This window comes from Melitaea cinxia, chromosome 1 (assembly GCF_905220565.1).
Source record: "Melitaea cinxia chromosome 1, ilMelCinx1.1, whole genome shotgun sequence".
Classification (NCBI taxonomy): domain Eukaryota; kingdom Metazoa; phylum Arthropoda; class Insecta; order Lepidoptera; family Nymphalidae; genus Melitaea; species Melitaea cinxia.
In genome coordinates, this window is record NC_059394.1 from 9,664,444 (window position 1) to 9,808,622 (window position 144,179).

The following is a 144,179-nucleotide window of genomic DNA, read 5'->3' on the forward strand; positions in this document are numbered from 1 at the left end:
TTTGGCAACATGTTAACTTTATCATTTACATATTATATATACGTATCTTATAAAAATGTTAATTGACAGAAGAAACCTGGGTTTGGGTTATAGATAGATAAATCAAATAAAATCGAACATAAGGTCTTGGGTCATTATTTAGAAAAGAAAAATTTTAATTTTTACTCAGTCACATATTGTAATTTTGTTAGCAAAAGACTATTTTCCATATTCGCTTCTATTGAGTCGACAACTTTGGTTAGGATGAAGTTTTTATAGTGTGTTATAAGTGTGATATTCATAATTATTTTTATTAATACCACATCTTGAATATTATAACGCATTGTCTTTTTAATTGAATTGTACTTAAGACATACATTTTTTAGTATAGTATAGCATTTGACGTCAAATAAATAATAATATAGGAATGTTTAATCAATTTTATAATACAAAGGTAAACTTATATTTACTATTTATTACAGGTTTTTATTTATTTATTAAAATAACTTTTTATTTCTCGTGTTAACCAATACAAAAAACAAAAGTACAAAGTTTACCAAATAATTACTAGCTTTTTGTATAAAATAATAATAAGGATTACCACAAGTTTTAGACTATTTTAAATTAAAATAACAGGATATTTTACATAGTGTTTTAATCTCTTTTTATATAGTTCTAATGAGCAGCTGGAATCAGTGTAATAACTGAATTGATTTATCACAGCAAACGTGACAAGCATTACAGTATTCATGCTAGTTAAAATTATTAAATATTTTTTTAGTCTAAACCTATTAATAAAAATAATAGTTATAACAACGGTGCACTTTATTTTTATTGTTAACTGCGTGACTATTAGGTATTATGTATGTTCACGTTTTAGCAGATACAAATTAATTGAAAAAAAAAAAATACAATAAATAAAAGAAAATATATCCAATTCCTTTTTGCTTTTCAGTTAAAATAAAACAAAGTTATTCATTATCTAAAAAAATAAGTTTTTAAACATGTTTTTAAAATCTTTTCTAAATCTGCTTAACCGTGAGTTCTCGATTAAGGAACTGTTACATTTAATATAATAATTAATATAGACAGTATATAATTAACAACAACGTTTATACATAATATATATAAATATCGTTTGTTCCATGTCAAGTCTCATCTGAGAGATATTAACCATGCTCCTAATTTATTAAAACTACGTTACCTGTTTTCGAGAATAATTATGAAATTATATAAATAATATTTTTCTCCAACCACTAGCTCAGAGTGACTGTCAGATCAATTTATTAAGTCTTCTCATTTAAACTCTGTATAGAGTATTAAATTGTAATAAGATTCTAAGCTATCATTATAATATACCTAAAATATAAGTACTCCTTGTTACAGGGTAGTAGCTAAGCAGATATGAGATAGTGTGCAAAATTATAGTGCTCTAAATAAAAAATCTACCTTCCTAACATTTTCCACAAGTGCATATAAATGTACAATTGTAAAAGTTAAGTTGCTCTCAAAAATCATCGTTATTATTACAGCGCGAAATATACGATTTCATATATTTATTACGGACAGAATACTTTTTTAATGGGTGCCTTTAAAATAATTTTATAAAAATTTGAGATGCATACACTACAACTAAAATAAATGGATGGCTTCTTCTCCAATCTGCATCATCTGTAATATAGATTAATTTGATGAGAGCACGATCTAACCAAAATTGTAATGAAAATAAACTAAAATCATCAAAACAAGTAATTCCTCAATATTTCGAGTATATTAATTACTAATTAAATCTAGTATGAAATGATGATACAGATTATAGTAGTTTATATATAAAACTAAAAATATTTTCTGACTTAATTAATTAAAGTAATATTTTTAAGATAATTTATTTACATTACCATATTCTCTGAACATGGTAAACTTAATGAAAGTATTTACCTGTGACCTGTGATGCACCACCCACCCAGTTAAGATGCGTCTTCCCGCCACCCTCGTCAGACTTTTGCTTCCCCTTATCGATCTCGTTCAAGTTCGATTGATACTTCGTTCCTGGGGAGACATGTGATTGAACATGACTTTATTCTATTTGTTATAGCTTGAAATGTTCTTTTTTATTTTTTATTTTAAAATTATTTTTTTATAGATATTACTTTGAATTATAATGATTGTTACCATTTGTAAGGTTTTTAGATAATGATTTATATCATAGTAATAAATATAATGATATTAGGACCGGAAATTAAAACAGAAACAAAAACTGGATAATAAGCAAAAGAAACCATATTCGTTTGAATCTACCATGACTAGATATAAGATTCATTAGGCTAAGGAAAGATTCAATATAGCAAGGGACAGAACGCTCGGCCGGACGATATTGAAAAGTTGCGCAATATTGTCGAGTGGCTGGCCTAGCCGTAAATTCGTAATGGAAGCAAAAAATAAAACAGAACAGCGGTCGATGTCCTATCCGCGCCGCGTCGCAGCCCGTGCAAAAACAACCCGCCACAAAACTTACAATCGTTGTCGTCTAAATGGATTTTTCAAGTTCATGTGCATATAGAGCTATTGTAGATCTTTGAAATCTCTTAAAATGGCTTATATTGTAGGATAAATGCATATGTTAAATATAACAAAGCATTGTTAGTACGTTTTATGAAATAATGTTTGTACTTTTAATGAAATAATGTTGCATATTGTTAGTTGCAATTAAATAACAATAGAATTTTTGCGAAAACAAAATAGTGCAATATTATTACTTACAAATGTACTAAGCAGCTTATTTTTCCTCCGTATTCATTAATAAAAGTTGGATGCTCAAGCTTATTCGATTGAAAATTTCTAACAAAGGACCTTATCCTTATGATGATGAAAAGAAGGATGTTTTAGGTTCATAAAAGTGAAGGTACAAGTTGACACTTGGGCGTAATAGGTTGTCGCGCAAGATGTTGTCGTTGTCCGGCGACTGGCAACATGTCCGGGAAAATGCCCAACTTTCCAATAACGGTGGAGTAATGGCGCGCACCACACAACTTATGAGTGTCTGGTATTACAAGACCATAATATGATTATAGCTACGTAATATTTCCTTTCAATCAGAGGATATTAAGACATGTTATTATAAGTAATTAAAACGTATGTTTATACTTTCATATAAATTATTAACGGTCTTTAAAAGTGTTTGTTTTATTAAATACCACTGACTCGAAGCTTAAGTATAAAAGTGCACTAATATATGTATGTATGAATAGTAAATAAGCTTGTGTATACTTTCTGAAAGTATTTTGTTTATAAAACGATTTGTTTGTATTTTACGAGACCATAACATTCGAAGCCAGTTAACAGCTTCACAACAAGCAAAACGTCGTAATAGTTTATCGTCTGTAAACATATATAACGACCACTAATAATAACTGAAACAGCAGCAAACAATGAAAATAAACTAAACGATCTCGAGGGATACAACTCGTAAAGGTATTTTATCTCTTAATAAACGAAATCACTGGCATAAAAATCTTGTTTGAATGCATTTTATCGGAAATGATACCAGATAAAAATAAAACCATTTTACTCGTACCAGGGAATTTATTGATGTTCTCATTTACATTCTGCAAATATACGATTTTTATTACGGACCCAATATTCTCGCTCTTAATAAATTTGAGAATTATTTTTAGAACACTCGATACTGGTGAGTATCGATTTAATTACTTTACCTTTATCGGCGAACGGTGTATCACGACGCGGTGGTTTTGATGGAGGTGGAATCGTTATAGCTCTGGGATCTGGAGTTGTTGTTGGTGGCGAAGACGCTTTAAATAAAACATTATCTATTACAAAAGATTAAGTTGTTTAAAAAGTCCAAAGAAATGAAAGTACACTTACTATATAATCTTATAGTTCCATCTGATTCACCCCGTGGGTTTTTAGCTACGCATTTGTATGTTCCATAGTCTTCGGTCACAATATGTCTGATTAATAACTTCATATGAGTCTTGTAAGCAGGAACTCCAACCATGTTGTCCATGTGGTACTTAGCACTTTCATGAATCATATGGCCGTCGTCTCGTGTCCAATAATTTAAAGAAGTTGGGTGAGCTTCAGTGAAACACTCTAATGTAACGTTGTAGTACAGTGGGGCGCCGACGAGTTGATGCGGTATCCACAGCATAGGAGGAACTTAACAAAAACATTTTTTTTTTATAAGCTACCAAAACCGATTACTCAAATATTGTAGAATTCTACGAGTGCTATACTTACAGTCTACACTAACTTTGACTCTCTTTGACACAGTAGGTGGCACACCATTGCTAGCGATGCATAAATAAGCTCCCATATCCAATCTCGAAATTCTTTCCATTTCTAATACTTCGCCTTCCCATTCAGATACTAAAAACACATATTAAAGATTTTCTTTTATTTATATATGTGCGTTGTAAAAACAATTATATCGAATCACTAAGTCTGACCTGAGTGTCCTTTACTGATGGAGATTTTTGAATTGTCATCTCGTTTCCATTTGATGGTAGGCTTAGGAGAGCCATTAGCACGGCACGTTAGAGTGACGTTGGCGCCCTCTCGGACTATAACGTCGCTTGAACTCAACGAGTCGTCAATTGACGGAGGCACTGTAAACAACAATAATTTTCGTTTTGATTTCTTACGGCTAACTATACATATAATATTAATAAGTATTTAAGATAAACGAATATTGTATGTTTTCTTACCAACAACATGCAAGTAACCGAATTGTGTTTTAGCAGTAACGGTATTTATCTGGCACATGTAACGTCCCCGGTCTTCTTCGCGTACGTCTGATATATGCAGGAACCAAGTGCGGTGTTTGTCGTGCGTTACACTTACGCGCGGATTGCGTGTAATCACGTGGTTATGCACTGTCAAGATGGCCGATTGCTCGAAATGCATCCACGCCACCTAAATAAAAACATTTTTTCACTTACAATTTGTTGAATATAAATTTATACTTACTAAATAAAGCTTAAATAAATAAAATTTTCTATATCGTAAACATTTCAGATACTTAGAATTCATTTATTACAGCTTAATGTTTTTTAAATATTGGAAAATAGTTTGGTTAGAAGTGTTTACGTTAATTTGAAAGCTTGAAGCCTTAAAAGATAAGATTGTTTACTTGTTTCAAACGAAATCCTTAAAAATTGTAGATATTAATTTGAATATTTCAGTAGAAATACATTAAAATTCACAAGCTTGTTTTGTGTGATTATAAACGTCGTGGTAAGTTAAAACAATTAGGAATGAGTATAGTTGCTTTAGCACATGAAATAATCGATCGATACTTAAATTCTTAAAATAAATTTAAGTCAAAGAAAATAAGCTTCGTGTCATTTGTGGGGTGCGAAGACACTGAACATTGCTCATTCGATATCCAATCGAGTCTAAATTTGACGAGTGACGTAACGGAAATTAAAGAATCATTTCTTTTTAAGCGAATGTTTTCCAATACAAATGGAACTTGATGATAGGTAATAACGATGATTTTTCACATTCAAGTCATATTAGTTTGCTTGTGTAAACACTATTTCTAAGCAAAAGTAGCGCTTTAGAATTTTTGTGATATTAAAGTCTTCATATTATCATTAATGAATATTTCTTTATTGTCAGTCCAATTTAACAAATAATATGTTATAATTAAAAATGGAATGTAATTAGTAATTAATAGTCGCGGCGAATAAAGGAAACAATTCGAGTAATATTATGTTTTTTACATGAAAAAAATATTTGTTAATATTGTTTACATAAACTTACTCGTAGCTTACTTAAATTTATTAACCACCGAAAAGTAAAGGGTCTTCGTAGGTTTGTTGAACAAATGAAACAACATTAATAGCTGGCAAAATTGAACGTTTACGGGTCGCCATTACACGCGCTGCGGGCGCCTCTCGCGACATCTGTGTAATTGCACGAAGCTGCCATCGTGTCCCCGCTTCACACCAATTTCCACGGCATTAAGCGCTTAAAATGCATTTCACTGAGATTGTTATACTAGAAACAATCCAGCTACTTTTAATTTTGAGCCGTAATCAAATACGACTAATGAACAATAAGGAGGTTTGCAAAAATTCTACCTTAATGTTTTTAGTTTACATAAAAACTAGACGACTCGTATGGTTTATCCGTATTTATTTTTACCATTACGTTAATATATGACTATGAAATTAACAAAGGTTTTAGAGTCGTTGCTCAGAAACAACAATTGAGTTACTAAAACAAAAACATTTGGTTTGGAATAATATTTTAAATTAAAATTATTTAAAAATTTATTATTTTAAATTTAATTTATTAATAATATTTTATTCTTTGTGTAAATTTGATCCCACCAAAAACATTTTCATGTAAAATGTTGCCAAGACGAGATCATATGGCTCGCACTGTCAAAAAGTGATCAGATCTCATGTAGAGCCAAGCTTATAGCTCTACACGCCCTAACTCTACAAGCCCTAACTTCACAAACTCTACACCTTAGTCAAAATATGTGGCTTGGCCGTTTCGCTACCGTCACGTGGGCGTAAGGTGAAAAATTTATTCACTGTTTATTATTCTTCTTTTTATTTTTTCTTTAATAGAACTATAACAGAAAAGTAATAAATAGTGAATAAATTTTTCACCTTAAGCCCACGTGACGGTAGCGAAACGGCCAAGCCATATATTTTGACTAAGGTGTAGAGTTTGTGAAGTTAGGGCTTGTAGAGTTAGGGCGTGTAGAGCTATAAGCTTGGCTCTACATGAGATCTGATCACTTTTTGACAGTGCGAGCCATATGATCTCGTCTTGGCAACATTTTACATGAAAATGTTTTTGGTGGGATTTCACTTCTTTTTGTAAGTTGCTTATGACAATATTATAGTTGCATTTTACCTCCGACACATTTTATACCATAAATATCATCCAATCTTCACCATATTTGGTTTAAGCACGCTGTTTTTGATTTTATGTTGAACTGATATGCAAACGGTGACCTCCGCCAAAACTTAAATACCAAAATTACAAAATGTAAATTTTCGACATAAACTAATAACCGATTTTTTTAATGTATTTTTTTTATTATTATTTATAACAAGCAGTAACAAGGAGTTTCTATATCAATTTTCAGACCTCTAGCATCAAAATTTGCGGAAGTCTCATACAAACTTCCACCTCCTAGTTTAAGGGGTTGGGGGGTAAAAGTTCCAAGTTTTATAATTTTTTTGTTGTTTGTGTACTAAAACTAGCTTACATACCAAATTTCAGCTTTCTGGGACTTCAGGAAGTACTCTAAGAATTTTGATGATCATCAGTGAGTGACGAAATCGGGGTTTTTTAGACATCAATAAAATCTAAAGTATAAGAGCTATGCAATTGAAACTTTATATGTTTAATAAGTCTACTATTGACATCATATCCTGAGAATTTTGTTTATCTGGTGTTATCCAAACCCAAGTTATGATGGTTCAAAAAAACGACGAAGCACTTCGAGAAAAGATAGGTAGTGCTTTTCGTTTTTTTTTTTTTTTTTTTTGGCTCGTCTTGGCGGGGGCACTACCGTGCCCCCAGATGCCTAATTTTATGATGACATTTTAAACTTTAGCTGACACTGAAAGAGAATTCTACATTATATTATTACAATTTTCATTTTAATACATGTATTATAATTGCTAACTACTTACATACATATATAAAGTTAGTTAATGGAGGAATCGAAATACTTAACTTGATACATATGTATTTATCAAATTAACTTTCTAAGTCTGTTTTAAGTATTTTTTTTATATATACACTTTGCTAGTGTTAACTAAAAAATACTGACAGATATAACTTTTCGTTTTGTCAAAGCTGAGAGAAAACAATTACATAATCTCCTGTAATAAATACATAACAGATAAGAAAGTGAGTTGTTTGAAATGTACTTTACCGGATTGTTGACACGAAGTTAAAATTTAATCAATCGAATTATCGAATTTAGCATAAACGACACATGATAAATCTTTTCGTTTTATGATATCAGACGACTGCATTTTACTAACAAATAAAAGTATTTAATGTCCTCATAAATTTTTAATTCCTTAATGAGGGTCCAATTCTTAGCTTTGAATCATGGTTAGTTCTTTTTATCAAGATTCCTAAGGTAATATAGGGAGAAGTTTGTTAGCTGAAACTCGTGCCGGGTCACATCTTACCTATCTTAAGTGATACGGCTCTCAGCCGCTGTCTAATTTATAATGGACTTCAGGAAACTTCGCCCATTTTATTATGCAATGAGACGGTAACCCCTCTAATGACGAAGGCCCCACTCGACGCTATAACCCAAAGCTTGGAAATATGGAAAATTAATTATGAGTAAAGCGTTAGTGTTTATTAAGGTCGATTGGAGTTACGGGAAGGAGCGGTGGTGGAAACGGCGTCGACGGCGGCGGTTGTAAATCTGATCTGCGTAATTGTGGCCGGCGTCTAATCTAATCGCTCCGGTGTGTCCGTCTGCACGGCACTGATTGAATTAGGAGACGCAGCTTACCAACGCCGCGCTGCTAACCCTAACTGCACGCGGCCTTATCGGCACATCAATATTTTGAATACATAAATTAAGTACTTCAGTTACAACCGTGGACGCACGAATATGTACGTAACTAGTTAGATATGTTATTATTAATTATTCATGAATGTCAACTCAGTTAATTAAAATAATTTAATTCACAAAATATTATAAAGGAAAAAACATTTAAAACACTTTTCAAATTTTCTTTGAAATGTAATTATAACAAACGACTACATCGACTGGTAATAACTGCGTAATTTGGAACATCTATAGAGAACTCGTAAAGTTTCGTTTCATTATTTAAGCAATTAAGATAAAATTAAAGACAAACCAAAATTTTAAAAGCAGTTGTGAGATAGGCTTTGAGTTTTGAACTTGAGACTTTAGAATCTTGTATAAGATCGGGTTGGCCTGTACGATTTTGTTACGAGTTAATGCCATAACCGAATGATGTCTTATAATGAGTTTTTTTGGAGACAGCGTCTCGCTTAAATACTTCTTAATTTATTCAACATTATACGGTACCTACGGTGGTAGCTATTTAATCTTTTTCATTTTTTATACATTTGTTTTTGAATAAAAAAATAATGAAGTTTAATAAACACTGTAAAGGTAATTAATTATTAATACCATGCAATGAATACTAAGTATTGCTTGTTAATTTAATATTTATGCTTCTGTAGCTTAACTTAAAAAGTAAATTAACCTTTAAAATTAATTTAGTAATAAAAAAAGCTTATCTATATTTATTGTGTGTTATAGTAGCATGTTATAATATATAGTAAACTTGTACGAAATATATGACTGTAACAGATGTCAAGTTTAGAAATTTAGTTATGTAAATAACGTAAAATAGTTGAATTTATTATAATGTATCAGAGTCCATTGTGTGATATATTATGTGACACATACTTATACACTGCCGGAAGTAACATCATGAGTTAATAACTTGAAGTAGTTATTCATTATATGTCACTTTGGTAATAACATAATTATGTAGTGCCATATAAAACTCGTTATTTATACAATATTGTTCATTTCTCAAACGAATAATATTACTTATTATATAGAGAAACTTGAAAGTTTTCATTTGCATTTAATGGGCGGAATATTTGATAAAGATGAAAACCATAAATATCATATTAGAAATGGCCGCTGCAGCTAACTAATTTCATTTGCCAGCAGATCCTAAACGAGTTAGAGACAAGCTCGGAGACACTTTACGAGGATGCTTGTCAGTTGTACAAAACGCAATTTGTTATGCGCAAATTAAAATTCCTGTTTGGTATTCAAAATAATTATTTTTTGTAAGATATCACTGAAATCAATTTCGATTTCGTTTTTATAGTGTTATTATAATTTAAAATATGTGCAAGTTAGTTATTCATTAAAAAGTCTATCGAAATTATTAAGTTCTACGAACGGCGTAGACAATTATAACTTCTGTCTAAAGTTACTTGGAACGAACATGTCAGCGTTTAATACTCATTTTCTCAAGGAGAATATTAAGCAAAGTATTCTCATTCACCGAGGATCACCTGTCTCAAACTTTTAGTGTAAAACTTATGGAGGCCTATTATTTCGTTATCTTTTAACCACCTTGAATTTAGACCCTTCTTTCTTTTTATCTTAATTGTAGAAGCATTAAATAGGTAAAGTTGAAGTTGTGAGGTTTGGTGGAAGACTCTTGTCCCTCAAGACATGCCTTGAAGGCGTCGTTTGATTTATAATGGACTCGTTGCAAACTTTAGCCATTCTGCCGCGCCGCACCGAACCTCCTTAACGATGGACCCCATCGCCGGAGGAGATGATTCGTAGACGTGTTTAATAATATTACGACAGATTTAATTATAAAACGTTTAAGGAGTTTAGTCTTACGCTGTTATCTTTACTTCATGCGTTTCAAGGTGTTTTCAAAATGGTTAATAGAGTTTACTAATCTGCCTATTATACGGTAGGTATAGCTCCTTTAAGGTTATAACTTAAGAGTAACATAAATGTTATTAAAATCGTAGTATTTACAGACTATGAATATATTTCACGTTAATTAAATTTATGTTAGTATTTATAAATATAATACCTTAAATATATTACCTATTGTCATATAAAAATATGAAGAGATAAATAAGCAATTGAAATTATTAATTGAATTCATTTTTAATACTTAAGCATTATAACAATTTTACCATTGGAATCAAATTTATGAACAAGCCATAAAATATAATTACACAACATAAGTCATAATACCGTTTTTAAACGGTTTTATTTAGCTCACCCCGTTTGTTTTTTTATTTTTTCTTTATTTATTCTTGGGTCAAATTTAGTAATTCAAATTTCACCCTCTTCATGTCAACCGATTAATCTGAAATTTTGTATACACTTTGGATTTTGGTGACAATACAATTATGTTTATTCATTATCATTATAAATTAAAGATGGCCGCCGCTACAAAATGGCGGATAATTTATGTTTTATTAATCCCATCAATATGGGTATCAAATGAAAGGGCTCAACAAGCAGAATACAATATACTGTAAAAAACTGAAATCCAAGATGGCGGCCGCTACAAAATGGCGGATAACGTAGGTTTTATCGATTCCATCAATATGGGTATCAAATGAAAGGGCTCAACAAGCAGAATACAATATACTATAAAAAATTGAAATACAAGATGGCGGCCACTACAAAATGGCGGATAAGGTAGGTTTTATCGATCCCATCAATATGGGTATCAAATGAAAGTGCTCAACCAGTATAATCAATGTACTATATAAAATTAAAATCCAAGATGGCGGCCTCTACAAAATGGCGGATAACTTAGGTTTTATCAATCCCATCAACATTTGTATCAAATGAAAGGTCTCAACAAGTAGAATACAATTTACTATGCAAAATTGAAATCTAAGCTGGCCGCCGCTACCAAATGTCTGATAACAATTTTTTATCAATCCCACCAATATGGGTATCAAATAAAAGGGCTTGACAAGAAGAATACAGTGCACTATACAACCTCAATATTTAAGATGGGCCTTGCAATAATGAAGCACTAAATGAATTAAACAGAATGCGAAATAAAAACTAAAAACTAGAAAATAAAAATAGGTAAAAAAACTTTTTAAGTTAAACGGTTTTATGTTAAACATACATTGCAATGTTTAAGATAAATGTACTAAAAACCAAAAAATAATAAAATAGATACAGTCGTGGGAATTATAAACATATGCATAGACTAGACTAAAATAAAACCGTGGGGCACGTCAATTGTCTACAAATTATCGACTTAATGTGCGATAGAAGGATCGTTTAATTCGTCGTTAAAATAGGCAGTTGGCCCGCAGACGGTGAGGAAATTACTTACTATTTTCTTGCTCATGGAAATTCCAATAGTTATACACTCCATGTAAATAAAAGAGATGTTTCAACTAGTTTATCGTTGGACATTCACACTGCTGGCTGGCGAGGAATCGTTTCACTGCTCGTAGTTTGTCTTTAATCGACAAAACATATGATAAAAGTACTACTCGCTCACCACTATGAAACCCTAAAACTCGCTTATAATCGAGCTTGCTAGCTTGTTTCCACATTCTAGCCCTACTTATCACACGTCCATCGTTGTCGGTTGAACAACTGCCTAATTATAGTGTAACATTACAAAACAAACATTTTAATCAACGATTGTAGACAATTGACGTGCCCCACGGTTTTATTTTAGTCTAGTCTATGCATATGTTTATAATTCCCACGACTGTATCTATTTTATTATTTTTTGGTTTTTAGTACATTTATCTTAAACATTGCAATGTATGTTTAACATAAAACCGTTTAACTTAAAAAGTTTTTTTACCTATTTTTTTTAATTCATTTAATGGAATAACACTCGTACCCGAGGAAAAGTAAGTATGGCAAAACGATGGACCACTAAGTAATGCAATCGCGCACAGAGAAATAAGTGAACATCTTGCGCGAGACAGCTTAGCTTACTTCTACTAAAAGCCCACTTAGAGATCTCTTCGACTACGGATTTGTGTCGAGGGTCCTCTAACTTTGCACCGATCTTCAGCCAATAAGCTATTTTTGGAATCGATGTACCTAAGTAGCAACGTTAGTTTCTGATAAAATCTTCCAACCTCTAATGCCCGGTGGTCGATAAAATATTTAATGTCAATGTAAAGTAAGTAAAAAACCAACTTTACTTGAAAAAGTACATAAGATGATTTTATTGATTTCTAAAAAGAAATATCTATATCCTTAACAAAAATAATGTTCTTTGTAACTTCAATTGTTATTTTATATTTGTCATGTGTACACATATTATTGAAATATTTGAAATTAACTAAAACATTAACAATTAACAACAAACATTTTACAATTACCCACAATGTGATTATTATAACAACACCTTTATTACCCCCTCCTACATTAGTGACAAGTGGAAATGTTTTAGACACCTCCCTCGAACCCAAGGCACGTGTTTTTTTAGTACAATAAATAGTTACATTTTCATCAGAGTATCTTAAAATACATGTATAATCTGATTAAATTGAAGAAAATGAAGTATAGTGATAAAAATTTCCGGACAGACGATTTACCGTTGCCGGGTCTTTATTTGGTTTAGAAATCGCGCGTTCAACGAAAAATAAATACACGTCCTTGTGATTCTTCGTTTTTTTTTTCTCCGAAAATTTCCCCTGTTTGAACATTAAGTGATAATTGAACGACTCCTAAGACCCTAACTAATAAGCTAACTCTTAGGATGCCTGTCGACAGCGCTTTGATGCGCCAACTCGTCTTACTCGTCTGTCGGTGTTCTACAAAATATATTTCGGGGAGTGTGCGAAGAAATTGCACGATCTAATTCCCCTAACAACCTTCCGCCATCGGGACACTAGGCGCGGTCGATCGTTCCATCCTTATGTCATCGATATGCCACCTACGCGCACAAAACGCTTTGGCACTACTTTCCTGATGCGCATAGCTAAGGAATGGAACTCGTTGCCCGCGTCTGTATTTCCCGAACGATACAATCTGGGTGCATTCAAGGCCAGAGTGAATAGGCTGTTATTAGGCAGGCATGCTCCACCTTCGACCGCATCGTCACTTAACATCAGGTGAGATTGTGGTCAAAAGCCTGCCTATTTGACATAAAAAAAACTTGATGCTGACACTACATTGTATAAATGCTTCAAACTGCAAACGATTGCAAAATTTAATTGTCATAAATCACAAAATATAATTTGGTTATAAAAATATACTTATTAATACCGTAATTCGCAATAACTATTGAAATTAAAATGTACATAACAAATAACTACTATATCGTTGTATCCTTTCCATTTGTAACTATATCGTAAAGCTTTTTTCATCAATAATGGTACACTATATATTTAAGTACGATTTTATTTTTGTGTTACCCACACATTAGGAATTCTAAACATTTTTGAATATCATATCAAAAATTGACCGTTTCAGCGGGGATCGAACCTGCGTCTCCGACTGACGTCCACTATATATTTTCTTAGCACGTCTTTTATTATTTTTATAACTTAAAATTTTTAGGACTAAGTAATTTTCTTACTGCATTATAACAAAGTGTTTATTGTCCGTAAACGTAAAAACTGTGCTTTTTGTCGTGTATAAACTGCACACGGTGTTGGCACTCGTATTTTTTTTTTTGCTTCCGTACTCAATCGATTCGGCAAATTCACAGTTGCGTCGACGTCGCAGCCTTAGTTTAAGAATGTCGCGATTTTCGATGAGACAAAGATGTTTATAGTTTCTACTTTTTAATTATCAACACCATAATAAAATTTAATTTATATGCAGAAAATATTTTTAATTTAATCGTAAATGCATGTTACAAAGCGTCGTTAAGGTACTGACAATTATAACCCGTATGCACACACAATAAAAAACTAAAACTGTCAATTATAATCACTGCTCGGTGACTAGATTTTAACAACTGTAGCAAACAGCTGTGAGGTAGAACCTAAATGAGAGCACGAGAAATATGTCAGAATTTGAACAGCCGGTGCTCGTATGTGGTACGAGTGTAACATAGCTGCGACTCGCTGCGGCATGTTATTGCAAACCCACATACGTGCTAGTGCCGACTATCTGACATTTCATGCCGATGAACAGGCTACGTGCGCATACTTCGTAGCATTCTCTTAAAATGGGAAACGCCGCTTGTTATTTTCGTATGAATATGTTATCTAATATTAAACACTATTGCAACGGCGATATGTATTTATTTAGAATATTGGTTGTCATTTTAATAAGATCACAGTTCTATTTACAATTTTTAAATTGCCTTATCTCGTATATAGTTCTAATTGTGTATGTCTAAACTTATGAAATAACATAAGTCCTGACTTGCGGACTGAGTAACTTACTACCTATTTTATTTATATCTAGGAATTTTAGTCAGTAGTACTAGTAATTGAGGCAAAAAATAAAAAAATATTTCATTATTTATATCTTGCAGTATATTTTTAGTTGTAACTTTCAGTGCACTAAAATAATTATCTAAATAAACATATTTATTTTCTGATGCAGGAGTTGTCGGTTAGATTGGCGCCTCGAATGTAGCTGAAATATATATTTATTTATATATTTATTATTTACAGATAAATTTAATACGGAAAAAATGCATGTGAAAGTTGTTACCTAAAATACAGGCATTAATCTTTCCCTTGGAGCAGGCCGTGTGTATGTTACCGTATATCGTTTATCATGTCATAAATATATCTAATAATGTCTTGGTTTAAAATATTGTTTTAATATTAATTCGAACTGCTTGAACTTTATAACTTAAAGGCAAAAGTATAAAAAACGAAAGGTAGAAAGGAATACGAGCATTTTGTCGTTTCATCGTAATATTTCGCGTGACTCAATAATTCTAAAAGACGGACGAAGAAGCAAATCTTTTTAACCGATGCGGAAAACTAATGGCACAGGCGAGGCTTTCGGGGAAAATCCGCTTCTTGTTGTCAATACAAGGCAACTGTGATGGCTCCCTCCGTTAAGCCTTTATTTCAAAAGTAAGAGTACACTATCTTGGCTTTTATTGCGCGTCGTAGATAGCTCTAGACACCTCGTAAGTAAATATAGCGAAATAAAAGTAATTGTGAAAGATACAGTGGGAAAGTGAATTTATAACAGATTTCATTATATTGAAATACAGGAATTATGTACATGAAACCGATTGCTTGTACATTGTGTTGGTTAATGTTGCATTTGACGATAATTTAAATATATTTGACTGTTTTTACTCTTTTATGTTAAGTACATAGTAAAAACCACAATATATTTTTGTAAGAAATAGTGGGGCAGAGAGATAAAATATCATATATACTCATTCGTACGAAACATACACTGACGATCACAGGAATCTAGCACTATTGTGTAGATACTCATAGTCTGAAGTACACTGTAACATATGTAGATAACATAAAGCAAGTTACGGAAGCATGAGCAAGAGGTCCAAGAGGATTTTCCCCACGTGAAAAAAAAGGTACATAAAGCAAATCTTTCTCTCTGTATGGTCATTTTATAGTTCTTCTTAAATTCCTTTGAATTTATCAATAGTTAGTACCTTTGAGTTTATCCATTTAAAAATCGATATTTTCAATTAATTTCCTTGTTTGTTTATTTTATTATAGAGCTATCATCAATTTTAACCTAAACACTAATTGTATAAACCTTAAATATTGTTTGAAAAGTATAAGGGAATCATATAAGGAAAATTTAAAACCATCTCCAAAATAATTGACTAAACTTATAAAGCCTTTTTAACAAATCAAGAAATTTTATAGAGTATAAATTGTTAGCGATGACCCGTAGCATCTAAATGGACCGACGACGTCTCTGAGGAAGCGACCCGGTAGTTAATTCACCTTGCTTATCGGTCACCGGGTTCACTTCGCATCGACTGATATAATCATCGCCTAAACTCCTAACTTCACTTAACTTTGGTTTTTTATTATTTTTGTCTTAATTTTTATTAAAAAAGTTTATTAAATAAATACTAGAATTTAATTTAATTTTAAGTTCATATAATTATGAGAAATAGTTTTGATTGGTTCATTATATTGCACTGAAAAGATAACCTCCAATATTCTTCCTAGGTATATATTTACACTAATTAGACGTAAAGAAAAATGTCAGTAGTACAGTTGTCAACGTATTCACGTTGTAAAACGTATTTAAAAAGGAAACTTTACACAATCTGAATTATTAAGGAAATTAGATATAAGATCTTTCTGACGACAGGTGACAGACGCATAACAGTACCTTTTTCGTATATTCGGGTCTAAGTTCTCAAAACATTTATAAGATGCAATAAATAACGTCATTAATCAAGGAAATCAACAACATAATGAAATTATAGCATGAGTCTGATGTTATAAGAAGAGAGGCCAAAAATCACATATTACTAGAATAGAATCATGCGATGGTAGATCAGAACAAGTTCATAGAGTAAAAAGGATTCAGTTACCAAAAATAATTTACGATTAAAATTTCATTGATAAAACGTAAAAAAAATAATTTAAATAATTAATTAATTTAATATAATAATTTAAGCAGCTTGGATCGATAAGCTATTACATATAGGAGTTAACCACAAGGTTTTTAACTTTTCACCTATTTCGTCTCTTGTCAATAATTATTTACCAATGCCACTAAAAATTAACTTGTACATATTCTTAGGTATACTAATCATACTAAAACTTGTTATAATATAACATTACTGTTTATGCTGAGAAATTACACAAACCCGTCGGCATTCAGACCTACTGTATACGTCTTCAATTTGCTTTAAACAAATATGATCATATCTCAAAATGTCCTCTTCGTTTACGATACTTTATTACTAAGACTTGACTTGTTTAATTTTTTTTTTACAATCATAATTTACTTTATTATATAGTGGTAAAATCTTCTTGTCACATAAAAGTTATTATTAAAAAATTTAGCGATTCTCATGAGCGTTATCTTCGTTATTTAGGAAATCTCTTTCATTAAATACCTACCCTTAAAAATTCTTCTTTCTTCATCCGTAAATACTTCATAGTCAAGCTATTCGTCTTTAAATTCGTGGTTAAATTAAATCTTTTTAGTGTAGGTACATATAATTATCAAAGTATTTATACATAATAACGGTTATTACATATTAGCTTCACCCATGACTTCGTTCGCTTTTGCTATCTCTTTCAGGCTGTGAGACGTAAATAGCAACGTAATGATCTTTAAGATTTCTGCGCATTCTAAATTTTGAATTCGGACAAGGCATAAATGAACTGTGGTTAGATGTAAACCTTTGACCATTTTATCCTGACCTGTTGCATTTCGGCTGTTAACAAATTGCTCTTGTATAGTATTGCGTATGCCGTGTAGGCGCCTAAACACCAGTGGTTTGTGGGTTCTATTCTTGCTCGGAATAAATATTTGTATTTGTACAAATATTTGTTTCTGGTTTGAATGTCTGTCCTTGTGGGTTTCCCAATTGTATCTTGGAGAGCACCTTAAGCTGTCGGTTCCGTTTGTTATCACATGCAACTGATAGCGATTGTTACTTATAGTAAGGAATATATCCGCCAACCCGCAACAGTTTTATTTTACATATAAACAAATAATTTGATAATAATTAGGGTCTAATAATATAAAAAAAAACTTAATGATGATATTTTTAATTATGTAAACTCATATGTCCATATTTAATAATATTATTATTAAGTTTTTTTATGAATGAATAATAATAGAAAAAAATTATTCTTCTATATGGAGAAAAAGGCCTATGACTACAGGGGTATGTTACAGAATGAATCATAATCGTGAACCTTAAATCCAAAAATAACACGTACAAAATTTATTTTTAAATCATTGGTTTCCATAAAAGTTTTTTAGGTCGATTTAAAAAAATATGTACACTTTCAAATATTGAACTCTTATCGTAATTGTGTTTGTCTATCTAGAACTTAGTCAATTCTTTTTCACAAGTATACTTCGATAATTTATTCTCTACTAAAATCTCTTTTTCGTGTCTCTCTTCTACCCTTATATATTAGGCAAGAATAATATATTTATAAGCTTATAATGTTACTTTTTTCCCCAATTACATTGAATATAAGAGATCAGATTGCAAAGGTTATGTTATCTAAAAGGAAAAGCCTTAAGGTTACTTACCTTAAGGTTTTTTTTCTAGATAATAAGCAGCTATATTTTGAAATGCTTATAATTTAATGTTGTCATATTTACATTGCTATTAATGAATGTTTGTTTAAAAACGTATAAGTTTTTAAGAGTTCGTTCGAGGTGCAAAATCAGCTTACGTCTTGTAAATCATATTTCCCTTCCTTTATATAGACACTTTATTACGACGGTACGTTCTAAATCAAATGATAAAATGCGCCATATTTTATGTTTCCTTTTGCAGCTCTGCGCGTATTGTCGCCTTTGTGGCTGCTGTGGTGTTTACCTTCTACCTCAATAGTTTGTTCGCTTGTTACTATCTTTTATACAATTGTTGTAGATCAAATACTATGCTACTGTTGTATGAATAGTACGACGAATGTTTATAATATATGTATTAATATCTACGATTTTATTTTTGTGTTACCCACACATTAGGAATTCTAAACATGGAGCGGTCAATTTTTGATATGATATTCAAAAATGTTTAGAATTCCTAATGTGTGGGTAACACAAAAATAAAATCGTAGATATTAAAAATAGCATGGTATCGTCTCGTGTCAAAGATTTTCATTGTAATATGAAACTTTGAATAGTTACGGGTTTCTGTAAAGAGCTCACTATAGACGGCGCCACGGTTCGCTTAAACCGAAAATAAAAATCATCATATCAAAGATTTCGCTCTAGCGGGTACATCGTTCCATAGCTTAATTGGCTAGAGCGCCGACACGGTCAGTCGGAGACGCGGGTTCGAACCCCGCTGGAGCGGTCAATTTTTGATATGATATTCAAAAATGTTTAATATATGTATTTTTAAAACTTGTTATACGTGTGTGACAGAACTGTGTTAGATACATATTTGATAAGAACATTAGGATATTATTTTCTCTAAACTCTTGTCTGTAACGAAATAGGTATCTAGTCATTTTATGTTAAAGATATTAACAATATTTTATGGAAATGATATGATTTCATGAGTTATTACCTTGTAAGATCCGAGGTTCTTCACGGAACACGCAAGGCGGACGCTGCGCCCTGCAGGCACTGTCACGTTTTGGATAACATCAGTAAATTCCGGCTCCTCCACAACTGTAATAAATATAATTCGAATAAAAATGCATGGCAATTTAATAACTTATTATATGAATGAAAACCACAAAAAACATTATATAATGATTAATGGATTCCATCTGTTCTCCTCCAAGCCTTATCGAACTGGTGAGACGTCGCAGTTATAAGGACATTTTTGTGTCAGAAGATACGATTTGTAATTTTCAAATTATCAAAGCAGAACGCTTTTAAACAAATTGAGTGGGCGATAAGGAATAATGTCGTCGTTTATCAAGCTGTGAGATAGATGGCTACTGTTCTACTCTACCCATTTTAAACGCGTTTGTCTTCGACTTGCCAAATTGGCTCTCTTTGTTATTTTTGCAAATTCGCACGTAAACTTCTGCAATAATGAGTTAACGGTTGGTCGATATTAATGATAATATAAAATATGTGCAAACGAATTGACTGGCTGAGCTGTCCGATGGTTTACTGGATAAACATTTGTCATTCTTAGAGCGGATAGGTTGAAAGGGAGTCGCGTCGAGTTGTCGTAGACTTGGCCCGGCACGAATTCCGCACACAAGCTCACCGCACTGTTTGAAGAATAAACTTGCTCAGTTGCGATAGTTCCCGCTTGTTTACGTATCACAGTCTCGTTCAAACTAACATCGCCACCTTCATTTTACAATAGGTACTGTCGCGTCATACAAACAAATAGGAATATTATTACTTTTTCATTTCAATTATACCATTTATGTTATAAGAACGATAATTGCATTTGAGTGAGTGCTAATCTAAATATCAACCGGATTCTTTTGCTATAGAAAGCCTATTTACTCGAAATAATTGTCAGTATAAACATTATAAACGTATTATTATGTTTATGTGGGTGGATAATTGGATATCAGATCCTTTTTTCTAAAACTATTTAATATTTTACAATAATGATCAGTGTGTTCATAATAATCAAAGGCCTAGATAATAGTAAAGCCTTATACGTATCATTTTGAAATCCGCACGTTATCGAGAAAGAAAACCATAGAACATGTTAGAATTAGAGAATTGAGCTACGACTCACAAGAGACCTGTAGTCATAAACATTAAAATGAGTAAGACTGCGCAGTTCATTCATTATACAAAAATATATCACATAAAACGTAAACGAGGACTATTAAACAAAAAAAAATCATAACTAAATAAGTATGAATACATGATACACATATTTCCTCAAAGAGGAGATGCTATCAGAAATCAGTATCATGACGTCAAAGTGTTATTGAACACGAACGAGAGTACTCGTCAAGATCGGTTCGGCGTCATTTTTACTTATCGTCAAGCGCCGTGAGGTTGAGAAAACTTATATTTTATTTATTACATTGCTCTACCTACTCGTACGTAGGTGGTATATAAAACTAAAGGTAAATAAAAATATCATTTTTTAAAATCTTCATTTAAAAATTATATCGACTCAAACCGAGGACGAACTTGTAAATTCCAATTTTAATGATATATTTTATTTAAATACTTTTATATGATAAATATTAATCTATTAAGAAAATTATCTCTGTATTTATGTTTCTAAAGTATTCAGTGAAAACACAATAGATAGAATTTAACCCCTTTATATGATAAAATGTTAAGATTTATAATTAATCAGTGGTTTTCAGTAGTCTTTTTTGCCATAATTTATTACAAGATAAAACATCATAAAGCAAGTTACCTAATAGTAAAATTCACTAATCTCAAGGTAGGTGTACATATTTATCGTCATTTATATTTCAAATTTAAATTTAGAAAATGATTTAGTGGTCCAGAAGTGACAAATTATAAGAAAATTCCTAAATGATAAGGGTTCATCAGAGTGCAAGCGTGGCACAAAGATACGTGACTGAAGATGAAAGCTGTTTAGCGTGTTTGCTTACCTGATCGTATTAGCTAAGCACGATGCTCCATTTTCCACCCGGTTGCCCTGACTCAACTGATGTAAATCGCGCATTCCCAACCATAACGCACCCTATTAAGCATACACGCTTCCGTCGTAGATTATATTGATTTCATATTAACGTTAATACGTAGATGGGTTTTAAACAATTTCGTTATATCTTTATGGCATAAAAGTTAGTTGAACAATTTTATTTATTTTTTACATAAAAGTAGCTTAAACTAGCTAGTCAACCTGTTTGTATAAAATTGTGTCTCTTTTTATTTTGACAATGATTCACGTCAAGAGATAAGAAATACTTTTATTTAAGATTTTGTGTATGATTTTATTAAAAAAAAAAAACGCTAGTACTTAATTATAAAATTTACTAAATTTCACAATCTTGAAATGTTAACCTACCTTTTATCTTTAATTAATGGAACACGTGAAGTCATTAAGTACGTATAAACAGACAATATTAACTATATTTCATCATGATTTCATCAGACTCTTCTTGCAATTACGTTGAAAAATCTTATAATTAATATATAGTTACATGATTTAGTACACGAAACAATCTTGCCTCTACCTAATATCTGAATTGATATAAAATAATAAAAATATAAATAAAACTATTAAAAACTATAATTAATGAATTATTTTGCAAAAATAGACCCTATTTATCATCTAAAACCCTCATATATATTCGCATTGTAGCCCCCAAAAACAATTATACTTTTTCTTAAAACAACAAATGAAGTATGGAACGTAGTTGTATTATCTTAATAACCTAAAGGAGGGACTCGTACGAACGTACATTTTAATGTAATGAGCGCGGCGAGACAAGAACTTGTGTTTGTTTCAATAATAGCGTACATTAAAATTAACCAGGGTAACGTTGGCAATAATCTTACACACCGCACGTCGATGCGGCGTGCAAAGGTATTTAGGGGTTAATTAAGAAACCGCAGACAGCGGAGCGAGGGAGGTAATCCCTTTGTCACGGAGGCCAAGACGATGCCGGCAGCCGCTGCTCGCTTAAAGCACGTATCTGTCATTAATGTAATTCCAATATTACAATATAAACTCTACCGATTTAAGTTAATAAGACGACGTCATTAATTTTTGTTAAAACATATGTGTATCAATTACAACAATTTCAAGTATGTACAACAAAAAATTGCTTTAGTTACTATAGAAATTGGTTCTACAATAAAATACGTACAAAAGAAACATAAACCGATAGAAAATATTTAATGAATTAATACTTGATAAAACAGGTAGCAATTCAAATAACAGCTAGAACTACAAATTCCTAAGCTAATAATAATGAATGGGTTTGGACCGTCAGGCTCTCGAAGCGCGTATAATCCCGTATTAAAGCTGGGCCCTTATGCAAATCAAAGGCGGTCACTCGGAAGTCATCAAGAGACTGCGGAACAAACCAGCCGCAAATTGACAGCCTTCCAGCCGCCAAATTGATTGTGGATACGCCGGCTCGTTATAATTTCTGTGACGCGCCGATGACAAATAACGTATCTTTTTACATACGATGAGGGTTCCGAAGCGTACGTTATGGTGGGGACCGATGATTTTGTTTGCACAATTAAGTCAATTACTGCATAAGTGATTATATAAAAATACTGGTATTCATTTCGAAAGCGACGCGACTCTCTAGGTTTATGTAATTAATAATCACTTAAATGTGTCAATAGTACCGCGACTTCATTTTTAAATAATTGTTTTATAAATTATCAAAACAAATTAAAATCGTTTTTTTCAAAGAATATTTTATATTTCATTTCTATACATATATATACATAAAAATGAAAAATATAATCGTATAAAGATATAAATATTTATTTGTTTCAATATGTATGTATTAGAAAGTCCAATTACTTGATGTGCTGCAGGTACTGTTATTAACTTAATCACTTAAATCTTTGATTTTTTTCTGTTTGTATACTTCTGAAAATCTACATACACAATCTACGTAGCTAATCAATTAGGATTACGGATTTTATTACTCAACGTACTTCACTCCGGTCCTCGTTGAATAAAACGACCATTGGAAAAATTCCAAATGCAACGTACATAAGTAATGTTCGCTACGTCATATTCTATCTGTACCAGTCGTTTATTTTTAAGACTTTTGGACTGAAAATTCATAAATACAAATTTTAAGTTTTACGAGTAAAACACTGATTATCGAAGCATCGTTCGCTAATGCTGCTCTATACATATTTTACACAATTTTCCAAGTTTTCGTAAATCACTTCCTCGAAAATAAACTAAATGGCTAACTTTATTCGTCCCTTGTCACAGATGTTGCTTGTAATATTCTCATATGCGATCAAATTCTTTTAAGAGATCCGCAGATAAAGTACATGGCGCGCCCTGTTTGGTCGGTTTCGGACTTTCGCTTATTTGTATGCCTTACCCTTCGCGAGGACGAGACGTGACTATTCGAGATACATAAACCCTGAGTGAATACAGAAAATAGAAATAAAGTAACATATTATTATCCTTTACTGGATGGATTCAGGAGGAATAATTATTTGTTTTCGTTCTGAGTCGCGGTGTGCTTCACCATTAATAAAGAAAGCCGATAAATGTTAATTAAAATACTACGACAAACGAATAACTTTCTTTAAAACTTCTTTATTGTTTCCAGTATTTCTATTAACATCCTTTTTTGACAAACTTTATTTGTTATCTGTCTAATTCAACCGTTTGAATCGTATAAAGTAATAGTAAAACGTCATTTTAAAATCTAATAACAAAAACGTGATACAATTCAAACGCCACAATATGTTACAATAACTTTTATCTTTCATCGCATGTTTCTCTCTCGAGCACACGCTATAAACGCGAAGAACTTGTAAAGAAATATCGTATTTTTGTAGATGCAGGGTAATGTCATGGTCAGTTAGACGGAAGTACGGAAGCAGATGTTGACAGCCATAGACGCCCCTATCGCCCTTCTGTCCGACTCTTTTAAGAAACGCCCATTCGATCTCCGCTACATTCTAATGTAACTAAAAATGCTTGAGATTATTTTTATAATAAATAATGACCAATAAAATATTTATTTTGTTTTTCATTAAATTTGTTCTAGGTTTTAGTTTTCACAAATAATGTCATCACTGCATTAATATATTATTATCTATATATTAATACGCGAAGCAAAAACTGTGTACCCGATTTTACGAAAATTACGCGGACGGAGGAGTATGAAATTACGTACACTCATAGTTTATATAGACAAGGAGTGCAGAAAGCTAATATTTTTTTTTCATCATGCATAAAAATATATTAAATCAATAAAAAAAATATTAAAACACATTCTACCACGTATTTGACACACACACGCATATATAATAATACTATTTTGTTAATTGTCAAAGTCTGTAGTCAAAATGAAATTTTTTCAAAAGGTTCTTTATTTTCATTATTTTTGGTCTTCTTTAATCAAAATTTTCGATAATGGTCGAATTTCGACCTCTGGACGACTAGTAGTAAAACTAATGAGTTCAATTTTGTTATAGGTTTTTTTGTGTTATTACAGTGATCTCTTTATGTAATACTAGTCAGAAATGATTTTTTTCTGGTTTATATAGTTATATCATAAATAATTACGCGCCTCATACTCGGCCCTAATTCAGATGTATCTGTGAACAAAAGATCAGACCACGACAAACGTCTGTCATATACAAGAAATTTTGTCATCTCCCCGCACATGACCAATATTTGTAGGTATCGATTTATCGAACACAATCGCCATCGCATTAGCCAGTTGCTAACGATTATTAACTGCGTTCCGTGTTGTTGTGTATAAAATTGATTAGATTATCAAGAAAAAAAAAATCGAAGATACATAGCAATGGAATTTCAGTTCTCGAATCTACGTACATAAAAGTATTTTTTAAATCTTTTTATGTAAAAATAAATAGCTTTAAGCGAAAATATATTTTTGTAGAATGCTTTACTTTTGTGTCATAAAAATTATATTGAGTAGGTTATAAGTTACATACAAGTTATTGTAAGTAAAATATGTTTAATAGATAAATATCATTAAATCGGAAAAAATTCGTATTTTGCCCTGTTGCCGCTATCCAAATAATGTTTCCAGTGCGTGAAATTACCGTGTCGAGTCGGCGTCATAAATTTTAACCAAATTGTTCAGTTTTTTACAAACAGGCCTCTTAAATTTTCTTTTATATAAATGTCTACATCCAACCTTAATTATTTACCGTATAAAAATGTCATACTTCATTTCGTACAGTTAGTTAAATCTAAGTATTTGTATTTACAATAACTTAGTACATAAATATTTTTATTTGAAATCACTTCTTTGTGATTGCTTGACAAATTCACGGCGTGATGCAAATAATTAATACAATTTTAATTTAATATCTTCGATAAATTAAAAATGTATAATGTTGTTTTATTGGTACAATATGAGATGCGCGATGTATTTTTAGACATAAAGGCAATAGTTAACTTAATAATTACGTAAAATTTCATTGACAACAAAACTATTAAATGGTTCACAAATATCATCCTTGTTTTTTTTAAGCATACCGTTCTGTCTCTTTAATAGTCAATGTACGTATTATGAAATTGTATAATCACATAAAACAAACGTTCAGTAAATTGTTTCATTGAATAAAAATACTCGCGTATTGCTGAATGGTAAGGAAAAAATATTTCCAATAAAATTTATACTATATTTCAGTATTAAATTTGTTTCGGAATTCAAAATTAAGCTATCATTTAAATTGCAACAACACAAATATTTGAACGAGTCGCTATTTAACATAATACAGTTTCTTAAGCCTGATCACTAATTGAACAAGTGTTTTGAGGCTCACGGGCGTAAGGCGTAAGTCGAGAGATCTAATTAAAGCACCTACCGCGGTGTGCCACAGAACCCCAGTCAGAGCCTATTATCACGCCTCCACCTCCTATTAGCATTGTCTCCTCGAGGGCGATACTTATCTTTATTTAAATTCACTTCTTGGTAATTGGGTTGACGAGTCGACAACGTGATTTGCATTGATGCGAATTGGCCAGTATATCCGGATCCCCTAACTTTCAAGACCCTCATAATTTGTTTTATTGCTTTTATAAAACCGGTTTCACGACTGATACTGCCTTAAATAAACGCTAATAAATAATAGGACAATAATACACAGAGAGAGACTTTGTCGGATCACAACACTACATTCGAACACGCTCACGGCCATAAAAAAACCAGCTCGCTACAATTATTTACGTTGTACGTTGCACACAGTGTTTTGTGTCGTTTTATTCAGTACCATATAGAAATGTGAAATTTATGATTCGTAAAAATATAAGAGGATAATAATGTACCTACGTGCCCTGATATTATGGGTGTAGTTCGCACGGTCGGAGTGCTCAAACCGGAGATGTTGTACCACTTTTGATAGCGACTGCGTATGAGTGCAGTCAAAGAGGATGCGCTTGGTTATTTCTCATTAAGGCACACGCGATAAAATCACACAGAGTCGTTGCCTCATTAAAATCTTCTGGTGCGCGCATCTGTAAGCCTTTTGTGAAGGCAGTAACGCGGCGCTCTCGACGCCTTTCACGTGTCATTTCGGGCACAATGCCGCATGGCAAGGGACGCCCGCCCCGCCTTACAATTTTTGCTGTGACATGCCGGGGTGCTTTTCATTAGTTTATCGAAGAATATTCAATTTGTTTCAATTTCGAATTATGTCAAAGTTCTGAGCTTTATGCTTACCTGTTTAGTAGTTTGTTCTTTGCTTTGAAAAAGCAATTATGCTTTCTCTCAGCTTAGGTAAGGATATATTTTATAATTGTGTTTACATATTATATAATAATAGTATAAATTGAACTTAATTTATTGTAATTATGTTGTAAATATTTTTTTTATGTATATAAATATGTCTCAGCTATTATAACCTAACGTAACTTTTGGTTTTAACAAATCTATAGATTATTTTCTTATTATTTATGGTTTAAATACATATTCCTTACTAGGGATACTTTTAGTAATGTTGCAATAAGATAATATTTAACCTATTGGGTGAAATATAAAAATGAGCAAACTTTAAGCTAAAATTTTGGTACTACGTGGCAGTTCAATATTTAACGTAGCCCACTTTGCATATTCACAAGGCGGGTTACCACTAACCTACCGACTTGGAATGGTAATGTCGCCCATTAAACGTACATCGTGCTAAGCGTTCAACAAAAGTTAGAGCTATTATTACTAACTTCTTTACGCTTAAATATCAATCAGTAAATTTGATATATTTGTTATTGTTCATATTTACTTTCAATTTAAAATTCTTAATATAATTTTTTAACATTAGACAAGTCTACTTGACTTTTTTTTTTTAATATTACGCTTCAGCCTATAATATCACACTACTAGACATAGGCCTCTTTCCCCATGTAGGAGAAGGATCAGAGCTTAATCCATCACGCTGCTCCAATGCGGGTTGGCAGATATATTCCCTACTATGAGTAACGATCGCTATCAGGTGTACATGACAACAACCGGGACCGACAGCTTAATGTGCTCTCCGAGGCACGGCGGCAAGACCTACAAGGACTGCACAAACACCCAGACCACGGCAAACACCTGTATGGCCAATACAAATGTTTGTCATGCGCGGGGATCGAACCCGCAATCGCCAGCGCAACAGGTACAATCCATGGCTGTGACCGTTGCGCCAACGCAGCGTTTTAAATATTAACAATAGTTTATTAAACATTATACATATTTACATTTCACAACTTAAGAACTAAATATTTACAGATAGTTTTGGATAAATCATCTCCGCGTGGACTTGTGCCAAGAATGCTTGCAGCATTTCCCCTTTGAATCGCTATGCCGATTCTCTGGGCAAAAAATGCACCAGCCCTCTTGTCACCAGTGGAGGCAATAAAGCGAGGAGTTATCTCATTTAAAAAAATGTTTTCACACATTTATTAATTCATTTCGGTTGATTAAGCCGGAAAGTCTCGATTAAACTCTATGCCTTTTACTGAGGCGTAGGATATTTACAAATTGTTTTAGTACAGTACAAGAAATTCTATAATTAATGCAAAATAAGTGCTACTGTTTTAAAATACCCACTGAATTACTTGTTCTTCGTTTCATTTTAGCAATTATTGAATTTATGACTTTTACTTAGTATAATGACTTTTGACATTTTTTAACCGACTTCAAAAAAGGAGGTTGCTCAATTCGACTGTGTATATATATTTTTTTTTATGTATGTTCGGGGATAACTTCGTCGTTCTTTTTATGAAACGATTTTGATTATTCTTTTTTGTTGGAAAGGAGATATTCCAGGGGTGGTACCATGATAAGGCAGCTAAGATCTGGTGATGGAATCCTAGAGAAATCGAAAATCGTAGTGACGACTAGTGCGTTTGTTGATTTTTTTCGTCAATTTACGTTGTATTACTTGTCTATGTAATTGAAGTCGGTTTTTTTCGTTCGCAAACAAACATAATTATTATACAAAGACTTTTTTTTTAATATATATAATTAATATACATCCACGGGCTTTTGAATATATACAAAGACTTTAATACTGTACCACTAAACCGTGACTTAGTATGTGATACGTAATAACTAATTACTTCTTATATTTGCTAATAAAAACACTAGAAATTACTGGTAAATTGAAAATGAATGTACCGAAAAATGGATAGCCCTAATTAAAAATTAAAAAAAAAAAACTATATTTTATCTAATTACAAAGACTTTTGATTCACGTGTTAATTGTGTCATTGTTGTGCTTTTAAACCATAATTTTGATTAAAGTGCTATAAACTTATTAGTTTAGAGAATTTTCGCCTCAAAATTAATCTATTTTTATCTTCCACTAAAGCATCTCACCTAGCAAATATAAATTTTAATTTTCTAAAACATAAGCGGAAGATTTATCTCCTTATTTAGTCCTCTTCCAAAGGTTGCCTGGAAGAGATCGCTGTATTAACGATAAGGCCGCCTGTTGCAACTGATGCAAATTCTATTTTTATATATCATTTGTAATACTGTTAAAACCTTGTGTTGGTATGCGAAAGTATAAATAAGGTTTTCTAAATAAAATATATTTTTATTTTAATAATGGGTTTCTTGTCTAATACTGTAAAGTTTAGCATTTTTCATTTCATTTTATTTACTAATATTGCGTATTTCGGTTAAAATTTAATTGTGTTCGTAGTGATTATATGTAGTAGTATGTATTTTATGTAGTTTTCACTACAGTACGTTACGCACCCTCGACCCGTCTACCGATACCTGGGCGCCGCCCTACGTGCACAATCATTACGACTCAGATACAAATATTGACTGCGGCGTTGCTGCCGCTGCCACATAATTACTAGGAGGGAAAGTTTGTTGACAGAGAGCCACTTAATTTGACGCTGTAACGAATAGGTAGTTACTTTGTTAGTTTTTTAAGCTAATTATTTTTATTGCATCACTGCTGCTTTACAAGGCAAAAAATTGATTTTAACGACTCTGTTTTTTATGAAAACGAAAACAAAAGACATGCTTGAAAACTGGAAATGGTTTAACATCGTACACGTTATTTACACTGTAAGCTTGAATTCAGCCTATAACATGCCACTGCTTGGCATGTGCCTCTTTCTCCATGTAGGAGAAGTATCGGAGCTTAATCCACCACACTGTTCCTCTTCGGGTTGGCGGATGTGTACCCTATTATGAGTAATGATTGCTACAAGGTATTTATCATGAAAGCTGAGACCGACGGCATAACGTGATCATGTGTAAACTTGTATGTAGTCGATCTTTAGTAAATATAGTTACGTATTACGCATACGTCTGTCGTCGAGAACGGATCGTTATCTGTTTCAAGTAAAGGAAACTGGCTTTTCTACGAAAGAACCACCCAACGGTATGTTCACCTCCCCTCCTGTGTCCCCCGTCGCGACTTCTCCTTTTTGCGTTATTTCATTTTTCTTTGCCAACGTGCACCTGCTAGTTAGCTGCCGCGGGCTCTCATTGCTCGTACAATGTTAACTGGACGCTCTTTCATAAAGAAGGTATAAAATGCTATCTCACATTTCACTTTTATTTCAATAAAAAATATGCCAATTGCATTACGTATGAAACTACTGATCTTGAAACGCTACGAAATATAAATTGGTTCTTACACTATAACTAGACTAGCGTCAAGAGATAGAGAGAGATATTTCGTTTCAAATACAAGCCCTTGTGTTGTGTGGATGAAGTTTAAATACAGATGTCAATGGAAAAGAAGAGAATGGGGCTGAAGAACTTCTTGAAAATGCCTGCTGATTTATTTGTATTACTTAAAAACAGGCAATCAGTATACTTTGGAACGCTTAAACTTTAAAACATACGTATATATTACATCTATACATCTATACACTGTACATATACCAAAATAACATTTTTAAAATTTTTTTGTCTGTTTGTCGGTCTGTCTGTATGTTTGTCCGTTTTTCCGGCTAATCTCTCAAACGGCTGGACTGATTTTAAATGGACTTTCACTGACAGATAGCTGATATAGCAAGGAGTAACATAGCCTACTTTTATTGTAGAAATTTGTTTATTTTATAACTGCGAACTGAACAATATTTTTTTTTGTTAAATTTCACGCGGACGAAGTCGCGTGCTCAGCTAGTATATTTAATAATTCGTACGTCAGCGCATTTTGTTTTACTAAGTTGTGTAAGAAAGGGAGTAATTTAAAATAAAAAATGAGTAAAACTTTTACGTTATTACAGTATAGTATTAAATAATTCTTGCTATTTGAGCATTTTTATGGAGCTGCTAGAATTTATTGTTAACGATACAGTAGACGCTGTATCACAAAAAAATAAAGTTGGTGTAGCGTCACGCGTACGAAATAAAATAACAACGGCAACATGGTGCGGATGGGCATGATACATATTTGAATACATTACCGAACACGCAGATAATACTAGGGACATGCCATAGGTATTCATAACGCCTACTCGCACTGCGCTCGAATACAGATACAGGCATCTATCGACCGACAACTTTTTATCTTATCGATAACCATAAAGTATAAGCCTTCTCTATTAGATTCCATTAAATACCTATATGAAAGAAGTACATAAAACGTGGAAAAAATAATAAAATTTAACTGAAATCGAGACATATATGTATGTACCCGTACTTCGATATTCGTGATAATTCTTAAGGTGTTGCTCTCGTAATTGCTTTTGCTCGTGTAATTGCTCTCGTTCCAAGTGTGTATCTCGTTATTAATAATTGTGTTTGCTGGCAAAGGAAAAAACCGACTTCAATTACATCGACAAGTAGATAATACAACGTAGGTAGACCAAAAGATAGTCAAGTAAATACTCATTATCAAAGATTACTCCAAAAGCTGTAATCAGATGTTGATGAAATTTAAATGTGACCACATTACAAACATCAGCTTTCGATTCAAAATCGATACATCCAGTAAAAAGTTAGGCGGATTTTCGAGGGTTTCCCTCGATTTCTCTGGGATCCCATCATCAGATCCTGGTTTACTCATCGAAGTTTCGAAGTGAGTAACCTCCTTCTTTTTTGAAGTTGGTTAAAAAGAGGAATATGCTGTAGTATGAATGTAAAAACAACAAGAAATCTTGATAAAACATAAACTATAAAGACCAACATTATGAAATGGAAAGAAGACAAAAAATTATGAAAAGGATTCTCTTTATGTTCTGACTCAAACTTGTTTAATTTTGCCTTTCGTTACCTTTGTTAGAATTATCATCGATCAGTTTAGTAGAGCGCTAGTGAAGTATTCCAAACTGTGCACTTATTTTTCGCATACATAATTTTTTTCGACCTATTCAGTTATCACATTAAAAAGAAACACATCTATCTCATAAGTACCCGTCATGTTAGTTGAGTTAGCTAAGAGTTGTTATATCGACAATGGATCTATGGTTGATAAAAACCTTCCTCAAGTCTTTACAATATTTAGGATTTTTACACTCTGAGACTACCAAATTCGTAGACTAGAGTTCAGTCTGGCCTTTTGCGGACCATTATTTATATTAAGAAGACTTAAAAAATTAAAAATTCATACACAAGAGACTGAAAAAATCCCTTCTTCGAGTTAACAAAGCAAAGTAAAAAAAAAAAAAAAAAAACAAATAGCTTAAACTTTAATTAAAGCTATTTTATATTCGATTATTATGATTATTGGACATATCGTATCTTAAAAAAAGTAAACTACATATCAGGTTGTTAACTTGGGCAATAATACAAAATAAAGCACTTTCGTGGAAAATAAGGGCAATAACTTGAACATTGAACTCTATTTAGAGTGTGTTCAAAAACCATTTATCCAAAGTTTAATAAGACTATATTATTTTTGGAAATTGAAAATAATTCTATGGAACGTTCATATATAAATTTAATAACAAAATAATGTAAATTTCCAATGTAGTATGTTAAATTCCAATTACATATGATCTTTTGTAAGATGATGTTTCATCCGTACCTTATTACAGATTCTGTGGAGAAATCAGCGGTAAAAATGAATTTATCATGTAAAATAATATATGTATGGCAAGCTCGTTCTCGGATCCTTCTCTTTGATTCCTTGTAAACACGTACATTGTGTCTCAGACGTGTTGGCAGCGCTTATTCCTTTAATATAAGAAAATGTTACGCATAAAATGTTTGTTACATTTCCAAATGAACGAACACCGACACATTTCTATTTTTACCTCATGAACGGCAAATGTAACGAGTTATTTCTTTGAATTCGAACATAAAGACAATTGAAGTTATTCGAGATTACTGATTAATTGTTTCTTTAAACAAATAAGTAAGCAACTTTTGTCTTAAGCAACTTATTTCGAATAATTTTATTTATTATAATAACAAAGTACAGTCCTATTAATTTAATAAACTATATTGATTAATTTTGTTTCTAACTTTAGACAATTAAAAAATCGTACTTAAAGTAATCGTACTACTACTACACTTCAAATACATTGATGGGAGTCTTAAGCTACGGAGATTAGACGGGGCTTGTCACCTTACGAAGGGCCCCTCATAAAGCCGAGTACCTCTTCAGACAAGCCCCTTCTCTCCGGAACAACATTTGTGAGCAAATATAATTCTAACAAAATATGCAGAACTCCTTCAAATTGACTTTAATAGACGAACACATGAAGCTTTTTGTTACGAAACTCTACCGGTTGTGTATCATACTCAAAGACCTGTAAAAAGCGATTATATTACCGCACAACCTGTCATGTAATGAACTCAGTCGTCGACAGTACAGGCATACGTATTTTAATATTACATTCCTCGTGAACATCTTATACGTATGCAAATTAAGCGGCGTGTTCAAGGCGGGCCCAGAAAAGGAATTCGTAAAATCCTGTGGACAAATCCATGCTACGGTTCAAACATAGCGATACATGAACGCATTTTATTACAATTGTGTTTTATATAGAAAGACATAAGATTTTTATATTAAAAAGAACTTATTTTGCATTCTTTAAAGCGATATTTCATACAACGATCATAGAAACTGTCCTCGCACTGTCGCATAAAAAGGACAACTGTATTAAAAGAATTTAAAGATTTTAGACCAAATTCTCAAGATAAAAAGTAAACAATAATATAAATATCTACTACTAGCAGATGCATACGTTTATCACCAGATAAATAGGCTTATCTTCAGTTCGCTCATGGAACAAGTACTGGTTCAAAATATGAACATCTACAAAAAATATACCGACACATAAACATACTAGTAGTTCATATTATACAGAGTTTCGTAAGTATCATTTTGTACAGAGTTTGGTGGAGTAAAAACATCACACAAAGTTGGCTAGACTCATAGATAACAATAGCTCAAACACGCAAGAATTTCAACACTGCATCAGGAAGAACAGCGTGGGAGTCTCTACCAGGTAGATAGGCGACATAAAAAAAATTCACATGAAGGTTAGAAATGCATGGGGAAGTTCTTTGCCGGTAAAGCAACAAGCCTTAAAAATTGCCAATTTCGTAGTGGACAAATTGAAAGACTGTTTTAAAATTGGTAATAATTTACAAATGAAGTACCTGTACTCCATAAAAATGCAAATATGTATCGATGGAAAGGTTGAGAGCAAGCGAATAATTAGAAATGTTCAGGCGCAGCATCCGCGAGTGATTGATGTAGTGGAAGTCGGTTACCGCTTCCCGCTTCACGGCCCGCTATCGCTGTAGCGACAACTTGGAGACATTAAGAATATTTAAATTGTTAATACCAGCCTTGTACTGAATACTTATTTACTGAAACTTTGACCCTTTTGTAATTACCACGTTTCCCGAATAATATACAAATGAAAAAAAAATTTGCGCTTAAATTTTAACTTGTTAGGTTTTTATGGATGATAAAAAATAATCTTAACGTTTTTTTGTTTGTTTATTCATTATACAGTACTAACAAGTAGTACATACAATAACAAATCATTATAAATCATCATTACAGCCTATACAGTCCACTGCTGGACATAGGCCTCCACAAGTTTACGCCAAAAATAGCGTGAACTTATGTGTTGCCTACTGTGTGTGTGGCCTAGGTCTAGGAGTGAGATATTACAGGCAGAGTGTGATATGTTAATATTTACTAATAGTAAATAAATCATATTATACTCATAGAGAAATAATTATTTGAAGTATTTTATAAGGGTAATGTAATTGTAGTAATTTGCATAAGCAGTAAGTACTTAGTAATTGCTGTATTGTGACTTAGCAAAGTACAATCTGTTATTTGAATAAGACTTAAAATAGAATAAATGTCATAAAAACATAGTCGTTCAATGTTCAAACATTAAAATCATGAAGAAGCTATCAAGTTGATAGAATCTAAACGAAAATCGTTGGTAAGGTGTTAAGTAGTAGAAGGGGCTATGGGCAAAACACATGAAATCATGTGACTGTACTGTGTGGCTACGGTACTAAAGAATATAGCCACCCTCTCTCTTCCCGTGGGTGTCGTAATGATAAATAAAATATTAATTATAATTAAAAATATAAATAAACATTGTTTTACAAAAATTTCGCTGTTCACGTATTAACATTTATATTGTGATATGAAGGCAAATTTAAAACGTCAACTTTGAAAACAAACTGTACTCATAATAGGACAAATCTTGAAATTTTTACGACCTAAAAATACAAACGAAACAATATAAAATCTTCCACAAAATAAATTTGTGTTTTGGGTATTTGGGTATCCCCAAGATTTAAAATATTTATATAGTGAAATGTACAGTAAGATGGTAACTATATTCTTTCTTTAGTGTAAATTGTAATTTGCGCTTGATAAGCTTTAACTGTTTAATATAATATTATAAGATAGAAAAAATGAAAATTTTAATTCAATAAATTGAAAGTGTAAAATATATGAACGTAAAACTAACAGAAAAACTCATTTCAACACATTTCTTTTTTTTAAACTGACCCCACCACTTCGCTGGGCGTCTCCTCGTGACTTTGTGACTTTTTATACTTTTGACTAAATTGTCTTGTGTATTCTTAGTAATGACTATTTAGGATTTATTTTATGTTTACTTTATTGCTCGTTGGCTGCTAGTGTGTACTGGGTGAGCAGGATAATATCGATTACTATAGTTTGCGAACAGCGGCAGCGTAACCTCTTAAACTATGTTTTCAAACTACCCACTTTTTAAGTCAAAGTTAAGTTAAGTTTAAGTTTACTTCATATTATCTTTGTCTTATCATCTTCATTATAATGTTAAACTTTAACTGATAAGGATTAATGATATACCGCAATAATAGTGCTTATAAATTACTTTAAAATTTTAGTGAATTTTTGTCCTTATATTTTACTTTACTTTCTATTGACAATTTTCTGACTGAAAACCTTATATTACCGAAATTAAATAGCATCCACAACATCTAATCATATAATATTATTTCTACTGTTGAAAGTTATTCGACAAACCTATAAATAGACTCAAAAAGTTTACCTCATTATATATAAAGGTCACATACAAGTCACCGAACAAATCAAAGTTGGATAGTATTTATATTGAAAATATTAATTTAAATCTGAAATTAGAGCAATCTTTTAAGCGCTAAAAATATCCACGATAGTATAAAAAAGAATGAATAAAAAAACTAAGTTTAAAAAAACCAACTTCAAAGACTAAAAAGCATAAAATCTTTATTAATATTATAAAGCTGAAGAGTATGTTTGTTTGTTTGTTTGAACGCGCTAATTTTAGGAACTTCTAGTCCGATTTTAAAAATTATTCAGTGTTAAATAGCCCATTTATCGAGGAAGGCTATAGGCTATCATCACGCTAAGACCAATAGGAGTGGAGCACCAATGGAGAATGTTTCAAAATTGGGATTTTTTTTCCTTTTCAGAGCTTCCGCTGCGTGCACTGCGTAAACAGTTAAAGTTTCACAAATGATTAAAGTTAGCGTTAGTCCAAAGTTACTATTCCACGCGGACGAAGTCGCAGGCAGAAGCTAGTAACTTAATAAATATTTATAATTTGAAACACGTTTTCTTAACAAAACCTACTTACTACCTTTTATAAAATACTATTATTTATATGTGCTACCTACTGATGGTTGTCAAGTCGGTGCCAGGCCTTAAGCAAAATAAAATTTGATGTTATCAACAGCTTAAATTGATAGTGATCGTAGTTCTAGACAATGTCACGGTGAGTATATAAGCTTGCTCATAAAATAAAAATTACTGCGCCAAACTGAATAAAATTTGTATGAAACCAAATGACAACTATTCCGCTTAAAAAAAAGAATTACGTAAATCGGATTAGAAATCTCGGCATAATCGGTGGAAATACATTTAAAAAATACCAACCGAATTGATAACCTCCTCTTTTTGAAGTCTGTTAATAATAGTCACTAATAGATGCGTACGATTGAAATAAGTTCAATACCAATCGATTAATTTTATTTTCCGAACTACTAATGACTAGCCATGAAATATTTTTTTACATTTCAGCTATCTCGTCAACCTAAATTTCTCTTATAGAGATCCTATAAAATGAATAAATGACACACAAAAGACAACAAGTTCGTAACAATAAGACTTATAGATACGGGCTGTAACATGAATATAACAAACTAAAGAACTAGCCTGATTGAATCATCCGGCTGTTCTTTGTCATAAATCCGACAACGGCCTGCCATCCAACAATGCGTCCTGAAATCGTTCCATTTCTCATTTTGTTACTCTCCCCTTTAATCTCGCATCCGTAGAAAAGTGGATCAGCGTTGCAAAAGGGCATTGCAGTGTAGACTCGTTCTGATTAATGTATTGTGTAAGTAGGTAGCCACGGTATTGACTGCATCTATCCTACTTAATAACCTACTTGAAGATAACATCGTATTTATTTGAAATGAAAGCTCTATAGGAATAAGTTTCTAATGATCACTTTAAATCGTTGACTTCGTATAAAACGATATTTGAATATAATTGATGAAATATAATATTTAAAATATTCTTGTATTTTCTTTTTCTTTTAGTTTCATAATTTTTAAACATATTTTATATACAGTATTCGAAAACGTTTGCAAATCACAATTTGTATTATTAGAGGAAATTTCGGATTAATTACTGTACTACTAGTAAAAACGAGTGGCGAGGTTCAAGTACGTTCGTAAGAGTTAATATACTAAAACAGAAGATCTCTAGAGTACACACAATACTCTCCTGTCAACTCGGCCGACGAACGCTATTTTGTAAGATCACAAAGGAATTTTATGTTTTCGTAAAAATGATTACACTTTTTTCCTTTATGTTTATAACAAATGAAATGTATAAAATAGTATAAAATTTATTCGTAAAACTGGAAAGAAATTTGTACGGAATATAAGCCTTATTTTAATTAAAGCTATGTTTATAACTACTTTGTGAAAATTAAAACCTGATACTGCTTTTATATATTTTTGCGTGTCGAGAATTTAACACTCATAGTTATATGATTATCACGTTTTGTAGCTTTGTAAAGTTTATATATTATTTTCAAAAGAGTAACTGCGCAGTTTTTTGACGATTCTTCTCTGCAGAATCTATATTCCGAGTCGGTGGTAGTTTTACTTTTACAAAAATAATAAACACCTTAAAATTTTAATTTGTAAAATGATGATTCGAAAGTGCACTTGGGACTATTTGAATAAAGTTATATTTGATTTTGATTTTTTAAACTTTGCTATCGAATATTACATTACGTATAGAAATTAGCACAATAGGCAATTATTACCACAAATGTAAACATTTACGCTTCAGCCTGTAATATCCTACTGCTGGGCATAGGTCTCTTTCCCCATTTAGGAGAAGGATCAGAGCTTAGTCCACCACACTGCTCCAATGCGGGTTGGCGGATAAATTCCCTACAATGAGTAAAGATCGGTTGTATATGATCGGGTTGTACATGATAACAACTGGGACCGACGGCTTAACTAAAGTAACGTAACGTAAACAATCATTTATACGTATATTTATATTTATAAAATAAATAATATATATTTGTATAAAACACGTATAGATCAGGCTTAAATTATTCTGACTTTGGTATAAACAACGCAAAGTGTATACACAACCAACAAAATTAAAAATATTTTCAATACTGTCATCGAAATATTGTCACTGGAATGAAAAAATTCCCGTACACGACGCAATACGAATTGCAAAACCAAAACAAAGAGGCCGGGTCAATCGAGATTACAACTGCTAACTAACTGATCTCAGAACGGAAGAAAACAGAATATCTCGTGAATAGGATAATGTTAAATTTATTGCAGCGCTAAAATGTTTACGAATACGCACGGCAACGCAACGCCCCGAGGACGCGCGGATGGCGAGCTCTACTCACCCTTGTAAACACGTTTTATTGGCTTTATAATATGTTTTACGCGTGACGTTTAACAAACGATCCCAGAAGAGCGTCGAATTATTTTTACGGCACGTACTCGCGCGCTACGCGAAAACATTGGGAAATTTGGTACACGAGGGACTTTGTAATTACACCTCTTATACAAACACTTTTCATTCTTTGATGTTGAACGGTAGCAGAATATATTATTTACATGATTTAATATTAAGTACACTTTAAATATGTTTATATTGTAAATTTTTGAAATAAACATTGACTTTATTTAATCTACAAACTTTATTTGTTACTTACTTTTTGTTTATAGATAATTTAATATGCCTAAACATTGATTTTAGGCTAATTCGGCGTGAAATCAGTGAGTGAAATATGTGTTGTGTTAGTCGTGGAATGTAGCGCAGCGGAACAATTGCACGCTCTAATACCAGTCAACCACTTGATGTAGGTCCAGTCCGCACCCTCCCTCCCTGCTCGCGTTTCATGTCAGCATCGCCACATTACAAGTTAGTAAATACTGACTTATATCTTTCCGTTAACGACAAATAAAATTTATCATGTGCCCATTATTTGTGTATTGTTTTAAGATATACTAGTAAACGATTTATTATTTCAAAGTAAAATAAAGACGGAACCCCTCGGCGAGAAAGCGACAGTCACCTGTGATACTTATATTAAAGGTAGAAGCTGTTTATATAAATGCAAAGCAGATCAGCAGCTTGTCAGTTTGGCTCAGTGCAGATTCTGTCGATCGAATATGGATTTAGAATCTTCTCCATTCCGCACGCCCCAAAACTCACCCTCGTACTCTATAGACGCGGTCGGACAGCCGGAAAATAATCTTTACGAAGGGCAATTTTGGAATAAGAATTTTTATTAGAAAATTTAATATTAATTTTACCTTGGAACAAATTTTTAATTTATTAATTCAACTTAGACTTAAACATACCATGACATATAAGCCATTTGCGCCTGTCTGTAGATATGAACTAAGTTATTATTAAGATGTGTGATCATTTTAGACTTACTTTCTATCCTGAAATACAAATGATCAATAGAATTGATACACTTTTAGAAAATATCTTAAGGTCATCAATAGGCACGCGTTGAGAAAGCTAATTATTTAATAATTTTTTTTTAAACTTCTTGGAGTATTTTTTGAGTTATTTTCCTGTCTAGATATCGCTATGATCGAAGAATTGCGGTTCTACTTGAAAAAAAAAAATAGTAAAAGTAATTACACTTCATGATTCCTAATTTGAAGTAATAAGGTGTTCGAAGTAAATATAATTTAAAATAATTAAAAACTTTATTTAAACAAGCTTAAAAGCTAAATTATCAATAAGTACTATATAGCATAGATATCAAATATCAAATAATCAAATATCGCATAATAATTTGTCAAAATATTTGTGTATATGTATATATTTAAACTTGTAAAACGTTCATAGTCTGTACAACAACCAACGCTAATAAGCTCGCGTATTTTTTAAACCAAATAACCATTTTAAACTAATAAAACTATTGATTACAAATTTTCAAATTTATAATTAAGTAAACCAATCTGTAAAATTTTAATGTATAAACAAACTTAAAACGATACTATACTTGATTGATGATTTTTGAAATCGGACACTTATAGTTATAAGTTCACGCTTTCATGTATTGTGAATATCATACCTGTTAATTACACTATTAAAATAAAATGTTGGTATAATGTATTCTGCTTTTTGCACAACCTTTTATAAATCCTTTGATCTTTACCAATTGATTTACAAATTGAACTCATATTTTTTATATTTGTATTTACTATTACTGGGGTGACAAGTAAGTGTACGAACTACCTTATGGTAAGCTGGTACCGCATCCTATGGACGCTTACAAAGCCAGAAATATTGCAAAAGCGTTACCGACCATACCCCTGACACTCCCTTTATATATTACTTGTATGTTGTTGGTATATTACTTGACTGTAAGCTTCTGTAAGATTATGGTACTACCAGTTAGCCTGCTCCAGATTTAACAGAAGCTTACGGTACTGAATACAATCTTTAACTTTGATTGCATTTGTGATCTATAAAAAAAGGTTTCAATTCAATGTAAACAACTTTATAGATGCTTTTTTTTTCATATAAAATTATGAAATCATTTTATGTTACTTAAATTTATGAAATCATTTTATGTTACTTAAATTTATTTGCCAAAGGCAATGAAGAATCTACAAAAAAAGAAATATTGGTCAGTATCTAAGAAACTTGTGAAAACTATCTATTTTCTTAGAAAATAAGATTAAAGTGCCATAAATTCGCAAGTAGCAGAAGTAAATCTGCGGTAGTTTCTTAGGATTTAGTAAAACTCGTCGACCCGACGCGGAGCGGCGTAAAACGTAAACGTAGCACTCGGTAATCCAGTGCGTCTTAGCCTTATCTTCGGATATTCGAATTCGTGTTCAATGTTAAAATATTTTCCTTCAATCCCTCGTTTCTACCTTCGTCCCTAGTTGTGGCTGAATCTAATCGGAGGGATATTAAAACTTTCCGCCCGCACTGGTCTGGCCCTTTGTGCTAACTGAAGAAAGCGACCCGCGCCAAGTCTCTCGTTTAATATCTCTTTACATATTTTTAAATTAAAACGAATTAGGTACGTAGAGAACAGTAATAATTAATTATTAATGCTTAAATTTGCTAAAATGGTAAGATTAATGATCTTTATAATTTGATTATATAAATAGGAGTTCATTACTTTTAAGACAAATAGTAAAATAATACTCTACGTTTATTTAACATTCAACTTGCGAAGTTAAAAATAAATAGTAGTTCGCAGCAGATACTTCTAATTAGATATCCAATGCCGTCGTATGTTTAGCAAATGTTCAATCAGTTTAGATCTGCATCACAACTTCAAATTGCTCAATTAGTTATTCAAATACTTAACAATTCGATTATTATTAAAATTATATAAGAAATTGCTCTTTATATTTCAAGCGTTTGACTTTTACTTAATTTGTATTCAGAGGTTTACGAAAACTAAAACTAGAAACAGCTGGGCATAGTTACAACAAGTTGAAAAAATATGTTAAGAAAGTATTAATATTGTATTATTTAAGTTAATGTTATTTTTATACTAAGCAGCTGTCGGTAGCAGCTGCATAAGTTTAGGTTTCGTATATATTTAAAAAAAAAAAACGGTTCATACAAACTAATTATTAATTTATTGTAAGTTTTAGAGATTCGTAGTTATCAGTCACAGAATGTTATTTTTTACATAATTTGCTTGTGTATACATATCTTTTACGCAATAAAAATGTAAGACATTTTAGTGTTAAAAACTGTAGTGTAATGGAATTTCTAAATTAGATTAAAAGTAACATTAAGTCAGATGTTAAAAGCTGTAACAATAATTAAGAGGCGGTCGTTTTGAAACCGCATTGTCCCGGCGAGATTTAATTAGTGAGAGGACAATCCCGCGGCGAGGCGGAGCTCTCGACGCCTTTCCTCTTAAGGTGACCGCGTTCATTGCGATTGTAAAAATTACCGTAAAAAAGTACGTTTGAGTAAACTTCCTATAAAATAAATGACTACACTTAACTCATTTTTATATTCCAAATATTCTAAGTAATTTATTACATTTCTTATAATCACAAAAGTTACATTTATTTTAAAATGGTCTGATAATTAAGCACAATGACTTGATTATTCATACAGATTAAAAAGTTTATTTATATTTGAATTTTGAACACTTTAATCTTAAGATTTTTAAAGTTCATATCAATGCTACCGTGTATCATTTCGTTATCATTGCCTATTAATTTAAGAAGCACCGTACCGCAAATAGAAGTGGAGAAATACAGTATGAGGCAATGTAACGAAACTTTAAGAGGGTGAAACTGCAAGGGACACCCAGTGTAGCAAATGTACAAGAACGGCTTAAACTGGAAATAATTTCCAATATGTTAACAAAGCCACTTAAGTTACATCTTATACGTGAGAGAGATTTATTTTACGGACAGACAAACGAACTATTTTTAAGATATAGATAAGTATCAAAAAATTCAAATGCATTTGGTAAAAGTTATTTTTTACCTTACATAAAGACGGTCGAATATGAAGTAAATTAAAATATATATATTTACATTTATTATAAAAAACTTCTACAAGTTTTATTTAAAAGGCTAAAGACTGTCTTCATTATTATTATTTTTTTGTTTTATACAAAAGTATAAAAGATGTATATATGCACTTCAAAAAGTGTATTTATACCGTTTTTTTAGGAATACAATTCCTATTTGCAAATGAACGCAACTTTATATAATACTAGTATCTCGCCCCAGCTTCAGGTATTTAACAAAAATTTCAAAATAATTTTTATTCCACAAATTTTTTTGAAAATATAATTTAGCCTGTGTCACCCACGAATAGTTTAGCTTCCTAACAGTGAAAGAATTTTTCAAATTGGTTCAGTAGTTTCGGAGCCTATTAAATGCAAACAAACAAACAATCAAATATTTCCTCTCATATATAATTATCTTTAACCTGTAACAGGACCAATTGTGTGCATAGATTACATTAATTTTTTTTTTTAGAAAGGATCTCTATAATCAATAGTGAACCAAAACTGTTTATTTCGTTTTTATTTACATTACTTTTTAAGATTACACTACATACATTATTACTACTACATACATACATATTGTATTTATATAAGAAAATATTTTACGCATAATCCCATAATTTTTTATTACTATTACAGTGTATAAAAATATGAAAGATCGCAGATATCTTATTAAAATGTGATATGTTTTCAAAAAAAGTCCGATAATACGACACGTCGGAGACTACTGGTAAATCGGATTTCCCTATCTTCCCATATTTGTATTCGAAGCCCGATCCATCTAATATTTCCTTCCAACTCCGCCGACGCTATCTTCGTTCCTTCCTGACACTGAATCTAATCGGAATAGATATTAAAACTTGCTACGATCTTTTACCGGAAGCTTTTTTATAAACAAACAATATAAAATACACGTTCGTTGAAATCGATTTAAATCTATTATCATCTATAGCTTTATACAGATGAGTATAATGAAACAATTTGTAATCGACCTGCTCGTCATTAATCTAGAATAAAATGGAACATAAAATATTATTTATTATTATTTTTTTACAAATTATTTGTTTCTGAAAAGGTAATAACAAATGTTATTTTATATATCGTAACTGGATTCTACTCAGACTATGGAGAGAATACGTAAATAAAATGACATAAAAAAAATATTTATTTGGCTCATGATATCATTTAGATAGTTAGGACCCGTTTTACATTGTTTTAGTGATAACCTGAGGTGATAACCATGTTCTTTTAGGTCGTCAGTGTTCATAAGTAATCAATAAGTTAATAAATTTGTTTGTATTTATTAGAAATGTTTATAATAATAGTAAGTTGATGTAAGTAATTATAAAGTCCCGATCGCATTTCTATTAACAACTTTCCCATAAATAAGAAAATAAGTAATCATTTACTAAATGATAATTTAATTGTAGTTTAAAAAAAACTAAAAAAACCACGCTTTTATAGCTAATAAACTAAAAAGTAAAAAATAATTTTTAATTACACAAAGTTTATATTACAGTAGTAGAAGATCGAACAATCAATTATAATTAATTACTTCAAAATAAAATTATAATGAAATTTAAGTTGTCAAGAGAATAATTCAATTCAGAGTAAATAACGTAGGGTGCATTTTACTAATTTTCATAACTTTTTACTATTTTTTATAACTCTCCGCACATAGATAGTTGCAAGTAGAATAATTGTAACATTTAATATATCAAGCACCCCACGCTTTTTACTCTGAATTGAATTAATGGACCATCCAGTGGTTTTTGAGTTCTCGTGATGAGTGAGTTAGTGACCTTTCTCTTTTATATATACATAAATTACAATGCATTATTTGGACACCTCCTCACCACCTATAGAACATACATTTAAAATTTCAAGTGTCTTACTTCAAAAACATAGCACTTTTATACAAACTTCCAACCCCCGTTTTATCTCCTTAGGTGTCGAGTTTCATAAAATCCGTTCTTAGTGGATGTCTATGCCCTATATAGAGCCTATCTGCCAAATTTCAAGTTTGTAGCTGTTATAGTTTCGGAGATTTCGTGATAAGCGAGTAAACCTACCATCCCCCGTTTTAACCCCAAAAGGGAGTTGATTTCTAAAGATACATTATTTAGACACCTTCTCACCATTTATAGAGCATACATTTTAAATTTCAAGTCTCTTACTTCAAAAACATAGGACTTTCATACAAACTTCCAACACCCGTTTTATCCCCTTAGGGGTCGAGTTTCATAAAATCAGTTCTTAACGGATGTCTACGCCCTATAAGGAACCTACTTGCCAATTTTCAAATTTGTAGCTGTTATAGTTTCGGAGATTTCGTGATGAGTGAGTCAACCTACCATCCCCGGTTTTAACCCCATAAGGGAGTTGAATTCTAAAGAGACATTATTTGGACACCATTTCACCATCTATAGAGCATACATTTTAGTCCCTTACTTCTAAAACATAGGACTTTCATACAAACTTCCAACCCCCGTTTTACCCCCTTAGGGGTCGAATTTCGTAAAATCCATTCTTAGCGGATGTCTACGTCCTATAAAGAGCCTACCTGCCAAATTTCAAGTTCGTAGGTGTTATAGTTTCGGAGATTTCGTGATGAGTGACCTTTCGCTTTTATATATGTACTAGCTGTGCCCGCGGCTTTGCCCCCGTTGAAATCAGTGTGTCACAAAGTTTTCCCGGCAAACTTCCAGTGAAACTCTCATCAAAATCGGCTTAGCCGTTCCGTAAACCTTCCTCTTGAAGCCCTCTTGAAGAGCTCTCTCCATTGGTTAAACCGCATGGAAATCCGTTCAGTAGGTTTTGAGAGAATCGATCACATACACTTTTGGGGACTTTTGTTTTATAATACACTAACAGTTACGTCTGCGTGAAGCGCGCGTCGCGTCCAACAAAATGGTTAGTTGAGCTCGTCAAAATTGTGGTATAAAATAATGTGGTAATAATGTGTATGCATTTTAATTTCTTCGTACTACTTATAAGTGATTAATATAAGTGTTTCTTGAACACATAGGGTTCCAAACGCGGTTATTTTCCTTTAAATCGACCGAATCCGTTCTTAGCGGACGTATACTAACTATAATCTACGTCCCTGCCCAATTTCGTCTTTGTCCATCCTGGATGGATGGACCATCCAGCGGTTTTTGAGTTCTCGTGATGAGTGATTACGATGCATTATTTGGACAACTCCTCACCTTCTATAGAGCAAACATTTTAAATTTCAAGTCCCTTACTTCAAAAACATATTACTTTCATAGAAATTTCCAACCCCCGTTTTACCTCCTTAGGGGTTGAATTTCGTAACCACCACGTGACACCATTTCACTATCTATAGAGCATACATTTTAGTCCCTTACTTCAAAAACATAGGACTTTCATACAAACTTCCAACCCCCGGTTTATCCCCTTAAGGGTCGAGTTTCATAAAATCAATTCTTAGCGGATGTTTACGTCCTATAAGGAGCCTACTTGCCAAATTTCAAGTTCGTAGGTGTTATAGTTTCGGAGATTTCGTGATGAGTGACCTTTCGCTTTTATATATGTATAGATATCGAGATTAATAACGCTATGCAATATTCTAAGTGTAATCAACGAAGACATTCTAGACATCGTAACGTCAATTAGAAATAGTGCAGCAGTACCACATGGCGCATACACTATTCTAGGCTAGACAGAGTGAGGGACAGTGTTCCAACGAAAGCTATATCACAGTACGAGGGCTACCCTACGTATCACGATTTACATCGCAACGCAGAGCACACAGTCACTTTTGTGTCACCTATACGAACTCAAGACGATATCGACACAGTACAATTATCTGCGGCGACTAGATCCAGCTACAGGATCTTGTCTCAATATCGAATCATCAAGAATCCGCTACTCAGCGAATGTACTTGTTCTCATATTCAGCGTGGTGTTCTCACTATTCAGTGAAAACTCACTAAATAACATTATAAGCACTCGTTCAAAAATAATAAATCAGATTCAAGAATCTTTACTGTGCAAAGAATATAACGTTTCAGCCTGTAATATCCCACTATTGGGCATAGGCCTCTTTCCCCATGTAAGAGAAGGATCAGAGCTTAATCCACCACGCTGCTCCGATGCGGGTTGGCGGATATATTCCCGACTATGAGTAACGATCGCTATCAGGTTTACATGATAACAACCGGGACCGACGGCATAACGTGCTCTCCGAGGCACGGTGGGGAGACCCACAAGGACTGCACAAACACTCAGCCCACGGCAAACACCTGTATGGCCAATACAAATGTTTGTCATGTGCGGGATCGAACCCGCAACCGCCAGCGCAACAGGTACAATCCATGGCTGTGACCGTTGCGCCAACGCGGCGTTTGCAAAGCATATACTTACAAATTAATCGTTTTCATATTAATCGTCACTCGGAGGCAGTGTGATCGTACCAGATCATGCAAAAACACGTACAGTTATGTAAAAACATTTGTAAGCGTGGGGAAACGTTCACGGAGTATAAGTTTTAAGAATGACCGATGAGTCGCAAAAAAGGAACATAAACGGATTCACAGAATCACAGTACGTTAAGTTGAAGCGAGGTCCTCCTGTATCACACGAGTCGGTCGCAGCTGAGGATGTCATACATGCTCTGAATAAAACACCCTAACGAACGTACACGAAAGACAAATCACACTTCGGAAACCCGGTGGTTTCGAATCACCCCGTCAACCTGCACCACTGTATCATATCCACACTTGGTAGAACAGATGTCAGAAGACATCATCGACATCAAATCCAGCACACACGCGCGAGTGTACCTATATATATCTGACAACTATATAAATAAATTATTACATTTATTAATATTTAATTAAAAAGTACTTAAACGTCCAAATACTTTGATCAAACGAGCACACAAAGTATTAAAATAATTAGATGAAGCATACAAATACAAGGTTTATATACTATTATGTATTTCTCCTTCACCTCATTCTTCCACATTGACTTGCTCGTAGCGGAATTATTCTAAATCTTATGAAAGAAAAATGTTCTTTGATTTCAATTTCAGCAAAAAAGCAAATACCTCTTCGTTGATGTACTTCAGACTATTTGTCTGAACATTCTTCAAAAGAATAATTGAAATCTCACCTGAATTTTTTTAAACTGAAAAAATACGATTTAGTTTTTAACGCTTTTCTTGCAATAATAAACGATGCAACTCACACACACACACACACACAAACACACCCATATATATATATATATATATATATTTTTTTTTTTAATTTCTACTTTGACGTATGTAAAAAAAAATCAGCAGACAGACTTGCCACCGGTTATTTTAAAATTTTACATAATTATATAATTTTCTAAGTTAATGATAATCACTAAAAAAGTCACAAAAAATCTACGATATAATATATTGTTAATGATATAAATATGATATGAAAAAGGCAATGCGAAGCATGTTCTATGTACTTTTTATAGGATTCAAATTTATCACATATATACACCAACATCAACAACATCAACGCAAACAAACAGTGTCATATCGTGATATTTCTACGTTACCTTGTTGGATAAAATAGGTAATGAAGAAAAGGTCCTTTTTAAAGGTACATTTATTTCCAGTAAAGTTAATTTTTATTCCAGTTGCAAATATTACCTCTCCCCACGTTCGAACTTGAGCTGGTCTTTCTATAACCGACTTGCTTTCAATCTGACCCTCTCTTTTTTGTAATCCCCTTTCCTTACTAAAGATGTTTACAAAAATTAAAGGACTTCGTAAGCCCGGATTAGCTGATGTTACAAAATCGAAGTAAATGTATATTATAATTACATTTACACAATTTTCTTTTTTTAATTTATATCAAATTAATGAAGCGATAATGGGTAAACCATTTACTGTACTGTTTATTTTATTAGACGACAAATCAAATTAGATGATGGAAATAATTTATGATGATTGTATATTAAAAAATCTAGTACCTGGGTGACCGAGCTTAGCTCGGTATTTTTAGTAAATCGTGTTTTTTAACCGACTTCCAAAAAAGGAGGAGTACCGATTTTGATAATTCTTTATTTGTTAGAAAGGACATATCTGTAGTTTGGTACCATGATAAGGAAACCAGGATCTGATGATGGGATTCTTTTATTTGTCAGAAAGGACATATCTGTAGTTTGGTACCATGATAAGGAAACCAGGATCTGATGATGGGATCCTAGAGAAATCGAGAGAAACTCTCGAGATTCCGCAATAACTTTTTACTGGTTGTACCGATTTTGATAATTTTTAATTTAATCGAAAGCTGATGTTTATCATGTAGTCACATATAAATTTTATCGAGATCTGATAATTACTTTTTGAGTAATCTTTGATAACGCGTTGTTACTTGACTATTTTTTCGTCGATCTACGTTGTATTACTCGTCGATGTAATTGAAGTCGGTTTTTTTCGTTTGCGAGCAAACACAATTATGTATGTTCCTTAAGGCCACGGAAGGTTTTGATACTAAAAATGGATTTTTTTGTAATTTTTTATTTTTATTTTTCATTTTTATTTTTTACTATTTTGACAGAACAAAAAGTCCGTTATCCGGGCAGCTAGTATTAAATCAAAATATAATTTCAGACATGGTGTATGTTACACGTATAGCAGTAACGAACCATTACATGTAACAGTATTCCAAAGCTCATAAAATATTTAACAAAAGATTCCCGACTGCGCTCGTCTCTCGCGGGACACACGACGGCTTTCAACTTCTACTACTTAACACCTTACCAACGATTTTCGTTTAGATTCTATCAACTTGATAGCTTCTTCATGCATTTTAATGTTTGAACATTGAACGACTATGTTTATATGACATTTATTCTATTTTAAGTCTTATTCCAATAACAAATTGTACTTTGCTAAGTCACAATACAGCAATTACTAAGTACTTACTGCTTATGCAAATTATTACAATTACATAACCCTTATAAAATACTTCAAATATTTTTTTCTCTATGAGTATAATATGATTTATTTACTATTAGTAAATATTAACATATCACACTCCGCCTATAATATCTCACTGCTAGACCTAGGCCACACATACAGTAAACACATGAGTTCACGCTATTTTTGGCGTGAACTTTTGGAGGCCTATGTCCAGCAATGAACTGTGATAGGCTGAAATGATGATGATGATAATGATGAGACCTAGACCTCATTCTCTATGTAGGAGAAGGATTGGACCCACCACGCTGCTCCACTGCGGTTTGGCGGATATGTTCCATACTATTAGTAACGATCGATATCACGAATTTATGATAACAACCGAGATCGTCGGCTTAACATGCTCTCCAAAGCACAGTGGGGTAACCTACAGAAACAGACATCCAAACCGGAAAGAAATATTTGTCCAAATACAATTATTCAAACCGTCGCGTCGGTGTTTCAGACGACTACTCGCACCCATTACACCAGAGCGGTTGTTATTAAGCTTTAATTGGCTTTATTTCTTGAATGACTTAGTATTTCATATCTTCCTGTAAACATATAATACTAAGTCGCACTTAAATATAGAAGTATGTTTAGCTTAGGTAGCAAGAATAAATAATATACTAAGACAAAAAGAGATGCTCGGCTAATTTTGCCATTTTATTAATATTTTTTTTGCTGATATTAGTATTTACTATCTGTACATGTGATTTTATGTGTGATTGCCATCCCATTGATTAGTCTATAAATGAAGTACGTAAGTCAGCTTAAGACGTGCTTATACGAGTATGTTTAAAGATTTTTGCACACTTTGAGTTCAAAATTATTTGGACGTAATGACTTGAGTAGATAATTATCTGATATTTTTTTATTGGTCTAATTTCAAAAATCGTAACCTAGAAATTATAGTTTTTAAAAGAAAGTTGTCTAAATACCTTGGTTTAATTTTTTGAGGTGAAACTTTTATGAAAAACGAGATAAGTTTATGTAATGACAGAGCACATAGTCATTAGCAAAGAACTTTTCGTACACGATTATTAATAAAAAAGTAAGGTAAAATTTTATTAGAGTCGAATTTCATAATTACATTTTTTTTAATTGCACGTGAGAGCTGTCCAATTTCAGCTTCTACAATTTTGTTTCACTTTAAAGGTTCAGTGAAACACGATGCAGCCGAGCGACTCAATGGCCATAGCTGTTGCTTTGTGCGCTGCCACTGTTTGGTTGAGTGAATCGCTCCTGTCCACCCCTCATTTCAGTAAAAACACTTGTATATGTTTCTGATATCATTTATGAAATTTCAAGCCTTCTAAAATAAACTGAAACCAAATGTTATCAATTTTAATAGTTGAAAATTCGTATTTGCTAGCACTATGTATAGTTGAACAGTATAAAGTTCCATCAAGAAATGTAAAATTATCAGGAATAAACTGCAAACGGAAGTTATAGCGATGTTTCAACGATCAAGTTTGTTGCAGAGTACTTGCTACATTCATCTGTCCTCTTCGATTGCTGCGCTAAGAATAAATTGCTATCTTTGGATATCGCTTTGGTTGTTAAAGTTTTATCTTACCAGATGATAACGATATATTTAGCAACAGAGGAATTACTGCTGATGATAAATATAAGATAATTAAAATAAATTAATAATTAATGTGGAGTTTGTAAATTAGGTCAAGATTAAAAAATATAAGATTTACATGTAGGTTATATTAACAAAGATCTTTTTTGTTATAAAAAATATGTCCTCCACTAAGAAAATATTCATTCTTTTTACCTCATTAAATCTTGTATACTAATTTGATTAGAATTTTTATTTTTATTACAGTTGAATAAATAATGAAGTCGTAAAGTTAGCTTCGTTGCTTCATGTATTGAATGTCGCTGAGTGCTCGTCTATTCAGCGATCGGCCCTGAACTTTTTAATTAGTTTAACAACAATAATAGACGACCATCTTGTTACTGCGAATTATCGCTCCTAGTCGAGATTTTATGAACTTTAAAACCTTTTAAAACTTATTTTTAACTTACAATAACAAATCAGACACTTATATGCAGTTTTGTTAAATATTCGTACTAATAAATATTAATAACAGTTAGTACCGCATTTAAGGTCAACGGGCAGTGGTACCTAGTATTTAATATGTATTGCTATCGAAAAGTCATCAGCTATGTAGGACGTATCGTCATGCGCCATGTGGCGGTCCTCCTCTGCGTAATTTTTCCGCGGGCTATTTTCCACAGTTTTCCAAACAATAGTCTCCACTTCCCACACTCGTTCTAACTTTATTCGAATATCAGTTGTTTACATACTCTTGACACTCATCATCTCCAAGCGACAAGTGTTAAAACTTTCAAATATTTATTGTAATTTTGCGATATTAACCTGACTATTTTTATTAATTATAATACTAGAAATATCTTTTGGCAATCATACATTATTATATTTAAAAGCTTAATTGAGTATATAATAAGCAAGAAAACTGAAATATTCTTTAACAACATACATTCATATTTATAAAAAAAAACTTGAAGCAAGTGCCATAGCACTATAAAACACATACATTTAAGTAAATTTGAAGAAACGTCCATACTGCATTTTTAATTAGTTTAGTTGTTTTACGTAACTTTTTTATTGTTTAATTAATGCGTTATTTCAAATTAATACAAATATATATTTTTTATAAGTGATAGTTTCGTCTTAAACTTTTTACTTGTCTAAATCGCTCTATTACCTATTTTGTTTATGTAAACTCTATATTAGAAGTAAAAGTAGTTGAAGGAAAAACCTCCATAAAAAGTTATGTATCTTTTTGTTACAGCCAAGGCACGTATAATTTAGGAAACCGGTGCATCATATTGCTTATAAAATTAATAAAAAAGAAATGAAAACACCTACATATCATGCAATAGATAGCATTCGCTTCGTATGTCGTATGTATCAAAGATTACAATATAAAATACTGTGCATTATTACGCCAACGATGTCAACGTAGAGTAATATAATGGTGATATAAAAAAGGAGTACTTGCATTACGTCACAAACATGCATAAGTAATTTATAATATTGTCATGTAATTAATGTTAATAAATTAATCTCGCGTTCAGGAGACAAATTAGACACAGGCTGCCCGACTAACGACGGACTATTTGGATTAAATGGAGGGTTGATGTTTATGATTTACGGAGGCTTGTATAATTGTGGCGCCTGGCGGCCGCTGCGCTCGCTACACACGAAGCGCGACCCAATACACCTTCGCTTTTTATACTTGCATCGTCTCTTGCTGAGTTGTTAAGACACACACAGCTGTATTTATACTAATATAAATATTATAAAGAGAAAAGATTTGTATTTTTGATTGTTTGTAATGAATATAGTCAAAAATTACTGGATCGATTTTAAAATTTCTTTTACTAGAAGAATTCTGCGTTATAACTACATAACTCTGGTTATATTTGAACGCCAATAAATGGAATAGCCGAAATCGTGTAATCCGCGCGGGCGAAGCCTCAAGCACAAAGGTAGTTTGGCTATAATTATTTATCGTACCGAACTTATACAACAATTTTAAACTAAATTGATATTATTGGCTTTGTCTTCATCGTTTTAATGCGATTTTTTTTATATAAAAAACGATACTTTGATAAAAATATTTGTAGCTGTGAGTGAAGAGAACACAAAAGCGCTCCCTCTAATGAACCATTAAATATCGTTCAGCAATTCATTATAGAAAAAACGAATCTAATTGTTATTCTTCGTCGTATTGTGTGCCTCGAATGTAGTGAAAATAGACGACGATAGCGGTAATAAAACATGATAATCAAGTTCAGAACGTGGAAACAACGGGACGTAGCCGGCATGTTGACTATTCATTATAACATCTCGCCATAAGACAAACAATTCTCTGTTATGTTATTACATTCCCTCCATAGTGGGAACTATTCTGTGTTCTTCACCTACATAAGTACTCCTATCATTGAACTGTACATCAAGCACAATATATAAAACTACTTCAATTGAATAAAACACAACAATAAAAACTAAAGCTTTTACATAGAAACATTACCTAATATAGTTATAGTAAAAATGTCAATAATAAAAACATACTCTGTGACTGAGGGTACGACTTGTTTGTTCTCACAGACTAATTAAAAAGTTTGTTTCGAAACTTCTGTGGCGCCAGATTAAAATTGTCATTACTTTGTTGAAACAATAAGTGGATTGGAGACATCTTATATCTAAGCATATCCTAGCATATTACAACTAAAAAATGTTAATAAGCTCATTAATATAACTGTGTTGTAGACGTATGAGTAGCTGAACCTCATATGAATATTTATGGGCGGGTTGGCACGATCCTACAGATAATGAAATGAGCAGACGGCAGTAGATCCGATTAGTTCACTGGAACAATCAGCGATTGTTATAAAACCAAAATATTTAATAATTTTTCGTGTCTTAATGAATAAAGTATTAAATATTTAGAATACATTACGTAATAAAAACAATGTTCAACACATGGATGGTAAATGTTTTGGCTGTGCTAGTTAAACGTTATTTTAAAGCCCCGTTGAAATTATAATATATGCTCCTTCCTGAATATTTTGTCCTTTAATTGTCTCTTCGACGCCGTGTCTATCGCAGCTACACAATTTGTTTATTATTAAAATTATTTATGATTTAAATTATTACGTTTCATTTGAAAATACAAGACAATTATTATATAAGTTAAATTATTTGATACTAAAAATTTTTAAACATTTTTAACTATTTTACTTATATTATATCCATTCGAAAACAAAAATGGATGCGAACCACGTTTTTGCTATGTATTAAAGTCCATAATAATTATACTTAGAAAAGTTAAGAATACCAAGAAACAATGTAAATATTATTTAAAGATATTTACTTCTTGATACCGCTATAAAATATATACGTCAAAAATAAGATACACAACTCTTTATCGACTATCATATCGATAGCACATTAAAAATTCGGCATATTAAAAATTTCAAACTATTTAAAAGACTTGAAATCAGAATTAAGTAAATATAAATTATTCGAAATTAGTTTATAAACTTATTTTAAAAATCATTTATTATTTTATTATTAATTATTTAACTACAAAAATATTCTGCTAATTCTTATAAAATGCAATACTTTTAATTTTAAAAGGCAACTAAAGGCCAACGAAAAAAAACGACTTCAATTATATCGACAAGTAATACAACGCAAGTAATACAAATGATTATCCCTTTTTGGAAGTCGGTTAAAAATGTATTTGTAAAGCTAAAATATTCAATATACCTTATAGTGAAGTTAGAATGTGAATATTGTAATTTACTTTTTATTTTTCATTTTTCAAACAAAAAAAAATACACGTTATCGGAATTCAAAGTAATAATGAGACAGGCAGCAGAACATAAAATAATTGTATTTGCAGGCAAACGAAAAAAAAGCGACTTCAATTATATCGACAAGTAATACAACGCAGGTAGACGAAAAAATAGTCAAGTTAATACGCATTATCAAAGATTACTCCAAAAGTTGTAATCAGATCTCGATGAAATTTAAATGTGACCACATGATAAACATCGGCTTTCGATTAAATTTCAAAATTATCAAAATCGGTACACCCAGTAAAAATTTATGCGGTTAGTTTTCGAGGGTTTCCCTCGATTTCTTTGGGATCCTATCATCAGCTGGTTTCCTTATCATGATAGTTCACCAGGGATATCTACTTTCCAACAAAAATTGTTTTATCAAAATCGGTTCATAAACGACGAAGTTATCCCCGGACATACATAATATATATATACGGTCGAATTGAGTAACCTCCTCCTTTTTTGAAGTTGGTTAAAAATACCATCTACGACTTTCTATCACAAAATACAACAACACGCAAGTAAACATAGCCCTATATTAGAATAAAGATTTATGAATACAAAGGCTTGTGGCTGAAAATGTGCGATAGTAGAACCCTCTCATGAGCACGTACTTTAATCACGTTTAAAGTTGCAAGTGCAAGTTCCTTTACCTTTTACAAATTTTGAAATTCATTAATATACTTTACATTATCAAGGTGTAGTGTCAAACTTGCTTTAACATAAAGGACTTTATAATATTACTTACAATTACTTGGCAATGTTCTTAGTAGTCAATTTCTTAATTAAACGATATATCGTGAAGTAATTAGATAAATTATTAAAGTTGTTTGCACAGTTAGCAGGGTGGGGCGCTACAACAAAGCGTGCGTCGTGTGGTCGCCGGCGGCTGTCAACATGATGAAAATGCTACTTCATTCTTAGACAAAACTTGGAAAATTTGCTGAACTTTCTGTTTTAATATTAAAAATATAATTTGTGTTAACTTCTAGACTTTCGTAATTCAATACACAATTTTAGTATGTTATTGTGATTATTATTTTTGTATTATTGTTTTTATAATGTACATTTTTCTACTCTTAAAGATATTCAGACGACCGATCTCATGTCGGGCCAGGATGTACAGCGCGCGGCGCGGTCACTCCTGTTTCAACGTTGAATATCCCGCTTCTATGCTAAGCCCGCTCGTACGGTACGCCCTAATAAATTGCGATTTAACTTGTCTCTCGGATAACGCCAACTTTTCCGCGTTTGCTTCGCGCCCGACACTTTTTCCGTCTCTTCATTTCCTATCTCTTACTTTTGTATTTTTCGTTCTTTCCTCGCCGAGATAAACAGGCGAGAAACGTTGAAAGGGGCTTTACAAATTCAAATTGAACTTATCACACAACTTTTTACATTTGTTTCTGGTCTTAAGTTCGAGGAAAAAAGCGAGGAGGCATTTAATAGTACAATCTCGGGTAAGATTGATGATTTTGTATCACACCTCGCTTCGGGCGGCTCGTAACGAGTTGGATGGCTCTCGACGTGGGTTACACTGCGTCTTATCTGGAATAGGATGTCGTTTTATCTCAAATTACATACATTACCTCAATCGTTCTCGAATCGCTTGCTTTTTACATATACATCACCGATTTTAGATGGGAATTTTCATTTCAATTTCATCCTTCCTTAAAATCGAATCGTATATCGTAAATGCCACTACTGAAATAGTATAAGGGTAAGCCTTTGATATTGTCTAGATATCTACGTTGATGATATTGTGCGCCAATGTTAGTTCGCGTAATGTATTTATTAATCAAGACATGAGTAAGAAAGTTTCACCGCCTGTACTAGATGACATTCACTTAATTTAAGGGCCATGTGTGGGCATAACCGTAGCATATTTATCCCATTATGCATGGCACGACATTCGCTGCGGTGATGCGAGTCACGTCGTCTGAAACGAATCGCATGTGACATTATTTGTGAAGATCGTGCTCTATCTTCGTCGGCGACATGCTCGGGACGTGGAGGGATTACTCACAAAGAAGTACGATTTCAACGGTACGATAAAGAAGCGAGAAGTAACGCTGGGTATTCTCTTAGGGATTGACGCACGGTTTAACTTTTTCGCTTTATTCGTACAGGTCGTATTGAGTCCGGGTTTTGGTTGATTTAGTGGTCATTTGCATATAGAAGACCTACGTGTAATTATATGAATATGGAATGTAATGTATATGCAGCGTATCTATGATAACATAATTTGAATATCAAAACAAATTATTCAATCACAAATCACATCTTACTCGAATGCAATTCAAATTGATATAACAAACATTAAACCTATAACGTTATTGAACAGAATTATCGCAGCCTGTAATTATCCCACTTCTGGACAAATTTGCTATTCAGGACAAGGCTTAAACCCTAAATCAGTCACACAGCTCCTTTGCAGATTTGTGGATAATTTCCGTATTAAGAGTAACGATCGTTTTTAAATGCTTATGGTGGTAAAACGCGGTACCAATGACTTTAGCTGGTCTCCGTAGCACCATGGTAAGACTCATAAGAACAATAATTGTGTTTGCTCGCAAACGAAAAAAAAACCGACTTCAATTACATCGACCAGTAATACAACGTAGATCGACGAAAAAATAGTCAAGCAATTACGCGTTATTAAAGATTACTCAAAAAGTAGTTATCAGATCTCAATAAAATTTATATGTGACCACATGATAAACATCAGCTTTCGATTAAATTAAAAATTATCAAAATCGGTACACCCAGTAAAAAGTTATTACGGATTTTCGAGAGTTTCCCTCGATTCCTCTGGGATCCCATCATCAGATCCTAGTTTCCTTATCACGGTACTAAACTAGCGATATCCCCTTTCCAACAAAAAAAGAATTATCAAAATCGGTACATCCAGTAGAAAGTTATGCGGTATAATACAACGTAGGTCGACGAAAAAAGCGTCAAGTAAAAACACATTATTAGATATAACTCGAAAAGTAGTTGTTAGATCTCAAATAAATTTAAATGGGACCAATTGGCACACACCACCTTTCGATTAAAACAAAATTTGTCGAAATCGGTCCACACGGGCAAAAGTTCTGATGTAACATACATAAAAAAAAAAATACAGTCGAATTGAGAACCTCCTCCTTTTTTGGAAGTCGGTTAAAAAACCACATCAGAAACAAATGTACTAACAAACTTCCGAATAGAAATCGAACCAGCAGTTGTTGGTTTTAATATAACTTTTAACCACTACTACAGTACGATCGTCGTAACGTTGTTAATATCATGTCAATTGAAAATTACCTTAATCCAATATGTACACATATAAAATATTAAAATTATTAATAAGACGCTACTTTTAAACTTCTTTTGTCCATTAGGTGTCTATTTTAAAGTGAATGTTATACGATATGACAGTACCATTGTATTACGATATCGATAATAGCTATTGGCAAGAAACATGGTGTAATAACACAGTTAATTAAAAAGTTTCGGTAGGTAGACGAAAGGAAGTAAAACGATAAAGGGGCACATTAACCGAGGAATGTGACTCAGCAAAATATTGGCCGAGCCTGAGCTTTTCCTGCTTGGTATTCGCCACGCAGCTCCGCTGTCCGGTCAGCGATACCCTCGCGGCTCACCCCTACCATAACTACACACTTTACACCGATATATTATACCTATAATAATGAACATTTTATTTAAAAGCTTAAACATTTTTCTCGTTTCTTGATGAATTCCTATTACCTCGCTAAATTGTCAAACCGACCACAATCCGAAATATTTATAAACGTATACCTATGCAATATCTGGCCGGGGTTCGCAATTATTGCAAAATACCCATTTATTTTTCCGGCGGTTCGCGGCGCGCTCAACCATGCGTGATTTTGTTTTTGTGCGTTTGTTCAGTGTCTGGACGCTTTACTGTGGTTATTTTGTTATTTCGAAAACCATTTGTCGTGAAATAAAACAGTTTTCTGATATCTGATCAAAAATTTGTAGTGCAGAAACATTACCGCACATATTTTATGTAATTGTTTGTAGCGTTGCATTCAACTATGTGGCTATGTAGTCAACATGTTTGATGAATCGATACAAGAATATTAATGATATTTTGTATGAATGCTTTCGTCAAAGCGAATATTGTGATATGAGCGAGGTGAAAAGATTCAATAGATTCGATAGAGCAATCCCTAAGTCCCAAATTAAATCACGAAACATTTCTGCACCTGTCGGAGGCCTCAGAAGGTGAATCTGATTTTTTGTCGTTTATTTTTTTATCTTTTGATTCTATTGCACGATAATATACTGTTATATTTGCAAAATTAGATTAATTTTTCATTCGTAATTAAAGGAAAAAGAAAATTTTTCTATAGTTTTATTATAGGCACCTTTATTGAACATGATATGTAAATAGCGTTGACTTTAACAACGAATAAATTTACTAACTAGTTTTTTTTTAAACCAATAAAAAACCTAGTTTTTAATCTGCAAAGTTTAAAATACTTCTGAATTGTACTATTATTGATTCTTTGTATTTTGTTTTTTCAATTTCAACGAAAACAAAATATAAGGAAGGTTCGTTGAGTGTTAAGGATTTACTTGGCTATTCGTCTGAAAAGTCTACTATCTTTATCTGGTCCATCGAACGCTGAGAATAGCCGCGGTTTTAGTGGGACAAATTCTATCCGATTTAGTCACGTAGTAGTACGATGGGCTTCTTAACAGATTTGGTGAGCGTATGTTTAGGATTGGCTTAGCGTTTTACTGAAAGGGATTGAATAGGGTGATATAGAATATACCAAGCACGTTTATAGGACCAATCTGTATTAATCACAGTAAAAAAACTGTTAAACAAAGTTGGGCAACTATAACAAGTGTTGTATAACAAAATGTGTAGCCAAACTAAATTACCAGTTGTACGTCATTTGGCATGTAATTACAATGCGCAGCTGACGCGTCGGCAGCTCGGCACGTGCTACGCCGCTACGGCTACGATACCATCGATACTGTCGCATAGCGCACCCGTAGAGTCGTGGCACATAGGACAATATTGCGTCAATATTCCAAACAAAATGGCTCGCACGACATATTGAATGTTTCCTATAACAAACTTTATTAAGTCATATTTTCAACTAGCCTTCATACGTAGGTGTTTACACTTTCATAGGCATTTCATATAACATATATTATTGAAGTCGAAACTTACTCATACACAATAGCTATTTCAATGTTTTATTAGATATTAAACACAATTTATTTTATTTTTGTGTAAAACTTACATTTCCTGTAAGGTTTCTCAGTTAATGTTCAATCTGACTTAAGTTGGCGAACGTTCGTAGCTTTCTTTTTGCGGAAAATCTAACCATGTTAAGAAACTTAACAAAAACTGGGTTGTGGCTTGTTTTAACAGTCATTTACTCGCACGTCTTAAGGCTGGCAACTCCGAATCTTTTAGACTCCTTAAGAATTGTTCTGAAAACACTGGCAGTGTTTATACTGTTGCGAAAACTAATTCTCTTTGTAGGTTTATTTAGTAAACTCTTTAGAATGCAAGCAACGCTGATCCAAAAACAAATTTCTAACAACATATGAAACTTTTAGACGTCGTACAAACACGGATAATTAGGAAGCGTGAAACAGTTTTGAATATTTCATATGTATGAGAACATGGCCACTAGATGAATATTATGCAAATTCAGATACCTAATGAATGTCTTTGTGCTAATTTAACTTCCACTTTTATTACAATTTTAATTGACAATTTTTGTCTGTTTATCCAACTCGAACTTAAAAGAATAATTATGTTTTTACCTATACATATATAACATTTACAGGTGTGTAGTACATACTTACCTATTTCCGGATTCCTATTAATGGCTACGCAAAAAAAAATTATAGTCTGTTGAGTAAGGTAACTGTAAACAGGAAATAGCTGATCAAAGCAATAAACAAAATATATTTGATCAAAAAGCGAATTAATTCTAAGCACACATGATGGTTTTACAAAGTGTCTTTATCAATAAAGTGAGTATGGTAACCTATTTGCAAATAGGTACCACGTAAAAACTTAAGAAATTTATTGTCTTTCAACTTCAGTCAGATAGAAAACTATTCATATAAAAATTCTTACTTAAGTTACTTTGTTTTGAATTTTTTTTAAACTTTGTTTATTCAATTTTTATTATTTATAGTCGTAATATTATGAATGTCACTTTCATAATTTTCGTATAATTACAAAACGCTGCTACGACTATTTAGTATTCCAATAATTGAATCAACGTCCATCATACAACAAACCGAGTACGCTCAAGTTCCCGCGAGTCATTCGCTATACATAGGTTCGGAGAGTGAACGCAACAAAATCATGATGCCGCCACATTGCGCGTGTAATTGCTAGCGACGAACCCCCATTAATCTCACTAACACTCGATAAAATGCAAGTCACCATGTAATGTAATAATCATACTTGACTTTACAACGCAAGTTTGTTAAATCATCGCACATTATTAAACAAATTTTGAAATACGCTGATTAAATTGAGGTAGCTGCGCTTAGTGCATGTTCGGCGCCGTGCCAAGTTACCGCTAAGCCAGATCCGCATATCGATTAGGTGGCCTTCTTATTAAGCTTGTTGACATAACTACATTTATTTGTTTTCATAATAATCTCTTGTTAAATTTCTCTTGTTAACTGCCAGATAATTGTATAAAATGTTAAACACAAAAGTTTTTTTTATTTAATTTAAAAATATTTTTTCTTTACCTGTTGTTACTAGATTAAGGTTTTATAAACGTAATTTTTTATTTTCTATATGCCTCGCCGTTAGCAATAATACTCGGATCAGTGATATAATAAAGAACTTAATGTCAGCTTTATATTTTTATATTTAAAACATTTTATATAAAATTGTATTAGTGAAAAATTTATTTAAGAAATGTCGGCTTTTTTGAAGACGTAGATCGAAAACTAAAAGTTCAATAGCTGTCAATATTTGCTAACGTTGTTCGAGTTACTCGATTGTATATTATCTATCTATAAACGTAACAATAATGGTTCGGAATGTTGTCTTCTATTTTTACAATTCCTTACTCACATTCTCCCTGTTTAGGTATATGTATTGATATACCTTGTTGGAATTTTCGACCGTTAATAAAATATTCTTGATTCATCCACTAAAGATCAAATACATTTTTACTTGCAGTAAATGGCGCTCGATGTTAATACATTTTTTTTTCCATATATAAATTTAATTTAATTTGTTTATTGCCGTTTGAGGATCTATTCAGAAATAGACTATGTATTTATATTGACTGTGCAGAATTTTTTCACATATACGTAAATGCATGTTTAACATTTGACTTATAATATAGATCATGCGGTGACATTCTGGTTCATGTTTATGGTAGTACTAACTCTTCCAAGAGACGTAGCGTGATGTGTTTACACTCTCCTGGCTTTCAGCGCGATTTTTTGTTAATATAATATCGATAGATCTTTTGATTGGCAATTACATCATCAGTACATATAATAAAAATATAACTGGTCTGCACATTTAAGATATATGAAAAAAAATGTTATTGGGACATTTATAAACGCAAATACCATCCAAATATTGTCAAAATTTTTGTGTGCGTTTGTGCACACTAATCTCAGAAACAGCCTATCCGATTTAGATGTGGTATTTATTAATATATTCCGGCAAGCTTATCATGACAATCGGTTCATAAATAAAAAAAGTTATGCAAATTTACAGAATTACGTTGAAAATCTAAAGTCACTATTCCGCGGAGACGAAGTCGCAAGCACAGCTTGTTCAAAAATAAATTTGAATGTAATTGACTAATATAATTCTTTTAACAGAATGTGTAATTGATATTACCTATTATTATACATCCACTAACTAATAACATACATTAGATAAGGGATAAAACACTAATTTATTTTGAACATTTATGAGAAATATTGCAACGAGCGAAGCCAAGGGTCGCCACTCACTCGCCAGTCAGCGCGCATCTCTCTCGCAAGCAAGGAATTCGAGGCAAATTGAATTTGTGCGAACGCCGGCGACGAGCCAGTTTGCGCTACTAACTAGCTGCGACGTGAATGCCACTACTTGTCTTTTATTACATACGTCTATAAAAAAGATTGGTACCACACACGTAATCAAAACATTCGGCACTTTAATCAGTAAAAAAGAATAACGTTCATTTCAAAATTTAATTTATTTAAAAAAAATCACGAAAATTTAAACAATTATCTAAAACAACAATTATTCATAGATTTTAAAATTGTTAATTTATGCTTAACACAATACTTTTTGTAAGTTCACTCGAATAAGTTCAATATTCGTCGTGTAGAATCGTTGTTTACACAATCACGTATCAGATTAAAGTAAAATTACATTTTAATATTCTTCTTTGTGAACAGGCTAAAAAAATTGAATTTGACTAGACACTTATAAAATTAAAAGGCGATGATAAGCTATTGATTTTAATCGTGATTCAAGGGTGGGAAAATGAGGCTTGCATCTACAGCGGCGGAGAGAAAACACATTTGTCTTGTCCCGGCCCGTTAGCGTATATTACGCCTCGCTGAGACATCGCCCGCTGTGCTTCTTAACTTCGTTCCTCCTACATTAAGGTATTGTACGTTTTTCATCATTATGCGAAACAGCTTTCAATAGTCTTCCTATAAAACTATTTTAAGAAACAACATTATTTTGGTTAGGTTAAGAGGATTATGTATGCATGATTATGGAAGATTTCTACTTTTTTAATGTAACAAAGTAAAGTGTTAACTGTTATTAATATATTTACAAAGCTAAGTAAACTTTTATTGTATGTCAGGTTTACGTAGGTACGCATAATAAAATTATTAGTGTCTTATGTTATATAATATACAGTTTAACATTTAAATTATGTTATAATTATACAGTAGCTCCTCTTCTAATATAAATATAAAGCAGACTTCAGTTACTATCAGTATAAAAAAATAACAAAAATAAGTAATTTACTACATCGTACAATTTACTACAAGAAAAGAACGAATATTTAAAATAATAACATTCCACATGTTGTTCTTTATGTCACATTTTATACCTTACTATCACAGTAGTCGTTGCCAAAACTACGAATACATGCGTCGCGAACGTAGATTTTATTGTACTAACTTTTCTGAGATGACGTCGAACTTTGCCTTTTACTTATCTCTAACATATTGGTCACTTTTTTTAATTCAAAACTAATTTACAATATGTAGTACATATTAAAATATGTACGGCGATATGTATGACTTTTCACTAATATTTACATGTAATTTGTATTAATGTTCTTCTTTTTCTGAAGTTTTTTTTTTTTTTTTAATATTCTTAATTAATTAATAAATTGTTAACATACACAATGTTTTTATTGAGATAGGACACAACGGGAAATATCCTGCTCAAAATATGGCGCCGTCCGAGATGGAAAAGTATCTAAAGCTTACTGATCAATGCTAAAGAATATTGCTGTCAAGTAATGTTATTTTGTGCTAAGTAAGATGGCCAGAGCTCTTGGAGAGGGTCAGGGGTAGGGGCAGCAACACGCTTGTAATGCTTCTAGTGTTGCAGGTAATAGATTAAGGTAATCGCTTACTATCAGGCATTATGTTTTCTTGCCATCTTCGTCAAAAAACACTATTCGTTTTAATAATTTTAATTAGCTACATTTTACTTGTAAACATTAATGTGTAAACACAAACAAATAATGTAATAACGTGCCCCTTTTATTTCTTAAAGCACGTTTATACTATGACAGTGTGCAGTTCTCATAAATGTAATCACCGTAGAGTGTTTTGCTACCCGTTATCTCACACGCTCGTGTGATAGTTACGACAAAGAAAGTAGCAAAGCCGGCGCCAAAAAGTCTCCTCACTTTTGTCCCCTCTAAATCTTATAGCAACACGGTGTCATAATGCACGCACGGCACAAACATGTCTCCGTGCGCCAAGCTTGTTAAGTGGTTTGGAAGAAAAACATCAGAAAAAGTTTTCTTATTGTCGTGAGGCATATGTATCTTGAAAAGTAGACATAGATAATAGAGCAAATTCGAGGCAGCCGAGCGTCAAAGTAAGCTGTTTGCATAGAATAGTTACACATATAAAAAAATATGTATTTATAGATATAGATAGATTAGCTGACCCGGCAAACGTTGTTTTGCCGCTAAAAGCTATTAAAAACAGGGTTGATCGTAGAAGGGTGAAAATTTTGAAGTTGTATGTATTGTTTAATGACAAGTAATAATAAAATAAAAATAAAAAGTTTTGACAAATATATATATATTTACGGGTACCCTTATCATTTTGGGGTATGAAAATCAATTTTGGCCGATTCTCAAACCCTTTCTGATATGCACACAAAATTTCATAAAAAGCGGTCCAGACGTTTCGGAAGAGTTTAGTAACAAACACCGCGACACGAGAATTTTATATATTAGAAGTAAGGAAGACTGGCCCGACAACGCCTCCCTAAGAAGTTAGTAAGCATCCCTCGTTCACAGTTTTTGTGGTACAGACTCCGTAATAATAATCTTTGTAATTTCTTCAAGTAACTTTACAAGTTTTTAAGTGTACTTCAAAGCGAGTTTACCGTCATTCTTCATATATTATGAACGAATGGTTTTTCTCATTGCTTATAAACACAGTTTATTAAGTTTCTTTACGACTATTTATTAAAACTTTGTGAGTTGTTGTGGTAAAAACAGTTCCCTGCTTGATTATTGTTACTTTTATTTGACTGAAAAACTTATTAGTATCCGATATATTAGTAACAAAAAATATATGATTTTACAATTACATTCCCTTACTTTATATTTTATGCTAAAACATAAAAGGTTGTAAAGCGACTGAAGCTGTTCTACGGTTGTAGGTGGCTGCGAGGCTGACATGAACTCTGCCGGTGACGTCTGTCCCTCGTGAACTTCGCTGCCCGACTATATTTGCGAGACCGGCGCCCCCCGTGCCCGACCCTAACCTCGCTACGACGAATATTTTTTGTGGGGACATCATAATAATAGCTCTGTATTACTTCAGGAGAAATTCCAAGAAGTTTATAACTCGAGATGAGTTTCGTGTTCCTTGTCATAAATAATAAAGCGGTCGTCGACTACAACGTTGTGCAGATTTTAAGTGAACTAAAAATTCAAGAAATAATTTTTCATTTTTTGATCCCGAGTCAAAGGGAAATTGTTAGAAGTTTCTTAACTTAATGAAGATTTTAGCCAGATAAATTTAAAATTTTTGTAGACTTCGACGAATAAACGAAAAGATTGCATATTTGTAAGTAATTTTCACTTGCTAATATTATAATTTTAAAATTTTACACAAAAAAGCAACCACCAATTTTTTATTGAAATGCTACGATAATTGATGCAATAAAGCTATTTGTTATTATGATTATTATAGAGCTCATAATCATAAATGTTAACATGTTATTTAAAAAAAGGACCAATTATTTTTCCATCCAAATCCAAAGAATCCAAAAGAATTAAAAATAAATTAATCGCTCTTATGGAAGATTAATAGTAATATTAATTCAATTTGTTAAATTAATTATACAGAACGAGTGAGTGTGTAGTAAGTGAACACATATCATTTTATTAAAAAGCTTAGTATTTCTAACGTGATGGTGCAGTAAGGAAGTACTTTTATACCGCGCTGTCTACAGATTCTACTTAAGTTAATGGATAAGTTACGAAGGCACGGAGTTTACTTTGTGTTTTCAGGTAGACGGACTTGATCGTGAAGTTTTCTTCGTTAATTTGAACAAGTTGGAAGATTCTCAAAACCGTCAGTAGAATTTGAAGAAAGATGTTCCACAGTGTCGATTTGTATTACCACGTTAAATTGAAATCCTAATAAATTTACAAAATCATCAGTCTTTCGTTCTATTTCGTTCTTACAGATATGTCTGGAGTAGTGGATTGCAAAGCCATATTTTATTGTCAAGATTCCGCCATAAAACGACAGTTTAATTGACCTATATCCATTATACACGTGTCGTCGTAATTGTAGGAAATAATTTCTTTAAATGGACACTCAAAGTTTTAACTCCACCACTTTTAACTCAGTTTTACAAATCTGGAGTCATCAATCTAAAAGAAGATAATCAGAGTTAGCTTTTTATAAGCTATGAACATAGACTCTATTATTATTAATTTATTATTTTATTCTCTGACAATACTTATTCAATTTATACTTCTATAACGACCTGCCAAATTAAAAAAAAATATTGGAAAAAAATCCATGCAATATGTTCACACAAAAATTGTACAGTATCCTCATTAAAGCCAGCATTCATGGCACGCAGCGACAAATTACAATAAAGTTAAAAGTTATTTCCAAAAAAGCAACTTGTCCAAAACTTCCCTCGCCTAAAGAATTATGAAGATTAGCATAACAAAGTAAGCTGGAACTGTGTTCAGGGAATGCGTCGTCTTTTACAACTTACCGATGTTTTGCCCAATTTATGTAAACTCTAGAAGCAGTAGGAAACATTTAAATTTACATCTTTCCGTTTTTTAATTGTTTTAGTGAGGGTCATCACAAACGTACAGTGAACAATCACCAAGCCACCAAAACAAGGTGATATAAACACGTTTGCGTACCAGTGTAACTTCCACGTGTAATTACACTAGTGGAACTTATTCTATTTTTAGCCGACTTCAAAAAAGGAAGAGGTTACTCAATTCGACCGTATATCTATATATATATATATATATATATATATATATATATATCTCTATATATATAAAAGCGAAAGGTCACTCACTTATCACGAAATCTCCGAAACTATAACACCTACAAACTTGAAATTTGGCAGGTAGGTTCCTTATAAGACATAGGCATCCGCTAAGAATGGATTTTACGAAACTCGACCCCTGTTTGATGCATTATGGTTCAATTTTGTACGATGAAGCGGGTGAATATTGATAACACGTGCTGTCTTCACAATAGTTTATTCGAGACTAAATACAAGTTTTTATACACCTTAATCTATGCATTATAAAAGTATCGAACATTCCGCCCACCAAAGCGTATACAACGGTTTACATTAAGAATCAACATTTTAACTAGTGGACTGTATATAGAATTATAGATGTTCCTAATGAATAACATTACAAATACAAAACTTACATAAATTACATTATTAAATTGTAGTAGCGAAAATACATTAAAAGAATATGTTTTATTGTAATGACATTTGCATGAACTTAAACTCCAAGAATTATAGATGTTTCTAATGAATAACTTTACAAATACAAAACTTACATAAATTACATTATTAAATTGTAGTAGCGAAAATACATTAAAAGAATATGTTTTATTGTAATGACATTTGCATGAACTTAAACTCCAAGAATTATAGATGTTTCTAATGAATAACTTTACAAATACAAAACTTACATAAATTACATTATTAAATTGTAGTAGCGAAAAAACATTAATAGAATATAAGTTTTATTGTAGTGACATTTGCATGAACTTAAACTCTAAGATAAATGCTTTTAGATATTTTAAATTTCAAATGATTAAATTAAGTTAGAATTTACCTTTAGCTAAGTTTAGTCTTTAATTTCTTTAGGAAGAATAATAAGTTTGGATAGAGGTCTCTTTAAAATATGATTGCCTTTACACTGGACGGATACAACGCGAACTAAATTGTCTGATCCTGGATGCACATCTTTGACACGTCCTAATAACCATTTGGTTGGTGGCAAATCATCTTCCTTGATAATAACAATGTCTCCGATATTTGGTGATTGTATGTCAGTTTGCCATTTATAGCGTTGTTGCATAGTGTTCAAATATTCTAACCTCCATCGTCGCCAAAAATCTTGGGTCATCTTTTGTATCATCTGCCATCTGCCAAGTAGGTTAATATTTCTTAGTTCATAATTTACATCAGGCACAGCGATTAAGGGTTCTCCAATGAGAAAGTGTCCTGGTGTAAGTGGGTTTAGCGTTTCAACGGTTTCATCAAGTTGACATAATGGACGCGAATTTAAGCACGCTTCTATCTGCGCCAATAGTGTAGCCATCTCTTCATAGGTTAATTTTGTAGATTTGTTTACTCGTACTAAGTGTCTCTTAACTGATTGTATACCCGCTTCCCATAAACCGCCGTAATTTGGCATTCTCGGAGGAATAAAGTGCCACGTCGTCCCATCATTAGCCAACAATTCTGCAATTTCCTCCGTGATGTTGTCTTTGCCCTTTTTGAAAAGTGTTTTAAGCTCCTTGGCGGCACCGATAAAATTAGTACCATTGTCACTCCATAAATGTAGACAAGGTCCTCTCCTAGCAACAAATCTCCGAAATGATGCAATAAAAGCTTGTGCTGTGAGATCAGTTACAGCTTCTAAATGAATAGCACGAGTCGCCATGCAAACAAACAAACAGATATATGCCTTTGTTGCATGGTGACCACGCCCCTTGGATGTTCTTATATATATAGGGCCAGCATAGTCAACGCCCGTATTTAGAAAGGCTCGATGCTCATTAACTCTCACGTAAGGAAGTTGGCCCATTTTCTGTGTTGAGATTTTTGCTTTGTCGACTATACAAACTTTACACGTCCTTATACATTTTTTAACTTCATTTTTTAAATTAATAATCCAATATTTACTTCGAATATATGCCATCATTAATTGAATACCACCGTGGAGAGTCTTAATGTGTGCCTCCTTGACTAATAATTTAGCAACATGAACCTTTGGCGGTATTATAATTGGATGTCTTGAAGACTCAGCAATGTTTGCATTTTGCAAACGTCCCCCAACTCTTATCATCTCGTTCTTATCCAAGAAAGGAGAAAGTGTTGCAAGGGAACTTCTTTTCTTTACTTTTCCATCTTTATTAATGTCTTCTATCTCTTTTTTGTATGCTTTCTTTTGATAATATTTAATACAACTCTCTAAAATCATTTCCATTTCATCTATCGTTAAGTGTTTCTCTATGTTTCTTTTATTCTTTACCTTTAAAAATCTTCTGCAATATGACAATACTCTCTTCATTTTAGATATACTAGAAAATCTCTCCCATATCGGTGTTTCTTCTTCAAGTAAATGTATATTAAAATTTTTCTTTTCTAGATCAGTTCCAGGAATTTTAACCTTTGACCGTTCGATATATCTGTGATTTAGCCACTCCGGCCCATTCCACCACAGCTTGGTATCTTTTAGTTCACTAGCCTTAACACCTCTTGTAGCAATGTCTGCAGGATTTTCCTCTGACTTAATGTGGTTCCATCTACTATTATCTAAAACTCTTAATATATCAGCCACTCTATTCCCAACAAATGTGCGCCAACGATGTGGTTGCGACTGAAGCCATGACAAAACCACCATCGAATCTGTGTAAGCATAAATTTGTTCAATGGGAATCTTAAGCAAACCAGATATTTCCTCTACAAGCTCAGATAACAATGCCGCTGCACACAGCTCAAGTTTTGGTATAGTGAGTTGTTTTAAAGGAGCTACTCTTGTACGAGATGCAATCAATGTGATTTGGACATTATCTTCTTCGTCAACGACTCTCAGGTAAGTGACTGCAGCGTAAGACGTCACTGAAGCATCTGCAAAGCCATGGATTTGAATTTCCTTAGTGCCAGCGCTTGTGTGGAACCATCGTGGTATTTCTATAGTCTTCAATTCAGGTAAGTCATCTCTGTAATTCTTCCATTCTTCCACTAATTCAACAGGTAGTTCATCATCCCACCCAAGGTTGCTAAGCCAGAGTTTTTGAATTAGAATTTTTGCTACGATTACTAAAGGAGATAGCCAACCAAATGGGTCGAAGAGACGAGCAACGTCAGAAAGAATGGATCTTTTTGTTATAGGATACGTTAAATCAGGTAAGTTTACTGTTACTTTAAATTTATCATCCTTTCTATCCCATGTTAGACCTAGAATCTTAATAATTTTATCTAGTTTAATTTCAAATGTATCTTTTATATTTTTATCCTCTTGTATAAACTGTAACAGCTCTTCAGAATTACTAGACCATTTTTGCATTTTAAAACCTCCCTTTTTTAGTACTATTTTAATATCCTTACATAGCTTCTTAGCCTTTTCTATATTATCACTTCCTGACATGTAATCATCAACATAAAATGACCCTTTTATTTCAGGTACAGTATCTGGATATTCTTCTGCTTCGTCATCAGCTACTTGGTTTAAGGTTCTCACTGCGAGGTAAGGAGCTGCTGCCGTGCCGAAGGTAACAGTTGTTAAATCATAACTTTCCAGACTTTCATCAGGATTATCCCGCCATAGTATTCGTTGTAATTTAGTGTGTTTATCCGTCAGTTTAATCATTCGATACATTTTCTCGATATCACTTATCACACAAACTCTGTGTGTTCGCCACTTTGTAATTAAACTTCTCAGGTCCGGTTGCAGTACAGGTCCCACCATCATGTTATCATTCAAAGAAAAACCTCCAGCCCCTTTCGCCGAAGCATCAAATACCACCCGAACCTTTGTTGTGTCTTTCTCTTCCCGTATTACAGCATGATGAGCGAGATAAATGGTGTTTATATCATCTATTGTTTCAGATTTTTTCATGTGTCCTAATTCCTTGTACTCGTGTATTACTTTCTTATATTCTTCTTTCAACTTAGGGTGTCTCTGAAACTTCCTTTCTAATTGTTTAAATCTATGTACCGCTTGATCTTTAGTGTTACCACACAGCTTTACCGTGTCCTCGATGCTTTGCTTCAGAGGTAAGTATACAATGTAATTTCCAGCATCATCTCTCTTTGTCGTATTCTTGTAATTCTCTTCACATTGTTCCTCTTCCTTTGTTAAAATCTTTCTTTTTTTATATAAATCTGTTTCTACTTCCCAAAATCTCTTTAAAAGATTATTATCTTCCTCAACTTGTCTTAATATATGCAAACTCTTTACATGTTGTGTATTTGAATCACCCAATCGGCCTGATAAAATCCAACCCAACCGTGTACATTGTGCAACTACTTCACCTGGTCCCTTTATCAAACCTACGTCTATTATTTTACCAAATACATCAGCACCCAGTAAAATGTCTATCCTACCAGATGAGGCAAAAGTTGGATCGGCTAGTTTAATATTACTAAGTTGAGACCAATTATGATAACTAAGATTTACATTTTTAGGAGGAAGCATACTAGTTAATGATTTTAAAATAAAAGCATTTACCTTTAATGAAAATTGTTCACATCTAGAAATTATTTGTAACTGTGTTGTATGATTAATACTTATTGAGTTGTCACCTACTCCAGAAACAACGCCGCTGATTCTGAATTTTTTCAAACCCAGTAACTCCACCACTCTCGCAGTGACGAACGATGCCTCTGAGCCCTGATCAATGAGCGCCCGGAAGACGTGTGTTTGACCTTCACTTGTGCTGACATCTACCAGTGCCGTTGCCAATAATACCATTTGATCAGGTTGTTTCTCTCCTAAAATATGTGTCACAGTTACCCTCGTATCTTTAGGTTGTACTTGATCCTTTTGTTTTGTTCTCTCTGAGTCTCGACCTTCTTCAGATGTTTGTTTTTTGTCTCTGTGCAATAAGGAGTGATGCTTTTTCCCACATACTCTGCATGAAGTCTTGCGTCTACAGTTGAACACAAGATGATTAGGAGCTAAGCAATTGAAGCATAAATTTTTATTTTGAATAAAATTATATCTTTCTTCTACTGATTGACTTGTAAAATCCTTACAGTTAAAAATATAATGTTCTCCTTTACAATAACTACAGGAAGGCTGTTCATTTATTTTACTATGCGAAACTTGTAATGTGTTATGATTATTTTGATTTGATATTGAGTTAATATGAAAATTTTTGGGCTCCTGAGGCTTTTCTCGAGTATTATAAATTATTGTTGGATTAAGTAATTCTAATGTTCGAAATTTTGATTCAAGAAAGCGCTTCAAATCATTCCAAGTAGGTAGGTCATCCTTATTCTCCTTATAAACACTCTCCTCCCAATCTTTAAGTGACTCGGCATCTAATTTTTGTCCAATGAGATATATTAGTATAGGATCCCAGTTATCAGTGCAAACTTTCATATTATTAAGGCTATTTATACACTCTGTTGTAGTGTCGAGCAATGATTTTATTTGCTGAGCCGATTGATTAGTTAACTTCTTTTGACTGAATAATCTTTTCATTATTGAATTTAAAATAGCTCTTGCATTACCAAAACGCTTTGATAATAATTCCCAGGCTGGTATATAATTGTCATCCGTAATAGATATATGCCTTAATAATCTCTCTGCTTCTCCCGATACACTCGTTTTTAAATAATGTAGCTTTTGGACATTGCTTATGTTAGTATTGTGAACAAGTGCCATGAATAAATCTTGAAACGTAGGCCAATCTTCATATCTTCCGGAAAATGTAGGTAATTGTATTCTCGGTAGCTTAGCGAACGACGCTTGGCCGTTTAGTAACGACGTTGACATATTATTTACTTCGGTCGTTCTTTTCGATTCTAAACATAAAAGCTGATCCGTCAAATCTCCTTGTAAACAGAGAAACATTTCCTCACATGTATAATATTGTTCATTAAGAAAATATGGCAAAACTCCGCGATGCTCTTGTGGTGTACACTTCAAAAGTTCATTGTGTGTTTGTCTAAACATACTCCAATAATCCTCAATTGTTTTCAATCTTCCTTTAATATAACCTTCTGTTAACCGTTGTTTAGGGCATTTTTTAATATTAATTTGCGCCTTTTGTATCATGTTGGCTATGTCTTCTAATGTAGCCAAATATTGAGATTGTTGTGGAGTAGGTGGAGCCATTTTGAAATTTATTAACTTTAAAGTTATTTACAAACCGCAAACGTAACAAAGATTCACTATTAATTACGTATAATATAATAAAAAGTTAATTGTTTAGTTTTCTTGCAACAACGTATGAGATGTATATTTTTAAAACAAAAATAATGTTCAACTGTTCTTTTAAATCACACACTTACAACTTCCATTTTAAGTTTTAAGCACTAAACACTAATTATAGTTCAATCATAATAATTAAATCGTCTATAATCAACTTAAAAGGTTGTATTTTATCCGTAAATTGAACTAATAATCTTGATTATCGTCCACCACAATGTTTTTAGCACTTATTCACCAATATAATGTTATTGAGTTAAACGTATGCAATATAACTTCACTGATTTACCGGAAACAAGTTTTTATACATAGCCTATTGCATAGATTATACACTTATATACTGGTAGCCTATTGTATTCAACGCTCGAGTCACTTCACCGCTTCACCGGTCCATCCGGCTCGAAGGACCATATGTTTGATGCATTATGGTTCAATTTTGTACGATGAAGCGGGTGAATATTGATAACACGTGCTGTCTTCACAATAGTTTATTCGAGACTAAATACAAGTTTTTATACACCTTAATCTATGCATTATAAAAGTATCGAACAACCCCTAAGGGGGTAAAACGGGGGTTGGAAGTTTGTATGAAAGTCCTATGTTTTTGAAGTAAGAGACTTGAAATTTAAAATGTAAGCTCTATAGATACTGAAAAGGTGTCCAAACAATGTATCTTTAGAAATCAACTCCTTTTTGGGGTTAAAACGGGGGATCGTAGGTTGACTCACTGATCACGAAATCTCCGAAACTATAACAGCTACAAACTTGAAATTTGGCAAGAAGGCTCCTTATAGGGCGTAAACATCCGTTGAGAACGGATTTTACGAAATTCGACCCCTAAGGGGGTAACACGGGGGTTGAAAGTTTGTGTGAAAGTCCTATATTTTTGAAGTAAGAGACTTGAAATTTAAAATGTATACTCTATAGATGGTAGAAAGCTGATCGAATAATGTATCTTTAGAAACCAGCTCTTTTTTGGAGTTAAAACGGGGGATTGTAGGTTGACTCACTCATCACGAAATCTCCGAAACTATAACAGCTACAAACTTGAAATTTGGTAGGCAGGTTCCTTCTAGGGCGTAGACATCTGCTAATAACCGATTTTACGAAAATCGACCCTTAAGGGAATAAAACGGGGGTCGGAAGTTTTTATGAAAGTCTTATGTTTTTGAAGTAAGAGACTTGAAATTTAAAATGTATGCTCTATAGATGGTGAGGAGCTGTCCAAATAATGTATCATAATCTATATATATAAAAGAGAAAGGTCACTAACTCACTCATCACGAGAACTCTAAAACCGCTGGATGGTCTATCCATCCAGGTTGGACAAAGATAAAATATGGCAGGGAGGTAGATTATAGTTAGCAGACGTCCGCTAAGAACGGATTTTACGATATTCCACCGCTAAGGGGGTTTAATTGGGGTTGATAGTTTGTATAAAACATATACAGCCTGAAAATAAAACTAAAAATGTGGTGTATAGAGAGGTTTTATAAAAATAACTATTAAATTATAATATATTGTGACATGTTATGTATGTATGTATGTGTGTATGTGTGTATGTATGTATGTATGTATGTATGTATGTGTGTATGTATGTATGTATATATGTATATGTGTATGCATGTAAGTACGTATGCTTTGTATGTATGTAGATATTTTATGTATATATGTGTATGTATAAAGAAATAATTATAATGCACAATGCGGCGGCTTATACATTCTTGACTAAATAAAATATAAACTATTTTATATAAAAATATAGTAACTTAATTATGCAATCACGTTCAACACGTATCTTCATCTTCACTTTATTTAAAACAAACACAAACATGATAAAATAAGTTCAAGTCTTATATTCTATTTGAACAGGTGTAATATTAATTTAAACATGAATATTTTTAAAATGTAACTGTAAACCCCGTCGATAAATTTCCAATGTGATTATTTACTTCAAATATGAAATTTTCATTTCAATTTTTTTTAATGTATTAAATTTTTTGATTACAAAGACAATTTAAAAGATAATCGAAAACTTTTTACAGTAATAAAATTTTGCTAAATTTGAACTAATATAACGGCTTTATTTTTTTAGTTGTATATTTTAAAAGTTCAATGAATATATAGATTTAATAGTCAAACAATATATTAGCTTATACGAGAAAAAAATTCAACGATTGGTAACCCTGAAAACAAAAGTCAAGGTAAGTATTACAATAAATATGATATACCTCAGACACTATTAACTACTGTATTCGCCTGAATTTTAAAACTCACGCATTCACGTTAAGCAATGAGGGTTTAATACAAAATGCCATCGTTTACCCTACCTGTTATTCTGTCTATCTCAGTATTTTTCAAACTGTTAAAAGTAGAACTTGCAATTTTTACATAATATGGTGGATATATATATTTTTTTTTAATTAGAATTAAAATATTGCCGCAAACAAAATGTGCTATATTGCAACAATTTTATCTCTATTAAAAAAAGTAGTGTAAAATATACAGTGGCAGTGAAGCTCTCCGCAAGTTTCTCATTTAGCCTTATTACTCGTAGACTACAACTACTACTACGACTACAATCCTCCTAACGATAAGTATAGAAAGCAGTTTCAAAGTGTATGATGGTATATCTATACTAATATTATAAAGCTGAAAAACTTGTTTGATTGTTTAAACGCGCTAATCTCAGAAAATTTTGGTTTGAAAATTTTTTTTGTGTTGGATAGTCCATTTACCTAAAGGCAGGCTATAGACTATATAACATCAGGCTTCGACCAATAGGAGCTAAGCATTAATAAGAAATGTTACGAAAATGGGAAAAATATGCTTTTTAACCCACAAAAAAAATTATGATAGAATTGATCGGCATTAAAACTTATCGACATCTCTTTCTCGACATTTATTGACATCATCTTTTAAGCTTAACTCATTATAGGTAAACATTTTTTATCACTACACCAGAGTAGTTGTTGTTGCACAGTTAGGGTTTAAAAATACTTTAGTACGTTTTTCCTCAAATCAACGCGTTCAAAACCACGGAGCATGGCTACTACATTACTAGCAATACCCTTGCGAATAATTCGAACTAAATAAGTAAAAAATTTACCGACCATCAATCATGTTGACGTTGTTTCAAAATTAAATATATTTATATATATATATATATATATATATATATATATATATACGAAAAGAGATTTGATGACTATTTTTTGAGTAATCTTTGATAACAAATATTATATTTAATTCACTATTTTTTCGTGCACGTTGTATCTACGTTGTTTTTTTGTTGTTGTTGTTTGTACGTTGTACTGTATATATATAATTTATTATTATAATTAATTAATTTACAAAAACAAAAGCAATAATGTATTTTTTAGTTGTAGATGCATTTTTGCCAACGTAGTGGTAACTTATTGATGCCTTTCTTGAAAAACTCTGCTGGACGGGAGGCAACAAACTGTTCAAAGGCATTTTGTTCTGCCTCTCGGGTAACGAATTTTTTTCCCGCCAAAAAATTATCTAAATTCTGGAAAAAGTGGATGTCTGTAGGGGCGAGATCTGGTGAATACGGTGGATGATGGAGAACTTCCAACGCCAGCTCTTGTAACTTGGAGAGCGTCTACTCTGCAGTATGAGATCGCGCGTTGTCGTGCAGGAGCAGCGGAGCCGAGCGATTGACCAAGGCTGGTTGGAGACGTGCGAGCTTCTCCATTATTGTGTTTAGTTCTTCACAGTACACATCTACAGTAATGCTCATGCCGTTTGGTAAGATGCTGTGATGAATTACACCGGCGCTAGACCACCAAACAGTTACCATCACTTCCAGGATCCAGCCAACTAGCTGAGCGCTTGCGATTGTCGAATAGAATCCATTTTTCGTCATAAGTAACAATGCGATTCAATATGCCTTCGTTTGTGTGTCTGTTGAGCAGTGCAAGGCACATCTCAGTTTATAAGGCACCCATTTGTCGAGCTTCTTTATCTTGCCAATTTGACGCAAATGGACCAATATTGTTTTAGTGCTAACTTCGAAAGCTGCTAATTCAACTGTAGTTTGAGAATCATCAGCCTCCACAATCGCCTTTAATTCGTCACTATCGACCAACATTTTCGGCCGACCACGTGGTTCATTTCTTAGGTCAAAATTTCCGGAACGAAAGCGAGCAAACCAATAACGGGTGGTACGATCGTTAGTAGTATTCGCACCGTAAACGTCGTTGATGTCGCGTGCCACTTCTGCCGCTTTGCTACCACGACGAATCTCATACTCCATAATCACTAGAATTTTTAACATATCCATGATGACGAAAAACGTACAAATGCGATGTAAACAGAACGCTAACCATTAAACAAATGACTAATTATAAAAAAAGAATACTATATTTTTAAAATAAAAATATTTTGAAATTCGAGGTATTAGCGATTTTTTTTTTTTTTATTATTGAAATAGCCAGTACGACGAAACGGCAATTTCGTAGGTAAAGACCTAATATAAGTATAATATGCAAGACCTCATGGATAACTTCAAAAAGTAGAAATCGTTTTAAAAAAGCTGAAAACGGTAAATGTGGTTCAAATCGTCTAAGTTTCTGTATTAAAACTTAAAAAGGTGCCTTTGCAGCTTGTACGTGTTCTTTGTCTCAAGTTCTGTGCTCACCTCTAAGGGAGTTACCCCTCGCCAACTAATATTAGTCAATTAGGTATTCAGGACGCGCGTCGCACACCCTGCTCTACGTCTGGCGGCTGCGGCCTACACACGCTTCCGCCTCCACTCTGTCCCGTAATGCCACGAGCTCGGCGATATTGAGCTACGATTAATTTAATCCTCCAAATATATCGAGTAATTATACTTTATTGTTCATTAATTATAAAAAAAACGGATTATTCATTGATAAATAATTTCAATGTCTATAACTTTTCAAGAATAATTTAAGCAAAGTTTTTACATTCAAATCCAAAGCGAAAAGGTTAAGCATGTGAGAGTGATATATAGCGGTGGGCCATTAACACTGACAGCGATTTGATTCCGAGCAACGATAACAGCGTTTTAGGGTTTGTATATTTTATTAACGGAACCTCTGTAGCTGTAGTTTATATTTATATGCGGTCGTATACACATGTTAAATGTTTACAGTAAATGTTATTTTACTAGGTAATAGGTAAGTCAACTACATAAATTTATAAAACTATCAAGTACTATTTCTTGTAATTTATACAAAATTTACACATTTATACGCAAAATATTGTGAGTTTGTTATATTCATTAAGTTTTGCTCACGTATCATCTTACGGTCGGTCGCAAAGTTTCGATCAATTAATGCTTCATAACTATAAACACAGCAAATTTACAGAAAGTAAGGCTTGTGATTGTGAAAGGTTAATTCATTAATTTAAATAAGCATTTTTCAAAAATTAAATTGCTATGTGCAACAATAACAGTATTGAAGAAAATACCTATCTGGACGTTGTCCTGACCTCATAAAGCTTAGTTAGTACCTGGGTGACCGAGCTTACCTCGGTATTTTAGTAAATCGTGTTTTTTGGAAATCATATTTAAATACGAATAACATATTCATAAAATATGAATAATATTTTTTTTACCGACAATGTTAAAAATTATAAATAAATATAAAAAATCAAAAATAAAAAAAATAATTAATAAATAATAATGATAAAATATAAATAATATTTTTCGATTTTACATACATTAATTAATAAATAAAAAATAACGATTGCAATTAGGAAAAAAAAGAAAAAATAATAATCGATCGAGGATTTGATCCATTGTCTTTTCGGTTGATCGCGACCGGCCGATTTCCCACCTGAGCTATTACAACTTTACTGACGTTTGCGAAATTTACCTTTGTATTCTAATGACATTTTTTCATTATCGAAAAATTGGGATAAAATGACATTTTCTAAAAATGAATCCTAGCTAGATTTATTTATCTCCCCCGAAATTCCCTGCATACTAAATTTCATAAAAATTGTTGGAACCGTTTCCTAGATTCAGATTCTATATATATACAAAAATTGCTCGTTTAATAGTATAAGATAAACATTTTTCAGAAAAAATAGTGTTAAAAATAGAAATCAGTCATTTGAAATACGAATATATGAAGTTTTTTTTTTTTTTTTTTGATGTGCAAAGGCATAAGTTTCATGATGTTTCAACATGTTTTAAATTGTGTTCCCATTTGATGCTATTATATAGGTACTTAAGATACGCAAAGGTTTGTAGCGTCGTCTGCACACTATGTAATGACACCACAGCACTCGTACATGTCTCTCAACTTTTCCAAAGAAACTCTGGTTTCTTCGTGCATCGTTATTTTATCATAGTCGAGCGCTATATTACTTTCTAATAATTATGTTTGCTCGCAAACGAAAAAAAACTGATTATAATAACATCGACAAGTAATACAACGTATACGAAAAAATAGTAAAGTAAATACTTGTTATTAAAGATTACTTAAAAATTAATCACCAAATCTCGATCGAAAGAGAATTTAAACGGAACCACACGACAAGCATCAGCTTTCAATGAAAAAAAACAATGGAATCGGTCCACCTAGTCAAAAGTTCTGACGTAATATACAAAAGAAATACAATCGAACTTCCAAAAAGGAGGAGGTTCCTCCTTTTTGGAAGTCGGTTAAAAACAGCACTCTAAGTATCGAATCTGGATGACTATCTTAATCTCTTGTTCATATTAAATCAATCATTTTTATTACAAGTTCATGTAAATTTAAACATTGTTGAAAATTAAAATACCTAGGACAATTTTACTTCTTGTACAAAAATGTGGAAACCAAGACTGCTTAAATTATTGCATAGTAAGCTAATATGCGATAAGATTCAGGCAAGTGACTAAAGGTTCAGATTCCTGTACTAAACTTTTAACAGCAATATAGTACATGACTTTATATTTACATATTAAACAAGCTATGTTTCTTACCATGATAGGATAGTAAAAGCTCTTTTAGAGTACTCTTGGGTGTTACGACTTTTATCGCAGGAAATCCTGCTTCTTTCCGCATAATTCATCGTTCTGAAGTTGAAACCGAACCGAAGTCGTAAAAGAAATCGCTCTACGATTTCATATCTTCGAAAAACTTTATACTCGTTTGTCTTTTGGTTCAATAACCATTTTGAAACACTCTGTTAAGAAATAACAATGATTCTTTAGATTTACATGGTACGATTCCCAAAGCTTCACTGCTTGTTAAACATAACTTCCATGTTAACTTAGATTAGGTTTACGATATACGAATATTCTGAACTATTTACTTTCTATATTTTCAGTTAAAAGCGCTCTTCCTATGCTGTAATCGTTTACTTTTTATTTTGTACTAGCACATGTGTATTGTACAGTTTGATTTTCACCCTAGGTATTACTGAATTTCAGAACAATAAATTAAAGTATGCTAGTCTATACTATATAGTATATACTCCATAGAATGGACTCATGCCATGCTTGGACTGAACTAAATGAGACTGCTATATCCCACAGCTGGGGGAAAATCTCTTTCTCCACATAGGAGAGTGAAAATGAACCTACTATGCAACTCCACTGAGGCTTAGTGGATAATTTCCCGACAACAACGTCTACGATAATAAACACTGACAGGCTGACAGCTTGTCAAGCAATCTGAGGCACAATAGGAAGACCAAGTACGATTATACATCCAAACTAGAAACAAATATCCCACCAAAAACATTTTCATGTAAAATGTTGCCAAGACGAGATCATATGGCTCGCACTGTCAAAAAGTTATCAGATCTCATGTAGAACCAAGCTTCTAACTCTACACGCCCTAACTCTACTAGCCCTAACTTCACAAACTCTACACCTTAATCAAAATATGTGGCTTCGCCGTTTCGTTACTACCGGCCGATGTTGTAGATGACAACTGCTGGTGAGGTGGACTACTGCTGCTGGCGATGCTGCCCCCTGCCTCTTCATTTTGGCCCCGTCGCGGGACAGATGGTAAGTTAGTATGAATTTTTAGGTAGGTACATACGTGTACAGAATTAGACCTGCTATAATTTTATTATAAGTAACTATAGATTAACAATTACGTGATGACAATGTAGTCACGTCACTGTTATTACTTCTTTTTACAATAAGGTTATTTGAGAACATTGAGCTGAAAAATGTTTTCAAAAGTATTCGAAAAAAGCACATTCAAAAAGAAGATATAAAAATATTATCAAAGTAAACAAGAAATGAAGAATTCTAAGATTGAATTAAAAGTAAACCGCAACCGGACGGGAAGAATAGCGAGTGGATTCTTGTGAACTTATTTTTTGCTTTACATTTCCGAAGCAACGTCGGTCGCTCTTTGCTGAAAGTGAATTCCAAAGATTCAAACCTGATAATTAAAAAAAACTTGCTTTAACTAATTCTGAGTATAACGTCCGTAACTGTAACATTTAAAAGTATCACTTTTTTGCGCAAGTATAGAAATGATCTTCTCGCTTATATTAAAATATGTTTTAAAGCTTCATCGATACAAATATTATAAATGGGAAAATAACTATATGAATAAAAGATAAATGAGTACCGGACTACATACAAAATAACTAGTTACATATAAATAATATAATAAGAGAACATTCATTAATCGATAAATTGTTCCTAAGATACAAATAAACAATAAATTGTTGGACCTGCAAATGTATGAGTTTATCGGTGGTTTCTTTTTTCACTACCCAACATAGTATATTGGGGGTAAAAAATTATTAACCACATGTCGGTACCTCGTCACCTCATCTAATAAAATTGTACAATAAAATTAAGGGGTACTCGTTGATCATGAATAATCATGACGACTGGCCAAATATCTTACCCAATTTAACTTGTTTTACCTTAATTTGGTATCGTGTCATTTTCTTAAGCAATAAAAATAACTTTTATTCTACGCAAGATTTTGATTATTATTATTTTTTTTTTTTTTGTTACATACGCTATCTATGTATATAAAAAGTGAATTATCTATTTCATTTCATATTAAAGGATTATAAATATTACAAATAAATAAACTTGGAGTGTCTGTTTGTAATATACACGGTACATATACAAAAATGACATTTTTTACCATTTTGTCTGTTTGTTTGTCTGTCTGTTTGTTCCGGTTAATCTCTGAAAGGGCTGGACAGATTTTGACGGGACTGGCAGACTTTTCTGGCAGATAGCTGATGTATTAAGGAATAACATAGACTTTTATTTTAGAAATGTATTTATTTTGTAACTCTGCGACTTGAACAATAATTATTTTTAAATACCACGTGGACGAAGTCGCGAACACAGCTGCTAGTATAAATATAAGACTGTTCATGTTTATCTTAAAATCGACTTGACAGCTGTAGTTTGCTCATCTTCCAAATCAGTACCGTGCTAATTTAATGGAAAGCACAGTAATGATAATATTGTCGTTCCAGTTCATCAGACACAAAACAATATCGTGATTATCAATAAATGAAAATAGCACGTTTACATGTTTTAATCTGTCTAATAAACAAAAACCTTAAAATTTAATCACTTCAATTTTAAGATAGACAACGTGTAACTAATACGAAATCAATACTATTACGCTATTATTATCAATTCGACTGTATTTATATAGTAAGTATCAATTCTGTATTTTTTTATGTGTGCTGTTATCTCATAACTTCTTACTGGTTGAACCGATTTCGATGATTTTTTTTATCGAAAGAAAATGTTAGTTATTTGGTCTAATTTAAATATAATCGAGATCTCACAAGTTCTTTTTGAGTTATCTCTGATAATAAGTATTAATTTGAATATTTTTTTACCGGAATACGTTGTATTATATATTTTTACTGGATGTACCGATTTTGATGATTCTTTTTTTAATAGAAAGCTGGTGGTTGTCATGTGGTAAATTTGAGCTCAGATCTTATGAGTAATTTTTGATTTATCTCTTAATATGCATATTTATTTGACTATTTTATCGTCTACCTACGTTGCATTACTGGCGGATGTAATTGGAGTCAACTTTTTTTTTCGTTTACAAGCAATTATACGTACTGCGGTATAACGTAGTAGCCTACACTCGAAAACTCGTAACCAAATCGTAGAGAGAACAGATAACGGGCAAAAGAAAACTTTTACTTTATCTTTATTTTATATTTGGAATTTATCTTAAGTAATTACAATTAGATATATAAAAAAGGGGATTCTCAGTCTGAAATTATATGAACAATTAGATAATATATATTTTTTAATAAATTATAAAAAAAAAAAATGTTAAACTAATTGATGTATGTTAAATTTCGTCGAAAATTGCATACCTATATATGGTATATTTATATATATTTGTGTATCCATATATTTTATGGTTATGGTTTAAAAAAATAAAATAAAATATTGCATTACCGAAAATGCATTTGATGTCTATATCTAAACATTATAAGCAGAACTGATTTCTCCTGATATCTTATTATTATAATAAATAAACCCAATCTCCCTTATAGAATGGACCATGTGGCCGCCTAATCCTGTGATAAATCATCGTTTGGAAAGAATAATCATCATAAACCAACCGCACGCCAGCCGCGAGTACGGGACGCCGAATGACGGCCGATTGTTCCCATACATCATGTTGCGATTACATGACGTATTAAATAAGTATTACGCTGGCTTGTTGATTTTTATCACTCTGCGATTTAGCTTGTGTGTATTCAACAATTTTATATTAAAAAAAACTACAAAATACGGAAGAGTAAACTTACGTAGAAATAAAAATTATATACGAATATTTAATTACAATGTACGAACAACGCACTACTTAAGTTCCGATAGGTTACTTTTTTTTATATTTACTTAGTTTAATTCATTTAAATATATACAAATTGAAGCAATAATCTTGTTAAATAGTGACTTTATCCTAAGCGGTTTCCAATTTAAGATTATTCAATTTCTATACCATTTACAATACAACAACAACCAAATAATCCATTACGTTAAAAAATATCATTTCACTTATTGATTTGTTTAAGTAGCAATTATATATGCGAGGTCCGATTGTGTTACATTGATTCCAATGCTAGCGCTACGATCATTAGGTATGTTTGGTAAGTCACCCTGCACATAAGAAGAGTTTTTAAATTGGGGTAAAATTTTCGAGATGCACTCGAGTCGTATGTGCACTGCAGGGGTTGCCCGCGGCTCCTTTATTACATCGACATCACAACTCATACTATCAATAACAATTAGGTCCAAAGCGTGATACCTACAGAGTTTTACGCTCTGTTGGATTTTCATACATTTATTTAATTTTTTTTTTTTAATACATATATGTTCCAGATTGGGGGTTGTTCCAGATTTCGAGTAAGATATTTCCTGCTGAGCCTACCAGTTTATTTATAAACTTTAATATTTATATAACAGTACAGTTAATTAATAAACTTTTCAAGGTTTTCTACACTTAAACCTTCCACAACAGTTTCTATGTATCATGCACAGTATTAAGCCCATTACTCCTATATGTAGTGTTAATTATACCCATAACAAACTGAAATGAAAAACTACCAACATAAGTACACAAAATAATCATACTTATTAAAAAAGCTAACTTTAAAATTAAATTTTTAAAGATATGGCAACGCATATTACCCACCCTTAATACTTGCAAATTAAAAGGCGCGATTGTCCCCAGGGAGTTCTATTTTGCGTCGGTAAAGATTTCGGAGGGTTCCGTGAGCTATATTAGGGGTCCACTAGACAAGCTACAATCGATCATTAATTATATTTAGCGTCTAATATTTACGCCACATGTTGCCTTAGCTGTCCATTACAATGTCAGAGCTTTGTTCACATTTCAAATTATATTACTTAGTTACGACCCGTTGAGTAAGGTTACGTACACAGAAATTATTAATAATTTTTCAATATTTTAAGTTATTATAATTAATATGGTATATTATATATTTATATATAAAAAACAAATAATTAATTTTAGTTTAGCTCCCTAAGAAGAAGACATTTTTTACGAACTAATTACTCTGAGTAAAAGAATACAAACACACGAATTAATAATGATTTATAGCAACCAAGAAACTGATTTAGGGTTAAACGTGAATCAAAATGTATTCCCCATATTATGATAGTTAGTACTCATATAACACCACATACCTACCTAAAATTTAACGTAACTTTATACTTAGAATTGCTATTTTCTACAATAAGTACTTAGCTAGAAAAAACTACTATGCCTATATTTTCTGTTTTCATAGACTTGATTAATATAAACCACAAACTAACTATAAATACATATACCGACTATCATAAAAATCTTTGTATCCATTACCTTTGTATAATTCACATACCTATAGTACAATTTGTATTGAAGTCTTGCGGTTAAAGTACTCGTAAGCACCGTAGTTGTGTTTGCGAACAGTTTCCAGTAATATGATAAGGACTCGCCCGCTTTACCCATCTGCGCGGTAATCCGTCAAGGATAAACTGCAAGCCGACAATAATTTCCTGCAATCACACACTCGCAGCGGAGAGGCAGAATGGATAGTGAGCGAGTGTAGATAAGCATCTGCTGAGTGGTCCCCTTGTGTTTTCCGATCGACGCTCGCTGTGTTACTATTAATTTCTGAGCCCTGTCACAATGCTAATATAGGAGTTTGGACATAATGTGATTATATTTGCAAGTAAAATTGATCTAACGTATATCTGCGTCGAATTTCATGCATTTCTATTGAGCGAATTATGAAGTGTTGCGAATTATGGCATTCATTATTTACAGTTCGAATATCGTAAAGTATTGTCATGATATAAAATAAAGAATACATTCATTTGGTACTTGTTTTTTGTGTATATAAATATTACTTATATATTTTACAAAACATCTAATAATAATATTTATTTCAAATACGTTGATAACATTTTATATGTATGCTACAATTAAACGAATATATCGTTTACATGTTATGTGCACTAACATTCCGGTTCGATTCACATGCATGTCTATTGTCTACCGCAGAATTCAAATCATAATACCATTAATGACATAACTTGCGTCATATATGTATTTTGCTAAAATGAAAAATCAAGAATTATATGTAGACACGACAATTATATAAACAAAACATGAAGATGCCATAAAATCTTTGAATCATAATGACAGTTGATTCAAAAAATTTAAAGTGAGGGGAAACGTTAATAAAAATTCCAGGCTGGAACAACAAATTAAACGAAGCCGAGCCACTTGAAAAACCATAAGTACCTACTCGTCTCAATTGCCATCGATAAGAAATCCAAGCCGTGCCAATGTATTCCGGGCACGTTTCGGCTTACGGTTTTTTTTCGTTATGCTGCCATGGCCTTTAAAACGAATTGACTTTAAAATTCTTCAGAATGAAATGTTGTCAGAGTTTTATTAAATCGAGTGTAACCATTCCTGACATTACGTAAATGGCGGGTCCTCCCCTACATCTGTCGCAGGGATGCACCCCCTTAATAAGTGTTAACGCTCGCCGGCTGCGATCAACACTCCGTCCCAGCTCAAGCTAAATCTCTACAAATTCTTGATACAAATTAATGCCGCGGGAGGACTCCGCGAACGTCTCTAAATTCAGTAATTTCATTTCGTAATACCACTTGCTTTACTCTCGCGATATATTTATCAGGGTGCGGGTTGTGGACTGGAAATAGAAGACCGAGTCATTTCTAACCAACAGCGTGTTACTCGCTTTTACAAATGCCATACATATTATATTTTTCAATTTATCATAGCTCGCTCGTTGAAAGACATCCTATATGCATATGTGTATTAATAAAATGAATCGCTCGAATGTGTGTACGCACATAACTTCTTAACGGATTACAGATAGCAAATCGGATTTTTTTGTGTTCGTTTTCCTCGGGACAAAAATTTGTGTAAAATTTAAAATCAATATATTTACGCTAATAAACAATGGCGGTACGAAGTTCGTCCGGTCAGTTAGTTTATAATAAAAATAAAATATATCGACTTTTTGCAGGAGTTTCTGTGATCGATACTGAAGTCAAAATTTGCTATTTTTTAACCTTTGTATATCTGTATCTTGGCGATATTAAGATTACTGATGTTAAATAATTGTGTTTGCAGGCAAACGAAAAAAAACCGACTTCAATTACACCGACTAGTAATACAACGTAGATCGACGAAAAAATAGTCAATTAACTACGCGTTATCAAAGATTACTCAAAAAGTAGTTATTAGATCTCGATAAAATTTAAATGTGACCACATGATAAACATCAGCTTTTGATTAAATTAAAAATTTTCAAAATCGGTACACCCAGTAAAAAGTTATGCGGATTTTCGAGAGTTTTCCTCGATTTCTCTGGGATCTTATAATCAAATTCTGGTTATCCTTATCATAGTACAAAACTAGGGATATCTCCTTTTCAACAAAAAAAGAATTATCAAAATCGGTACATCCAGTAGAAAGTTATCTATAATATATATAAACGCGAAAGGTCACTCATCACGAAATCTCCGAAACTATAACACCTACAAACTTGAAATTTGGCAGGAAGGCTCCTTATAAGACGTAGGCATCCGCTAAGAACGGATTTTACGAAACTCGACCCCTAAGGGGGTAAAACAGGGGTTGCAAGTTTATATGAAAGTCCTGTTTTTGAAGAACGAGACTTGAAATTTAAAATGTATGCTCAATAGATAGTGGGAAGGTGTACAAATAATCTATCTTTAGAAATCAACTCCCTTTTGGGGTTAAAACGGGGGATCGTAGGTTGACTCACTCATTACGAAATCTCCGAAACTATAACACCTACAAACTTGAAATTTGACAAGTAGGTTTCTTATAGGGCTTAGACATTCGCTAAGAACGGATTTTACGAAACTCGACCCCTAAGGGGGTAAAACGGGGGTTGGAAGTTTGTATGAAAGTCCTATCATTTTGAGGTAAGAGACTTGAAATTTAAAATGTTTGCTCTATAGATGGTGAGGAGGTGTCCAAATAATGTATCTTTAGAAATCAACTCCCTTTTGGGGTTAAATCGGGGGATGGTAGGTTGACCCACTCATCACGAAATCTCAGAAACGATAACAGCTACAAACTTGAAATTTGAAAGGTAGGCTTCTTATAGAACGTATACATCCGTTAAGAACGAATTTTACGAAACTCGACCCCTAAGGAGATAAAACGGGGGTTGGAAGTTTGTATGAAAGTCCTATGTTTTTGAAGTAAGGGAGTTGAAATTTAAAATTTATGATCTATAGATGGTGAGAAGGTGTCCAAATAATGTATCTTTAGAAATCAACTCCCTTTTGGGGTTAAAACGGGGGATGGTAGGTTGACTCACTCATCACGAAATCTCCGAAACTATAACACATAAAAACTTGAAATTTGGTAGGTAAACTCTTTATAGGGCGTAGACATTTGCTAAGAACGGATTTTACGAAACTCGACCTCGAAGGGGACAAAACGGGGGTTGGAAGTTTGTATGAAAGTCCTATGTTTTTGAAGTAAGGGAGTTGAAATTTAAAATGTATGCTCTATAGATGGTGAGAAGGTGTCCAAATAATGTATCTTTAGAAATCAACTCCCTTTTGGGATTAAAACGGGGGATGGTAGGTTGACTCACTCATCACGAAATCTCCGAAACTATAACACCTACAAACTTGAAATTTGGCAGGTAGGCTCCTTATAGGGCCTAACATTCGCTAAGAATGGATTTTACAAAACTCGACCCCTAAGGGGGTAAGACGGGGGTTGGTAGTTCGTATGAAAGTACTATGTTTTTGAAGTAAGAGACTTGAAATTTGAAATGTATGCTTTATAGATGATGATGATGATGATGATGAAATAACCTATCAGGCGAACTTATAGCTGCTGTATATGTTTCATACAAACTTCCAACCCCCATTTTATCCCCTTACGGGTCGAATTTCGTAAAATCCGTTCTTAACGTATGTTTAGGCCCTATAAGGAGCCTATCTGCGTATATTTATATTGCAGCCTGAAAATAAAACTAAGAATATGGTGTATAGAGAGGTTTTATAAATACAACTATTAAATTATACTAAATTGTGCCTGTTAAAAAGTTACTCAGTGTGATAAGCATTTCAAGTGACTTAAATAAAAAAATAATTTGCGTTAAACATCTTAATAGTATAAATCTAAAAAAGATAGCATTTCTTCAAACCACGCGGACGTAGTCGCGGGCAACAGTTAGTGTATTATAAAACAAAGTCTCACAAAGTGTATGTGATCAATTCCCTCAAAATCTACTGAACGGATTTTCATGCGGTTCAAGAGGATGGTTTACGGAACGGCTAAGCCGATTTTGATGAGAGTTTCACTGGAAGTTTGAAAACCGGGGAGTTGACACACTGATTTTAACGCGGGCGAAGCCGCGGGCACAGCTAGTGTGGTATAATACAACGTAGGTCGACAAAAAAAAGCGTCAAGTAAAAACGCATTATTAGATATAACTCGAAAAGTAGTTGTTAGATCTCAAATAATTGTGTTTGCTCGCAAACGAAAAAAAACCGACTTCAATTACATCGACGAGTAATACAACGTAGATCGATGAAAAAATAGCCAAGTAACTGCGCGTTATCAAAGATTACTCAAAAAGTAGTTATCAGATCTCAATAAAATTTATATGTGACCACATGACAAACATCAGCTTACGATTAAATTAAAAATTATTAAAATCGGTACACCCAATAAAAAGTTATTGCGGATTTTCAAGAAGTTCCCTCGATTTCTCTGGGACCCCATTAATCAGATCCTGGTTTCCTTATCATGGTACTAAACTAAGGATATCTTCTTTCCAACAAAAAAAGAATTATCAAAATCGGTACACCCAGTAAAAAGTTATTGCGGATTTTCAAGAATTTCCATCAATTTCTCTGGGATCCCATCATTAGATCCTGGTTTCCTTATCATGGTACTAAACTTGGGATATCTCCTTTCCAACAAAAAAAGAATTATCAAAATCGGTACTTCCAGTAGAAAGTTATGCGGTATAATACAAAAAAAGTCGACGAAAAAAGCGTCAAGTAAAAACGCATTATTAGATATAGCTCGAAAAGCAGTTGTTAGATCTCAAAAAAATTTAAATGGGACCAATTGGCACACACCACCTTTCGATTAAAAGAAAATTTGTCGAAATCGCTCCACCCAGTCAAAAGTTCTGATGTAACATACATAAAAAAAAATACAGTCGAATTGAGAACCTCCTCCTTTTTTGGAAGTCGGTTAATAAATTTAAATGGGACCAATTGACACACACCACCTTTCGATTAAAAAAAAACTGTCGAAATCGGTCCACGCGGTCAAAAATTCTGATGTAACATACATAAAAAAAAACAGCCTAATTGAGAACCTCCTCCGTTTTAGGAAATCGGTTAACAAAATATTACACGTTATGAGAACAAACTAAATTTGAGACTCCGACTACTTTTTATCCAGAAATGCGCCATAGTTCCGTGGGGGAAAAGAATGAAAAGTATACTTAGGTTATGAAGTCATTAAATCGTAGTGTGATTCTGTTTATACTTACATTAATTTAGAAGAGATATTTTAAAGATTGTGCCGTTATATTTCAAAATCTGCGGTTTAAGAATTGAGAAAATAAAGACATCATAGCTCTCAGTAAATGTCCAAATAGTTTGTAATATACAGAAATCTTTCAACGTACGGCTCTCTCCCAAGTGGCGTACATACTTTAGCCTTTAAGCATAACAAAAGACCAAACGAAACGGCGAAAATAATATAAAATAAATAAATAAATAAATGCTTCATACTCAGCGGCCCCCACCCAGTAGGATTATCTCCTGTGTTGGGGGTCCGGAAACACACAATACGCGAACACAAACGCCCAGACCACGACAAACATCTATATGGTCATAACAAATGTCTGTCGAGAGCGGGGATCGAACCCGAGACCGCCAGGGCAACAGCCAGTGCTGTGACCGCTGCGCTAACGCGTCGTCACACGAAAACAACTACTTATATAGTAAACGTACTAATTTTAATAGTGTTTTTAGTATTAATCATATAACAGTTAAATACAGATGAAACCTTACTCTATATGAAACGTTGGTGCATCTTGTAAAATACTCGTTGTTGCTCGTGTTTCTTTTTTAGATTTTTTGCCTTTCACTATTTATTTAATAATTGATAAACTGCTTTGAAATATTTTCTAGTAAGTAAAAAAAGTTAATAAAATTTGTGAGTATATTTCATATTAGCTGTGCCCGCGACTTCGTTCGCGTGGAAGTTAAAAAAAAAAGTTATTTTTTAGTTCGCAGAGTTATAAAATAAATAAATTTCTAAAATAAAAGTAGCCTAAGTAACTCCTTATTACATCAGCTATCTTCCAGCGAAAGTTTCGTCAAAATCCGTCCAGCCGTTTAAGATATTAGCCAGGACAAACAAAACAGACAGACAGACAAAAATTGTAAAAAATGTTATTTTGATATATGTACCATGTATACATCCATATGCATTTAGTAAAAAGCGGTTATTTTATTATTACAAAGACACACCAATTTTATTTATTTGTATAGATTTAAATATGACAAGGATGACGTAATTTCATTTCACACCAAAATCGTATTTAAATACATTTCTTTGGAACTCTGAAAGTTGGTAATAATCAACTGTAATTCATGTAAAGTGTTATTTTCGATGAAATTTAACATTTCGAAATCAAAATCAGTGTAGCATCTAATCTTATACAATATTATATATATATATCGATTATTAGCATCGATTATTATTTAGATTTTACAATCAAATCTTCCGTAATTGAAATAAAATGTTTGTATTTGTAGAAGTGTGATTACTTCGCAGTAATACTACGTCACAGACATGCAACATTGACATTGTGGATGTGGCAATTCATTTCCATTTTTCAGACCATTAAACGTCGGCTATAACACAGCTACAAGGCGGGCGATGTAAAATGAATGCCAGACGAAATAGTTTGAAACTGGTATCATCGTTGCAAATGTAAATGAACAATTAAAGCGTTCGCAGTGGCCAGGGACAATGATGATAATTATTTTAGTTTGCTGTCGACGCGGTTGTCAGTCGACACCCGCCCGTTCGCTGGAATTCTCCTCGAACCCCATTTTCGCCATTAAACAGCGACACTTCTGCTATTCGTAAATTATTATCAGCTAGCGCTTTCATTACTTGGCTCCGTAACAAAGGAACTCTACAAATGTAGGCACGTCGTGATTTAACTTCTACAACTTTGATTCCACTACGCCTTCGCCCCTATTGTTCAGGGACTGAAATCATAGTTCATATTAGGTTCGAGGTGAAACCTTGATTAATTCATTACGTTGTTATCGGTTCTGCTCGAAGAACTTCTATGAAAAGCTCCTATTACCTATGGAATAATTGCATCACAAAGTTTCTTAGAAGATGTCAACTTCAAGTTTCTGAATAGTTCAGTTTTCTAACAAGGTACAGTTGTTACATGAATAGCATATTTCATTACAATAAAATTGCAACTTATTTAATTTGCAATTTCATATACTTTTCCTTGATTTTGGGTTTTTCCCTGTAGCTCCTGTTTGATTTTTTTTTTATATTCCAAAAGAAGATTTTAAAACAAAACTATTGGAATTTAATGTTGGTGTTAAATGTCTAGTTTTACAATAGGATCTAGCTACTTCTTTTTGCGGCATTATTAGCTAAAAATGTCACCTCATGATAGTCCAAGTGAAAATTACAACATCAAAGTTATAAAATTGTAAATTTTATGATTATCACTTGGTGATTATATATGATTTCATTATTTCTTTATGTGAAAGTAGATTAAAAATAGTCAATACATATGTACCAATATGACATTTAATATACTCTTCGTGTTTCAATTAACTTCGTAAATATAAAGATAGTTTGTATGACTTGATTACATTGAAACCACTTATTGATTTAAAATAAAATATATGTTAAAGGAAAAAGGTTACTAGGTTGTTTTAATGAAATAACGTCACACGAACAAAAAAAAAAAGTTTTATGCAATAAGAAATAAACGAGTTACGAAAATAGTACTCTCTAATTTTTCTTCGTTTCTATTGTATGGATCACGTTATTTCAGTCGTCACTCGTAACTTAATTTTGTTCTTATGTATAGAAAAGATCTTTGCTCCTCTTACGTCTTAAATTGAGGTATATCAAAGCAGGATATATCCTGCTTAAAATCTAGAGCACTGCGTCTGGGGAAGTTCCTCAAGTTCCTAGTGTTGTCTTAATGTGATGAGTAAGGTGGCCAAAACTCCCGAGCTTGGCAACGCTCTTGCGATATTGATGTTGCAGACGTCTAGAAGCTACGGTGGCCGCTTTTCAGCTGGTGGGCCGCATGCTTATTTGCTAGTCTTATAAAAATATACATCTATATCATATAAACTGCTAATCTCAATGAAGGAAAAGCGAAAAAATCGACATGTATCATTAATTGTAATTAACAGCCAATATAAATATGTTTTGCAAAGTGAATAGAAGTTGTATGTACGTTTTCTACTTGTTTCGGTAGAATATTTCAAAATACACAAATGTACAAAGTAATATTCTATTTTATATTTAATGTCTGCGATTTATTTGACTTAGTGAAATATACAAAATCAATAACAAAATGTAGATATTATAAATTAAAGTTTTACTAAGGGAGAAAAGAAAACACCTTGAGGCAATTTACATGTAAATATCCTCAGCCACAATGAAATATCTTAATAGTTTATAATCTGACTCTTCTTCATTAATTAATTTTATTGACAAAAGTATTACTAGGCTCTAAATTTCCTATTGCTAAATAGACATTCTTTATAAAACGAAATCTTATGGGAAAGAGAGTTTTGAGGTCACAAAGCCATTTCACTATTAGTACTTATTTTTATTTCCAACATCTATCAAATAACATTTTCAGACTACAAATATAAAATTATTCTTCTTAGTTAGAATTAATGAATCCTAAAGAAGAAGAAGTAGAAGTTTATTTTAAATACTAATAATTAATTGGTTATTTATTCAATTGTTACTCTTTGTTAATATAACAAACAAATCAAAAAGTTTCAAAGTAAAAAAGATTATCAGTAGTTGTTACATGAAGTGACACTTTGACGGATAACCATCCGTTAATTAAATTTCATTGATTCAAAGCTCATTTGTGAAGTGCGTCGAATGCCTACAGTTTGGTGGACACGCGAGAGTTTCAGGGAAATGAAAATGGTTTACATTCAGCGTTCGCGGGATGCTTTTAGTGCACGTAATTCAGTTAAATTTATGACTAGCCAAATTACTGGCATGAGTATGTATCCCCTAATATCCGGTGCTAATGATACGATCAGAATACATAATATTATTGTAATACAACTTAATCTAAGCTCTAGCTTTCATAATAAACTTCACTGTTTGGTTTAGACTTAGTTTATTATTAATTTAAGCTTAGTAGATCATTCCGCATTAAGCTAACGAAACATAATATATCTGAAAACTTCTTCAAAATAATTTACACTACATTTTAGCCAAGTTCGCGCCAAAAATTCTGGTTTTCCACAATCCTCATCCAGCCTACACCGGCAATCTTACGTAGATCTTCGGTCTAGCGGGCCGGGGGGCGTCCCAAACTGCGTTTACTAACACGCGGTCTCCACTCCAGGACACGTCTGCTCAAGCGGCAATAGGTAATGCAACACAGGTATGTCACACACATTATGTGGGATATGTCGGTTACTTTCGTTCTCTCGCAGATATTTTCATTTCTGATCCGATCTTTGAGAGAGACCCCAAGCATAGCCCGTTAGTTGAGCAACTTTAAGCTTGTGGACTAGTCCCCTCATCAATGTCCATGTCGCGGCACCGTATGTTAAAACTGGCAGGACGCATTGCTCGAATATATTTTGTAAAGAAAATATTAAATTATGTAACTTTCAACCAACCTCAGCTTCTTTTTCCTGTTTTAATGTAACATCTTAACTTTTAATCTGAGCAACTGACTACGTTAAATATAAAGGTATTAAAAAAAACTTTCATATTAAAAATAAAACTGTTTTACCAATACTAAAAGAACTTATATATTATAGTTTTTCTTACAATTATGGTAGTAGTAAAGTGCTAGTAGTAAATTGCTAGTAGTAAATAGTTCACTATGAAAGCCAAACAATATCGGGGGTAAGGATCATTTACAACGTATTCATCGCCGAGCAAATACGCCATCAAATATTTAACATAAATACTGCCATTCTGCTGTAAAATACTAACTTCATAAATATAAACAAAATCAATACAAACGTTCAGACCATGACAGACGTCTAAATATCCTATAGAAATATTTATCATCTGCAGGAATCGAACCCGCAACTAGGACATCAGCCAGGTGCTAAAACAAACAGTTTCAAAAAGTCGTATATAAAATATTAAAAACAATTTTGAAGAAAACAAATATTGGAATAACATTTTATGTACTTAACCTTATGTAGTATACCTGCTACACAAAATGATCAGTTATATACCTGCTCAAACTAGCATAATTATATCATTTCTATAAAGTCTGGATAAATCCATATGTAAATATTAGCTATGATGGTACTGGCCGCGTTTTATTACACGGAGCACGTTCTGCCGTCGGTATTGTTTATAATCACTCCAGAATATAAATAGAGTAAGAAAAATTGGCAAGAAAAATCCAAAATGTATTTGTCTATTACAAATTAAAGTCTACACCATAACTTAAAAAATGTCATTTAAAAACGTAACTAAAATAGTATACTGGAAATGTACTTTAACTAGAAACATGCGATAAAAGATTTCAATATTTGCATACAAAGCTACTTCACTGAAAATCGATGAAAAATAGCAAAAACTGTGTTTCAAAATTTGTAGTGTAAAATCCATAGCACAGTAATTCGAAAACACAAATTCGTTATTTAAGGTTTTTGAAGTAAAACTTCTTTACGCGCGCTTGACTTGGGGAGTAAGCTGGTGAATGCGAGACGAGACCGTTACGAAAAAAATGATTGGACGAGGCGAGCGGAAGCTGATAGTGAGATATAAGTTAGTGAAGATAAAAAGTAACGTTTTGTATATTACTGTAAGGGCAAGAGAGAGAGGTGCGGGCTCACATTTTCTTTCTCTTTCTGCGAGTTAAAGAAGTTTTACTTCAGTCGTGTGGTCTAAAGCACACTCGCTTTTTATTTTATTTTATTAAGTACTATATACGCCTTTATAATCTTATAACTACTAATACATTATAATATTATGAAGATTACATTTATATTATTCTCATGACTCCTTTGACGGATAGCTAACAGAAACCTTCGTCGCTGGTCCTGGCTTGCTGGTTTTTATATAGATACTAGCTGTGCCCGCGACTTCATCCGCGTGGAATTTAACAAAAAAGTTAATGTTCAGTTCGCAGACTTATAAAATAAATAAAATTTTAAAATAAAAGTAGCCTAAGTTACTCCTTACTACATCAGCTATCTGTGAAAGTCCCGTCAAAATCAGTCCAGCTGTTTTAGAGATTAGCCGAAACAAACAGACAGACAGACAGACAAAAATTGTGAAAAAACGTAAAAATATTTTGGTATATGTATAGTGTATACACATCCAATATGCATTTAGTAAAAAGTGTTTTTTTTTTTTAATATTACAAACAGACACTAATTTTATTTATTTAAAATATAATACGAATACTCTTTATTGTACAATATCAGAGAAATAAATTTACACCGAAAAAGAAAATATAGACATGTACAAAAGGCGGTCTTATCGCTAAAAGAGCGATCTCTTCCAGACAACCTATAGCATGAAAAGGACATGACAAAAGAATTAGACAGCATGGAGGTGAACATACAGTAGCATGCATATAAAGTTTTTCGACAGGGTAGGCAGTAAAAAAAATGAACAGCCACACTGCATTTACTTTCTCGCAATTTTTTCCTTATTTATTTCAATTTTGTTGGATATAGAGGCTTTTAGATAATTTCAAGAACAGATAAGTAAATTATTGGACACGTAAAGTGCATTTATACTAATAATGCAGGCATACAAATACACGTACAGCAACCAACTGATACTTATCAAACAAATCAGTTACTGGATAGACATAGTAAACTCATAATGCCGGCACTCTGATAATTTCGTTTGTGTCAAACATAGGAAATCATTGATAACACTATTAATTAGTTACGAAATTGTATGCTTAATGAAAGTACTTGTTTATTTATTAATTAATGAAAAATTATAACATCATTGTTATTTATATGTTAAATCGATACGCCTGAACAATTTTTAATTTATCCGTAAAATCAAACGTGTTGAATTTGGATGCACTATTTACTTTTATCAAACATACATCTCCGTTACATATTTCACAAGTTAACTAATATGTTAATATTTTCACTAATAACAAGACCGCACATACGAAAAATTCAAAGTCAATTGTCATAATATTACTCTGTGGAACGATTCGTATGGCAGATGCGACCGTGTCAAAAATCATATCGTCATAACAGCCTATACAATCCACTGCTGGACATAGGCCTCCACAAGTTTACGCGAAAAATAACGTAATCTCATGTGTTTTGCCCATAGTCACTACGCTGGGCAGGCGGGGTGGTGACCGCGGGGCTGGCTTTGTCGCACTGAAGACGCTGCTGCCCGTCATCGGCCTGTGTATATCAAAGCCAGCAGTTGGATGGTTATCCCGCCACACCGGTCGGCTTTTTAAGTTCCAAGATGGTAGCGGAACTTTGTTATCCCTTAGTCGCCTCTTACGACACCCACGGGAAGAAAGGGGGTGGCTATATTCTTTATTACCGTAGCCATACAGTACATCAAAATCATAAATAATAATTATTGATAAAAACGGTATCGAATTCAAGACAATTAGATTTGACAAGTTATTCTTAGGCTGTGCCTACTGTCATTGTTAAAGCGACCAATGTTAAAAACACAATACTTTGTTCGTATTCCATATGACGCGCGACATTATAAAATTGTAGGATTATATAATGTCCTACTGTCATTGCTAACATTTTATTAGCGATTGTAAGCAGAAGTTTCATAAAAAGCCCGTCGTCGATTCGCGCGAAGCGCTGATATCGCATATATGACGGCGGGTTTTTCAAATTGAAGCGGATTTAAATTGATTTATGGTTTAGGTATGTCTTTTTTAAAAATATGTAATGTTCATGTTTTATATATCATTTTTAGTAACATACCAAGGTAGGCATTGCTTTTCTGCCTATATGAAATGCACGCTTTGGTGTACATACATAATATATACATATAATCATACGCGTAAATATACATACATATACATATTACATGTATATATACTCAAATATATATATATACACAATATATAAAAAAAATATTAAAATACAAATATACATACGACAGAAGAGAGGACGGACCGAGATTTATAAAAATTTAAAACAGTTAAAAAAATTGTAAATTTTATTATCATAATAGTCAAATGAATGATAATTAATTGTTTCGTTAATTATTTAACGTTATTCCATCAAAATTAATTTTCTTGAAAATTATCTAATCTATAATATAAAAATGAGTCGCTGAATGTGTTGCTAAGCGCAAAACTCGAGAACGGTTGGACCGATTTCGCTAATTCTTTTTTAAAATATTCCTTAAAGTACGAGGATGGTTCTTGCGGAGAGAAAAATTCAAAAAAAAATTTAAAATTTCCTGAAAAAGTCTAAAAACAACACTTTTCTATACTCCCATACAAAAGATTTGTGATAATACTTAAAAGTCAATTTGAACTTTAATACCATACGATAAAGTTTGTGTTAGGCGATACGAAGTTCGCCGGGTCAGCTAGTATGATATAAAAATCGAAACACAATAAAAATTATTTTTATCACTTTTATTTTAATAAAATAATTGAGGATTAAGTATTCATTTATAAGTAAGTAAAATATTATGTATTCTGTACTGTAGGATGTTACAGAACAAATATAATAACTATTTACATTATTAAAAATGTTTTGTATTTGAATTCCATATCTAAAAAATATAGTTTGAAATACTTTAAATAGCAAATTATTTATTGAAAAACAATGTGTTATTTAATTTACTTATGCGTTTAATCAGTAGGAGTTGTTCTGTTTCGTCACCGCCCACCATCCAACTCTTAATGAAATAATGGAACAATAATGAAAAATAATTTACTATTTTGTTAGTATTAAAAATTCGTATTTAATATAGCTACTGATTACATCACATCTCTGATATACTGGTGACCTGTCGCGATGCAATTTATTAATAACAAAAATTAAATTGGTATAGAAAAGAAATTTAATAAAATAGTAAAAATCGATACAGAATTTTGATTTTTTACAAAGTTAATAAAACCAACAGCAGATAACTTTTTAAAATGTATTTATTTTCGAAACATTTAAGTAAAATATTATTAAACCCAAAAAAATTCAGAACTCATCATATTTCGTTGATTTACAACCGGAAACACAATGTTCATTAAGCAAGTTACAAATGGCCCTCAACCCTTAATCAGAATCCAAGTGTTTTACTAGATTCAATTTGTTATTGTCAATATCATCAATTCCATAATATTTCTGCTACAATAAGTATTTAATTATTTTATTAGTTATTTCATTAATTATATACAAAAATAATGAATATAAATATAAATTTATTGAAATACCTCATAGAATTCTAAAGTAAAACTCAATTATTAATTAACATGTAATCAGCGCTGGCGTATTTTTTATACCAGCTCAATACAATACAAGGGTTATATATATTTATTCAAGGCAATTATATTAAGCTTAGCAAAAAAAAGCTAGCCTTCATTGGTTATTAGATAAGCATTATTACATGCTGTTTTATAGTAAACTTTAGGTCAATTAATTGCAATAAATGTAATAAAACCAGATTGAAAGTGATATAATTACCAACAGTCAAATTAATCCATTATTTTGTAATGAAACATATTTTTTAACATCATCATCACTTCAGCCTATCACAGTCCACTGCTGGACATAGGCCTCCACAAGTCCACGCCAAAAATGGCGTGAACTTGTGTGTTTTGCCCATAGTCACCACGCTGGTCAGGCGGGTTAATGACCGTAGGGCTGGCTTTGTCGCAACGAAAGCGCTGCTGCCCGTCTTCGGCCTGTATATTTCAAAACCAGCAGTTAGATGGTTATCTCGCCATCAGTCGGCTTTTTAAGTTCCAATGTGATATGGAACTGTGTTACCCCTTAGTCGCCTCTTACGACACCCACGGGAAGAGATCGCTATATTAGAGTAACTATATTCATTACTGCCGTAGCCACACAACAGCTTTTAACATATAACTAACAAAAATTTTAATTATTAATCACGCAAATTCTAATTAGAACACTTAACAATTAATATCATAGCTACATAAATGATAAAAATATAACAAATTTATCATGCAATAAAAATATGATTCACAATCAAAATTGCTCAGAAACTAAATTATTTCAAAATTGGGGTCAAATTATATCTGGAATGAACACAGTAAAGATAGAGAGAAAAAAATTGATATTTGGTATGTAGGTAAATAAATAAACACACTGTGTTAATTAATAAACTTAGTTTTATCACGCAAACACTACTGAACCGATAATAATAAAATATTTGTGTTTATAATAAACACATGACCTAACTCATAGTATGTTTTATCTCGCTACAATGGCGGCAACGGTAAATCTCAACAAGCTAACAAAATCAAAACTACAATAGCGAAGCCGCAGGCAAAAGGCAAATAAATTGAAAATCTTATTTTTTGTTGATATAGCAACTTCTTTCAATTATAAGAAAAATTGTAATAGTATAAATATAATGAAATACGTTAGCACATTATCCAACTAATAGGTTTATACACAAACACACCTAATTTAATAAAACAAATGTTTTCGCTTTTTATCGAGTTTTAAGCTGAGATTTTCCAAGGTTGAATGACGAGAGACGATATTTAAGATTCTTAACAACTTATCTAATATTCCTTACTGATACTTACATTGTACATTGGTTGTCTTAAATATTGCAGCAAAATTATTTTTATTATTTATATAATACTTATTTTTATTTTACTGACTATATTTTCTCTAAAGTTGTTAAAGTACCTCTTATGCTATTCCTGGCTACGGGCACGCGTACTCCAAGCCCAACTACAATTAACTGGGAAAATCAATTCTAAAACCTTCAAAACATCTCCAATCCCCAACATCATACAATAAAGTCGTGGTATAAAAAGTTGAATGTTCTAACGCTTGAATTTTTGTAGTTTTACTACTATTAAAAATATTTCGTATTATTTTTGAACATGCCTATATGTTCGTTTATGTTTAATAACACGTTATAAAAGTTTCGACCATAAATTTAAAAGTATATAAGCTAGTTTTACAAAAAGTTTTTTCTTAACAATTACGGTCTGTGTTTTAACAATATTTATCTGTCAGACTGCAAATTGAGTAAATTATATGTAACCATAACTTAATCAATTTCAAAAACAGGACATTGTTACAAACTTATCAAAAACATATCTTTGGGGTCAAAGGGGGGGAAATAAACATGCCTATCTCTCATTTTTCAAAAGTAAAGAATTTGAAAAATTGAGATTTTTGAATCTACTGGTTTTAAATATTAGTAATATGTCTCTTGGCAAAAAGGAGTTAAGTTATTATTGAATATTAAATAAATTACAATTATTATGTACGTATTTCATTTTATTATCTTTTTATACTAAATCAAAGCAAAAACAACTTTATTCAAATGGGCCGGCCCCATGATCAATTTCAAATCATCGTTTTACAAATTAAAAATAATTATTATATTTTTGGAAAGTAAAGCTACCACCGATTCGAATGTAGATTCTGCAGAGAAGAATCGACAAGAAACTCCGCAGTTACTCTTTTGAAAATGATATATAAACTGTTTTAGAACAAAATTAGTAATATCTTGCATGAAATACAGCGTCACTAAGTCCACACATCTTTATCAACTATGTAATCCTGCACCGAATAATACGCTTTATCTATCTTTTTTTTTTATAAAATTGTTTGTGAGATTTTTATTATACATGCGAATACCGTAACTATATGATAATATTGTAAAACAAAATTTGTTAAATTAACCAGATAGTTGCTTCTCTAATTAAAAAATACGTCACGTTGATCTAATGCAAGTTTTCCGACATATATGACTTAAAATTTTCCCAAGTCGTGCAAGTTTTTTTTGTGATATTTTTCTCCGCCAGTGAACATAGAATGTATTAGTAAATTTTTAAGGTTTACACGTGAAAGTTGAATTTGAGACATTAGTTAGTCTAATTTAGTAGCCTGTTTACAAAAATAGTTTGTTTTTTTAAGTGTCGAGAAAAATTCTTGTTACGCTTTTTTTGATTTCGCTTCTATCCCACTCAGTTCGTGTACCGCGCGATAAGGAACTTCGTTTAAATTATTTCAGGATTAATTCCGTTATGTGATTGAGTATGTACACATTAACATGAAATTTACCTGAATTGGTGAGAGTGTTGTCACCTAAGCCAGTAGAGGTGTCAACATCAGCATGAGCGTCGACGCCGACGGCAACAAACAGCGCGCATGCCCAAGCGCACGCCGAAAAAATATGCTGAGTCCATTTCAGAACTCCCCAACCAGGCAACCCGCGACGCTTAGCCATCGCACATCACCAATTCTAACTTCAGTCTATGTATCTTTTGAAAAATAATCACAGCTACAAATGAAGCAAATTAATTCAATTAATATTTAAATAATACGGACCTAAAATATTATTGCGTATTATTATAAGCTCCTACTTCAAAGTAATAAAAATGGTTGTTAATATTAGTTATCGGATGCGTTTATAGTTCGTGACGCACGATCGCGTCGGCCGTGTGGATTTTGTACTGAGTGACGACGATGTGGCAGCGTAGTCGCGACAGCACTGTCCGCGAGCCCACATTGCGGCCACGACCGGCTCCTCCGGAGTCTCATCGTCTCACACCAGGGTGCTAGGAGGGCCGCTGCGCGCGCAGCTCCCTCGCTGGCCAATAGCACTACAGGGGAGGGACCGCGCGTAAGACGCACCGAAGTATATGCGAAGGCCTATGTACAGTGATGATAGCGGACAGGTGGTTTCGCGGCTGTAATTAGGCATCCGATAAGTTATTACTAGCTACATAAATATGTTTAAAACGCTAAACGACTGAGATAACACCAGAAAAGGTATTCCACCATCGCCGTCACTTTTAATGCACCAATTTAGGAAATTTACCTCATCCTTGTTCTTATCGGCCTACGAATAAATCTTTAAATTTATTCACGAACTTTTCTTTCATCAAAATTAACTTTACAGCCTTGTTAAAATTAATGTTTAAATGGATACATTAAGCCAAAAAATACTAAAAAACATCTTTTTTAAACTTGTTTTATGTTACACTAATTATTAACTATGAATGCATATGTCTTAGTTTCGAATGTATTAAATATTACCTTGTTACTTTTTTAAACCATTTTCGAGCTAAATATCATTTGCCCGCGCTTTTTCGAGTTTACGTGACGAATCATATTTCACACATTTTAACAATTTATTACATAAAGGTTAACAATGTTAATTGCAATTGTTGTTTTTGCCTCTTGTGCTAAATTATATAAGTAGAGTTATACAATTTTTGTGATGTGATCATGAGCAATATAAAAAAACAATACTTTTTTTTTGTTTAACACGCGTGTTTCTATTTGCTATAGTTAAGGAAGTATTTTTGTGCAAAGTGATGTATATTAAATAACTGTGTTTGTCGAAAACGAAAAAAAAACCGTTTTCAATTAGGCACATCGACAACATAGGCATACAACGTAGGTAGTAAAGTAATTACAAATCGTTAGAGATAACTCAAACACAACTCATCAGATCTCGATCGAATTGAAATGAGAGTGACAAACACCAACTTTTGATTAAAATAAGAATCATCAAAATCAGTAGAGCCAGTAAAAAGTTGTGAGGTAAATACGCCTTATTACAGGTAACTCAAAAACTACTTGTCAAATCTCGATTAAATTTAAATGGGACTACATGGCAGACGACGGTGACTTTCAATGAAAAAAAAATCTCGCAATCGGTTCACCCAGTAATATGTTCTGCGGTAACACAGATAAAAAACTTAATTCATATTGATAACCTCCTTTTGAAGTCGGTCAAAGATTCGTAAATATTGATATCTGTTAAGTTGTACTCCTTTGTCAGTAATCAATCACTCTAAGTATTCAACACTGTTTTTCGTGCCTTGTGATTTAAATGCGCTTGTATTTAATTTCACATTTATTTTTCAGCACATTTTCTTTAAACCTACAACTTCTGTAAACCAGTAAAATTCAGGTAAATTATTTGAAGAGGCGAGTTATAAACAAAAAATAAACTAAAGGGTTATATCTTTATTTCGTATTTAAGAACAGCGCGTTAGGATCATATTTCTAGAATTTAGACAAAGAAAAATTGTAGGTGTAAAGCAATTTAATTGTTCCAATATCATTTACACATAAATTGTAGCACCTATAAATGTAAAAAAAAGAAGTATAATTCAAAGGTGTTTTTGTAAATAACTTCTTATATTAAATATTTACTAAAAAAGTGAAATATATTGAAAGAGAATGTTGTACTTCACTAAAGAAGATACTCCAGTCGAACCTAAGGATTTTTTTAAATAAGTTGTTACGCAATTTTTGGTATATTTTTCGCAATAAGAAATAGTAGAGAAGGATACGATTTATACATTTATTACAACGTAGAGTAGGCTCCGGCAGAAGATAAGTAAGAGAGAGAGAAAGAAAGTAATGAGACATGTTAATATTTGTTATAGATATAAATTGTTGTGGGGAAAAGAGATGTTCGCGATTTGATACTTTGATTAAAAACCACTCTCTTCATAACATCGGTGATGATGATGATAAAATTTTCGTGTTCGTGTTGATGAGAGTGATCTTAAAAGTAACAGTAATATTGTGAAAGACAGTATATTAAAATTTACACTATATAGATAACAATAATCTTATATACAAATATAAAATTGGACTGTCTGTTTGTAATATTAAAATAACCGCTTTTTACTAAAAGCATATGGATACACGGAACAAATACCAACTTTTGACGAGACTTTAACTGGCAGATAGCTGATGTAATAAGGAGTAACTTAGGCTACTTTTATTTTAGTTTTTTTTTTTTATAACTGCTTCTGAACAAATACTATTTTGTTAAAATCCACGCGAACGAAGTTGCGGGCACAGCTTGTTGTAAAATAAAATTTTTAAACTAATCATGAATTTTATATTAATCTGGGGGCACGGAAGTGTCCCGCCAAGACGAGCGAAAAAAAAATAAAAAAAATAAAAGCACTACCTATCTTTTCTCGAAGCGCTTCGTCGTTTTTTTTGAACTACTACCGGCTGCCGATGTTGTAGATGACAACTTTCTTGTCTCATTTATATATATATATTCTCTTTTTATTTTTATTTGTATTATATGTATATCAATTATTCTTCTTCTTTTTATTTTTTCTTTAATAGAACTATTGTATAGCAGAAAAGTAATAAACAGTGAATAAAGTTTTCACCTTACGCCCACGTGACGGTAGCGAAACGGCCAAGCCACATATTTTGACTAAGGTGTAGAGTTTGTGAAGTTAGGGCTTGTAGAGTTAGGGCGTGTAGAGTTAGAAGCTTGGCTCTATATGAGATCTGATAACTTTTTGACAGTGCGAGCCATATGATCTCGTCTTGGCAACATTTTACATGAAAATGTTTTTGGTGGGATTAATCAACTTACATTGAAAGACAGAGAGAGAGTCGTGAAAAATTACAATGCCAGGAATTGTTTTACTAATATTACATCTATATATTAATATGTGAAGCAAAAACATTGTACCTCTTTTTACGAAAATTGCGCGGACGGAGGACTATACAATTTCGTCCGCTTATAGTTTATGTAGAGAAGAAGTACAGAATGCTAATATACATATATATTTTAAATTATGCATAAAAATATATTAAATCAATAAAAAAATATATTACACACACTACCATGTGTTTGACACATACACGCCTATATTGCTCTTTGTTGATTGTAGATTGAAGTCTGTAGTCAAATTGATTTTTTTTTTAAAGGTTCTTTTTTCATAATTTTCTGGTTTTCTTTAATTTAAATTTTTAATTATGGTCGAATTTCGACCTCTGGGTGAGCACTAGTTATATTTATTACACGACCGTACTAGCTCGTTTGCCAATGAGAGACTTTACGCATGGAATGTAAAATATCTTGTGTGTGTGGATACTTCTGTATTCCCTAGAAGGAACAGATATGAGTATCCTCTTCGTTATTTCACAATTGTTAACCTTATGATTTAAAATATTATCAACCTCACGCCTACTCCGAAGAGAAATCATGTTAAACCTTGCCATACGCTCCCTATAAACTTGACTCTGCGAAAAATTGTTTTTGTAAAAAGCAAGATGCCGCGTAAAGCACGCTGAATGCTCTCAATACGCTGAGAATGTATACAGTGCAGATAATACTGACGTATTTGAGACAGCTGCGCACTAGAGAATTATATAAAATCGTGTCTGTTCATCTTGAGAAACCCTGCGTGTTCCGCTTGATAAAACCAAGATTCTGTGCATCTGCAAAGATTATGTTATCAATATGTGACACAAAAGTTAAACGACCGTCTATAATAACTTCTAAGTCTTATTTGTGATTGCTCTTGCATCAGAACATTTCCAAAAAAGTAACTAGAGACAAGAGACTTTTTCTTCCGAATAAAATTTACATGGAAACATTAGCCTACGTTAAGAGTCATTTGATTGTGGTTTTTACTATTTTGTATATATTCAGATCGTCTGCGATTAATGAACATCTGCAATGTTTAATACTTTAAGTCATGTGCCCTGTAGTACTCCACTCGCAAGAAAGTACGCGTCAGACTCAAAACCATTAACGGCAACTTTATGAGGTCTTTTTATTAAATATGAGTGAAACTATCCAATAAGTGTATTTCCAAGTCCATACTGATGTTGTTTATTTATAAGTATTTAATGCTTTACCTTACCAAATGCGCAGCTGAAATCTGTATATATATATAGCGTCTACTTGGTCCCACCTATCCAACGCCAGTGCCAAGTCAGAAGTGAAAACCGTTAAATGGTTTGTTTTGATAAACCATGTCTAAGCCCGTGTTGCGAGTATGTGATGATGTTGCTGAAATGTGAGTGATGGATACACAAGGCTCTCAAACAGCATGGAAAAACATGAGAGGATAGTTTATTAGCGTCCGCTTGGTTACCTTTTTTTGTAAACTGGTTCTATTCGAGCTATTTTTCATTCCTCGGGAAAGATTCCATATTTCAATGAATATTTAAAGATGATACAGACAAGGGAAACGTAAGAGTATTTCCGCACTTTTTAACAAATACAGAAGGAATTCCGTCTGGATCTGGTCCCATTTTTGAGATCTAATGATTTAATTTTGATTGATTTTGAATTAATAGCACCTGGATATCATATTAATCGTTGTGATCAAGCGGATGGACGTAAGAAAGGAGGCGCGTGTTTAGTGGTCACACCGCGGTTTAAATATGAGTGGCGATCCCTTTTTTTTATATTACTAGGTCGGCAAACAAGCGTACGGCTCACCTGATGGTAAGCGATTACCGTAGCTTATAGACGCCTGCAACACCAGAAGCATCGCAAGCGTGTTGCGGACCCAATCCCCAATCGTCACCTTACTCACCAACAGGAACACAATACTGTTTGAAAACAGTATTATTTAGCTGTGATCTTCTGTAAGGTCGAGGTACTTCCCCATTCGGGCTGCTCCATATTTTGAGCAGGGAATTCCTGCTGTGCCCTACCTCAGTTGAAGTAATAATGGACAATCAGGTGTTCGAATTAATGAGTGCAACTGTTTTACTTATATAAAAGATGTTTGTTTCTATTTTGCATTATTTACATTCCGCCTAACAGACAGAATGACTACATGATAATGTTTAAGATAATAGAGGAATATTGTAATATTTACAGTGATGTATTAGTCAAGTCATGGGATACTCATCCCAATTACCTGTCCGGTAGTTGTGGTATAGTATACGGGTATGCGACCCCGGCTTCCCTAGCTATTACTGTCCTATGCCTTACCCTCTGGGCGGTAATATCCTACATTTCTTATTCCCCACACTAACTTACCAATCTTCCTTTCACACCACCTATCCTTTCCTTTCCCTATTCCTACCCTCTCCGCCAATCCAACGTCTGCCGCGCGGATGGATGCGTGGCTAGGGGCAAGCCTATTCGTTAGCGTGCCACTGTGCCCTAGGACCGGGCGACCCAGAATTAGGCCAGCCTTACCCTGGCATGCGGGGCTCTGCTGAGGTAGACAAACCTTTCCCATGCTATTCCGTGGAAACGCATGAATAAAATTAAATTAACTAACCAAAATGGCGGCGATGTGGATCGCCACCCATCGTCACGTTTCTCGCGGGGGCGAAAAGTGGCCCACGGAGAGCCGCTTCGATACGTTGAATGTAAGAGGAGGAATGGATGGTAAGGTAGATGAAGTATGTCAGATGATGGATGAACGATGCATAGATATTCTATGCATGAACGAAACCAGGAGGAAGGGATGTGACACCAACAACCGGTCGAGAGTCCCCCAAACCAGCTGAGGCCGTCAGGGAGTTGGTGTGATTATTTCCTCTCGAATGGTTGAATGTGTGATGGAACATTAATGTGTAAGCATGGTCACGGGAGGACTCATCCCGAGGAGGTCCTCCCGTGACCATGGTTGCTGTAAAGTATCCGAAACGTCGGGAATCAAAAGTTAACAATAAACCGCGATAAAATCCGAAAAAAGTGATTTATTAAATGAGTAAAATTCGCGTAAACATTAGAAAACAATTAATGTGTAAGCCCAAGACACCTCTGGATGAGGCTAAAAGTCGGACCTGCTCGCTTATTATCCTTGGGGTCTATGTATCGACAGAGCTGCGCGGAGGTGGGTCATCAAAAGCCCAACAAGAGAGAGGGGAATTTTGGGATAGCATGAGAGATGTCTTGAATAAGTGCGGAGAAAATAAACGGATCGTGATATTAGGGAACTTTAATGGGTGGGTTGGAGTAAAGCGTGATGGGTATGAAAGAGTTCTGGGTGCGTTTGGGGACGATAGAGTGAAGCCTGCTTGAAGTATGCTTGTAATGGAATCTTTGCGTGGCCAACACAATGTTTGACCACAAAAAGGTCCATTTGTATACAAGAGATGAGGGTGAGTCTAGAAGTATGATTGATTTTATAATAGTGGATGAAAGACTGACAGAGAAAGTGCTAGACACTCGGGCATACCGCGGTGCAGGCCTCAACACAAACCACTTCCTGGTCGTAGCCCGAATGCGTGGCCTCTTTAAACGGTGGTGACACCGAAGGGCCGAGCCTACGAGTGTTTTTGACAGAGTGAAAATGGAAAACCTATAAGAAAAGAAAAAGAAAGACGAGTATGTAGAGAAACTGAAAGAAAGTTTTAAAGGCATAGAAGAGATACGTGTGATTGAAGATTTGTGGGATACATTTAAGAAAGGGGTCGTGAATGTTGCTATTGAGGTATGCGGGGTAGCTAAAAGAAGGAAAGGAAGAAAGAACTATAGTGTGTGGATGGATAAAGATGTACAAAAGGCTCTGCAAGAAAAGAAGAAAGCGTGGTTGGATTGGTTAGCTACAAAAACTAACCAAAAAGTTTGAATGGTAACGGATGACGAGATGAAGGAAGCAAGAGCGTAGTATAAAAGATTGAAATTAGCGACGAAAGAACTTGTGACTAGAAAGAAGAACGAAAGGATAATTTTGATTGAAGGCTCACAGAAGATTTCCAGTCAAACATCAAGTTTTTCTGAAAATCCATCAAAACTGCCAGAGGAAAAACCTCTCGATGAACCTCAAGATGGGAGCATTATAAAAGGAGAAGAATGTGTGTTAAAGAGTTGGAAAGAGCATTTTGAAAGTTTGTTCGAAAGAGAGGAAGTGCAGGTACAACATACGGCACCTTCCGTGGAAGCGAGTATAAATGTTGATGAAAGTGAGATAAGCATGGATGAAATAGTGAAAGCGTTGAAAACTATGAGATTAGGTAAGACTGCAGAGTGTGACAGGATAACGGTCGAAATGCGGAAGGCTGGACATGGCATAGTGGCTAGCCAGCTGTACCGCCTTTTCAATTCGTGCTGGCGAAATGGGCAAGTACCGGGAGACTGGTGCAAAGACATAATCGTCCCATTGTACAAGGGAAAAGGGTCATGGCAGGACTGCATAAATTACCGCGGTATAAGCCTTCTCAGCGTCGTCAGTAAATTGTATGCAAATGTTGATTGAGAGGGTTGTGAATGAAACAGAGAAAAAAATATGGGATGCACAAGCGGGATTTAGAAAGGGAATGGGATGTGCGGATCGGGTCTTTTCTTAGCGGCACATAGTCGAAAAGTGTTTGGCTAAAAACAAAAAAGTCTATTGCGCGTTCGTGGATTTAGAAAAGGCCTATGATAGAGTGATGAGGAATGAATTGTGGTCGGCATTGTCCGTGAATGGTGTGAGCGATGTCCTCATACGAGCATTGCAACCTCTTTATAGGGATTCTAGTGCTTGTGTGAGGATTAATGGGGCATACACTGAATGGTTTAATATCAAAAAAGGTGTTAGACAGGGATGTGTAGCGTCACCGTGGCTGTTTAATCAGTTCATGGACAATTGTTTTACAGATTTAAAAGATAATGAAAGTGAGTTGAGAATGAATGAGTTACTCGTAAAATGTCTTCTCTATGCTGATGACCAAGTATATACCACCAAGACTTCCAGACTTCCAGTCCAAGGATAGTACTTGCGTTTCGGCCGAGGAGTTGCAGGAGATGGTAACTGCTATGAGTGGAGCTTTTGTAAGAAAGGGAATGAAGATGAATGTAAAGAAGACGAAAGTGATTGTGTTTAAAAGAAATAAGGAAGTGACAGACTGCAATATCTTGATTGGAGATGAACGAATTGAACAGGTAAATGAATTTGTGTATCTGGGTTCAAAGTTTACAAGAGATGAAAAGTGTGAGAATGCAGGAAATAGGGTGAATGGGGTTTTGCACTCTTTTATGAGCAGTCGGAGGGTGTCTAACAAGGCTCGTTTGGCTGTGCATGAAAAGGTGTTGGTTCCGACACTTATGTACGGAAGTGAAAGTTGGGTATGGCAGAAGAAACATGAAAGTAGAATAAATGCAGTTGAGATGAGAGCGTTAGGAAGTATGATGGAGTTAAACTGGGTGACAGGATAAGAAATAGTGAGATAAGGAAACGTTGTGGTCTGAAAGAAGATGTAGTGACAAAAATTGAGAAAGGTATGCTCAGATGGTTTGGCCATGTTGAGAGAATGAGTGAAGAACGATTGACGAAAAAAGTGTATAAGGCGAGTGTGAATGGAAGAGTTGGAAGGGGTAGACCTAGACAGATGTTCCGACCAAGGCCCTTGGGGCCCAGGCCTCAGACTTAGGTCTAGGGCCTGGGCTCAAAGGGGAGGAGTTGCTGGACTTCTACCTAAGCGCGTCCCCCATTTGACGGATAGGGGAATGCCGCCTGTGGTTTAACGACTGCGGGTGGTAGGCGTCTTCGGACCCCCGCGAACCAAAACCATACAATGCGCTCCGGGTACCGCTCTGGCCATCAGAGTGGACCTGTGAGCGCAGGTGTGTTGGCACGGAGGCGCAGAGGTGTGTGTGGCGCTGAGACGGCGCAGTGACGCGCAGGTCAGTTCTTCCTTCCCCCACGCGGAGGACGGGGTGGGTGGGTTCGCTTGCCCTAATCGCTCGCTTAACCCTAAGGCATTCGAAAGCGCGCTTTCGCGCCGAGGCCGCGGTCAGCCTGTGTATGGGGGCCGTGGCCACCCTGGCCTTTGTCGACTCCGGTTGGCACTGTCCGCCCCGGGCTAGGCCTGGTGCGCCCGGGCTAGGCCTGGGTATTAAATATTGGTCTAAACGAGAGTAAATAATTCATTCTAAAACTTTCAAAATTATTGGCAGCACCGAAGTTGGGCGATTGTTGGTGTTGGGAAGTGGGTAATTAATGGGATCAGTTCTTGGGCCAGACTTATAGACAGGACTCACTTTTGCAATTTTCAACGCGTCGGAAAATTTACCTTCAATAAATAGCCGGTTAAAACATTTTGAGAAGTGACCAACCATGGAATATCCTATGCATTTAATATCTTTAGTAGTGATACCATCTATGCCCGCACTAGTTTTACAATCAAGTCTGTCAATAATTTTAATTACCTCATCCTGGGTACAGGGCCTAAATTTATCTAGCTTATTTTCAGGATTACTAGTGTTCGAGTCTCTATATAGGTACATTATTTTGATGGAATTGAAAAGGAATATTCTTAGCTAACTCTAAACCTACAGTAGAAAAAAAGGTGGAATTTTTTTTATTAAAACATTAACAAACCTGATCTGGTTCAGTAATAAGCCCGGTTGGATGCTTTCGTTTTAGAGGGACACAGCTAGACTTTACAACATTGTTTGTTAGGTTATTTACTGATGACCATATTTTCTTCGGATTGTTCTTCGCTGCCATGAATTGTTTCAGGTAGAATTCATTTTTTGTTTGTTTAATTTTCCATCTCACCTTGCTCCTACTAGTTCTGAACACACTCTGCAGACTGTCATTATTCGGATCTAGTTTTAATTCATGCCATAGTCTATTTCTATAAGCTAAATCCTTGATTAGTTTCTTTATTAATCAATCTTTTTGTGGTGGATTTGCCACTTCTATTTTAGTTATTTTACAATTTTGTATGATTAGGTATTGTTTGTTGAAAGAAAAGGCCTTTATTAATGTAGTTTTTCAATTTTGAGTAGTTCGTAGCCTGATACTGTGTTCTTTTTGGTGGAAGGGATTTGTGCTTGTTTAGCTGAACATAAAGTTGCATATGGTCGGAGAGAGCGAAGTCATCGGTAGCTATGTGAAAGTCGGCATCTCTTAAATTAGTTAGGACATGATCTATCAGTGTTTTGGTCTTTGGGGTTTCTCTGGTACAGTATTTCTGCTTTGCGCAATTGAGTTTTGTATCCAGATTCATAAACCAGATTAGTATAGGCTCTAGTTCTTCTGTCCTTACTAAGCAGGTCTACGTTGAAGTCACCAAAGACCATACTTCTCTTATGAGTTTCCAGTTATTGATTGAGCGTATGGAGAAAAGTGGGATAATCTGTATCTCCAGGATTATATACCAGACCCACATCCAAGCAGTATCTATCTAGGTGCACCGAAGTAGTTATTTCCACCTGAATACTCTGAAAGAATTAGATCATGGCTCGGGTCATCATGTACGTACATTCAGACGCCTCCCCCTTATTTATTTTATTAGTCCGGATATTGTAGTAGTGACTATAATTCTGTAGCTGAAAGCATTAGACTTGTTGATCTGTCCTAATTCATGTTTCTGTTAATAAAATGACGATGAAATTTTCTGTTTTGTTGCTTAAATATTTTTAGCACGTTAAACATCCATAAAATAACGATTCTTAGAATTATAATAAGTAAAAAACGAGTGCAAAATGTTACATGTCTGGTATAATGAAATACCTCTTTGTTGTATTTACCCTGTACACAATTATCAACATAATGAAGTGACGGCTAAATATATATTATTGTTACTTTTGATGCTGTATATAAAACACTTAAATTGATAATGCACAAGGTCACGAAAATTATCTACGTTAAATTATGATATTCGAGTACCTGCCAATAAAATTTTATATGTAATTATTTTTGAACTAAAACTTCTTTTACACACGTTTATTTGGGGAGTAAGCTGGTGAAAGCGTGATGAGAGCGTTACGAAAAGTGTGATCGGGCGAGGCGAACGGAGCAAGAGAGGTGTGAGCACACATTTGCTTTCTCCCTTTTTCTCAAAGCCAGCTAAGTTTCTTATAATTATCTAAGACATAGTTCAGGCCTATTATGCAAAAGTTTTACTTCAGTTAACCTGAGTAAACCTGAGTAAATCAGCTGCCCGTCTTCGGCCTGTGTATTTCAAAGCCAGCAGTTGGATGGCTATTCCGAGTCCGGTCCAGCCCAAGATGACAGCAATGAAAAACATGTTAGTAGGTAGGTACTTCATATAGCAATAATAGGTTGAGATAAAACGTCACAACATAGTGTATTATACATTTATTTATCTCACTAAAATATAAGAGAAACAATGTTTTTATTAGTTAATTTTAAGCTTTGCATACATGACATAGATACTTAATCTTAACAAATACTAGATCTAGTTCAAATACTCGTTCCAACTAACGCCAGTTCTGTTTGCACGTAGATTAGTGCCTCCACCGTGTCGCAGCACGTGCTCCGTCCACCACACATTTATTTTGAGACTATATAATTTATAATAAATGCCGAGATTTATTTTAATAAAAGTAAATTAATGTTAATGTTAATTGTACTTAGACAAGCTAAACTACACACTTTACTAAAAGGTAACAGGAATAATTACAATATTTTATCAATTAACTTTAATTTTTTGATAAACAGGAAGCGTTCAATTCTATTTAAAATAATCTGAAGAATAAATGTTATAACTGCTAAAACAACAGTGATTACAGCAAATAGCAACAATGCTAAATCTAGTTCATAATAGTCGGTCCAACTAACGCCAGCTCCGTTGGCACGTAGATGAGTTCCTCCACCGTGTCGCAGCACATACTCCGTCCACCACACGGCGCGCTCCAGCGGGGACAGCGGTTGATCATTTACAATATCGCGAAGTTTGGCAATATTTTGACGATATCTGTAAAGTACGTTTGGATCATATAAAATTTTTGCCGTGATCTGAGCTTTTGTGCTCCCGTATTATGCGTGTTTCCGGACTCAGAACACAGTATTAAATTCCAGTGTAAGCCATCGAGTGTCATAGCGTTTATAGAAGAAAAAAAACCTTGATAAATTATATAAAAGTAAGATACAAATGAGGCAACGTATATATATCAAACAGAGCGAAGTGTCTCTAGAAATGTATCTCCAAATGCAAACGTCCTATAACATAAACATCACAATGTAATTATTGTTCGTATCATCATGAGATTCTTTTTGTCAAGAAGCCACCAAAATGAGTTATTTATAGGTAGTTAGTTAAACCAAGTGTTTCTGGTTTCAGTAATATAATAATAAATAAATAATAAATATTTACACAATACACACACGGTCGTCTGTTCCTAAAGTAAGCAACTTAATGCTTGTGTTATAGGTAACAGCTGACTGGTATCCCTTTACACCCGACTTGATATGATAGTGAGACTTGATTTTCAAAAATTCTGGCGCGTACGCAAATTGATTTTTCGAGACGCAACCGGCCTCGATAGATCGTGAGACTATCCTTTTCTTAGAAAAAACTCGCGCGGGCCACTTGTGATCATATTTGAACCTGTTAGTCGCCTGTAACCACAGTGAAGGTTGGATGCCTTTTTGGGCCCGCGAACTCACCCAGGTAAGTAATTTATTTTCTATCAAATTATTCCAATTTTTATAGTTTTGTTTGTGTGATTTACTTAAATAAGTGTTTTTTTATACCAATATGTATCTAATTTGAACCTAGCACGCTTACTTAGGCATATATTGTGACTCAAAATCAAAGACGCACGATCGTGTAGGTTAGGTGTTATGTACTAAATGAAAATTCATAATTTTTTTGTACCTTAACAGGATTTTCCTGTATTTATGATCGTTTGACAAGGGTTTTAACTTAATTTTTAGGAATACCCTAAGGGATGACCAAGTAGCGCAAATATTAGCAGATGGAAATGACTCGGAAATTGAGGAATTTGCCGATGATGAGGAAGATATTATAGCGAGAGTCTAAGACCATCTAGAAGAGAGTGGATCTGGTTCTGGCAATGCGTCCTCTTAAGTGGATGAGACATCACCACTTATACCAATAATATCCAGAAGCAGGGGATCCTGTAGAGGCAAATCAGGTAGAAAAATATATGGAGGACTGGCTAGTGCAAGAGATAGAGGGCAAGTTACGGGAAGAAAACAGGCTAGAGGAAGAGGTCAGGCTAGAGGAAGAGGTCAGGCTAGAGGAAGAGGTCAGGCTAGAGGAAGAGGACAGGCTAAAGGAAGAAGAGAGACAGGTGAGAGAGTTTGGGCAGAAACTGTCTATACAGATAAAGCTCATGATTACACTCCATTTATGATAAATCAAGTTCGCTCTCCGATTGATTCTTTCCATGATTACTTTGACGATTCACTCCTGGAAGAAGTTGCTAGGTGCACGAATCTATACCATTTGCGCAAATCCTGCTTTGAATTCAAAACTACTAAACTGGAAATAGTGAAATTCTTTTTTCTTCAACTAATCATGGGCTGTATCCAAAACTATCTATGTACTGGAAAATGGAATGAAACTGGCATTGGTCAGCGGCACCATGACCAGAGACAGGTTTCTAACTCTACGTAATGCACTTCACGTTGTCGACAGTGACACGCCAATAAAAGCTTAAAACGGCAATGCTCTGTGGAAGGTGCAACCCATCCTAAAAAAGGTTAAAGAAACGTGTAACCGATTGGAGAGCCCCCAGCTACTACTCAATAGACGAGCAAATGATACATTTTACTGATCGATGCAAACTTCGCCAAGTAGTAAAAAACAAACCAAGGCCAGTATTGTTGAAAAACTGTGTTTTAACAACCAGTTTTTGTAACTTTTATATCAAAAAAGATTAATAACCTAAGTAAGGAAGAAAAATTTTAGTTTTCTGTAAGATTGTTGATTCTTTTGTCAAAAACATTATACCAAATGTATAAAAATTACTCATTATTAATATCGTAAATAAATGATTATAAGGACTGTTCAATTAATTTAATTTTCATTTAAATAATATTAAAATATATCCACAAACTAGACAAAACTCACATCTCGAGCTATCTCCTAAGCCCCACGCTCGTGAGGGTAAGTTTTCAGGAAACCAGAGACTTCAGGATTTTTTTTAATATTTTTTACATAATACTTAGACGCCCATGAAATAGTCATGTGAATTTCAAAAAAAGCTGAGTAAATTATTTTCTTCGGTTGTAAAGGGGTATATAGCTACATATTTTTTTTTTCGATAAACATACTTATAAATAATACATATATAAATAAATATTTATATAACACCCAGACTCGGGGTGGGAATCGAACCCACAACCCTCGGAGCAGAAAGCAGGGTCACTACAAACTGCGCCAACGGGCTAGTCAAATATATTGGTAAGTAATCTATTCCCTAATTGAATATTTACCTTTCGTCACTAATCACAGTTCTAATAGCGTCCATTAGTTGTTTTTCTGACATAGTTTCTATTAAGAGTCCTTTTCCAATAGTAAAACGATTATATTGTTCTACATTAAACCATTGGTCACCAAACATCGGGAGACCGACGAGAGGAACTCCTGCCTCAATCGCTTCATCCGTAGACTGCAAATCCCCTTGTGTTATAAATAGCTTGATTTTTGGGTGTCCTGAATAAGAAAGTTTTTTAGAATATATGGCAACTACTATCACTATTACTAATGCTTTATATTTATAATATATGAAAACCGATCTTGTATGGTGATGCGAAATTGTCACCTTAACGCCAGCAATCATCGGTTTGCATCCAGTTTAGGATAGATTTTTGTACTTGTTAAAATATTTATTAAAGCTGTCGCCTCCAATGGTTGCCAAAGATACAATAAGCTAACACTCGTTAATTGACGTACTACTTTTTTTTTTAAATATCATATCAAAAATCGACCGTTCCTGCGGGGATCGAACTTGCCATCTTTGCTTGCTTTGTTAAGAACCGTATAAAATCATCATATCAAAATTTTCGATCTAGCGGGTACATCGTTCCATAATTTAATTGGCTAAAACAATGACACGGTCTAAGATGCAGGTTTGATCCCCACTGGAACAGTCGATTTTTATATGATATTAAAAAATTGTTTAGAATTCCGTAATGTGTGACTAACACAAAAATAAATAGTACACATATAGATGTATATACGGTACATTTACCAAAATAACATTTTTTACAATTTTTGTCTGTCTGTTTGTTCCGGCTAATCTCTGAAATAGCTGGACCGATTTTGACGAGACTTTCACTCGCAAATAGCTGGTGTAATAAGGAGTAACTTAGGCTACTCTTATTTTAGAAATTTATTTTATAACTCTGCGGACTGAACAATAACTTTTTTTTAGATTCCACGCGGACGAAGTTGCGTACACAGCTGGTGGTTATATAAAATTGATAACAGAAAAAAACTTACGTAATAAATCAGACTGTGGTAACCATTTTGAAATCTTTACATTATGTGGTCGTCCAGGAAGCTCATCGCCATCCCACTTCCACAAAACGTCATATGGAAGTTTGGAAATAACGTCAGTTAATATTTTTAACGTCTCCGGTGGAAACAAGACAGGCTGAACATTGGTATCAAAACTTATGTATATAACACCATACTTAGATGAATCAAGATAGGACTTTAATTCCTGAAAATGAACAAGTTTATTATTTTGATTTCTTTAATGAAATGCTAATTTATTAACATTAAAGATAAAGCATAATATTACCTGTGGTAGTTCCTTTTGAGGTTTCTGATGCAAGCCTCCTAAATACACCACACTCGGAGGAACGGGACGGTTGGAATCCCAAATAGGATGCACATTTAAAAAGGTCATATGAATTTTACTCCTCAAAACATTCATATTTGGTACATCTTGACCTAAAACTTTTTTGAACCATTCGCTTTCCGTATCAGCATGCTTATCATAAATGATATTTGATGAATAAAAATTATACAATTTTGTAATTTTATCCCAAAAAGTTAGATTATAAACTCTTCTAGTGATCGTATCTGGGTAGAATATAGGGTGTGAAGCTGCTCCTATATTTAGATATGTAGATAAGAAGCCACAGGAGCTGAATTCAATAACTGGGGCATCATATATAAACGAATATATTAGTGTTGGTCGTATGAATGATTCAACAAACAATAAGTCTATATTTTTATTATTGCGAATGTATTCTTGAACTTCATCAGATTGTAATTGCATATCTACTAGTTTTAAATTCATATCACAAATTGTATTAATATCGAATTCTTCATTTTCAGTTCCATTTTTTTTGAGGACTTTCGGTATATACCCATATGATATATTGTGCACATTTATTTCAGTTAGATTAGAAGGTGCTTGGTCTTTAGGGAATGCTGGATCTGTTGTTATCACTGTAATTTCATGTCCACGTCTAGCTAGCTCTATCATTAGAGGCCGAAACACATTTTGCTGACATATTGAAGGTCCTGGAAACACTGCTAAAATCTTTGCACACTCACTTCCAACAAACACAAAAATTGAACACAATATTAGTCTTAGCATTTTGCTCATCTTTATAACAATGGAAAGATACTCGTAAATATATAGAGTTCAATTAATCTGATAACTTAATAATATCTTCCTTAATTTTATATTTAATTTTGTTGCGATTTACCATATCAGTTCTATTCCTCTGTGCGTCTACAACTATTTTTATAACAGATACAGGGATGCAGACGGTGCCTAAGTTGAACAACCTTGGGTGCGCAGTAACAAATTTTCGGGTCTCAATCGAAGTGCGGGACGCGGAAGCGGCACGTAACCTTAGCAACGCATGAGCTCAATCGTTACTCAGTCGCTTTCTTCCCTCTCCACCCGCACACACACTTGTTGTGCCCTAGAGTACAATCGATGATGATGACGATAATAATGATCCTGATATGATATGAAAATATTATAACCAAATCTCAGAAAAAAATCAGCAGAAGCCACAAAAAAATCTGTGTCGACAGTAAAAAGATTCACAATTTACACAAAACTGTAAACTTCGCACAAAATTACGCTCCGACATAAAATTTTAAGATTCCGAAAAAATTCTTAATAGAAAAGTAGTAATAAAAACATCAGCCATCAGATTACTTAAATTAAATTACCTACAAAAACTAGTTAGTACCGACAACAAAACAGACCAAATTATATATGAGTCAAATGTTCGCTTTTCCCACACGGCACTGAAAGCTTTTGGATTTTGGTCTAATATGGGTTCAAAAAACTCATCTCATAGTAACACCGTGTTTATTGTGCATACCGGATCAGAAGCTGGTCGAATCAGTTGTTGTTGTAGACAATGCTTCATACCACAACAAAGAATTTAACTTAGCATCTTACTCTAACAAAAAAACTAGATGTGCAATCCCTGCTAAGGAAAAGGAATACTAAGGCTAGCTAGGAAAAAGAGTTATTTTACGCTACGATAAAATTGTGACACAAAAAAAAACGCGAATCCGAAAGCCGTACACCCACAGAAAGGAACATAAACAAACGTCTTATTACCTTTATATTACCTGAAGAAAAATATAAGAAACGGGATCAGAAAGCTGCTGGGAACGAAAGGACAAAACAAATAACTAAAAGAAACAAGTCACAATATATAACTAGCTTCTTACGCCGAGCAAGCAACAAAAGGTGAAATTTGGAACATTAAAAATTTGTTAGAGCCATTTTTTTAAATTCTTTTATTGATTTTAGGGACTTTTATAAAAATTTTATAAGATTATCAGTCTCGTGATCAAGACATTCGAAATCAATGTCGAAATATCGAGCTCCGCAAAGCGAAAATAATAAACATGGTAAATATCACGTTTTCGAATAATTTTAGGGACTTTTGTCCTACAAGGACACGCCAGTCCCATGAGCCATTGATATTTTAGCCAATTCGTATAATCGTTCAGGTGTCGAAATGGGTGTGTTTATCTTCGATTGTAAACTAACTCGTGCTGCTTTTTAAATTGCCACAGAGACAATCACATGGCTCCTTGCCATGTTATGTGGCGTGAAAACTAAATTCTGCATCTTTACCAAAGTTCAGTTTCAAATGGAAAAGGTTGATGAAATTAAATCTTTTTTATAATGTATTGGTAAAATGAAATTTATTAATAAAATTGAAATGAAATTTATTTATTTATTTATTTATTTTATAGGCAATCCGACAGCGTTGTTACAATAGTATGTTATTTATAAAAAAAAAAAATAGTATGTTACAATATAATTTACAAATATGGCCAAAATAGGATCACACTGATATATAAAAATATTATTCATTATAAAATACATAACTAGACACTATATTTAAAAAATAACAGAAAGTAATGAAAAGTAAACGGCTATGTTCCGTCTCCTCCACTGCAGTTAGAGGTGAGTGTAAGATATGAAAAGGTGAATGCGTGTTCGTGAAGGTGTGTGCATGTAAGACGAAGGTCTATTAGTGTGGGTTTGTGTATAAATCTGTAGGTGCTGGTTTTGAATATTTTTGATAATACTACGAAAAATGCATCATTTTGATTTCTTTTTTAAGTGCCGTCTTCGTTCTTAGGTAAAACAGGTCTAAGTTTGGATACTGCGTGTTATACGTATTGACAATACGGCAGAGGACCGAGTTACGTGCGTAATTAGTTCTTACTCGAGGTGTATGGAACAATGGTTTAATATGTCTAGAGCGTCTTGATGGTATTCGGAAATCAATCTGGGATAAAAGCTCACTGCAATCTATTTTCCCACTCACGATATCATGCAATAGGATAATATCGTACTGCTTACGACGTTGGGATAGGGATTCTATTTGGTAGTGTTTACACGAGTCAACATAGGTGGGACAGATTCTGTAACTTTTGAAATTTAAAAGTTTTTTGAAATAAATTAAAAGTAAAAAGCTTTAAAAAAAACAAGCTTTTGAGTGAAAAAAAAAGGAAAAGGTTACTCAATTCGACCTATATCTATAATCTATAATCTATCTATAATATATATAAAAGCGAAAGGTCACTCACTCATCACGAAATCTCCGAAACAGTAACACCTACAAAGTTGAAATTTGGCAGGTAGGCTCCTTATAGGACATAGACATCCGCTAAGAACGGATTTAACGAAACTCGACCCCTAAAGGGGTAAAACGGGGGTTGCAAGTTTGTATGAAAGTCCTATGTTTTTGAAGTAAGAGACTTGAAATTTAAAATGTACGCTCTGTAGATGGTGAGAAGGTGTCCAAATAATGTACCTTTAGAAATCAACTCCCTTTTGGGGTTAAAACGTGGGATGGTAGGTTGACTCACTCATAACGAAATCTCCAAAACTATAACAGCTATAAACTTGAAATTTGGTAAGTAGATTCCTTATAGGACGTAGACATCCGTTAGGAAAGGATTTTACGAAACTCAACACACAGAATAGAATAGAACAGAACAGAATAAAATAGAACAGAATAGAGTAGAACAGAATAAGGAAAGAACAGAATGAGAACAGAACAGAATAGAACAGAATACAAAAGAATAGAACAGAACAGAATAGAACAGAATAGAACAGAATAGAACAGAATATAACAGAATAGAACAGAATAGAATAGAACAGAACAGAATAAGGAATGAATAGAATAGAATAGAACAGATTAGAACAGAATAGATCAGAATAGAATGGAATAGAATAAGAGCAGGATAGAACAGATTAGAATAGAAAAGAATAGAATAGAATAGAATAGAATAGAACAGATTAGAACAGAATAGAACAGAATAAGAACAGAACAGAACAGAGCAGAACAGAACAGAACAGAATAGAATGGGATAGAATAGAATAAGAACAGAATAGAATAGAACAGAATAAGGAAAGAACAGAATAGAACAGAATAGAAAAGAATAGAATAAGAAACGAATAGAATAGAACAATAGAACAAAACAGAACAGAATAGAAAAGAATAAGAACAGAATAGAACAGAACAGAATAGAATAGAATAGAACAGAAAAGAATAGAACAGAATAAGGAAAGAACAGAATAGAACAGAAAAGAATAGAACAGAACAGAATAAGAAATGAATATAACAGAATAGAACAGAACAGAATAGAACAGAATAAGAACAGAATAGAACAGAATAGAAAAGAAAAGATCAGAATAGAATAGAACAGAATTTATTATTACATATTATATACAGATAACATATATATACATCTATATATATATATATATATATATATATATATATATATATATATATATATATATATATATATATATATATATATATATATATATATATATAAGCGAAAGGACCCTCATCACGAAATCTCCGAAACTATAACAGCTACAAACTTGGTAAGGAGATGTCCAAATAATGCATCGTAATATATATATATATATATATATAAGAGAAAGGTCACTGACCGCTGACTCACTCATCACCTCACGAGAACTCAAAAACAGCTGGATGGTCGATCCATCAAGGATGGACAAAGATGAAATTTGGCAAGGAGGTAGATTATTGTTAGTAGACGTCCGCTAAGAGCGGATTTTGCGATATTGTGATTGTTGTGTTTTTGCGAGTTTGTATGAAACATATGCAGCAGCTATATGTTCGCCTGATAGGTTAGTTTTACTGCAGCCGGAAAATAAAACTAAAAATGTGGTGTATAGAGAGGTTTTATAAAAACAACTTTTAAATTATACTAAATTGTGCCTTTTAAAAAGTTACTCAGTCTGATAAGCATTTCAAGTGACTGAAATAAAAAAGTAATTTGCGTTAAACGTCTTAATAGAAACGTATATCTTTATAACCACGCGGACGTAGTCGCGGGCAACAGTTAGTGTATAATAAAACAAAGTCCCCAAAAGTGTATGTAATCGATTCCTTCAAAATCTACTGAATGGATTTTCATGTGGTTTCACCAATAGAGAGAGGGCTTCAAGAGGAAGGTTTACGGAGCGGCTAAGCCGATTTTGATGAGAGTTTCACTGAAAGTTTGCCGGGAAATTTTTGTGACACACTGATTTCAACGCGGGCGAAGCCGCGGGCACAGCTAGTATATATATATATATATATATATATATATATATATATATATATATTTACGTTTGTTCGGGGCCGATATGAACCGATTTTGATAATTCTTTTTTTGCTGGATAGGAGATATCCCAGGTGTGGTACCATGATAGAGAAACTAGGATCTGATGATGGGATCTCAGAGAAATCGATAGAAACCTTTGAAAATCCGCATAACTTTTTACTGGGTGTACCGATTTTGATGATTTTTAATTTAATCGAAAGCCGATGTTTACTATGTGGTCACATTTAAATTTTATCGAGATCTGATTACAACTTTTGCAGTAATCTTTGATAATGCGTATTTACTAGACTATTTTTTCGTCTATGTTGTATTACTTGTCGATGTAATTGAAGTCGGTTTTTTTCGTCTGCCAGCAAACACAATTATTACTCTAAAACTTTTACTGTCTTCTTACAAAGTCATTACATCTTGTCGCGAGATTTAATTAGGTAGGTACTCGTATTTCCTTACTTAGAAAATTTTAATAGTTAAAATCAATCACATCAAGTTATTTCATTTACTTGTTTATCTGGACAAGTAAATCAAAAAAAAGTACCTATAATATTTCAAATTTCTAAAAATATCATTACAAAGCTCATTTCATCAAGTAAACACTTTTCTATCTTATTTCTTTTTTAATAACTTTTAAATACCTAATTATCGGCACTTAGAGTAGTTCCTGTTGGTTACTTGAGACTTTAATGACTAATAACTCGTTATTTAAACAATATGATGATGATGATAATGATGTATTCCGACCAATTTCGGCCATGGCGACCACTTCGACCCCTTACAGGGCTTGGCGGTAATGCGCCCCGAGATGGCTTATATAGCTGATTTTCCCAGCAAACTCCCTTACACAAAGTGAGCAAGTGAGCTTACCGCTTGCATAATTATAGTGAATGGCGGCGTGTGGACGGTCTTTGAGCTTATCGCGCTTGGCGTCGAGGTCAGCTAAGCGCTGTTCCTCAAATTCGCGAATTCGGTTCTTCACAATCACGCGCCATTCCAGTCGCTGTGCTGCCAAACTCTCCCAGCGAGAGTCTATTTGCTTTGATCTATATTGCATTTTTTCATGTGACGCTTCAGAACATCTTTATATCTGAGGAGTTGTCCGCCATGCTTTCGCTGGCCCTCCTCCAGCTCAGAGCAAGATGCGCTTCGCCACTCTCTCCTCCGCCATCCAAAATATACTATAATAATATTACATATTATGTATTGTAGGAAGCATATATATATATATATGTATGATATATTCGAAAATTACTAAAATCGGGTACATCGACATTTTTGCTCGAATGCCAAATGAAAATGTAAATGAAAAAAAAAAAAAAAGCAATCATGCTAAAACTGATATATGTATATCCTCAAACTATATTTTTATACTTATAATTAATACCTAGAGTAAATAAAGGATAATAAAGAAAACAAGTTATTGTTTATAGAAAAAATCTATTGAGTAGTCACTTATCTAGTTTATAGTAAAACTAACTTAATCCAAAATTAGACTATAAAACAAAAATAGATTATCCTCCTTTCTTCCACTTTTCACCAGGAGTGTATTCAGTCATTGGTTTTCCAGATATACCGCATGTACCAATACCTACTCTACCGGTCAAGTTGTCTGGTGATGCAAATATACTTTTTGTTCTAACTCCAGCTTTCTTAGATGCCTTTGAGTGAAATGACAGCCATTTATTTTTTTCCGTCTCCCTCTCTTCTTCAATTTGTTTAAACCTCTGTTGTTTTTTCTGTTTCTTTTTCTTTAAATATTCTCTATTGTAACCTTTTCCATGCCTGTAAGTAAAACATTTTTTTTATTAGAGTACAAGTAAGATGGGAGAAATAGACAAAAGATTACAAAAAATTAGTGAGATTGTTAAAATGACGTGCTTATGATGAATATGGAGTAATGAAGATAAAACGCTTTTATATATATTATTATAGTTATAATGTTTTACAATAAAACAAACAAATGGTAAAGTAAACTATACATTGCATTCCATTTATTGTTTATATGTATATTATATACTAGCTGTGCCCACAAATTCGTCCACGTGGAATAGTGACGACAGCATTTTTTGGATATATCTTTTGGTTTATTTTGGACTATAAACACCCTCGTTTGGGTATTTACATGTTCAACGCGATTCTTTAAATTGGCATAACTTTTTTATTTATGAACCGATCGACATGAAGCAAACACAAACTGTTAAGTGAAGCACAATATATTATTGAAAACCATATCTAAATCAGATAAGCCATTTCTGAGACCAGACAAAAATTCTGACAATCTTTGTTTTGGGTGCTATCTGCGTTGATAAAAGTCCCAATAATATTTTTTGTCATATATTTAACTTTAGACATTTTTTTCAACACCTGCTGTGTTTCGCAAAGTGGTAAAGCAGTATATTGAGACCAAAGATTGGATATAACTGAAATTTTGTAAACACATTAGATGATAAGATCTGTAATGTTTACAATATTATTATATGTAAATAAATAAATAAATATCTTAAATGTACAGACAGCGACCCGTTACATTTTTGTTATTTGTATTGATTGATAAAATACATAAATATTAGAAATACATGAACAACTTTAACTGAGTTAGGGCGCAGCAGAAATTTCCTGCTAAAAAAAATTGGGGCAGCCCAACTGGGGTAGTACCTCGACGTCACAAAAGACCACAGCTAAACCGTAAATACCGTTTTCAAGCAGTAAAAAAAATTTGTGCAATTCATACACCGCAAAAGTGAAACTTCTGAAAAGTCGTAGGTTAACTAAGGTAAGGTAATGCAGGAAATTACCTGCTTAAAATATGGAGCAGCTGAACTGGGGTTGTACCTCGACTTTACAGAAGATCACGCTGTTTTCAAGTAATATTGCGTTCCTGTTGGTAAGTAAGGTGACCAGAGCTCCTGGGGAGGGTTGGGGATTGTGTTGGCAATGTGCTTGCGATGCTTCTAGTGTTACAGGCGTCTAAACTAAAGCTACGGTAATCGCTTACCATCAGGTGAGCTGTACGCTTGTTTGCTGACCTAGTTATATAAAAAAAAGAACAACAGCAGGTAGTGAGTACACAAACATCAATTACAGATCAAGTACAGAAACAACGATTTATAAAGCCATACATTCATGTATTTATGTTCTACAAAAATGATCAATATTAATATAAGGGATTGGGCATAAGTGTCTCACGATAACTAAGCATTTTTAAGATAGTCATCTTTTGCTAGAGCAATACAAAAACAGTAAAATCCAGTTCATATTGCAATAAATAAAAACAGATTTTTATCTGTCAACCTGTCTTCCATTTAAGTTTGTTGTAATACTCACAGAATAAACAGTATATGTGTGATCATATTTGAGAAAAACTTAAAAATGTATAATAATTAAAATTATAGATATACAGAATAGTCAGTATTATCCAACAATATTTATAGTGAATGAGTAGTCACTAAAAAGCATCAGCTCCTTTTTGTTTTACTTTGCCTAAAATTGTGTATTTCCAATAAAATCATAATCTTCATTAAACAACAGCAGACAAGGAATTTCAAATAATTTGGTATAATTTATTAATCACTATACTTATTGTTAATAATACAATGACAACATTACAAAGATATAAAGCTCATTATAAAATCAAAAGTAAAAAATTCTATATTCACATTCTTTTATAGAAAATTTCAAATTACCACTTACATAGTGGATATTTTTTTTTATGAATCATAGTTAACATATAGATACAACTAATTTGGAATACATTTTGTAATAAGAAGAAGTGGCAACAAACTACGCACTTACTTTAACTCTTTTTTTTCATACATATTTCCTGCATATAACACAGCACCAATAAAACTACATCATTGCCATAATTTAATTAGCATAGTGCATAGTGTCATTTTACAGTCAGAAATTTATGGTTCCATTTTTGTACCTTTTTTACTTAAATTACCCCAAAGGAAGGCTCAAAGTCTGGCTGACTGACTGACTGACCCCAAAGGAAGGCTCAATATTCAAGATTATGCCACAAATAACCCATTAAGAGAGATATATACACGAGACAATTGCAGTGTCTGAATTTATATTAATGTGTGTTTGTCAAATCTTCATTTCATTCGATACATAAAAAGGTACCAGAAAAAATAAATAAAAGGAAAAGCTACGGTATAATTTTAATAGAATATTAGTCACTTACTTGCTTTCATCGCCACTTAATGGACGCTTTGTCCCTGAACCCAGCGATTTAACATCTAAAATTGATACAGATTCTAATGTTGAATACCCATCAAACTTAAGTTTAAGGGTGCTTTCACCAACTTCTTCCACTGTTGCTTCATAAAACCTTTAAACATATTTAAAAACAATAAGTTAGAAAAAACTAAATAAACTTTCTTAAACTAAATGTAACAGTGAGTACTTCAAAAAAAGTGTGTATTTGATAAAGTTCACAGAAAATACGAAAGTTGTATAAAAAATGATCACATACATGCCATCCGTCTTCCACTTGGCTAAGCATTTCTCGCCTATATGCCACCTTGGTATAGCCTTGTCTGCAACTTCACCGTCGTCACCGACCAGCAGGGAAGCTGTAACATCATCATCATTACTAGAACTATGAATATTATGAACTTTGGATTCACCCTCTTGAGTTTTTATTAGATCGCGTGTCAATTCAATTACTTCTTCCAAATCTCCCTTTAGTTTCAATAATTCCTCATTTTGTGGATCTGTCAGCAACGCTGCTTCCACCTGGAAATAATACAACAATGAGAAAACACATGACAGTAATTATTGCTGCAAAATACGTACAAGCAATGCATTTGATGTTAACCTGCTGCAATTGTAATTTGTAATTTCTTAAATCATCAGCCATATTAACAACTTATTTCAAATTTATCACATTCGCAGATACAGATTTTAGGAACTATTTAAAAATATTAATATCAACAAATTGGTAAATGATATTTCCAAAAATGAATTATGGAAAACGTCAAGCAGTCTATATAAATAAGCAAATTTTATTGTTAAGTGCCACAGATAGAGACACGAAAATAGTATCGATACTTTGTGGTATAGAGTACGTTTCCATTCAACACCGCATAGAGCATCACGGAAGGGGCTTAGCCATGGTCCAAATGGTCCTACGCGTCCAACAAAACTAGTTGCAGCCGCACTGATCACTAGACTAAATCTAGTTGCGCGATTGAATCAACGTCCTTCAAAAACTGCCGAATTGTTTTGTTTTTTGCTGGCGTGGCGTGGCCTTGCCTTGCATGTGGCGTTACCTTTTATATGTAAGTATTTTTTAATCACAATATTACTGTATACTTCTTTTATACCTTTTTTAAACTTAAAAATTACAAATGTTATCGGTCGTGTTGTTTCGGATTTGTTGACTAACACAGGCCGCTCGCCCTCATACATAATGCGGATCGTTCGAGCGATTGATCCAAGTCTACAGTAGGGCGACACTTTTTTGCTATACTTTGTATACCAAACTTGAAATTTTATATAAATTGGCAAAATTGTACGTCAAAATGAAAAAATTTAAACGTCGGAAACGTCGTAATTGTCAAATTTTGACTCGAACAATTATTTCCTAACCGCCATATTATATTGCAACCACCGAGTAACCACGCCCGGAATTTTGGATTTTTAGTTTTTTCTGCATATATATTTTCTGAGCCCTAATACTTTATTGTGAGAATATTATTCGTCGCTTCTAGGGATTTACTATGGGTTTGTATTTGAACCTGAATCATTGGTCTTTTTGGTCGAACGAAGTAATTTTGCTTTTGAAAATAAGTTCTTAATATCTATATCAACAGAAAAAATAATAGTATTTTATAGTTATACCTATATTTTTTATTACTTATACTATATTTTTCTGTTTTTATTCCTTTAGAAAATACAGTGAAACGTAATGTGAGATATCAAAAATGTACTATTTGTGGTCTAAAGAGGACCCCTGGACTGGAGCCAATATATTTTTAAAGAAGTTTCCACTTGATCCAGATCGGTTAGTGTAAATATTACTATGCTCTGTGGTGTTAACAATAGAACAATACAATATTTAAATAAATTCTACTTAAAATCTTTATAACAGTAAATAGCTAACTGTAGTTATAAAGTAACATTAAAGTATTATACATACTTATGTATACTAGAAAACTAGTTGTAGACTATGTACAATTTAAACTTTTAACTTAAATTGACGATTAAAATTCTACTCTCAGGTGTCATTCTTGGGTCAAAGCAGTTGGGAATGAAGACTGCTTACATACCCGTTAAAAAATTGCATGAAATTAAATATTTGTGTGGATATCACTTTGAAAAAAGTATTTTAATACAAAGGGCAATAGATTAATTAAAAATGCTATTCCAACATTAAATTTGCCACAACCATTGGATGACAGTCTTTTGGTAGATTTTCCTTTATATGGTGAAGAAAAAGAAAAATCTCAAGTCTTGAAAGGTGCAAATATTTTTTATTTGTTTATGATAATTATAAATTACATTACAATTATTTTTTCTCGATGTTCTTGTTTAGCTATTTGTCTAGCCTTATTTCTGGTTCATAATATGCTAATTGATGTTTATGATAAATTCTTTTTTATTTTCTAGTTTTCAAGATACAACAAATTCAGAGAATGTGCAATGGAATGAAAATATTTTATCTAAAAGTGAGTAAACTACTTTATTATATTATATTTATTTATGTTATGTTGTTAGAAGTAACAAGTGTTTTTAAGAGGTACAGCATCTTGTTAGTTCATGTTTGGTTATGTAATATATTTTTAATGATGGATAAAATTAAGATTTTTATTGTTAATTAAATGAACTTACTTATAATTTTAATAACTTGCTGTTGCAAGTCTTATACATTTTTAATAAGTGACAAAAAGTTTTCTTGAAAACAATGTCTTGTTGTTTCAAAAACTCTGTCTTACTAAGTATGTACTGGAAATTTAAAAAAAAAATAAAGATGAGATTATATAAAAGCCATACAAATGTTCACAATTGTACTGTATAGAAAAAGATAATTTTTAAATATATTTTGTACTGATAATGGCAGTACAATCTCAGTTGTAATAAATATCATATAATAGATTATTGTTAGTCAATGTTCTAAAAAATCATCTGACATATATTTAATTTATTATTTATACATTTACCTAGATAATATTGGCCCTTAAATATCAGATATCTAAGGCTGATTGATATACATATCGCTGATAAAATGAGAGATATATGTAAAACACTTTCTGAGAATCTTTAATATCTTTTAACACATATATGCAACGATTCACAACATATGATACAAATGATCCAATGCAGTATAAGATTTTTAGTTTTATTTTTCTATAAAATGATTATGAATAACACCTTCGGAAAATAATCATTTTCATCTTCTATATAACAAGATAAGTAATCATTAACTTTAATTTTAAAATAAAAATAATTTCATATCAAATCTATACTATTAGTATAAAGCTGAAGAGTTTGTTTTCTTGAACGCGCTAATCTCTGGACTTACTGGACCAATTTGAATTTTTTTTCAGTATTTGATAGCCCATTTATCAAGGAAGGCTAGGGCTATAGGCTATATATTATCACGCAAAGACCAATAAGAGTGGACCACCAATGAAGAATGTTTCAAAATCGGATTTTTTCCTTCTGAGACCTTCCCCAGCTAGCCCAAAGTAACTATCCCACATGGACAAAGTTGCGGGTAGAAGCTAGTAGAAAATAAAATTCAGATAATTTAAGTGTGAGTAAATAATGGAAAATGTAAAAAAAAAATTAACAAGTAATAGATACTAGATATATTTAGATATTGTACTACTATTTTTCAGATGCTGAATACAGCTTTCTCCCTTTGCCCTCTACTTCGCAGGCACCACAAGGACTTACTTTTGAAAAAAGACTAGGTAAGAATAACAAATGAAAATTTCACAGTTTTGATTACATAAAACATTAACAAGTAACATGTCTACTATAAGCATATAGCTAACTAGCATTTAATTTTATGACACAAGTTCACTTTACTATATAAAATATTTCTCTAACTGTATATGTTACTACATAGATAATTATAAGCAACTAAAACATTTTTATGTATTTTTTTTTTTTTAAATGTTTATTTGTCTCAAAATTGAATTTTATACATTTAGATGAGTAGCCTGTTATTCCAGTTGTGCTGGTTCTATGTTCTGTTCTGGTTCTATTTGTATAATTTTCAACAATCTTTTAATGTAGCAAAGAACGTAATTCAGTATAGTTCTTTGTAGCCTACTCCTTTTTAAATTATTTTTATTGAAATTATTTTCAAATCATAATTTACAACTTCAACTACAAGGGATTAAGTTGTGGTAGTTATTAATGTAGTTATGTGGTAGACTATGTAAATAGTAGTAGTTAGTATCTATCCATAATATATATATATATATATATATATATATATATATATATATATATATATACACTGCAGGCCAATATATAATGCCAATATATATGTATATATGCCCTGAATATTGTTATAAAGAAAAAAAACATTTATTCTGTTGCACATAACATTTATTACTATTACAGTGTGTGATTAATAGAAGCACACACTCTTTCTATGGGAAAATTATTTCATTATACCTATGAATAGCCCGGTACACATTTGACTAATATCAAGCATATGAGAGTCTAATCAATTTTTAATTATACTGCTTCAATAATTTACATTTTATAAATCAAAAGTTTGTTTAGTTTTGTTAAATATGCATTAACATTAATGTTTAACATAGTTTCATTTATCTATATTTTATACATTTATATATATATATATATATATATATATATATATATATATATATATATATATATATATATATATATATTTCGATATTATACTATTAAAGTTTAGTATAGTTTAAAAAATAGAATGACAAAATAATTTATTTAGATATAGCTCTTTCCTTAGTAATCAAATACGTATATTTTATTGTTATAATATTTCAAGTAAATTGAAGAAAAAGGGAAAAAAATAATAATTACATTCAATGATTCCAATTGTATCATGCAATGGGCATTCCTTTGTTGTATACTTGTGTTATTATTTTTAGCAAAATTAAATACATATTAAACTGTAACGATCACTAATAAAATATATCAATATTAGCGTTGTATAATATTGAAATAAAAATAATAAATGTATCTTAATATAATAAAAGCAATAAATTATTTTATAATATTATATTTAAGTAAAAATTTAAGAAATTAAAGGAAAAATATTGTATACTTTCAACACAAAAAAATGTATATATAATAACAGGTTTTTTTTTTAAATTTCAGATTCTACATTAACTGAACGTGAGAAGATCCTGCTGAGTGATTATACTCAAAGTAAATTAAGCTTAAAGCGTTTGGCAGTCGAAATGCGAACTGTGAGGAAGACACTAATAAATTGTTTGTAGCTTATAACGATATTAGCGGGGTCCGCACTGACAAGCCTAATAGAAATAATAATGATGACATTCAAGTTGTTGATGAGATAGTTTATCCTGTTTTGTCTTTGCCCAATGAAATCGATTTCTTTTTATATGAAAATGATTTATGTAACTTTTTGGAGCAGCCAGTAGTATATGTTAGTGGTTATTTAGCTGCAAAATTATTAGATAGAACGAAATGTCAGTAATGTAAAGATTCGTTAAAAGTTGATAAACCAGTAGACAACTTAAACAATTATATTAGTTTTAAAGAATGGTGGAAAGATTCGAGCTCATTGTGCTTTCCTTCTAAACCTTTATGTCATTTTGTAAACAAGAGCCAAATTCATTTCAAAGCTATTATATCTCAGGACTTACAAATTAAAAATATAAAGCAGTAGACTAGTTTGCAATTAAGTAATGAGCATTTTATAGAAAAAAACAAATCAATTAATTCATAATCTTTGTTTATTATTCATTAGAAAATCATGTAAAGACAAAAATATACAATTAGAATAATGTGATCAAGACAAAGCTTAGATAACAATTTTTAAGATTCTTGTTGAATATTTATATTTATATTGTCAGTACTATAAAACAATGTTTGTAGAAAACATACATATTGGCAGTTCTTCTTGACATCTAATGTCTTTGCAATGTTTTTTGTTTTCCAAGTTTTTAAATGTGTATATTTTAGCTTAGAAACAAAAAAAAATTCCGCTGTGGCTTCGCCCACATAGATTACGCGATTTTTGGTATTTCGTTTTCTCCCATAATCCGCTGTTCGTTTATCCACATACCATTAAATGACGTACATGGAATTGTAGCATCCCGTGAAAGAATTTTTAAAATCGGTAGTACTTTATGGAATTATCTACTACAAACATTTAATAATACAAATATAAGAATTTAGAAGATTACTCTAAATATGTTCTTATTATGTTTGTAAATCATTATGTTTTTTATCTGTATGCCTAGGATTATTATATAACGCTTTTCAGAATTGTTTTTACTTAGATAATATCTGTAAATATGTTTATGTTATGTTTGTTTGTTATTTACTGTATGTCGGATCGTTACATATGTAACGCTTAAAAATTTTAGATTTTTGTGAATATGTTATGGGTCAAATTCATCGTCTTGGTTGTTTTTGATTGATAATTACTGTTTTGCGAGATCATTTCATTTGTATCACTTTGAGATCATTTCATTTGTATCACTTTTGAAGAGTTGATTTTTTTTGTGACTATGCTACGTTACGTGTTAAATCATGTTGTTTGTTAATTTTTGATAATTACTATTTGTTACTATTTATGTTGTGTTGTTAATATTTTTTTTTATGCTTTAAAATCATCTTTTTTGTTATTGGCTGACAATTACTATTAGAAACTATTTAATTTGTTTTGTAAATGTTTGTTATGCTTTTAAATCATCTTTTTTGTTATTGTTACTTACTGTTCCACGGGTTGCAGGTTCGATTCCCGCCTGAGATTGAATGTACTACGTGTATTTATATATTTATATATATATATATATTATTTCTGTTTATTTATTTCAATAAATGTACAGTCAGTTGTTACCTGTAACACAAGCATTAAGTTGCTTAACATAGGAATATATGACTGTGTGTATGTTATAAGATAATAATAATAACAATAATATTACACAAATAAACACAATAATAATACACTTTATTGTACACCAAAAACAGAAATAATACATATCAAAGAAAAAGAAAAAAAAAAGATATTTATTTATTTATATTTATTTATTTTAATTTGTTTTATAAAGAAGTTTATGTTATGTTTGTAAATCATCTATGTTATAAGATTTATATTATATTTATTCATATTTATTGATTTTAATTTGTTTTATAAATAAGTTTATGTTATGCTTGTAAATCATCTACGTTATAAGATATTATATTATATTTATATATTTTAATTTGTTTTGTAAATAAGTTTATGCTTGTAAATCATCTATGTTATAAGATATTATAGTTATTTATTTTAATTTGATTTATAAAGAAGTTTATGTTATGTTTGTAAATCATCTATGTTATAATTAAATATTAATTAATATCTTAATAATTAAGAATTTGTTTTGTTAACATGTTTTTTATGTTTTAAATCATTTTGTTTGTTATTGTTTGATAATTAATAGTTGTTATTATTTAATTTGTTTTGTAAAAGTGTTTGTTATTGTTTGATAATTACTATTTAATTTGTTTTGTAATGGTGGATTAAGCTCCGATCCTTCTCCTACTTGAAGAAAGAGGCCTAGAATGTGCTGAGAGCTGTGGGATGTATCGCAGTATGTTTACGAAAATATAAAATTTGTTTGTTAGCTGTTGTGATCGATATGCCTTCAATAATGTAACTTTTTTGTATAACAACTTTAAATTTGAAAAGACTACCGAGAGTTTTGTCCGGCTTTTTTTCCTCTCGGCCTACACTAGGAACATTAGGTTAAATAATTTGTTGTAATATTTATTTTATAAAGCCGATGACATAATAGATAGGTGATGTCTACCGAGACACTAGTGATTAGGGCAAAATAATATGTTTGTAATGTTTAATTGTAACAATTACCTTCATTTTTGTTTAAAATGTAGATTTTTTTTTGCTGGTTAAGTGTAGTAGTACCAAGAAATTTAGTAGTAGTGTAGTATATACCAAGAAGTTTTAAATATACATTATATATATACAAAAAACCTTTTATTTTAAATAAAATTTATAAAATTAAAAATCCTGTGCTCAAAAAGTATCGATAATTTTATCGACTAATTTATCGACCTTTTTCCACACTATTATCGATTTCCGGTAGGATAACAGTAACAACACTATGCTTCATTATTACCAATTTAACGAAAAAAATAGAGCTCAACCACAAAGTTGGTACTTGAAGTATAGCAAAACCTTGAACCCGGAGCTCGACCGTGTCTATGGAGTGACACCTCTTTACTTATATACTCTTTGCAAGTCTATTTCCGAGAAGTTGCTGTCGCCGAGCGATAGTGTAGTTACCGGTTGGTTTGTAGATAGTTATCGATAAAAACGGCAAAGGCAAAGGAGGAAACAGACATATTTGAGATTCTGGTTTATTTATAATATAATATTGGGAGCTTGATTTTAATATAGATAGTTTTATAATAAAATTGCATTAAATTAAACATAATACGATACTTACGAGTATTAACACATTTACTAGAATTACTTAGTGGGAACTTCCACCATAATGTTTTATATTAATTTTTGCAGGTTTCCTAAAGATCCTTATTTAAGGCATACATGGAAATATTTTTGTAATAACATACTAACCTGAAAACATATAATATTACCCACAAGAAATAGTGTCATTTGCTTAAATCATTTTGATACCTCTGACTTTCAAGTGTGGAACTGGCAAGATTATTAATGGAAAAATATACCGGCACAATACTTTATGTCTATGCGGCACAAGCATTTCTTTCTTAATTAAAAAAAAACCCACAAAAATGTATTCGTCATATTTATAAAAAACTAATCCATTTTAAAAAGTAGTATAGATACAACTGTCACTGGTTTTTAAAATTATATAAGCATTTAGTTTATTTTTGACATGATAATTATTGTAGTATATAATAAATAAAGTCCATCTTTATAATGACACCTTACCTTTGTATCATTTTAAAAACCGTTTTCCCTAACCGAGTACTTGAATTTATCGAAAATGCGTATCAACAGTTGTTACAACCACGGATATCAAAGTTATCAGAGCGATTGAGTATATATACCCGACAACAACCGTCGGGACGGTAGCCCGCCAGACATAACACCCGTCTGGTCGGAGGATCCTCCCTTTTCAATGATGGATGAGGGACTTCACATCCTGTTTCTCACACTCCCCCAAATCGGTAAAAAACGCTATGGCTACTCCCCTCCATGTTGCTCTTTGCAATACCGATACTTTTGTACTCGATACTTTGCATTCGATACTTTTACTCAATGGGTACTGTTTGGCAGGTATCGTATCGAAAGCTTTAAATGGTTATATTACCTTTTTTTTGGTAGACTGAAATTTGTACGATAATTTGATGCGTCGACTGAAATTTGAAAGCAGTTGTTCAGTATTTGTAGGTTAAATGAAGCGACGACCGTTTTTTTGAAAGTCGAAGATCAATACTTCTAGGTATCGAGTACTTTTGTGTTTGTCCTCGATACCTAGAAGTATCGATACTTTTATGAGTACGATACTTTTTTTCGATACTACTCATGACAGTATCGATACTTTGTATTCAATACCATGTCTCTAGCACAAACCATAACCACAAGTATCAACACATACATTTTTGTGGGAAAATAATAGTCTTGGGGGTCTTGGGCTTAAGAGCCATTTCACAATTTTACGCTCTGCAAGTTTAGGTAATTTTGGTCGCATCGAGCGAGTCGAGCCGCGCGATCTTTGTGCTAGTAAGTATAGTGTGACAACCAAAATACCATCTTAATCATTTTCTAATGTATAATAATAATTAATAACTATGGTATTAAATGTTTTTTACAAAATTAATTTGTTAAAATTTTTAAGTATGTTATTATATAACAACAGTCAATAAATTTAAAATTTATGAAACAATTTTTTTTTAATTGATTTAGTTTTTTCAGTTTACGAATGAATCTAATATTTACGATATGAATAAAATATCATTTTATGACATCGACACCAACAAACATATTAATTAACAAATAACAAGACAAACAGATTGAAATGCCTATTTGTATTGATCATGTGAGAAAAGAAAATTAAATTATACATTTGTTTACAGAAATTATCATTATATTATTTTACAGTCATTTTCGTAATATGTTTATTTTATTTATATTTTATTACGAAAGTATCAAATGCGGTTTATCCGCTATAACAACAGGCGCTTGGCACGTGTGAGCGAAAGAGACGGCTGCGCAGAATTTGGCGTAGACCTTACCTCTAAGAGCGCTAGCGCTCGACTGATTTACTGGGCTTGATGCGTGGTAATATATACCTACTATCTTTTTATTATTTAATATAAAATGTATTTAAAAATGATTACATCTTTTAGTTATTTTTTTTTTTGTATTTTGTTTCATTTTAGAGCTAACGAACGTCGTACGAATAACATCATCTCGGACAGTCGGACAGTCGGACAGTGTGATACTCGGACCTATAGTCGTACAATACAAACTAGACGGACTGCGGTGAACTGTGATAGTTGATAGTAGGTACTGTTACGGTGTACGATTAGTCCGATTAGGTCCAAATAGCGATTGACGTTTGGTACTATTACATTTCATACCTTACTAAGTAACGTAGCTTTTTAGTACATCGTACATGTGCTACCCAAGACCAGAAAATAATAGGCCCATATGAGTTGCCAGCAACATGGATGCTGAAATGTATTTAAAATTTTTACAAAATAATTTACCTGAGCTGCTGCAAAATTTATCACTGGAGACAAAAGAAGGAATGTGGCTGCAAAATAACGGTTGTCCCGCGCATTTTGCTCTTCGGGTGCGGGAATATTCAAACGACACATACACAGATAGATTGGATTGGGCGCTTGTGTCCAATTTTATGGCCTCCACGATCGCCTGACCTGAACCTTAGACTTTTTTAATTGGGGATGCATTGAAGAAAAAGTTTATAATAAAGCAGTGTCAACAATCGAAGAATTACGCACACGTGTGAAATTAGTCACTCGTGAAATTGAAGTATCAGACTATGCATGCCGTATCAAAAGATCATTTATAACACAATGCTGACACAAATGCTAATGACACATAATTGTGTTTGCTCGCAAACGAAAAAAAAACCGACTTCAATTACATCGACGAGTAATACAACGTAGGTCGACGAAAAAATAGTCAAGTAACTACGCGTTATCAAAGATTACTCAAAAAGTAGTTATCAGATCTCGATAAAATTTATATGTGACCACATGATTAACATCAGCTTTCAATTAAATCAAAAATTATCAAAATCGGTATACCCAGTAAAAAGTTATTGCGGATTTTCGAGAGTTTCCCTTTCATTTCTCTAGGATCCCATCATCAGATCCTGGTTTCCTTATCATGGTACCAAACTAGGGATATCCCCTTTCCAACAAAAAAAGAATTATCAAAATCGGTACACCCAGTAGAAAGTTATGTGGTATAATACAACGTAGGTCGACGAAAAAAGCGTCAAGTAAAAACGCATTATTAGATATAACTCGAAAAGTAGTTGTTAGATCTCAAATAAATTTAAATGGGACCAATTGGCACACACCACCTTTCGATTAAAACAAAATTTGTCGAAATCGGTCCACCCGGTCAAAAGTTCTGATGTAACATACATAAAAAAAAAAAAAAAAAAAAACAGTCGAATTGAGAACCTCCTCCTTTTTTGGAAGTCGGAAAAACGAACTTACCAAACGTATAAGTTCTTTCACTCCTTCAAAGTAATTTTGCTTCTCAAGCACTAATTTTTATACATTTTGAGAAACTACACAGTACAGCATTTTTTAAAATACTGGGCAATTCTAGTGCCGTAAATTTTTTTTCACAATCAATGGTTAAATCTTTTTTTTTTTTTTTTATTTCACCAGGTCGGCAAACAAGCGTACGGCACACCTGATGGTAAGCGATTACCGTAGCTTATAGACACCTGCAACACCAGAAGCATCGCAAGCGCGTTGCCGACCCAATCCCCCCAAGAGCTCTGGTCACCTTACTCACCAACAGGAACACAATACTGCTTGAAAACAGTATTATTTTGCTGTGTTCTTCTGTAAGGTCGAGGTACTTACCCCAGTCGGGCTGCTCTATATTTTGAGCAGGAAATTCCTGCTGTGCCCTACCTCAGTTAAGTTATCTTAACAAAAAGTAACGGATAAAAATAAAAATAACTCCTAACGCTAATTTTCAGAAGTTTAGAATAAATGATGCCTGAATTCTGAAATAGTAATTTTATTAGATAGTAAAAGTATTCCCGAGTAAAAAAAATACACTAAAATACCTTTATTTTGTAAAAATTATTACCAAATAGTCGCCAATGACTAGTCGCGGTAGATTTTTTTTTAAAAAACACAAAAATATTCACAATTTCAAAATATTGGCAACCCTGACATAAAAAGTACATTTTCTTGAAGGTCGACATCAGGGCTAGCTACCCCTAGTTAACAGATTATCTACTATTTACAACACATGTATATATTTGTATACGCGAATTTGTGCATATGGTTGCATTCAGATGACTATTTAATATGCGGATTTATCCCATTAGCAGATAAAGACAAACAAATTTTATCCATTGAAAAAATAATCGCCAGCGATAGGAATTGACTTACAACTTATGTCAATGTCGAAGGTGAAAAGTATAAAAAAAAAATCCTCATAAGCATTTTGTTTTATTAGAAAATATTTTTAATAAATATACATATATTAATTACTTAATTTAGCTAAACATTATCTACTACTAAAAATAAATTTAAAAACTGGATTTTACATTTATTAGCCGTTATATTACAGTATTCACAAAAAGGCGTAAATTGTTTTATTATCACTTTTTAGCTTAATAAATACAATGTTAATTAGCTAAATATCCAAAAATCAGTCGAAGCATTTTTTATCTGATGTTATTTACTTATTTAATAGTAAAAAATATATGTCCTAAAATAATGCAGCGTGGAATAATCTCACTTATTTTATTTTAATACATTTTCAAATCCCAAAAACGACTTAGAGCAAAATGCTACTTCATAGTAATTAATACTAGTAACAGTAGTGATATCATAGTTGCATGATGTATAAATAAAGTATAAAAACTTAACTTTTTTACAGATATCTAGACAACCCAAGTCAAAGTCTATGTTAATCTTATCTTGTTTACGTATCCACACTAACGAGATGACTTTGCAGTGCCGTAGATTGATGATAGCGTCTTCGCGACGCAAAATCTTCGTTGTCATCATTTAATCTCTCTTGTTCCATAGAAATGTCCGCATGAACTGGTGTTACTACCAACTGCTCATACTCCAAGGGTCGCTTACTGAAACATATTTATCCAATATAAGCTGACACATATAAATAATTCTTACACACACCTTTCACCCACCCACACATTTCTTACAAACACACCTCTTGTCTTTGCATATGGATATAAATCTATACAAAAAAATAAAATCGGAGTGTCTGTTTGTAATATTAAAATAACTACTTTTTACTAAATGCATATGAATTTATACACGGTACGTATACCAAAATATTTTTTTTTTACAATTTTTGTCTGTCTTGTCTGTTTGTTCCGGCTAATCTCTGAAACGGCTGGACCGATTTTGACGGGACTTTCACTGGCAGATAGCTGACGTCGTATGGAGTAACTTAGGCTACTTTTATTTTAGAAATTTATTTATTTTATAGCTCTGCAAATTGAACAATAACTTCTTTGTCAAATTCCGCGCGGACGAAGTCGCGAGCACAGCTAGTTAAATATATATATATTTGTGAACACTATCTTTAGAATCTTAAATTATTAGATGTCTTTAAAATATTTAGTCCAGTTCTTCTTATGTCTGTATATTCTATTAAAACTGTAACACTATAAGACAAAATTATATTTACCCAATAGCTTGAAGGAAAGCTATTTTAACCCAATGGAAAAATCTGAATTCGG

The 144,179-nt window shown here is 32.7% G+C and overlaps 4 protein-coding genes across 4 annotated transcripts in view; all 4 read right to left on the reverse strand.

Annotated features, from left to right (window-relative positions):
- Positions 1-1,570: 1,570 nt before the first annotated feature.
- On the reverse strand, positions 1,571-104,725 carry LOC123653445 (lachesin-like). The gene is made up of 9 exons (XM_045589446.1): positions 104,560-104,725; positions 19,704-19,807; positions 4,704-4,911; positions 4,446-4,604; positions 4,237-4,365; positions 3,862-4,155; positions 3,693-3,788; positions 1,918-2,028; positions 1,571-1,650 (listed from the first exon to the last, which is right to left on the reverse strand). The coding sequence occupies exons 1-9, from the start codon at positions 104,723-104,725 to the stop codon at positions 1,571-1,573; spliced, it is 1,347 nt and encodes a 448-aa protein (XP_045445402.1).
- A 7,172-nt stretch (positions 104,726-111,897) lies between these two features.
- Positions 111,898-121,661, reverse strand: LOC123653457 (UDP-glucosyltransferase 2-like). Its single transcript, XM_045589456.1, has 5 exons — positions 120,704-121,661; positions 120,400-120,622; positions 119,391-119,610; positions 116,694-116,901; positions 111,898-111,969 (listed from the first exon to the last, which is right to left on the reverse strand). Exons 1-5 carry the CDS (start codon positions 121,517-121,519, stop codon positions 111,898-111,900), a joined length of 1,539 nt encoding a protein of 512 aa, XP_045445412.1. The 5' UTR covers positions 121,520-121,661.
- Positions 121,662-127,465: 5,804 nt separating this feature from the next.
- On the reverse strand, positions 127,466-131,084 carry LOC123669413 (survival of motor neuron-related-splicing factor 30). Its single transcript, XM_045603022.1, has 4 exons — positions 130,868-131,084; positions 130,523-130,785; positions 130,232-130,378; positions 127,466-127,827 (listed from the first exon to the last, which is right to left on the reverse strand). Exons 1-4 carry the CDS (start codon positions 130,907-130,909, stop codon positions 127,557-127,559), a joined length of 723 nt encoding a protein of 240 aa, XP_045458978.1. The 5' UTR covers positions 130,910-131,084; the 3' UTR covers positions 127,466-127,556.
- Positions 131,085-142,960: 11,876 nt separating this feature from the next.
- The window catches only part of LOC123656439 (solute carrier family 12 member 8), a 10,201-nt gene continuing 8,982 nt past the window's right edge, over positions 142,961-144,179 (reverse strand). The window contains exons 10-11 of the mRNA XM_045592128.1: positions 144,128-144,179; positions 142,961-143,555 (exon numbers count right to left, since the gene is read on the reverse strand). The exon at positions 144,128-144,179 is cut by the window's right edge and continues 127 nt beyond it. Of these exons, the coding sequence (XP_045448084.1) occupies positions 143,393-143,555; positions 144,128-144,179 (215 nt within the window). The 3' untranslated portion in view covers positions 142,961-143,392. The remainder of the gene's footprint in view (positions 143,556-144,127) is intronic.

Bases quoted from the DNA above. Each gene is read 5' to 3' on its own strand.
- LOC123653445 (XM_045589446.1), bottom strand. From the start codon at position 104,725: ATGGCTAAGCGTCGCGGGTTGCCTGGTTGGGGAGTTCTGAAATGGACT. The intron at 4,605-4,703 runs GTAAGAAAACAT...TGTTGTTTACAG, and splicing joins CGGTTACTTGCATGTTGTTG to TGCCTCCGTCAATTGACGAC. The intron at 1,651-1,917 runs GTAAATACTTTC...TCTATATTACAG, and splicing joins TGGTGCATCACAGGTCACAG to ATGATGCAGATTGGAGAAGA.
- LOC123653457 (XM_045589456.1), bottom strand. From the start codon at position 121,519: ATGAGCAAAATGCTAAGACTAATATTGTGTTCAATTTTTGTGTTTGTT. The intron at 120,623-120,703 runs GTAATATTATGC...GTTCATTTTCAG, and splicing joins CTCAAAAGGAACTACCACAG to GAATTAAAGTCCTATCTTGA. The intron at 116,902-119,390 runs GTAAATATTCAA...CGTACTTTACAG, and splicing joins ACTGTGATTAGTGACGAAAG to ATATCGTCAAAATATTGCCA.
- LOC123669413 (XM_045603022.1), bottom strand. From the start codon at position 130,909: ATGGCTGATGATTTAAGAAATTACAAATTACAATTGCAGCAG. The intron at 130,786-130,867 runs GTTAACATCAAA...TATTATTTCCAG, and splicing joins ACAAATTACAATTGCAGCAG to GTGGAAGCAGCGTTGCTGAC. The intron at 130,379-130,522 runs GTATGTGATCAT...ATATGTTTAAAG, and splicing joins AAGTGGAAGACGGATGGCAT to GTTTTATGAAGCAACAGTGG.